This window comes from Primulina tabacum, chromosome 15 (genome assembly GCF_025594145.1).
Source record: "Primulina tabacum isolate GXHZ01 chromosome 15, ASM2559414v2, whole genome shotgun sequence".
In the NCBI taxonomy this organism is placed as follows: domain Eukaryota; kingdom Viridiplantae; phylum Streptophyta; class Magnoliopsida; order Lamiales; family Gesneriaceae; genus Primulina; species Primulina tabacum.
Genome location: NC_134564.1, coordinates 25,317,186 through 25,461,364, shown reverse-complemented (window position 1 = coordinate 25,461,364; position 144,179 = coordinate 25,317,186). Strand labels below are relative to the sequence as shown.

The 144,179-nt window shown below is 34.5% G+C and overlaps 5 protein-coding genes, 2 long non-coding RNA genes and 1 other non-coding gene across 13 annotated transcripts in view; 4 read left to right on the top strand and 4 right to left on the bottom strand.

Annotated features, from left to right (window-relative positions):
• The window catches only part of LOC142527351 (alcohol dehydrogenase-like 4), an 8,120-nt gene extending 158 nt beyond the window's left edge, over positions 1-7,962 (bottom strand). Inside the window, exons 1-10 of the mRNA XM_075632122.1 lie at positions 7,719-7,962; positions 7,250-7,386; positions 7,106-7,155; positions 6,635-6,963; positions 6,268-6,350; positions 5,740-5,815; positions 4,770-4,831; positions 4,475-4,570; positions 3,695-3,856; positions 1-232 (exon numbers count right to left, since the gene is read on the bottom strand). The exon at positions 1-232 is cut by the window's left edge and continues 158 nt beyond it. Coding sequence (XP_075488237.1) covers positions 122-232; positions 3,695-3,856; positions 4,475-4,570; positions 4,770-4,831; positions 5,740-5,815; positions 6,268-6,350; positions 6,635-6,963; positions 7,106-7,155; positions 7,250-7,386; positions 7,719-7,797 — 1,185 coding nt within the window. The 5' untranslated portion in view covers positions 7,798-7,962 and the 3' untranslated portion in view covers positions 1-121. The remainder of the gene's footprint in view (positions 233-3,694; positions 3,857-4,474; positions 4,571-4,769; positions 4,832-5,739; positions 5,816-6,267; positions 6,351-6,634; positions 6,964-7,105; positions 7,156-7,249; positions 7,387-7,718) is intronic.
• An 8,214-nt stretch (positions 7,963-16,176) lies between these two features.
• LOC142526644 (uncharacterized) lies at positions 16,177-16,785 on the bottom strand. The gene is made up of 3 exons (XR_012815292.1): positions 16,532-16,785; positions 16,330-16,448; positions 16,177-16,244 (listed from the first exon to the last, which is right to left on the bottom strand). It is a non-coding gene; the product is annotated as an uncharacterized LOC142526644 (long non-coding RNA).
• Positions 16,786-44,304: 27,519 nt separating this feature from the next.
• LOC142527940 (growth-regulating factor 8-like) lies at positions 44,305-46,913 on the top strand. Of its 2 annotated transcripts, none has more exons than XM_075632942.1 (4): positions 44,305-44,741; positions 44,892-45,047; positions 45,175-45,451; positions 46,010-46,913. In XM_075632942.1, the coding sequence occupies exons 1-4, from the start codon at positions 44,534-44,536 to the stop codon at positions 46,599-46,601; spliced, it is 1,233 nt and encodes a 410-aa protein (XP_075489057.1). In that variant the 5' UTR covers positions 44,305-44,533; the 3' UTR covers positions 46,602-46,913. The 2 variants fall into 2 exon arrangements, with proteins under 2 accessions (XP_075489057.1, XP_075489055.1); XM_075632940.1 differs by having other exon boundaries at positions 44,306-44,741; positions 45,986-46,913.
• A 29,504-nt stretch (positions 46,914-76,417) lies between these two features.
• Positions 76,418-79,002, top strand: LOC142527962 (small nuclear ribonucleoprotein SmD3b-like). The gene is made up of 5 exons (XM_075632970.1): positions 76,418-76,729; positions 78,063-78,115; positions 78,185-78,251; positions 78,339-78,395; positions 78,634-79,002. Exons 1-5 carry the CDS (start codon positions 76,571-76,573, stop codon positions 78,694-78,696), a joined length of 399 nt encoding a protein of 132 aa, XP_075489085.1. The 5' UTR covers positions 76,418-76,570; the 3' UTR covers positions 78,697-79,002.
• A 13,645-nt stretch (positions 79,003-92,647) lies between these two features.
• On the top strand, positions 92,648-95,238 carry LOC142527302 (uncharacterized). 3 transcript variants are annotated; one of them, XR_012815439.1, is made up of 3 exons: positions 92,648-93,297; positions 94,111-94,157; positions 94,879-95,181. It is a non-coding gene; the product is annotated as an uncharacterized LOC142527302 (long non-coding RNA). The 3 variants fall into 3 exon arrangements; XR_012815438.1 differs by having other exon boundaries at positions 92,648-93,301; XR_012815437.1 differs by lacking the exon at positions 92,648-93,297 and adding an exon at positions 95,199-95,238 and having other exon boundaries at positions 93,861-94,157; positions 94,879-95,110.
• Positions 95,239-104,127: 8,889 nt separating this feature from the next.
• On the top strand, positions 104,128-116,227 carry LOC142526324 (uncharacterized). Of its 3 annotated transcripts, none has more exons than XM_075630631.1 (22): positions 104,128-104,475; positions 107,136-107,390; positions 107,497-107,621; positions 107,729-107,773; positions 107,880-107,961; positions 108,066-108,134; positions 108,238-108,408; positions 108,495-108,560; positions 112,000-112,068; positions 112,163-112,231; positions 112,365-112,417; positions 112,658-112,963; positions 113,882-113,994; positions 114,096-114,181; positions 114,274-114,312; positions 114,388-114,447; positions 114,586-114,687; positions 114,810-114,861; positions 114,960-115,015; positions 115,621-115,685; positions 115,790-115,841; positions 116,032-116,227. In XM_075630631.1, exons 1-22 carry the CDS (start codon positions 104,320-104,322, stop codon positions 116,098-116,100), a joined length of 2,160 nt encoding a protein of 719 aa, XP_075486746.1. In that variant the 5' UTR covers positions 104,128-104,319; the 3' UTR covers positions 116,101-116,227. The 3 variants fall into 3 exon arrangements, with proteins under 3 accessions (XP_075486746.1, XP_075486744.1, XP_075486747.1); XM_075630629.1 differs by having other exon boundaries at positions 104,129-104,475; positions 114,087-114,181; positions 116,032-116,226; XM_075630632.1 differs by having other exon boundaries at positions 104,129-104,475; positions 112,688-112,963; positions 114,087-114,181; positions 116,032-116,224.
• An 8,821-nt stretch (positions 116,228-125,048) lies between these two features.
• On the bottom strand, positions 125,049-125,822 carry LOC142526006 (uncharacterized). The gene is made up of 2 exons (XM_075630279.1): positions 125,579-125,822; positions 125,049-125,437 (listed from the first exon to the last, which is right to left on the bottom strand). The coding sequence occupies exons 1-2, from the start codon at positions 125,820-125,822 to the stop codon at positions 125,049-125,051; spliced, it is 633 nt and encodes a 210-aa protein (XP_075486394.1).
• An 8,866-nt stretch (positions 125,823-134,688) lies between these two features.
• Positions 134,689-134,798, bottom strand: LOC142528168 (small nucleolar RNA R71). Its single transcript, XR_012815648.1, has one exon. It is a non-coding gene; the product is annotated as a small nucleolar RNA R71 (small nucleolar RNA).
• Between the last annotated feature and the right edge of the window lie 9,381 nt (positions 134,799-144,179).

Genomic DNA, 144,179 nt, shown 5'->3' with positions numbered 1-144,179 from the left:
AATATTCCACAGCTAGAGTCGTTATAATTTCAATACATACAGCAAACATCCAGCATGCACACTCGAAAATATATCAATATACGTGTATCAGAATATCAAAACATGAAGAAATATACGATGATCAAAGGTGAAGAAGGCATCTCAAGGATTTCCCATCAATGAGTAATTGAAAGGCTTCATTAATCTTGATAAATGGCAACTCGTGGGTGATGAATTCATCCAACTTCACCTCCTGAATATATCAAGAAGAAAAGTTAATAAATAAACAAAGATAGTAGAATCATATATTTTATAAGAAGGCCTCCGCTGCTAATTAATTAATAGATAAACAGGGTCACTATTATTTAGGATCCAAACTGTTTTGGTTCCTTTAGTTTGTGATATGTCAAAAACCCTTTGGTTTACAAAATTTCGACGCTTTTAGTCTATAACATTAATTCATCGCTAAAAATAAATGGAGATAAGAATATATATGGGAAAATAAGAGAGACTAATTGTTGAGATATAGAGAAACAAACGAGATAACTATCTCAATGAAAATCATAACTAATATCAACAATGAATAAGATATACACCAATATTTATAGTGGTTCACCTCAAAATTGGGCTACATTCATTCTACACCTCTCAAGAAGATCACTTCTTTATTAATAAAGAATAAGACAAGAAAAAATACAAAGTATTTCAAATGGAACACTCAAATTTTAACACTCACTTTCTCTTCATTAATCATATCCTTTCCAAGGATAAACACTTAAAAAATCTCATGCTAAATTATTTATCTCACTTCTATATTTTTTATTGTAAATAGGAGGATTTTGTGTTTTGGTTGATTTTGAAATGAAGAATTGATGGGTATTTATAGGTGAAATTTTAAGAAGAAAAAAAAACATCATTACTTACATAATTAAATCAATTATTTTTTACTAACACAATACATGTGCTAATTATTTGTTAAAAGTATGTGCCTTGAATTCAAATTTATTGGCTAATATTATCAATTCTCCACCTCAAACACATTTTGTGAATTCGATCAGACCTGCAGTGGTTTTCTTGAATCTCTGTTATCACAAGTTCAGGACCTTTTGTACCACTGTCTCGGTGTTTGCTTTAGACCGTACATATGAAAGCATGCTTCTGACTCTTTATGTCAAAGTTCTATTCATTCTCTCAGCTAATCCGTTGAGTTGTAGTGTCTTTTGTAGTGTCATTAGATGTCTGATTATGTTCCTTTTACATATCTCATCAAATGATCCAATGTATTTTCCTTCATTATCTGTTCGAATACATTTGAGTTTAATGTTTGTTGTTCAACCACGTTTAGAAAATTGTTGAATTTTTCCGCTACTTGATCTTTGGTTTTGAGTGTCCACACCCAAATTTACCGAGAATAATCATCGATAAAATTTAACCAGTACCTTGCTCCTCCGAGAGACAATGACATCAAACCACATAGATCTGAGTGCACTAGATCTAGAATTTTATCGGCTCTGCTAGGAGGTGAAGTTTTGAATGATATCCTGTTTTGTTTTCTAGCTAATCAATTCGTGCATTATTTCATATGAATCTGTTTTATACCAAACAGAACTTGCTTGCTCACAAGGCATGTAAGATTCTTTTCACTTATGTGTCCAAGAAGTCGATGCCACAACTCTGTTTAATTTTCTTCACCAGCTTAGTTCATGCCTTCAAAATGATTTTCATTAACTACTTATAGTTTCGACATCTTTAATCCCTTTGCCACAACATGTGATCCTCTTGAAATCTTACATGCCTCGTTTCGGAAGGTTGTGCAGAAAAACCTTCTTCGAGTCTTTCGACTGATATCAGACTCAGGCGCATATTTGGCACATGCCTGACGTCTTTCAGGACCAGTGTAGTGTTATCCACAGTAGTCAAGCTCACGTCTTCCTTTACCACGACTCTGGATAAGTCGTTATTCCTTATACTGAACACATCAAAGTCCTCTTGTATGTAAGATGTAAAGCATTATCTTCGAGATGTGAAGTGGACTGTTGATCTACCATCGATCACCCATCTAGTTACTTGAGTTGCCAAATTTACGGACTCCTGCTCTAGCTCGTGAGCAACATTGAATTCGTCAACGAAGTTAGTTTACTCATCGTCGGTTTCATGTTTGTTTTTCAGTCGCCGACAATATTTTTTAGTATGTTCGTTTTCTCCAAAGCGATAACACCTTATATTGGCATATCTCTCTTAGGACTTGCTTCTTCTTGACTTCTGATTTGTGTTTTTCTTGATCTTGCTTCGCCGCCTAGACTCAGCAACCAAAACATTGGACTGTGAGGTAGAAGTTCCTTGAGATTTCCGCCTCATCTGTTCATTAAAGATGTCACTCTTAATGAAGTCCATACTCACAACTCATCCTGGTGTGTGTTTGTTAATGATACCTTCAGTCTCCCAAGACTCTGCTAATGAAGGTAGCACTATCAAAATATCACATCGTCAAATACTTGATAAGTGCTCCACGAATCCTTGATTCTCGTTGAGATGATCTGCGACCAGAGTTCCTTCTTTGTATCGAACACGTAAAAGTTTGGTCAAATAGAACAATTTTTTGTTGCACTTTTGGAGGCATATAGTGTATTAACTTCGTCCAAAGCGTACGAGCATGTGTCTCGTTAAAGATGTGATTATACACGTTGTCATCGACAAATTTTCGGATGTACCCACAGACTTGCTCGTGCTCGAATCTCCATTCGGCATTTGATTTATCATCTGGTATAGACTCGATGAACACCGGTAGATGCATTTTTGTGACGAATAATAGATCTTTCATCTTACTTTTCCAAAGTTGATAATTAGAGGCATTAAGTCTAATCATCTTGCTTGTGCGTACCTCCATTTTTTGTGACTGCTGTCAACGAATTAATCGTCAAAGCCTGAATATAAAAAAAACAAATTCCCTAATACTATCTAGAAAACCTTTTCTGATTGTGGAATTTCAGACTAAGCTGCAACCACATATCATACGAAGACTTCCTATAGTATTTGAGAATTTCGTTTTGATATCAGTTGTTGGGATATCATGAAAATAAACGAGGTAACATCGCAGTGTGACATCATAAGTAATATCAACAATGAGTAAGATGGACATCAATATTTATAGTGATTCACCCTAAGATTGGGCTACATTCACTCTACACCTCTCAAGAAGATCACTTCTTTATTAATAACAAATGAGACAAGAGAATTGAGAATACAAAGTATTTCAATCATAACACTCTGATTTTAACACATTTTCTCTTCACTAATCCTATTCTTTTTAAAGATAAACACTCCTTAAGAAATCTCACACTAAATCATTTATCTCACTTCTACACTTATGATTGTAGCTAAGAAACTTTATGTTATGGTGTGATTTTGAAATAAAGAACGGATGAGTATTTATACGTGAAGTATAGGGAACACAAAAAAATGATTGCTTACATAATTAAACCAATCATTTTTTACTAACACAAAACATGTGTTAATTATTTGTCAAAAATTATGTGCCTTGAATCCAAATTTGTGGACTTGAATATTAGCACTAATCTCGGTTAAAAAAGTAAACAATACTTGGTAGGAAATTGGGCATGTGTTCTTTTTCTATTAGTTAGGACAAAAGGCATCTAAAATTTATATGCTGAACGACTTTTTTTTTTAGGAAAGAACAGGGAAGACGAGAAATTACCCCATTCATGCACTGATTTGCAAAATGAGGCAATTGAGATTTCCCTTTGAAGTCACCAAACACTGATCCCACCATTCTTCTCCCATCAAATAGCTCCATTGGATGGATTGGTAGCAATCTTGGTGTTGGATGTATCCCTAGTATCACTGTAAGACCCCAACCCTGCATCAAACTTCATAAATAATTTATAGTGCACCAACAGTGGTTTATTTTCTATTTATTATTTTAATTCATATTTAAGGATTATTAGCCGATTTCGACGAAACGAGTTTTCGTTAATTCGTAATAATTTGTATATTTGGGACATTTAGAGCAAAGTATATGAAAAAAGAGAGCACCAACTGGAGTCGAGAATTTCATACCACATACATCAAGAGTATGACTATATCTATATTTCTAAGCTATAAAGTAAAGATCGCTAGACTAACAAAATTTGGTATTTAATGGAAAAAGATATATACAAAAACTTTTTTTAATTAAAAAAACTATATATACCACAATGAATCACTTAAAATTATTTTTTTTTTTTTCACGTGGCATATGTTACACGACTCGAAACAGCTCGATGCTTTTTTTGAACACAACATATTCATGAATTCTCTTCTTTCTCATTTACTCTAATCTTACACACATCTTATTTAAATTCAATCTCATATAATTATCTCATGTATTAATTTTAATGTACTTATATTACTAATAATTTATTCTTAAATTTTGTAATAAAGATATATTTTTAAAAATATATAATAATTTAATGAAAAAAATGGAGAAGAAACTTACGTCATGGGTTGACAAAAAAGCCTCCCGGAGGACATCCAAGTTTCCTGCACATTCAAAACTATATTGCACACCTCCATCCGTCATTTCCCTTATTTTCTGCAGCATTTTTTGCATTATTATTTATAAAATAATTGACCAAACAAATAATTGTGTATTATAGAGAAATATAAAAACAAATAACTAATTTTAAAAAGACCCAAATCACAAAGAATATTTGACCCTTAATTTGTTTTCTCTTCAATAATAAAATAAAATAAAAATTAGATTTATTCAATTATGGAAGACATTTGCTGACCTGATGCACAGGCTTGTCCAGATCCTTGGGATTTAGGAAGTCTGTGATCCCAATTGCTTGTCCTTTGGGAATTAAAAAAAAAAAATACAAGAAAATAATAAATAAATATATAATATGAATTATTTAGTTCATTAAATAATTATATGGTTGGGAAAATTGGGTGTCATTGACCGTGACCAAGAAAATATGCCATAGTTGACTCCACATTTTTGTAAGTCGTTTTAGATCCATGATTAGAGGAAAATTGTGGATTATTCAATTTATTCTAGTCCCATCAACAAAATTTCATATATTTTAAAAGTAAATTTATATTTGGAGAAAGATTTTGCAGAGGATTTAAATTTTTCTTCTCATGTTGAGAATTTTGATGCTATCAGATTCTCCCTTTCTTTTTCTTTAAAGCTGGTGGAAAGGTTTTAAAAATCGGATTTTGAAAACGTGATCTCGTTCTAAATTTAAAATCTCTGATGTAAAATAGACTATAAGTCAGCCAAAAATCCTTCTTAAACGACTTTGTCTCTTTTTAATTGCGACAATAAAAGACAATGACAAAAACTTCGTGTGAGACGGGTCTCACGGATCGTGTGAGACAGATCTCTTATTTGGGATCATCCATGAAAAAGTATTATTTTTTATGCTAAAAATATTATTTTTTATTATGAATATCGGTAGGATTGACCCGTCTCACAGATAAAAAATCGTGAAATTGTCTCAAAACATACTTACTCAAAGACAATACATGGACAACTAACGAATGGGAGGACGGACATTTGTATTGTTTCAGGAAAATTCGGTACGATTGTCAAGTCAAGAATTGAAACTAAAATCTACATAATAGGACATGGTCATATATAAGTACATAGCATTGAAATTTTAACACAAATTATTCAGGAAAAAAAACCCATTATAATAATTAAACATGGTCTTAAAATCATGGGAATTAATGACCAAGAAATAAAATGATATTTACCTTTGAGTCGTTTATCGGGGTTAATGTCAACTCCAATAATTCTTGATGCTCCTCTGGCCCTTGCCCCTTCAACCACCTGCAAATTCATTAAAATATAAGTCAACCTCAATAATGGACATTTTTATATATTATTTGCCAATTTCTTTCTAATTTATTTAATTACTTGCAATATTTAAAATCATGTAAATATAAATATATCAATTTAATAGATATTTGATTAGATAAAAATTATTGTAAATAAAACCAATCATAATTTTCATTTGTCATTCAATAAGAACTTGGTCCATCCAATTCTAAAAGATTAATAAATACTAATGAAAACTTGAAAGCAAGAACTATGAATATATAAAACAATCATTTTTTTCCCTAGTTTACAAATCATTATGGTGTAAAGATCACTTATAGAACGTTTACACATGTCGACACAAAATTGACTCATGACATCGTCTCACGTTAGTTTTTGTATTAAATAAAACAGTACAAGGTGTCGGTTCGAACGCTTTAATGCCTAAAATAGAGCAAACTTACAGCCAGCCCCACAGCTCCCAAGCCAAAAACAGCGACACTTGCCCCAGATGGCACGTCAGCGGTGTTCCACACCGCTCCGAGCCCTGCGCCATTTATTATGTTAATTCAATTAATGCATACCGACTTGTATTACAATACAATCTTCCAACAACAAAAAAGGGAGATTTCTAACGTGACACATGGTCATTTAATGGGGAAAAAAGGTTCCATAGCCTGTGTTTAACCGTGTAGAAAACGTGACTTTTCATATTTTTTTCTGTATCACTTTTTGTAAAGAATGTATTTTTAATTTACTTTTACTAGTATATCGATCGAGATATAAAATTATTTTTATTATTTGTACACGACGCAAATGATTAATTAATACCCGTAGAAACACCGCAGCTGAGCAGTGTCATCGTGGGGAGTGGGGCTTTGGAGTCAATCTTGACGACGCAAGCTGAATCCAGCACTGTGTACTCGACGAATGTGGAAGTGTTGAGGAAATGGTAAATGGGGTCTCCATCTTTTGTCCTGAACCGACACTTGCCGTCGCCGCTCATCGTGCTCTTAAACGGTTTCACCCGATACGTCTCGCACAGATTGGTCTTCTCCGACTTGCAGTATGCGCATTCCCCGCACTCTCCGTTGAAGATGGGAACCACATGGTCCCCTACTTCCAACTCCCCCACCTCTTCTCCAACACTTTCCACCACACTTGATTACATAATTACGACATATGATATAAATCAAGAATGAGATTGATTTGAAGTTTGATAAATAGTACTTGTACGATGTTTAAGCATTTAAGGTATAAAAATAAATTATAATGTAAAAATTCATCGATGCATAGTCTTACCCGGAGGCTTCATGCCCAAAAATTCGAGGGAACACCCGCTGAGCTTCATTCTTTAACACAAAACCAAGTTTGATATATATATCCAATAAATTTTGAGCACAAAATCAATTAAAAACAAAATATATATATGAAACTAGTAAGTACCTCTCCTTGCCAAGCATCAAGATCTGTGTGGCAGATGGAAGTAAACAGAATCCTGATTCGGACCTCCTTTCTCCGAGGAGGATCCACCAGAATCTCCTCCACAACCAGAGGCTGCCCCGCCCCGTACGCCACCGCAGCTGCAATTATTCCACCAAAGTCAACTTATGTAACAACAATACATCTCCAATCACATGATCAACCTACCAAACTTATACAGGAAAATTGATTCAATCCCTTAAAATCTCTTCTTCTTGTCGATATTCCAAATGGCTACCAACATATACTATTAGAATCCTATAGTATTAATCGCCCAATCAAACTATGATATTGTAAGTATTCATTTAAAATAAGTCCAAATTGCATGAAATTCTTCTATAGTCCTACCCAAAAATTTCTAGAAATAATATTTTCAATAACACAAGAAAATAACATATATTAGAAAAGTTCAGAAACTCGATTTACGTAGTACCTTTGCATGTAATAACTTTTCCGATGGTGTCGCTTGAGATGGTATGGTGGTAGGAATTGTGATTCTCCAAACTACCCATTGATCTATAGGCGCTGTGTTTGTGTGTGCTCTATAAATAATCGAATGAGGTTTCACGGGAACAGCCTAACTCACAAAAATTTTATAGAAGCCTTGAATTCATGGTCAGAGGAGCTAAGGGATTTTGCAATGTACCCCCTAATCTTTATGTTTTTGTAGTTAACTCCTAAACTTCATTATTTGTTATATATATATATATATATATAATTAATTTTTCTCTATCCAAGTCCACCGACAAATAGTCAACCTGGATGAACGAGGACTGTTGACAGGCACAGCAAGGGGTTATTTTAAAAATAATATTAATTTAAAATTGTATTTATTAAAATATAACAAATCAGAAAACTTTGTAAAAGTATAACAATCTGCATAACTTTTTACGGATTCAACATTAAAAAAAAAAAGAAAGAAAAAGTTGATCACGGATTATAAGAATCCGTGACCTCCCCGAGCCTTTCGAACACATATACCGAACTTTCTTTTCGAACATTTCGATATTTCTTCTTATTCATTACCGAGAATCCATCTTCCACATTTCTTCTTATTCATTTGCGCTTTGCGCACAACTATTCGTGGCTTTATTTGTTCAGAATTCGAGAGAATTTCGTCGAGTATCAATAATTCAGAATTTGATTTTGGTGAATTGTGCTTAATATCAGAATTTGGTAGAATTGTGCCGAGTCTCAGTCGAATCCTTATTTTTTCTTTCAATATTGTTTTTTTAAATAATATGTTTGATAATGTTTGTAATTTAGTGCAGATATTAAACATCGTTCGTTGCTTCAATTACAAATTTCGTACAACTACATTTGAAAAGGTAATTTCAATAATTTCTTATATTTTAATTGTATTAATTATATTGTATTAATGTAATTATAATTTGTTCGGTTGCATTATACTATCAAGTATAATTTTGTTATATTTTTTATTTTGAATATTAATCACAGTATAAAATTACTAATAGGAATACTAATAAGAAAGTAATAATAAATATAAATTGTTGATCGTTAAAAAAAATTTCAAAGTTTGTATTTTAAATGTAATTATATTATTTAAATATGAGAATAGGTTTATATTAAGGGTTTTTTTCACTGTTTAGTGTATTTTAGGTTGGCGACGCTTTGATATTTGGAAAAAAAAGTTATTAATGAAAAAAATTTGTTTTCATGTGAATATGCAACCTACTGGCTGGCCTTGTACGCAATGCAAAGTCACGCCTATCTTTTACCTTTTTTAAAATAAATAATAATAATACAAATGATTCGCTGTAATTATTTCAAAGTTGCACGCCTAGATAGTACATGTATTAAATAATAATTATTATAATAATAATAATAATAATAATATTTATTTTATGATATATTTTGAATTGATAAACCTCTGTATTGATACTCTTAGTTGTGTATTAATACTCTTAATTTTTAAAATTGTTAATATAAGAAATTAATATATGTAAAAATTATAATTATACAGGTTTAAAATTTTAATTTTTTTATATAAGTCATAAAAAAATTTATTATAGAAACATACATTGGTATTATTAAATGTAATTTTTAATTAAATCGATTTGACAATATAAATTTTAATAATAATAATAATAATTTTGTAACTGATTCTTTAAAATTAATCCAATATAAATATATATTTTAATATATGTGTAAGAAACTCATAATGGAATTTTTTTATGATTGTATACATTGTTTTTGTTTTCGGTGTAAACATGGATATTATGAGGGCCTTACTCTACGTAGGTGGCTATGGTATGGTTGGATATAGTATTCCCGCGATCAGGCCCATTAAAATCCCTCGGTCTACTACACTTTCCCAACTGGTGAATTATGTGCATCGCAAGCTAGAGATCGACCCATCAAAATTCTGCATCAAATTGTCAACGAAATATTGTTATAGCTCGTTGTCTCGTTACATTGAAGAGCATGTCTATATCACAGATGATGATAGTCTACAATTTATGTTTGAGTTGCCGACACTGGATTGCATGCACTTGTATGTTGATTCATCGTCAGTGTTACAGAACGTAAGTGATTACGATTTTGATGCAGTCATGCCGGTAATAACACAAGTTTTGGGAACATTATGTTTAAATGAAGCGGGACCTTATATGTATCACGTCGATGAACAGTCAACTCAGACATATTCTGGAATTGACACTGGTCCTTGGGATCACCATATCATGGCTCACACTGAAGAAGACTGTAATGCCCGAGATTTTATTTACCATAATATGAGATTAATCTGAAATGATTTATTGATTAATTAAGTTAAATATAGAAAGGTACGGATTAGACCCGAATGACTGGCGCACATGCGCGACACGGATGGGCGCACATGCGCGAAAATGGCAGAGAAGTTGGCGCATTATGCCGAGACTGTAGGTCTCGCGCATATGCGTGGTGTCAGTGCGCGGGCAGTCCATATATATATATATATATATAAGAATTGCACGTCTTCCCCTCACATATTCAGAAAAGGGTCGAAGCTTTGGAGAGAAAAATCCTTACGCCTTTTAGATTTGTGATTGTGAAAGATCCGTCCGTTAGAATTTAAATCCGACTTCAGTACTGTATTTCTATCGACGCAGGCTAAAACTGGACGTAAGTTTTGTTACGTTTAGATACGATTTGAAATTATGATATTGTCAGAATTGAACATGAATCATATATAGTGTTTCTGATACAGTAGACATCGTATATTTGAAGTCAGATTAAAGAACAGACTGTTTATGTAATTGTTATGATTTTCGGAGTCGATTTAATTGAGATTCGATATCAGATTTGTATTGTTATTGAGATTATGAGTTCTGGTATTATATCTGTGATGTTGAGATTGACGTGGTTATCGAGACTGTATTGTTATGCCGTCGAAACATCAGTAGATTGATATTGATCAGATTTACGATTGATTGAGATGGTATTGTTGTACTGTATGTCGATTGACATTGATCAGGTTGTATTTTGATTTGAGTATGGATCAGAACAGGTTCTGAATTGAGTTATATCATGATATTGTGCCTGTTCGATATTGTCATTGCCAGATTGGGTATGGACAGAGTTGAATTCGAGACTTCGTCTTCGTCAGACCAAGAAGAGAAAGGTATAAATTAACGTTGAGTTGGGATTGCACAACTCGAGTGAGGTTTGACTCGAGTTTTCCTAAATCACATACTTTATTTTATTGCATTGATAGTTGCAATTAATGAATTGATATGCTTGTTCTATTGATTTATAGACAGCAGGTATTAGACGAGTGATCTTGTGACAGAAGTGCCTGATAGTGGCGGGATCGCCACGGGCACATTGCACGATGTCACAAGATAGTGTATTGGTGAAAATGCCAAAGTCTGTGACGGATAGATCAAGACACTGGATGTTTGGTTATATCGACGTGGATAGAATCGGAATTTTTTCTATTACTGTTGGTCAATATAGGAACACCAACGTCTGAAAACCGGGATCACTAGACTAGGATTGAGTATAGTCTAAGTTTGAGAGTTAAGGATATTGATTCATTGATTGATGTTGATTTTTGTTCCTGATTATGGTACCTGTTTAGAGTAAGGGTTATTGTTGATATTGATTCATGTTTCGGATTATGATACATGCTTCGAATATTTGATTCATGTGTTGATTTTGATACATGTTATGAATGCCTGTTATATGCTTTTATATTATTTATATGATCGCATGTATACTTGGTTTATACTGGGAATGTAATTCTCACCGGAGTTATCCGGCTGTTGTCTTGTTTGTATGTGTGCATGACAACAGGTGTGACATGATCAGGGTCAAGAAGAGAACGAGGCTGAACTAGATAGCGTGGAGATCCGGGCTCAGAAGTAAATTAGGATTCAGTACTGATATATAGTTGAACCTAATTGTATTATTACAGACAATACAGGACTTGTATGTTTGTATTTAATATGTAATTCAGATTGATTTACATAACGTTTCCGCTTTGTATTTAAAAAAAAAAATTCTAGACCCTATTTATTATCATTGATTAAATGGTCCTAATGAGGATTAAGAACAGGATTAACGTCCGGGTCCCCACAATGGGAGATGAATAGAACACGAGAACTGGATTTTACTTCAGGGGGTTGGGATCATCATATCACGATTCTATCAGGAGTTGATGTTGCATGGGTTTCTAGTAGAGCACGCCAATTGGATTTAAATTCATGGGGTGATGAAGAATATATCACAAATGTTAGACATTTTGATAGTTCTACTGTGGATGCAAATATTCCCGCCCCAATTACAGAACACATGCCTGAGCAAGATGATTTATTTGGGGACATTCGCATCATGTCATAAATAGCGATGATTTGTATGCTACATCAAGTGACGGAGAAGATGATGATCATGTTGACAATGCAAATGAAGGGATTGGCGCGTGTGTTAATGTCTAGACCAACAATGACAGAGAACATTCTTATTGCACAGGAGCAACATTTACGTGAAATTCTCCAATTTTTCAATGAAGTCTATGACGAACAAATTCCAGATTCATTTGGTATTCCTTCTGCATCACGAGCAAACTTTTACAATCCTGAAAGGCTAGAGCTCTGTGTAAAAATGGTTTTTAAGAGCAAAAATGATTTAATAGATTTAGTGAAGGATTTTTCTGTTCGGATTTTGAGACGTGAATATATCGTTGTCCAAAGTTCTCCGACAATTTGGAAGGTCAAATGCAAGAACTGGTCCGAAGGTGGCAATTGTGGGTGGGGACTTCGAGCATCGTTCGAAAAAATTTTAGTCTACTTCATGATCACAAAATATGGTGATGATCACACATGCATGTCTACCCAAGTCGGTATAGATCACCACAACCTTGACGTAAACATGATAGCCAGTACACTTTTGGGAATCGTGCGTTGTGATCCTACATACGAGATCAAATATGTGCGAGAAAGTATTAAAGAAAAATATGGGTATGATATATCGTATGCTAAGGCATGGCAGAGTTTGAAACGCACGGTGGAGGTAGTCTATGGCACATGGGAGCCTAAATATATGGGAGCTTTGTCGAAGTATAATCCTAGGAACTTTTGTAGAATGTAAGCATCTTCCGACTGTATGACCATCCACATAAAGTTTTGAACTTTGTGTTTTGGGCCTTCAAACCATGTATAGATGGTTTTCAATATTGTCGCAACGTAATCAGTGTAGACGGTACCCATATCTACACCAAATATAAGCACAAACTACTCATAGCAGTAATGTTGGATGCCAATAACCAGGTTTTGCCGCTAGCATTTGCGCTTGTTGATGAAGAAAATTATAAGTCTTGGCATTGGTTCCTCGGTAATGTTGCATGACATGTTACCAGAGGGTGTAGTGGTGTGTGCCTTATATCTAATAGACATGCGGGTATAACAAGTGCAGTGCAAGATCTCCCTGACTTCAAGCCTCCTCGTGGTGTTCATCGTTTCTGTTTGAGGCATGTTTGCTCTAATTTCAACAGTAAGTTCAAAAACATTCATTTAAAAAACTTATGTTGGGAAGCAGGGATACATAGGGATGGCAATGGGTCGGGGCCGGGGCGGGTTTGCCATCCCCATCCCCGCCCCCGATTTATATCTTCGTCCCCATCCCCGGCCCCATCCCCAGTTTTACCAAATCAGAGAATCCCCATCCCCGACCCCGCGGGGATGGGGATCCCCGCCCCCATCCCCGTCCCCGCTTGAATTTTTTTTAAAATTATGAAACTTTAAGTATTTATTGAATTGATACAAAAACATTTTAATTTGACTTAAAAAGTATTGATACAAAAATTCAACGACATACATAAAACTTACATAAGATTAATGATCCATAGTTCAATATTATCAAAAAAAAAAAAAAAAAAACTATAGTTCAATGGGAGAATGGGAATTGAGGGGTTATGTTAGATATTTTTTTATTTTGTATATTTTTATTTTATTATTATTATTATTATTATCGGGGCGGGTTCGGGGATGGGGATATCATCCCCATACCTGCCCCCGAATCATTGCGGGGATTTTAAAACCGAAACCGAAACCGATGGCTCTCCCCCGAAACCGCCCCGTTTTGGGTTTTCCCCGCGGGGAAAATTTCCTTCCCTAGGGATACAACACCACATAGTAAAACTTAACGCGACAATGGAGGCAATTAGAACAAATAATGCAGCAGCTTTCATGTATTTGTCAAACATTCCAAAAGAAAAATGGTCATTGGCTCATGATGGTGGATGGAGACGAGGGATAATGACGACGAACATGTCTGAGTGTACTAATAGGTGTGTTGAAATGGGTGCGACGTCTTCCAATAAATGCAATAGTGGAGATGACCTTACAGTGATGCGTGCACTATTTCATTCAACGGCGAGCGCGAAGTGATAAGATGCTGGAAAAAAATAACCATGGACCGACTATGCATACTCTAAATTTGATATGTGGTCAAAAAAGTCAATTGAACATCGAGTAGTAAGATTTGACCAAAGGGATAAAACAGCATCCGTCGCGACGGGAGGAAGACCAGGTCGTCAACATCACGTACAAGCTATCAACATTTCTACACGTGATTGCACATGTGGTAAATTCACAATATTTGGAATTCCTTGTTCACATGTTATATGTGCAGCGAAATGGTTTGGTTTGAATCCCGCACAGCTTGTACAACCATGGTTTACACTAAGCCAATACGTGAACACATACGATGGAAGATTCTACACTATTCATGATGAACAATATTGGGATGAACCTACATTCCAATTACAACACAATAGTGTTCGTCGACAAAGGAGGCAAGCTGGTAGAGATCGCATCGAGGGAGAGACAACGTGGGAGGTAAAAGATCTACAATAACGTATTGTACCTTATTTCTAAATCATAACTTGTGAAGTTATTAATGTAATTACAAAATTGTGTATTAAAATTTTATATTTATTAATTATTCTTGTTCATTGCAGGCAGGTACAGGTGAGAAGATCGAGTTATGGTGCCTAATACTTATGTTTGTGAAGCAGATTTTACAATTCAGTATTGTATTGTTATGACAATTCAGTGTTGTATGAAAATGTTTTAATATCAAGTATGTTGACTTATTTGACTTGATTTAGCAATTATACTTATGTTTTTTCATTACTATAACTTTATCCGTAAATTTATTAGTCAAAGAATAATAAATCACAATCAATACATTCCACAATTTTAAAAAGTCAATAATAAAAAAATTGTAAACGAATGTTAAAAAAATGTTGCAGTAACAACTTCAAGTTAAAACAAAAAAAATAGAAAAACATACAACAATACGACGTAAGTAATTGTGCATATCAAAATAAATAGTTAATGATGATGGTAACAATGTCCCCCAGTGCCACATGGTGGTCTTCTAATTACTCTATGTCCACGACCTAACATCTCTTCAGCATCTCCATGCGTACGTGTTTGGGCTGCAGATGTACTGGTATCAGCAATGTTCCCACCAACCTCATATTCTTCTGTCTTAGAATATTGTTGAAATTGTATGGGAGACGTGTTAATGTAGGGCGATTCTCATTCATACCCGGTCGAAAGTCACTTTGTAAAAGTTGTGTAAAACTACCGGCAAATGGAGTGTAGTAACCATAGTCAAACGATGGAAAGCTTGAAACCACAGGCGGAGTAGTGTATGCCATATTTGAAGATGATAGTCCGGGTTCAAACTCATTTCATGTCCACGTCGGTGGAGTTTGCACATGAACTAGGCGTGTCTGTGACATAGATGCATATATTATGCAACATATATTTAATACAATAAATTAAATATACGTACACATATAGATAAATTGATCATGTCTTACGATAAATTGTCGGTATTTTGCATCTACAGGATGGTAGCCAATGATGTTAGAAGGTACCACTGTCGGAGAAAGAAATATATGTGAAATACGATAATACCAACTAATATAGTCCACTATGATGCTGGGTGTACCAGGTATGACATAATCCCCACCAATCACAAAATTATATCTTTCATTCACATATCTACAAAATCTTTGTGATACGTCGCCCAATCAAAGTTGTTCCGCCCTTGACGCTCAACTTATGGAAATTATCGAAGCTTAGTAGCAGGTGGCGGGATATCCTGACGCATTTCAAATTGTCGAAGACACCGCTCTGGTCTATGCATCTCGACTATATGAAAATTGATCAATGCACATGTCGACCGACATAGATGAATGCTATTTCCATCAAGAATTCTAGCAAGCCTTGGAGGACTCCATATCATAAACTGTCCATAGAAACTGAAGCAAAAAAAAAAAGATTATCAAGATGATATATAACATTCGGATTGAAATTTTAAAAAATTCCAAATTTTAGATAACTAATTTATGTATCTACCTGCCCTCCATCATCTTGCAAGCATATCTCTCATTATACAGACCGCATGATGGGCCATGTGTGTCCAAGAGAATCCACGTCTCCACCTACAATTTATAAAAGTACTCATTACAGTGATTAAAAGTACATAAAAAATAATAATAATACGAGTTAATTAATTCTGATTAGTACCGTGCGCCGTATGATGGGAATGGTTGACCCTGATGCACATTTGCAGCCTGCTCTTCTGACATAGATACTTGTTGCGCTCTATCAGGGCAAAGAAGAGTAATTTTAGACCATACCCAAATCTGCAATAACATACAACAAAAATTGTCAAATGATAAAAAAATTAAGTACAACAAATATAATGATCGTAAAAGTGTAAAAATACCTGCAATATCTAAACAGGCCCACACAAATCGACTTTTAATCCCATTGATGTGTCGCAGAGCTCTCTTTAAAGATATGCCAATACAGCAGAACCTCAGCTATAAGTATTCACCATTTCTAAGTCCTCAAGAAACTGCAAATACATAAGTTTCACAGTAGCACCTTCCGAGTCCGAAAACATACAGCCACCAATGATCATTAATGCAACACAACGGGAATATTGTGTCACGTCCTCTTCAGTGCTTTGATCATTAATCACATTATTCAGACAATGATCTCGCAAATTAGTGCATCCAGGTTTCCAGCATTGATATTATTTGATATGTATTTACCCCGCAAATACAACACATTATCCGTATTTTCAGTCATCTTACAAACAAAAAATCATTATATAACAAATATTATAATTTTTATCAATAAAATGTAACTAATTAAATTTACTAAAGTAAAATTTAAAGTAATTTTATTTTCGTATAGTTTTTAAATTTAAAATAATTTTATTTTAGTATAATAAAAATGTAAGTAATTTTATCTTAGTATATTTTTAAAATTTTAAAGTAATTTTATTAAATAATGGGTGAGATTTAATAACTATAAATCAAAATATTTAAATTACTGTCATTGGTATTACTAATGTAATTTTTTAAGACATAATTATTAATGTTGTCGCTATTCTCTTTTTTATATTATTATTAGTTTTAAAAAAATATCATGTTTATATTATTGGGCATATATGACAACAATAATTATTTGTAGTTTCTTTTTGTTTCTTGTTTCTATTAATTATTCGAATAATTTATCGTGGTTCCTAGTACTTATTAGAGAAACAAACATGCTCATATAATAAATAAATGTCAGAGAAACTTATATTCGAGTAATATATAAATATATTTTACAAAACAAAGATTAAATAAAAATAATTGTTGTTTGATTTTTTTATTAAAAAATATGTTGTTATTATTACATTAATAACAATTTACCAGTATCTAACAATGATAGAAAACAATTTACCATGCATATATAAATTCACAATTTACCAGAATCTAACAATGATAGAAAACAATTGTTTTTAAATAAATAATTAGACTCGAATTTTCATGAATGTGCGTCCGAAGATTATGATTGAAATAATATTACATTATGCTAATTTTCATAATCTTATTTGTGTCAATAATAAAATTCAATCAATCAAATTTAGTTCAATAAATCAACGACCAATAATAAATATAATTAAAAAAATCAATAACGTTACCTCTTCAGATTCACTCGTACTAAATAAATGATCAGATCAACGATCAAAATTATAACATGCCAATGTTAAATATTCTTACAAAAAATACAATACAAAACAACATTAATTAAATAATAATAAAATAAATTAATACCTGACAATTTTCGATAACAAAAAACTTATGAACACAACGTCCGATCGAGAAGAAATTTAACTAACAGAAACTGTCGCCGAAAAAACGAAACGAAAAACGAATCAGAAGAAATGCAGAAGACTTGCGATGAAAATATGCGAAGATCGGTGGTGTTCGAATTGCAAATGAATTCAGGTGCGCTAAAAATATGCGGAGATCGGTGCAATTTAAAAATGGGGAGGAGTCACGGACTCCTACGAATCCTTGACTCCTCATATCTTTGGTTGTGTTTGTTACGTTTTAAATGATCGAGATTATTTTGCAAAATTTGATTTTAAAAGTGATAAAAGCCTATTTCTTGGATACTCAATGAATAGTCGGGCCTATATTGTGTTTAATTTGAAAACTATGACAACTATTGAATCAATTAATGTTGTATTTTATGATTTTGCAGACCTAATAGGAAAAACCAAAGTGATTATACTGAAGGACTGCTGTATGTAAGTAAGAAACTGACCAGAAATGGTGTTGAGTCTGGTGTTGAGACCAGTGAGGCAACACCTCGCACAACACCACCACGGAACCGTACAGAAACACTAGAAGATGAGGACAATGATTATGGGGTTAATAATGAAGGAAATGACATTCCCAGTAAGATTCAGAAAAATCACCCATAATCTCAAATCATGAGTGAAGTGCATGATGACGTGCAAACGAGGAAGAAAGAAAAAATGGATTGCCGCAAAATGATTGGACTAGTCTGCATGAGCTCCACATTTCTCAGGTAAGTCACTAATGTTTTGTGTCTAATATTTAATCTAAGAACATTAATGATACACTAACAGACGAATTTTGGATCAATGCAATGCATAAAGAGCTTGAAAAATTTGTGCGCAATGATATATAGGATTTGGTTCCTAGACCATCAAATACCAATGTTATTGGAACAAATGAATTTTCAAAAATAAAACAGAATCCGGTAACATTGTTCGGAACAATGCTCGGTCGGTAGCTCAAAGGTATATGCAGATTGAGGGCGTGGATTTTGATGAAACCTTCGAATCTGTAGCCCGAATTGAGTCAGTCCGGCTGTTGCTTGCCATAGCATGCCATATGCACATCAAATTGTATCAAATGTACATAAATAGTGCCTTTTTAAATGAAATTTTAAATGAGGAAGCTTATATAAGCCAAGCAAAAGGATTTGAAGATCAACATCACATGGACCATGTCTACAAACTGAAAAAGGCTCTATATGGACTGAAACAGGCTCCACGAGCATGGTGTGATAGGTTGGCTGATTATTTGATCAACTTGGGCTTGAAACAAGGCGAGGTTGATAAAACCCTCTTTATTCAAAAATTGAAGCATGATATTCTGATTCGTCAAGTTTATGTTGATGACATTATCTTCGGTGCTTCACCACAAAACTTGTTAAATTGAGGGCGTGGATTTTGATGAAACCTTCGAACCTGTAGCCCGAATTGAGTCAGTCCGGCTGTTGCTTGCCATAGCATGCCATATGCACATCAAATTGTATCAAATGGACATAAATAGTGCCTTTTTAAATGGAATTTTAAATGAGGAAGCTTATATAAGCCTAACAAAAGGATTTGAAGATCCACATCACATGGACCATGTCTACAAACTGAAGAAGGCTCTATATGGACCGAAACAGGCTCTACGAGCATTGTATGGTAGGTTGGCTGATTATTTGATCAACTTGGACTTTAAACGAGGTGAGGTTGATAAAACCCTCTTTATTCAAAAATTGAAGCATGATATTCTGATTTGTCAAGTTTATGTTGATGACATTATCTTCAGTGCTTCACCAAAAAACTTGTTGATAACTTTATTGAGTGCATGTCATCACAATTTGAAATGAGCATGGTAGGAGAGTTACCATATCTAAACCAAAACACTTTTTTGTATAAGTATTGACTCATGAACAGTAGTGTTGCCAGGAGTTATTGCCAACACTTAAGTTCAAACACAACACATTTTATACCATGTCTGACATTTTGATAATTCATTATATTTGAGGAATATTTAGAACATGCATATAAATTTTTGTTCCGAGAATTCATTATGAGCAGTGACATATCAGTATCTGACTTATGATAGTTGATGAAAACTTGATTATCCAGATTTTGAATTGTTGTGGCTATTTGTGTCAGCGTGTTATAATTGACGTGTGTTTCTAATGGATAATTGTCTGGAATCGTCATAATACGAGTTTGAATCGATGTTACCTTTTAATTTATGGGTAAAATCGTGATTAGGGTTTCAGGTGAATTTCAGAAATATTACCGTTGGAGCTAGGAACGTTTGTTACGGGAAGTGCAATAATTACGTTTTTTTTTTTTGCCATTGCCATGTCTATTTATTTACCCTTTCATCGTATAATCAAATCTCATTCTTTTTTTAAATTTTCTTTTTCCAATACCACCATGTTAAATTTGAATTAGCCGCTTTTTACATTTTTCATATATATACATATGTATATGTATGTATGTATATTCAGTTTTGATATGCCGTGCACACCTCTGTACCCATCAAAGAAGTGTCACTCATCTATTGGATGTAAAATTTTAATACGATTCATCACATCCAATAAATGAGTGACACCTCATTAGTAGACATGAAAATGGATATTGTGGGTAGACATAATATCAAAACTATATATATATATATATATATATATATATGTATGTATGTATATATGCACTAAAAAACTCCATAAATTATAAAGTATTTTGAATTGGGTTGAGAGTTAGGCTAATAAAGTGAAAATGAAATGGGTTACAATCCATATTGTGCAGTCACAACTACGGGGGGGCCAACTCAAACTAGCCGATTTATATGTTTTGCCACTGCATCAACCTTGTCAACTTTCTTGACTTTATGTACCATTCCAGCATCACAAACTTACAACAAAATATCCAAAACAAATTCAGCATTCAAACCATAAAGAAAACATCGTCACACTTCAAAAAATAAACAATCAATTCCATAACCAAAAAATAAAAATAAAAAAATTTACTCATCAATAGAAAAGAACAATTTCCCAATTAAAGAACCATACCCTAAAAAATGGGCATACGCTCGGCACAATTAGGTATTGTATTTATAAAAATTTGCAATAAATAAATTTTCAAGATAAAGCAAACGTCGTCATATTTATTCTAAAATCTGCAATACATAAATTCTCGATATAATTAAAGTATTATAAAGCTCACCAATTATATAATACAAACTAAAAATATTATACAATATACACATATTCAAGAAAATCACACTAAATTAACAAATTTTATTACATGAAAGTTATATATATTAATGTTTGGATCGGTTTGTTTTTTTTTATCCAAAACTGGAAACAAATCATTTTTTTTACGGTTTGATTAACTTTAAAATCAATCACGAAGGTGAAAAATGAGAAAATCTGAACAATAGATTTGAGGGCAAACTTTAATTTTTTGTTGGAAATTTTAAGCAATCTACCCTTTCCATAAACACTGTTTCAAAAATAATATCAAATCCCATGTGGTCGAACAGCTAATGGTCCAATGTACCAAACCCGACCCGGTCTACGCCTCCCAATGCGTGGAATAATAAATAGCGAGAGAGGATAGAAAGCGACGTTTGTGATTCATACGGTACAATACAAAAGGAGAAGCAATGTCAAAGAGCGACTATATTGTTTCATTATTATTTTTTTTGAAATTGAATTTGCCCACATATCTTATAAGTAAAATATAAATACTATGTTTACAAAATTAGAATTGAAATTCAAATTCAATAATTTGATAAATAAATCACTGTAAATGGGTGAGTAAGTTAACCAATATTTTTTTAAAAAAATTCTTTATTTCTAAAATATTAATTAATTTTTCTTTAAAAAAATTAAATTTTTTGTTTTAAAAAATTTATTTAATTATGTGTTGTTTTAGTTATCTAAAAAAATGTATATAAATATCCATCCACTTGTTTTTTATTTTATTATTAGTAATAATATGATTAATATAAAAATAATTGAAATATGAAAATTTATGGATTTTCGTACGAAATTTTTTTGAATTTGTGCTCTTTTAATTTTATTTTTTAAACTCGATCTTTTATTTATTTAAATTATGTTTATTTAGTTTATAAATAAAATAAGTTGTGTATGTGTGTTGATATATTTATTTTTTTAAAAAAAATTAATGAATGTGATCCAATCAAAGATTTAGAAAAATCTTTGTTTTAAAATATTAAGATATTTATCTATCGAAAAGCTTGCACATATTCAAAATTTTTGCCTACGGAAAAAAAATTGATTTATCTTCCAAATTAGTCTATATACTAAAAAATAGAAGTTGAAGCTCAAATTCATTAATTTTAAAGAATAAAAAATAAGTGGATCAACACATATACACAACTTATTATTATTTTGAAAATTAAATTAATGTATATTTAAATAAATAAAAGATTTTGTGCAAAAAAATAAAAAGTACAAATTCAAAAATTTTGCAAATTTTCATACTCGAACTGCTATTATTATTTTTTCTTAATCATATTACTAGTAATAGTAAAATAAAAAATAAGTGGATGTATACACATATACATTTTTTTCGAAGACTAAACCAACACATATTTAAATAAATATTTTTTAAAACAAAAAAAATCATTTTTTTAAAGATAATTAATTAATATTTTACAAATAAATATTTTTGAAAATAATTGATTGACCGATTCACCATTTAAATTGATCTATTTTTTAAATTATTGAACTTGAGTTTGAGTTCTCATTTTTTGCATGTTGTTTTCCTATTTTACTAATAAGATATGTGTCCAAATTCAATTAAAAAATAATAAAATAATAATAAAAAGCAACATCCGCTACCAAATCAGCTGACATGTGTAGCTCCACATGCAGCTGAGACACTGCTATTAGTGACGGAAGTTGCAAAATATATTGTAGCGTCAGCTATTGATGGTGGCGGTTTGCCTTAATTTTGTAAAACTCTATCATATAACTTATTTTTTAAATTAATTTTTTTAGAAAATTAATTTTAAAAAAAAAACCCCTCGCTAGAATGACTAATCAAAATTCAATTCTCAAATTTGATAATTAAAAAAAAATTATGTTCAAGAAACGGGTATTTTTAATTATTAGAATTAGAATAGTGTTTTTTTTTTTTTTTTGATGTGTGGGTAAGATGATAGATCAAATGCAACACAATATTAAAATTTTAAAAATAAATATTCAAAAATTGAATGAATGAATAAATAAATATAACTCAAGTTCGTGCAATGAAATTGGTATTTAAATAAAATTTGCAACTTTTTTAAGACTTCTTCTTCTTTTTTTGGAAATGTTTTTTAAAGTATCTTAGCTTTTCGACTTCCGTAGGATTATGGAAAAAATTTAAGATATATTTTATGATTGTTAATAATATTATAATTCACCTCACTATAAGTATGAAGAGTAGGTCATTCGATATGTTCATGTTAAACTGGCTGTTTCTTTTAAATGATGGTTAATATTGTAATTTTTAATCAAGAAAAATATTAATAAAATGATAAATATTTAGAAATTTAAAAAGGAATTGTATATAAATATTCAATCGGCAAATTAATCATAATAAAGTTACTCGAGTTACAAGTTTGTGAGCTGACTTGAAAGAACAACTCAAATTTAGACAAAACCATTTTAATTTTTTAAAGTTGTTCTAAAAAAAAAAATAGGTATTGTCCATTTTCTTTTCCATATCCCATATGGTCCCTCTACTTTAAATATTTAGCCTTTCATCCTTCGCGTTATCTGCACATGAGAAATTACTATTTTAATTATGTAATTTGGCTGTTTTGGATTTTAGTCTTGTAATTTATCAAATTTTGGTTTTCATCTAGTAACTTGGATTTTTTTTTAATAAGTTTTGGTATTTTTTTTACGAATTCACTAAATCTATATATTTCTTATTTTGCAGTGATTCTCTCATGCATGTTTTATGTGACCAAAATAAAACCTATGTTAGACATTAAAATCGATCTAAGAAAAAACTAAATGAGAAAATTAAAACTAAATATCTCTCAATATTTCAAAATTTGAGGGAAAATCTTGTGGTTTTCATTTGTTTTTGCTTATATATATTTTAATGTATATAAATATAATATATGATTGATTATTTCCGGTGAATTTAGTCATTCCAGGTGAAAAATGAACCAAAACATAAAAATATATATAATTTTTTAGATAAAAATCAAATTTGGACAAGTTACAACATTAAACAATCCAATTTAGAATACTAAAATTGTAATTTTTTCTCTACAACGTTAAGTTCAATAGAAATTTGTGCATTTCCCTCATTTCCTAACCTAAATCTCTCTTGTGTCTCCTCACAACCGAAACACTCCATTAAGCAGCATGCACAAGTAAGTATTCTCAGAAATATTGAGTCATTTTTTTCTAGAATCACGGGTGATGTTCTAAGAAAACGAGAGAATTTTTGTGTGATATTGTGATCTAATTATTTCTTATATGACGAAAAGTGACCTTTTATAATTAAGGTCGTTCTCGAATACTAATATATATTGAGTCACAAGCCATAAGCTCAACCCAGAAAAAACTTACATCTTCCAAACGGACATATTTGAATTTTACTCTCACATCATCTCATCTCTCATTTCCGCATGTTATAGGAATATAATGTCGACCAAGCATGAACTTACCTTTTTTATTACTTGGAAACGGATTGAAACTCACACCACGGTTGAAGGAAGCCAATGGAATTATTTCAAACTACTTTTTCGATGAAAAACAAGCAACTTCACCCCCTTTTCTCCTAGTGTAGCCGTCACCGTGCCTAGGGCTCTCTCTTCTCTTTTTTCTTTTTCTAAAAAAATTCTTTTCTATCTTTATTCGACAGCTCAACACTTCTTTTATTCGCGGGTCCTTTAATCGGGGAATGAGGGAATAGGGATTGACTTATGAATGGACCTCTCTCGTTTGATCGTCTAATCAAATCCACGATCGACGACTAGATTTCTTGTTTAAATCGCACTATAGATCTTAAATAATTTTTTGTCGAGAATGGATCACGGGAACTCAAGAAATTTGGCAGCGATGTGGCCGTGGAAGTGGTCGTAATTTTCTTTGTGAAAAAAGAGGAGATCGAAATTTACTTAATTGAGGGAGGAGAGGAGAACCAAAATTTTGATTGCCAAAAATCTGCGTAAAACTTGTTTATTTGTGTGATCCTTAATGAAATATTTATAAGCTTTGATTCTTGATCACATCAGGAAATCTGCTCATATTAGAATTCATAATCCTAATTCCATTAAGATTCATATTTTCATTAATTAATTAAAATTATCATATTGTATATATCATGTAAAGTTAACTCTTGACATATTTATATTAATACATATATACAAACATATACACATATGTACATGTATAGACATATATGTAAAATTAAATAATTATTATTTAATTGTTCATTAATTAATAAATTCTAGACCCCTCTAGAATATTCCATGAGAATCATGTACATATATAAGTCACTATTATTAACATTATTATTTAATTAGTATATTCTAAATTTACTAAATAAAAAATTGTGAACTCTTTAAAACTTCGATCGACGATTAGACAGAGTCGATGTACCGATGGTGCAAATCTTGTTCATATAATGAAAATCGAAAATTTTGAAGATCAAAATTTCCACTTATCCATTTTTGCAGCTGTCAATTTTGTAACTCCTTATCAAAATAGGTATTTCCACTCTCTTCACTTAATCAACAATTAAGCTTTCACATCTTCCATCATATGTGGTTACCTTATAAACTATTTTATAAGCAATCTGTTTAATCTTCATCAAACTACCGTTGTCAAATTGAACTAATTGAACTTTACTTCTCAACGGGAACACAAAATCCAATACTTGTGTGATCCTAAATGATTCAGAGATACAGCTAGGCGTGGTTTACAACTTCATGTGATTCCGGACTTACACTGATTAGACACATTCTTTTCATCAACCTATTTATAATGTGAGAACTCAAGTCTGATTGCACTCATCGAATCTTGGTAAGAGCGTCTAGTAGCATCGTCTCATGATATCTTAAGTATAACTTATAGTGTCTGCAAGAACCTTAAATTATGATTAGCGTACAATATGGTCTCTTCAACTCATATATCATGATCGAATATGCAACCATTTGTATATCGAGAATTGCAAATGAATTTGATAATGATGTGATGTATCTTTAGTGTAATAACAATGACATGATATGTGCAACTAGGAAAACACATTTCTCTAAAGCACATGTCTTGCTCTGACCAGAGAATCCTTTCAAAATTAGCTCATCGTATAACATAGAATATTTTCACATATAGGCAAATGGTAAATCCATGACTATAATGTACTGGTTCCTACATCTTTCGAAAATTCATCCAACCTCACCACCTGATTATTCTCAATAGAATCGGTAAACAGATCAAAGTGCATACTAGTACGTAGAGATTCTCGTTGTCCCAGGTCTAATGACTAATGATGTACAATCATAACCACAAATTATTCGACTCGATAAATGATAACCAGTGCCTGAGGGAGGGTTGTTCATCATCGCATCATCATATGATCATATATATGTATGAATGGACAGCTCCATGTCCTTGCCAATGAAACATGAAATTTACATCAAGATGCTAGTATCAAACAAAAGCGACATTTATCCTTATTTTAGGTGTTGATTCGACTAAGAGCATGTTTAAAATACATGGTACATATCCTAATTAGTTACATGATCATACGTTGCGAGGAAGCCCTAATGGTACCTATAATATATTCTAGGACTTTATCTATACAACTTGCATGGGTATACATATAAAGAAAATGTCATAATTGGATAAAACCGTAAAATATCATTAAAATAAATATTGTTTTTACATGAGAGTCAATAAAGACCGACCACAATTTGGCTCGCAGGACACATACTCTAACAATCTCTAACTTGCCCTGTAGCCACCTACCCATAGATTTCAGACTCATTGCTTTACGATGCTTCTCAAACAATGGTCCTAGCAAGGGCTTCGTTAGTTTATCAATAACGTTATATATAGAGGAGACTCTCTCTACTGATATATCTCTTCTTTCCACAATTTCCCAGATTATGTGGAACTTCCTCAATATATGTTTGTATCGCTGATGAGACCTCGGTTCATTTGCTTGTGCAATGACACCGGTGTTGTCGCATTAGGCCAGAACTAGATCAATTGTTTGAGGAATGACATTCAAATCTGGAATAAAATTCTCATCCAAATATTCTTCTTTGTTGTATTTGGCCTCAGTGGTTGAATCCACTGTGGTGTCTTGCTTGAAACTCTTCCAAGAGACAACATCACAATTGAGCTTGAATACAAATCCAAAGACTGATTTTGAATAATCCACATCTGATTGAAAGTTAGAATCGGTATAACCTTCCAATTTTAATTCTCCACTCCCATAAACCAAGAACAAATTCTTAGTTCTTCTCAAGTACTTAAGAATATGCTTCACGAGCTTCCAATACAATGGACTGAGATTCGACTGATATCTGCTTGCAACACTTGTTGAAAATGCAATACCAGATCGAGTAGATATCATACCATATATTATACTGCCTATAGCAGGTGTATATGGGATGCGGCTCATGATTTCTATCTAATCTTCAGTCTTAGGAGCATGACACATTGGGAGATATCTTCTCTTGGACTCCTCCAAAGAGAATCTCTTCAACATGATATCGATATAAGTAGATTGTGTGAGCCCTAGCAGTCTCTTTGATCTATCCCTATAGATCTTTATTCTTAATACATAAGATGCTTCACCCATATCATTCATGAAGAATTTACTAGGTAACCATACTTTAGTTGATTGCAACATATATACATCATTCCCAATAAATAGTATGTCATCAAAATAAAGTAGTAGAAATGTCATTGTACTCCCACTAATCTTCTTGTATACACATTGTTCCTCATGAGTTTTCTTAACAAAATTAAACTCTTTGATAGTATTATCAAATATGATATTCAAGCTCCTTGATGCTCGTTTGAAATCATATATTTAGATATCTGAATTTTGCATACTTTATGCTCATTTCTTACTAATATGAATCATAAAAGTTGAGACATGTAAATATCTTCTTTAAAGTCACTATTATGGAACACTGTCTTCACATTCATCTGCTATATTTCATAGTCATATCATATTGCTATGACTAACAATATCCCATTGGACTTGAACATTACAACTGAAGAAATATTTTTATTATAGTCAATACATTGCCTTTGAGTATATCCTTTTGTTACCAATCTTTATTTGAAATCATTACCTTCCTAAATGCCCCAAATTTCATTTTGTAAATCCATTTGGTTCCTATGAGAACAATTACCTCGGTGGGTCTACTAAGGACCATACTTGTTTCGAATACATGTAGTTCATCTCGCACTGAATGGCTTCAAGCCATTTAGATAATCAGCATCAGGAAATACATCTTTGAAGTTTCTTGGATGACATCAAGGAAAAGACTCATCTTGGCCTTCTTCAAGAAGCTGGCTCATCATCTTAGGTAACCTTGAGACAATTTGGGATTAGGGCCGTAAACGAATCGAATCGAATCGAATTTTATGAAATTTTCAGTATTCGAGCTCGAGGTCGAATTCGAATAAACATATTCGAAGCTCGATTCGAAACTCGAACTTTTATTATTTTCGATTCGAACTCGATTCGAACTGAGACTCGAGTTGAATTCGATTCGAACTCGAATAATATTATATATATTATATATTATAATATTATATATATACTTAATAATTATATATATATATATACTTAATAATATTTTATCTATTTTTTAAATATAATGCTAAAGTTCGCGAACAATCGAACAATATAATTTTAGCTCGAATTCGATTCGAAAAATATTCGAACATGTTCGAGTTCGGCTCGAATTCGAACCAAATATTATTCGAACCGGCTCGAAAAGTTCGTGAACGTGTTCGGTTCGTTTACACCCCTATTTGGGATCTCCTAGGAGCTTGGTTATACTATTTCAGGAGTAGGTGGTTCTCGAATCTTTTAGAGTCCTATCATTCTTATTTTTCTATCCAATAGAAAACTACATCTCAAAGAAGCGGCGTTCCTTGAAACAAACACTTTTGGTTCATTGAGATCATAGAAATAGTAACTAGCAAAATTCTTTTGGATATTCTACAAATAACACAAATTGGCTTTACTATCCAATTAGTCACTCACTGCCTGCTTTACATAAGCAGGTCATCTTCGTATTCTTAAGAAAGAATATTGTATGGCTTTCTCTTCCATATTTCATATGGAATTTTATCTACTGCCTTTGTATGGACTTGGTTCAACAATATTGTCGCAGTTTCAAGTGCAAATCTCCAAATGGATGGAGGAAATTCAGTAAATTTCATCATAGATCGAACCATGTATATCAATGTTCGATTATGTCGTTCTGACACAACATTCAATTGGGGTGTGGCATGTGGAATCTATTGTGAGATAATCTCATTCTCTTTAAAGTATTCTCGAAATTCAGTACTTAAGTATTCTTCATCTCGATAAGATAGAAGTGTTTTATTACTCTTTTTAGTTGTTTCTCTACTTCAACTCTGAATTTTTTGAATTTTCACAGGCTTCATACTTATATTTCATTAAATACACATACCAATAACTCGTGATGTCATTAGTAAAGCTAAATTAAGTACGATTGACTAAATTTGGTTCTAACACTTAGCATGCCACATATTTCTATATTGATCAAATCCAATAGATTATGTGAACGTTCTATTTTCCCTAGGAATTGGGCTTTAGTCGTGTTTCCTTTTAGATAAGGTTTTCATGTTTCCGAGCTCTCAAACATAGATCGGACTTTCCAATGTCTCTCATGCGATAAGATGACAACTCGATTAGTTAAAAAATTGACAGATGTAAGATAAGCCAGTTAGGAGCATCTGAGCTTTCTGAATTTTTGCCTATAAATAGCAAACGAATGCAGTTGAATTGGCATATATCTCAAATTCTCTCTAATTCTAGTAGTGTTTTTTGTCTTTTTGGCCGATTTCTATCAATGGGTCGAGTTGTAGAGCTCTTTCGAAGCAGACGACAACTCGAGGAGCTGTCGGCGAAGCTAGGCATGCGAAAAAAGCATATCCAAAGGGTTATCAAAAGACGAATGTATAATCCGAAAACTTATTGGTATTATTTGAGAATATAGTAGGATTAGTTGTAGTAGTAATCTCGTATAAAGTAGAGAAGCTGGAGTACTTTTCGTAAAAGATAAAAATATGCTACCGACAAGTTAATAATATATTTTTTGTTAGAATATTTTAAGTTTTAGAGTTTGACAATTATTCGCAAAATAACTGAAGAACCAAACTAATTGTATAAATAGTAACTGAAAGAAGATTCAAAATCGAAAAATAAAGTTCAGTAAACAATTAAATATTTTGTAACTGAATTGAAAGAATCTTCATCAACTGAAATATCCCAAACTGAAAGGACATCAGTTTGAATTGAAAATGTCCAGCTGAACTGATCCGCTGATCAGTTGACTACTAATCAGTTAGCCACGACATCATTTGAAGTAACAGTCGACAGACTGACAATTCGTACAAAAGCAGAACAAATGTTATAGAGCAGAACAATCTGATATTTCGTACCACTATCAGATAAAGTCAAAAGCTTGAGCTAAATGACGATTCAACAGATATTTTTCATTAAATGCGTTCAATACGACCGTTAGGATCGAAGACTATATATAGCTGATCAACTCAGTTGAAGAATGTTGGTGAACATACTGAACACATTATTGAAGATCGATCAGCTGCGATACTCTCCTCAACCATTTTCTGAATATACAAATAGCACATTTACGCTCTTATTTTCATTGTATTAATTCGTAGCATTCATGCTACTTATCAAAAGCGAATCAGTTTTCTATTGTAAGGAATTTGAAAAACTAAGAGTTTCAGTTTGACAGTATATAAATCCAACTGAAGAAGATTTTGAAAACTCCGAACATCCATAAAATTCGTGTATTCTATCTACTTATGTATCAGTTTTTACTATATTCTACACTTTTTTGAACCATATAAGTTGTGATAGTAGGCTTTGAAAATCTGTTCACAGGAACCTAATTACTGGGATATTCAAATGAGCATACATTCTTATTTTGTTGCATATCTATTTTTCATAGTTTGATGCATGTTGTATTGTTGTCATGATTTTATATGCTGCAATACGTATCACAGGAACATGTTGTCATTTGAGATAAGCCTTGATTGAGTAGGGCCGCTCATACCATTTTCTTGGACAATTGGGTACTGGGAGTCATCCACTGATCTGACGAGGCATAATGCCACAATGACTCAATATTGTAGGTACGCGTCCTGATCAAATGTGCGAGCCACCACCTGCTTATGACAAAGCCAAGCCTACAAACTTAGACGTTTCTGGATTGAACATGAGATTCGAGTATTTGATCTCTAATCACACAAGCATACTTGCTTGCATATTTATCATATGATTTTATACTCGTATTTATGTACTGAGCGATTAGGTCGCTCACTTCCTTGATTTTATAATGGAAAACTTATTCTCACGGAGCAAATCTTAGGTTGGACGAACCAGACGGGCATAACAGCAAGTAGGTGAGACCCAATTTCTGACAAGAGGAGGTTAAGACTTGTTTGTTTGGATTTCAAATTATGCTAATCGATTGAGTTGTAAGATAATTAAAGATTATTTGATATTCAATTTCTATCGTGTATTTTTATTTGGATATAAATAATTATGTTTAATTAAGTTTCAGTTATACATTCATTCGGTTTTAATAGTGTTTTGGATCAGGACGCTATAATGGTAATAATCAAGAACCTTAAAAAGTAAGAATAAGTTGATTTTTTTTTTTTAGTATTGTTTTGCGTTTGATTCCTACAATTATCCTCTACATACTTTTATGAATTATATGCGCAAAAAAGTGTATCTTTCGATAATGTGATGGACAAGTTTTAACTGCATAATTTTGTCGTTATTCGTAATTTGTCTTCTATCACTCTTAAAAATGAAAGAATCTCTCTCCAATATATTGACACTAAATATAATAATATATATTGATTTACAAGAACATGATATTTGATTTCATCTTGAAAATATAGCCGAAAATTTCCCACATGTTTGAAAAAGAGTGGCCTCCAAATCGGGGAGAGAGTCTTGATTTTTATTTTTATTTTTTTTTTGGTGATAAGGATATATATAAAATATTGGACATCTCTTTTTCTCGGAGGTAACTAACTACACACACTCTCATACATTGATAATATTCTCCTTGAAGATCCACTCTGATTTATGATCTTTCCTTTTTTATGCCAAGAAGTCCTACCATACTCCCCTAGTGGTCAATTGCAATTAGTCATGTTCTACAACACCTGTCTTGTCATCTCTTAATTGAAGTCATGCTTGAGATATTATCCTCGTTTAAAAGAGTTTTATATCGAAAATCTTGTTTCCATATTTTCTAGGACTCTCTTATAGAATTGATTTTATGTCAAGCATTGGGTATAAATATGGAGTGCCTTACAGTCGTGGAAGAGGTTTTCCGGCGTGAGCCTTTTCGTGAGGGTCTTCGGGAAGGTCGGCAAAGGAATTCTTGCATATAAGAAAAATACGAAAGACGAGCCTATTTTGATGAGAAGCTTTTGTGTGATCGGTTGATCACTTTGTGCAGCTGCTGTAGTTTTTCTGAACATACATAAAGTTCAGTATTAAAGATTTTCGTGTGAAGACTTTTGTGATTATTTCACTGTTATACCGTATTGCTGATTGGTGTTGAAGCACGTGCAGAACAACAGTGTTGATTGAAGAGTGTTCTTCTATTGTTTTTAAGCAACTTCAGTTTATGCATCTAGTTTTGAGCTTGGTTAATTTTGATGCATTTTAATTCCTTGGAGTGTCAAGAAATTTGGTTTTGTTATTTTCAGTAGTATTGTTTTGTGTAAACAAATTATATATTTTTCTAGTGAATTTTTGCCATGAGGCGTTGCACAAGTATTTATATTTGTACATAATTTAAATCTGGTCTCTATTTATTCAAGTTATACTCTTGTGTCAATAATTAATTTTCGCTGCATGTTGTGTGCTCGTGTTGACAACACCAGAGCATAACATTAACTTCTGAGACACACAATATAATTAATTTCCTGTATGTTTATGATCAACAGCCCCTTTAAGTGGTATCAGAATCACTTCTTGATATACTAAGTGACTGATTCTGTTTTATTGTTTTTACAGGAAATTTAACAGAATCCAATGGACGTACTATCTACAAACACTTCTTTTAGACCATCAGTCTTGGATGGATCAAGCTATGCCCTCTGGAAAGTTAAGATGAGTTCCGTACATTAAATATATCGAAGAAATGTCATGGCAACGGGTCTTAGATGGTTGGTCTCCACCGAGAACATTTGATGATGATGGGGATAGTAGAATTAAATCTGAGAGTGCATGGTCCAATGATGAAGTTCAAACCTCAAATTTTAACTCGAAGGCTGCTCAATGCTATTTTCACATCTGTTGATGTCAACATGCTCAGCCTTATCACCAACTGCATCTCTGCCAAAGAAGCATGAGATATTCTTTAGAAGCACTGCGAAGGGTCTGAGAGTGCATGCAGAACCAAACTTAAATCTCCAAATTTGAAAGCTTGAGAATGGAGGAGAATGAGATTATTGTTGAATATGATCGAAGATTGCATAACATTGCAAATGAAATTTTTAGTCTCGGTGATCCTATGTCAAATGAATGACTGGTTAGCAAGGTCCTGAGATCCCTTCCAGAAAACTTCAACATCAAAATCTATGCCCTTGACGAGTCTAAGGACACTTCTACACTTAACCTGGAAGATTTGATCAACTCACTCAGGACATTCGAGATGAATCCTAGACTTACAGAAAAGAGACAAAGGGAAGGCTGTTTGTGGGGACCCGGACGCTAATTCATCTTTTTAATCATTATTAGGATCAAATGTAACCATTAAGTAAACTGGGTCATAAATTTTTTTTTAAATACATGAGTGCGCAACATATGAAATAAATCTTATTTCATTTACATGATCAACATCAAGATCTAAAGTACAAGTCTTGTACAAAAGTAACTCATAACAAACTAGGGTTCATCCACTACATATCAAGTAATGAAAACCACTCTACTTCTGGGTCCGAATCTCCACGCTAATCTCAATCTCTCATCCTCTTCTCGACCCTGATCCTGTCCCACCTGTTGTCATGCACACATACAAACACAACAACAGCCGGATAACTCCGGTGAGAAATATATTTCCAGTATAAACAACGTATACATGCAATCATATAAACAGATATAAAAGCATGGAACAGTTATCAATACACGTATCATAATCTGAAAGACATGAATCGATATAAAACTGTAAATCAAACTCTTGACTCATAAACTCTGATTCGACTCTTCTCTAATCTAGGGATCCCGGTCGAATAAGAACGCAACATTCTCCCACCTACTCTCCCAGCTAGATGGTGGTACGTTCTTATTCCCAGAATTTAGCATTCTGTATCGAATCTCTGCAATAAGAGTCGATCTACTCCTAAGCCCATCGATACCACCAAAAGTCCAGTGTCTTGGCGGTTCTGCCAAAGACTTGGAACCTCAGGCAATGACTAGGCACATCAGCCCATGACTCAATACATTCTCTACTATAAATCAATAGAATAAGCATATCAATCTCATGAATTGCAAACATCAATGCTATAAAATAAAGTATGTGGTTTTGGGAAACTCAAGTCGAATCTAACTCGAGTCGTATCTTCCCGGTTCGATATTTATTTATACTTTTCTTTCGTAGATCGATCTGATCAATGAAATCAATACCAGTCTGGATCTGATCGTTCTTTGAAGTCGTCAATACCAACTCTGGAATGACATATTCGAGAAATACAATATCAATATACAACTCAAATCAATACTGGATATAATAAGAACTCAATCTAATTCTGTTTCGACGGCATAACTGCACAATCTCGATATACCCAGCAATACAATATCAGCAGATACAAATCATAACTCATAATCGATAACAAACTCAATCTGATATCAAATCTGTATAATCTCAATTCAATCAACTCTAAAAATCATAACAATTTCATATGACATCTGTTCTTCGATCTGGTTTCGATTACACGATTATCATAATCTCAGAAACGGATAATATCAGTCAAACTCTGATTCCTTCAATATCATATTTTCAAATCATAAAAGAAAGTAGTAAAACTTATGTCCCGTTGAAGCTCTTGTCGATAGAACATAGCACTGAACTCAGATTGAAAATCAGACGGCCGGATCTTGCACAAAATTAAATTCTAGTATCAAGAACTTGAAACTTTCTCCTGGAGCTTTTGGTTTCTTCCCTTGCTGAATTCTGAAGGAATTTCATTTGTTTATATCTAATATGCATGATAAAGAAACGTGGCTAACTCTTCATGCTGCACGTCTCGCGCATATGCGCGATTTTCCCCGGCGCATATGCGCGAGACCTACTGGTCTCTGCGCATCAAAATCTTCTGCTCGCGCATATGGGCGCCCTGACCCCGCGCATATGCGCGAGACCTACTGTCTCGGCACTTGTCAAGTTCACTAGCTTGCGCATATGCGCGCCCTCTCTCACGCATATGCGCGAGGTTCTCTGCCATGCTCGCGCATATGCGCGCCTCGTGTCGCGCATATGCGCGAAGGGTTCTGTCCTCGCACATATCTCATGTCTTCTCTTGTTTTCCCCGTCTGTTCCTTTCTGTCTATAATCACATCAATTATCAATTAATCATTTCAGATTACAATAATACAATCTCAGATTAACAGAATAAAAATCTCGGGCATTACACTGTTGCACTCCAAATTTCTGACGATTCTTTGATGACCTAATTCAGGAAGTCAATGAGTCAGAACTATGTGAAAATTCAATCTCACTGATAACCAAGAAGTTCGGTGATTATCTGAAAAAGATCAAAGACAAAAATAAAATCATTCAAATACCAAAACCTCCGTTTGTTGTTTCTGAAAAGAATAAGAGATCTGCATTTTCTAAAGGACAATTTAGGCCGAGGAATGAATTGATGGCTCGACCTGATCTTAAGAGATTAGATTCGGTCCAATGTGGAGAATGCTCTGGATTCGGCCATTATGCAAATGAATGTGCCAACAGACTTCGTAAGAACAAGGGCATAGTAGTTTTCTTGAGTGATGACGACTCAGAAGAAGAACTGGAATCTTGTAAAGGAGAAGAGCACTCTTCCCTATCTGCTGTTTTGAAGGAAAAATGCTGCCTGCAAGTCAACTCGCATGGTGTTGCCTCAGGTGTTGCAACACCAGGCCGCAACACCACTTCAAAATCCTTGTGTCTCAATGCTAAATCTCATAGTGACTCAAGTAATCATGAAATCCAGTATACCGATTCTTGTGCAGGCTATGTATGAAGATCTATACGAAGATTGGATCAAAAGAAATAAAATAAATTCGATAATCTCTAAGGAGAATACTGATTTGAAAGAATGTGTGTCTCGACTTGAAGTTGTGCTTATCAAGAAGGGTCTTGAGCTTTGTAGAGTCAAGGATGATTTCGAGAAAGCCTAAAAAACTCTTGGAAAATTCAACTCAAGTTCAACAAAACTTGACTTGATGCAAATGATGGAAAATGACAGTAGAGCTGGTCTTGGATACGTTAAAAGCACATATAAACATGGAGAAACTTCTAACTCTGGATCACAATCAACTGCTTTTATAAGGGAAAGGAAAGTCGATCCGATACCTTCGATGATCCTGCGATAAAGGATTTCCCAACCAAGATGTAAAATCCGAAACAAAGGAAGAATCGCCTTATTTGCCACTACTGTCATAAGCCATGTCACATCAAACTTTTTTGTTTTAAGCTGAGAAATGACTATATGAACTGACATGCAAATCGGGTGTTTCCCAACACCAGGGACAACACAACAATCAAGAAACCTCCCGTGAAGAAAGTTTGGGTACCAAAAGCTGTTATCATTGTAATGTCATTTATACGTCTTTTAAAACTAACGTTGCAGGTATATGGTATTTTGACAGTGGGTGCTCGCGCCACATGACTGGATCCAAGGAACACCTTACTGACTATATTGAAGTGAGAAGTGGATGTGTGACCTATGGAGGTGGTGCAAAAGGGAAAATTGTCGGCAAGGGAATCTTAAATGTGGATGGAATTCCTAACTTCGCAATGTGTTTCATGTTGAGGGACTCAACTCAAACTTAATAAGCATTATTCAACTGTGTGATGATGACTTGCATGTTAAGTTTAACATAAATAATTGTTAAGTCTTTGATAATGCTAATGTCTGTGTTATGACATGATCTAGATCTGCTGACAACTGCTACCAACTGGTGAAGACCATGCTTGTCGAAATATCAAAGTAAGCGAGTTAAATCTATGACATCAAAAATTGGGACATGAAAACTTCAAGACATTGAAGAATCTTAGTAAGTATGATGATGTTGAGGTATGCCCAATTTAAGTTCAGGAACTGTATACATTTGTGGACCATGTCAAAAAGGTAAGCAAACTCGTGTTCCACACCAAGTGTTGCAATACCTTGGGACAACACGGTGTCTTGAACTCTTGCATATGGATCCTATGGGTCCAATGGAGGTGGAGATCCTAGGAGGTAAGAAGTACTCATTTGTTTGTGTTGACGATTTCTTACGTTTCACTTGGGTAAGTTCTTTTAGAGAGAAATCAGACACATTTGATGCCTTCAAAAAGCTACATGCCAAGGTCACTAGTATGCATAATATGAATGTTGGTAAGATCATAATCGACCATGATAAGGAGTTTGAAAATTCTCAATTTGCGTATTTGTATGAAAAGAAGAGAATAATTCATGAGTTTTCAGGCCTTAAAACTCCTCAACAAAACGGTGGAGCTGAAAGGAAAATTCGAACCTTGCAAGAAATGGCTCGAGTCATGCTAAGTTCTAAAAATATCTCAAAACGTTTTTGGGCCAATGCGTTGAACACGACGTGTCATATTTCAAACCGTGTATATTTAAAGAGTGGTTCTACAATGACCTCATATGAGATTATCACCGGAAGAAGACCAAACCTTAAATATTTTCATATTTTTGGATGTGTAGGTTATGTGTTGAATGATAGAGATCATCTAACTAAATTTGATTCCAAAAGTGATAAATGTCTGTTTCTTGGATATTCTACTAATATTAGTGCTTATCGTGTATTTAATCTAAGACCAGGACTACAACGGAATCAACTAATATTGTGTTTGATGATATTGCAGATCTGGCAGTTAAACACCGGAGGATGATGTAGAAGATTTGCTGGATAACTGCGAGCCACTGACCAGAAATGGTGTTGAGGCTGATGTTGAGCTAAGTGTTGCAACACCCAGCACAACACTGCCACAAAGTTGCACAGAAACAGTGGAGAATGAAGAAGAAGATGATGATGCGGTAATCAATGGTGAAAAAAAATTCCCAGCAAAATTCAGAAGAATCGCCCATCATCACAAATCATTAGTAAAGTACATGAAGATGTGCAAACTAGGAAAAAGGAGAAGGTCAACTACCGAAAGATGATTAGGCTAGTATGCATGAGCTCCGAGTACTCTCAGGTAAGTCACTCTTGTTTTGTGTCTCAAATTGAACATTAAAACATTAACGATGCACTAAAAGACGAATTCTGGGTCAATGCAATGCATGAAGAACTTGAACAATTTGTGCGCAATGATGTATGAGATTTGGTTCCTAAACCATCAAATACCAATGTTATTGGAACAAAATAGATTTTTTTTAAAAAAAATGGATGAATCTGGTAACATTGTTCGAAATGAGGCTCAGTTGGTAGCTCAAGGATATACGCAGGCTGAGGGGGTGGATTTTGATGAAGCTTTCGCTCATGTATCCCGAATTGAGTCATTCCGACTGTTGCTTGCCATAGCATGCCATATTCACATCAAATTATATCAAATAGATGTAAAGTGTGCTTTTTTAAATGGAATTTTAAACGAGGAAGCATATGTAAGTCAGCCAAAAAGATTTGAAGATCCACATCACATAGACTATATCTATAAGCTGAAAAAGGCTCTATATGGACTGAAACAGGCTCCACGAGCATGATATGGTAGGTTGGTTGATTACTTAATCAACTTGGGATTTAAACGAGGCGAGGTTGATAAAACCCTCTTTATTCAAAAATTGAAGCATGATATTTTGATTTGCCAAGTTTATGTAGATGACATTATCTTTGGTGCTTCATCACAAAATCTTGTTGATAATTTTGTTGAATGCATGTCATCGCAATTTGAAATGAGCACCGTAGGAGAGTAGAATTCCTTCCTTGGATTGCAAGTTAAACAATTACATGATGATGTATTTTTTGTCGATCCAAGTATGCTAAGAATTTGATTAAAAAGTTCTCAAATAATAATTCTAAGCATATGAAAACTCATTATGGGATCAAGTGAAAAACTGTCTAAAGATGATGTTTCTGATGGTGTTGATAACACCATGTACCGCCACATCATCAGTAGTCTTCTGTACTTAACTGCCAAACGCCCCGATATTATGTTCAGTGTCTGCTTGTGTGCTAGGTGCCAATCAAATCCAAAAATATCACACCTAAAAGCTGTGAAACACATTAGATACATTGCAGGTACACTAGAATTAGGATTATGGTACACACAAGAAACAAACACAAATTTGGTAGGTTTTTCTAATGCTGACTGGGCCGAGACCTATATGATAGGAAGAGCACATCGGGTGGGTGTTTTTACCTAGGGAACAACCTTGTGTCTTCGTACATTAAGAAGCAAAATTGTGTGTCCTTGTCCACAGCTGTCTGAGTATGTAGGAGCTGTTAGTTGCTGCTCACAACTTATTTGGATGAATCAAATGATTGAGGATTATGGTTTTCAAAGTGACATCATGATAGTATATTGTGACAACTCCAGTGCTATAGACATTTCTAATAATCATATTCAACACTCTCGAATAAAACATATAGGCATAAGACATCAATTTATTCGAGATTTGATAAGGCATAATTCGACTGGAATTTGTTAGCACTGAAAACTAGCTGTCTGATATATTCACGAAATATTTGGACTTTGAGAGATTCTCCAACCTTCGGAAGTCTCTCAGTATGTGCGTACAATAATCACACACCCATGTTGTCATTAGTGTTGCCAACACCGATGAAAACACCATGTTTGAACATCTATGTTTAGAATGCTAGGATTACTGTATAATCATAATCATCTCATTTTAGTGTAATGTGTACAATGATGAAATCTCGCTGTGTGCACCCGGACAAAGATCAATCGTCCAATCAAGTTTTGTAGATGTTTTATGCTCAATCTCAATCATCAAATAATTGAGGAATCTTGAGATCTTCTTGATCATGTCCAATATGAAAATGGTGACTTGAAAAACTTGAGCAGTTTGGTGAAAAACAGAAAAGATGAAGAAAAAAATAATCAGATTAAAAGAAAATAGAAAAAGCTACTTAGAGAAGTGCTTTGAAGACCGTCCTTCTAGTGTGGGGGCTACCAATTCTAAGTCAAAATAGTGATGAAAAAAGCTACATAGGGGAGTCCATTGAAAACCGTTATTCTAGTGTGAGAGCCATCATTTCTGAATCAAAAGAAAATTTTATGGAAGTATTGACTCATAAACAGTGGTGTTACCAGGAAGTGTTGCCAACACCCAAGTTCAAACACATCACCATTTATATACTGCCTGACATTTCGATAATTCATCATATTGGAGGCATATATAGGACATGTATATTGATTTTTGTTTCGCGAATTTATCACGTTCAGTGACAGACATATCACTGTTGACCTATGACGGTTGATGAAAACCTTAATTACCTAGATTTTGAATTTATGTGACTACTGGTGTCAGTGGGTTATAATCGACGTGAGGTTTCACTGGATAATCTTATGAAATAGTCATAACACGAGGTTGAATCAATTTTACTTGTTGAATGAGGATGTGACATGTAAACTGTAAATCAAGTCTGCAATATATTACCGTTACTATGCAGATTTTTTGGTGATAAAGGATTGAATCGGTGCATTTTTTCGTTAGAGTAAGAGTATATATTTTTGTTGCCGTTAAATCCCTGATAATTACTCTTGCTTATTCTCATTTACTCTCGCAATCTTTCCTTGCTCTCGTGATTTCTTTGTGTGTTTTTGTACGTAATTCTTGATTTCTTTCGTAATTCTCTCTTACGTTTTACAGGTGGCTGAAGATACTGTTGATGTTGAACCCAATGTTGTCAACTCCGCTGACAACATTGACTCTTCTGATTATTATGTGAACCATTCTTTATCCACCAAGTTCTACACTGAAGTTGCCTTAGTCCTATGGCCTCTCTATGAGAATAGATAATTTATTGAAGAGAGGAACATTGACATGGAGGCGTATGGCCAACAAAATTTGACGGTATTTTTCAAAGATCAAGGACTGCTAGCTACGATCAGCACTATTGTCCCTTATTCCAGAAGACACGTGTTGGAGTTTTACTATAACCATATGTCAAGTGGTGGAGATTAGCGATCTGTTAAATTTTGGAAAATTTTTCTGCTGGATCAGATTTTCAAGTTCTCCTTGGCTGTCATCAATGAATTTTATAATACCTCCACGGACGAAGAAGATGAAATCACGGCAGACATCAATGCTATCACTGATGTACTCACTTGTGGACTAATCACTGAATTTCCCAGTCACCTGATGCGTCTGTCTGCAACAAGTCTAACTTCTTTCTATTCAGTCCTGAATAAGACAGCAAAAAGCAACTGGACTCCCTCCACCAACACGACTGTGGCTACCAAACCACAAGCCATCACTTTGTTTTGCCATTGGTACTATCGCCCCTTTAATTTTGGACAGTTGGTGTTTAGAACCGTCCTTCAATTTGCTGAAAGTGGATTGAAGTCCACACGAATACCTTTTCCATCCTTGATCTTTGGGACACTAGAGTCACAGGGGTTCCTTAAAGAAGATGACGAGACCCTTTCTAATGTGAGCGAAACTCTAAAGATCGCTCCTGCCTATTTCAAGGGTAACAGGAAATTGGACCTGCCTCGATCAGCGACTAGTGCTGCCACTGGTGTTGGCAACACGGCATCCACATTCACTTCCTCTCCTGAAGTCTACGTCATGCTCTCTGCCTCTCATCTACATGCACAAAATTGACTTTGGTTTGCAACAGATCCAAAAGGCCAAAGATCTCATTATTTACTATGAAGAGCAAATGGCTGAGTATATGCTACTGCTGGAAGTTGGCATACATTCTGACCAAAAAGGGAGAGCAGAAGAACCAAAAATGACAAAGAGAATGGGTGGTGATGATGATGTTGAAGCATCTGCAGGAGCTGAGACTGTTTTTACTTTTTATATCGGTTTGCTCTTTTATCTGTTTGCTGTTGAATGCACTTCTTTTTCCTTCATATGTCTTCGCATGCTTTCAATGTTCTAACGATGCTGTTGGCAATACTATCAACAACACCAATGCTCTAACATGTTTAATTCAGGGGGAGATACACTCTAACGCAGGGAGAGCTTAACTTAATACTGAAATAATCAAGATTATCATTTTTGGATGTTTTGTCTAGAAAGGCAAAAAGGAGGAGATTGAAAGGAATATTTTATTTCTTATTTATTTTGTTAAATTGATACTATCAATGTAAGATTTTGCATTTCTAAATTATAAAATATTTCTTGATTTATTTCTAGATGATGATCTTGCTCGATTTATCTCTAGATATTATAGGATTTGTTTTTAATATGATTTTTATCTCTAAGATATTTTATCCTTGTTTAAAAGAGTTTTATATCTAATGAAAATCTTGTTTCCATATTTTCTAGGACTCTCGTATAGAATTGATTTTAGGTCAAGTATTGGGTATAAATATGGAATGCCATACAACCGTGGAAGAGGTTTTTCGGCGTGAGTCTTTTTGTGCGAGTCTTTACGTGAGGGTCTTCGGGAAGGTGGGCAGAGGAGTTCTTGCATGTGAGAAAAACCTATTTTGAAGAGAAGCTTTTGTGTGATTGGTTGATCACTTTTTGCAGCTGCTGGAGTTTTTCTAAACATACATAAAGTTCAGTATTGGAGATTTTCGTGTGAAGATTTTGTTTGATTAATTCACTGTTATACCGTGTTGCTGATTGGTGTTGAAGACACGTGCAGAACAACACTGATGCAGAGTGTTGATCGAAGAATGTTCTTCTATTGTTTTTAAGCAACTTCAGTTCATGCATCCAGTTTTGAGTTTAGTTGATTTTGATGCATTTTAATTCCTTAGAGTGTCAAAAAATTTGATTTTGTTATTTTCACTAGTATTGTTTTGTGTAAAAAAAATTACATATTTTCCTAGTGAATTTTTGCAAGGAGACATTGCACAAGTATTTGTACTTGTGCATAATTTAAATCTGGTCTCTATTTATTCAAGTTATATTTGTATGTCAATAATTAATTTCCGCTGTATGTTATGTGCTTATGTTGACAACACTAGAGCACAACAATAACTTCTGATACACACAATATATTAATTTCCTATACGTTTGTGATCAACATCATCCCCTTCAGAGTTTTTGTCATTTCTTTTGGTAAAGTTGTTCTTTGTTTTTGGTGTCTTTCTAATGTTGTAACAAATTTGATGGTAAGTTTTGAATTTCTCTATGTAAAAATATTTTACACTTGTATATCGAAACGATTTATATTGTTCTACGTACTTCTAAATTTTGTTGTAAATGCGGTTGTTACATTTTACCAATTCAATCTTCTTTGCCTTCTAGGCTGCTTCTTCTAATTCACATATTTCTCTTCCCGATTGAGGAATTTGTCAATAGTTTATTGGTGGTTTAGTGAGGGATAAAAGCTAAAAATTGTTTAATATTGGGTGCCAGATTAATGTTAAAATAATAATCTTTTTCAATTTTGTGCTAGCTTAAACTATTTAATATTATGAAATTTTTACGGGACTTATAAAATTTCGAATCTTGTTTTATATGATATAATTTAATATTATTAAAATTTTTAAGATAAACCAAATCGATTATTTTTTAAGAAATGACCTCAATTCATTATTGAGTAGGTATCTTGTGAGACGATCTTACGAATATTTATTTATGAGACGGGTCAACCCTATCGATATTCACAATAAAAAGCAATATTCTTATCATAAAAAATAATATTTTTTCATGGATGACCAAAATAAGATATTTGTCTGATAAAATATGATCCGTGAAACATGCAATATAATCATGGGGAAACAAACGGGCATTTGGGCCATGTTGGAAGCATAGGAACCAAACACCCACACAAACACCCAAGTATAGAATGGCGGTCACCGAATCTTGAAAACATTCTCCAAATCTAAATCTGTAACACAGACACAGAGAGGAAAGGTCTCAAGTTCCAGATTCATAAACGAGGATAACTTTTAATTAAGCTTCGGCTTTTCTTGTGGGTTTTGTAAATTTATGCTAAAGATTAGGAGGGGGAATGATGGAGAAGGGAAAAGAAAGAAATTACTCATCATCATCATCATCAGATTGTGATGTGGGGTTGAGTTTGAAGATGCAGACTGAATCTTCTATGTGTAAAAAGCCCATGCCTTTGCCTTTTTATCACTATCAGTTTGGTTATTCTTGTGGCGGTGATGGAGTTGGAGGCGGCGGTGCTGCTGGGCCCATTTTCTTTAACGCTTCAGGTAACAAGGTGGCGTTTGGGAATGATATCCGTGTACTGATATATAGTGATTCTTGAACTTTTTCTCTCCTTGTATAGTTTTAGGGTACTGATTGGTATGGTTGCATTTGTTTCTTGAATAAAATATCTGAAATATCGATTTTGGTTTCAGGGGGTGAAATGAGCGGAAAACCCCTTTTCACAGCCTCACAGTGGCAAGAACTCGAAAGACAGAAAATGATACACAAGTACATGATGGCCTCTAGTCCTGTTCCTCCTCAACTAATCCTACCAGTTTCATCTCTTCTTCCTGGCCCCCAATCTAACAGTAAAGTCCCTTTTTCACAAATCCCATATATTCTTACAAAGTTTTTTGTTTCACCATTTTTAGGCCAGATGAACAGGGATCATGATCCTCAGGTTCTTAATTCGTCCTGTGTTTCTGTGTGTATCAGCACCTGCTGGTTTGGATTCAAAATTTTCAACAAATAGATGGGATCCAGAGCCGTGGAGGTGTAAAAGAACAGATGGGAAGAAATGGAGGTGCTCCAGAGATGTGGCCCCTGATCACAAATACTGCGAACGCCATTCTCACAAAACTAGACCACGTTCAAGAAAGCATGTGGAAGTTTCCTCATACAATTCCATCAACAGTACTTTCTCTCAGTCCCTACATAACCCAGCTTCTCAATTTCCAACAATGGTGTCTGCTACACCATATGAGCAGACAAGGTAAGAGATTTTTCAAGATATTTTTTTTATCAGAATCTTAGGACTTAATGCTTATGTTAACTTTCTTTGTGACACATTGCTTTCCTAGTATTATTATATTCATTTGTTGTTCTTATCCTGAGCTTCATAGATTATACGTGGTGTGGCTTCTGGGCCTGACCCCCTCTGACCTTTGTTTGGCTTGCACACAAATAAATAAGGCTTTTTATTTTGTTGAGTGAAACAGTGTCTTATTGATCTTTGAATTAGTAAATATCATTGTAACTTAGTCTTTAGCATCCTCGGATTTATGTTGGTTGGTGATTGAATAACAAAGATTTAGAAACTAGCAGTTAATGCAGTTTAATGAAATATAAAAAGAAATGTATCATTGTTATTTTGAAAACTACTCGTTCTAAAGACTCGAGTTCATAAGAACTGCGCAACAATTGTAGTTTTGCAGTTTAACATTATTGTTTTTGTTCAGTGCCTCAATTTGTTTCTTGATATTTATTGAAGGTGTGTGAGTTTGTGTTTCTTTATATTTTATCAAAGGTATGCTGAATGGTTTACGAACAGCGTCGACAACAGCGTCAGCAGCAACAAAAGCCGCAACAAGAATAACGTAACTGCATTTCAAACACAAGGAAACCACGGTTTCATGAACTTGGATCCTTTTAGCCCGAAAATATTGGAGAATCATCATGAAATGGGGATTGGGCAGTTTTGCATTTCAATTCTTGACTCGAAAATCCCATCTTTACGAGGAAATTTGTCACCAAATTCAGACAGAACAACACAAACAACCATACCTTTCATTGATACTTTTGAAAAAGAGAAGCCACCCCTACTTCCAACCCCCTCCTCTCTCACACTATCAATGTCTGGTCGTGTAAATGAGGTTGATGAATTTGATAAAAACAGTCATTTCGGGATTGAAATGATTGATTCTGGTAGAGATACAGACGGGATCCTGAAATCCCAATGGATAAATCAAGTTTCTTGGATTAACTCACCACCTGGTGGACCATTAGGTGAAGTTTTATGCCTTGGAAATTCTAGTGTCGCCAGGGGTCATACAAATTTAGCAGCAGCACATGGATATAACATTAATAGCTGTAAAAGTTCTTGCGGAGAAGATGGCAGTCATGCACTAAATTACATTGGGTGACAGCTCCTTGGTTATTAATTGTTGGTTACCAATTTAAGAGTTGAGAGTTGAGGAAGAGATGAGCAACAAATACACCACTTTGTTTCCTTTTTTGTTACTCTTTTAATTTGGTCCACTCACTCAGTTTACTGATCTAATTTGTTTTCTGCTTCTTGTTTTAGTTTGTTCATAAGCTCGTCGTGTTTCCTGTTCATTCATCGAGTTCTAGGCACTTTGTGTAGTGAAGTAATGCGTGATTTTGTACAACCATTCGAGGTCCTAACATGAACTGGTTGTACCAGAACATTTGAAATGGTTATGGATGTCTTAATTCCATTTTCTTGTGTTCTTTACGTTTTCTTTGTAATTAAAATGAGTTCGTCTATCTTCAACCCTGAGTAATTTTCTTCGTATCACAAACTTCATTGGAATATGTTAGTCTCTCGTATTTTAATAAAAAATGAATATCATATATTGATAATTTAAGGATAAAATTGTATAAAAAAGAAAAATATTACATGTGGCATATAAAAAACCAAATAAAATATTATGCCCATAATGTTTTGACAAATTAATTTGTTATTATTTAGGATCTACCATTAAATGTTTCCGTTCGAATCTTGAATTCGAAATTACTTTTTAAAATATTTTCGTTTCAATTGCTAAAGCTATGTTTTCATAACGGATTGGTGATCGAGCTAGTCTATTCTAAAAACGACGGGTCAATAGGCTGGCTCGGTTTAATCAGACAGTCGGACCAAAATATTGTTTTATCATATAAATATTTATATAATATGTTTTAATTTTAAAACCTAAAAGATTTATATAAATAGAGAAAAAATATATTTAGCCAAGTTTAAAAACTAAATAATTATATACACACAGTGATAGTTACGTATTTTTTAAAACAAACAATAAATTAAATAAACTTGAGTAAAAGTAAAATAATATTTTTAGTGAAATCCAAATATCAAATAATTATGTTTATATATAATTAAATATTAAATTTACGATTTTAAAATTAAGAAATTAATTTTTCAAAAAAAATATTGGAGATTTGGTTTAACCGATTTTATAGTTCGTAGTTGTTACGATAGGTTCTTGATCAGAACTGGTAAAACAATTTTTGAGCGTGTTTAGTACAGAACTCGTGATCGGTTTTTGGTCGAACCGATCGAAATGGGCGATCCTTTCTGGTTTTGATAATGCTACTATATATACTAGTGATTGTGCCGTATCTTATTGTTTTTAGATTTAGTCGAACTTAAAAAATTTATGCTCTCGATTTATAATGAGTACTAAGTTTTTAAAAAAGAACTAGTCTTTTTAAAAACTATATCAGATTGTTGGGTCAAATATAAAATAAAAAGATATGTAATATTAAAAATATTTATGTTATAACTATTTAAGTTTTGGTGATTTAGGGCATCCGCATCCGTAGTAATTAATGTATGTTATTAACTTTTCATCTCTTCAAAAAATGTGGGGTCTACGAGCCACATAATCATTATATTAACACTTTCTCATTATTAATACACTCTCACATTTATTTAATATCAACTTTCATTATTTATGGGTCCCACTATCCATTTATTTATCTTTTTTATTTTATATTAATTAAATATCTTTCTAATTTTGTTTAAAAATTTACAATAAATATTATTGAAAATAAATAGTATTATTATTTTAAAAATAACTTAATTTCAATATTGATTAAAATATTATTAAAAAATGAAAAAACAGTTGGAACTCTTTGATATCATTTGGTTTTTTAAATAAAATATTTTTTTTTGGAAGAATTTATTTTTCAAAACAAAATAAAAAGAATAATATATATATATATAGATAGAATATATAGATAGTCAAAAGAGCCGTTTAGCTTTTTTGTTTTATGTGAATTAATGAGATTAATTCTGATGAATTTTTATGTTGACATGACATCCAAGATTAATAATGTATATCTCCACATTGGTACATTAATATTAATTGGTGTTAATAACTACCTATTAATGCACCAACGTGGGTGCTCTTAATAAGAATACTGATTTAACGGATAATTACAGAGACCAATTTAATTGAATTCAAGAAGAAAATTGAATATTAACAATTAAAATTTCTCTAAGAGTCCATTTGACTACCGAGCCAAACTGATAATATAAGAGAGATATTGATAGACAAACTGACATTCGGATAACTAATGAAGCCTAAATGATAGTTTATTTCACTCGGTCAATCAACCCAAATCAAACATTCTCTAATGAATATAGATATATTCAGTGATTAAGAATCAAAGCCCAACGAAAATATCAGATAAAGTTTTCCGTACCAACAGTCAGTGAATCTCAACAGAATTTCAGAATTCACGCGCACTGCTAGAATATGTCAAAAATGATAATGACATGACAACAACGACGTACATATTTGGAAACAGATATATGATTTAAAAATTTACTATTGCAGATGAAGTCTATAAACAGATCAGTTTGACAAGCTTTTAAGAGCTCTAGAACTCTCTCTAAATTAACTGATCTATTGTATCTTATTGAAATAGATTTCTGCAAGAAAAACTGATAAAAGCAAGCACACGTTGATAAGTTATTATCCGATCATTTAAAGATGAATTCGTGCTTAGAATTTCTATGTGAAATATGTGTAATTGAGAGTAAAAAGTGTTACTTCTCATTTTGATTAAAATTGAAATTTATTAAGAGTTTCAGTTAGGCAATGTTAAATCGTGCTGAAGTGGGTGATTTCAAAAGTGCCTTTAGTGCAATAATTTTGTGAGTATGAAGGGGTGGCGTAGAAGTATTGAAGTATTCCGAACATCCAGAAACAAACTCGTGTCGATTTATGTTTCATTTTACCATCTTTACTTCTCATTTGATAACCCAACTAAGTTTTGATAAGTCATTTTTTTTCAAACAGTTTCAGTCAGTCTCTTTTCACACATTTCTCATTTTTGACTTACTGATAACCCAACTGACAAGAATTTCATTTAAGTGTTGCTAACCCAACCGAATTATTTGTGATAGATTGGTTCAGACACCTTTGAAGGTGCCTCAAACACAATATTCTCAATGAGCTGCAATAGCTCGTGTTCTAAGAATGTATACACTGATGAATTAGATCGAGTTTGGTTTCAAACCAAGCGGAAAATACTTGAAGTAATCATTCGTTAAGAAAAACTGAGATATTTTAAAAAGTAATGTCTTGTGTAAACTGTTCGACTAAAATACGGAGAATCAGTTCTGGCTTCTATCAGTTCAGCTCTGGATAGAACTGAACCGATATCAGCTGAACTATATCAGTTTAAATCGTAGTTAAGCAGTTAATAGACTAGATATGTTTATGGATGTTCGGAGACTTCAACTGTTCCTACGTCGTCACCCCTTCTACCACCTCAGATATGATCCACTAGAAGACTTTGATTTATACAACACTTTGTAAAAACCCACCCACCTTAGGACTTACCACTGCCTAACCGAACTCCTAGTCTAGACTGAAGGTATCATCTTCCAGCCAACACTTGTTTAACGTCTTTGTGTCAAAGACTACATACACATGTTTTATGTCTTTGTGCAAGACGGTATTTGAGTGGTGGTGTGTGTGTGTGAGAACTGATATCTGAAAACAACTCGAAAGGTGTTCTCACACACTGAGGGAAATAAGCTTCTATACTAAGCTGATATAACTTTGAATTGTTCCCTCGACCGAGCTGATTGCTTCTTTGTAAGATGTTATGCAATAAGCATGTCCTTTCTTCTTTTTTTTTTCCACTCTTCCTTGGTTATGTTGTTGATGGTCTTGATCTGTATTTATAGCAGTAATGCGACCTACATCAAGACTCATCACATGTGATCGTTGCAGCTTAAATGCATTCCTTGAAATTTATGTCTCGACTTTTCGGACAGCCATTCTGGAAAATTTTAACTTTAAACTTTGATGCAACATCCATTATTGTACTTTGATAGTATAGTTGCTTTTCCTTAATGCGCGCAGCTGGATTCCACCTTTGATAAGCTTGTCGTGTTCTGCAAACTGTTTGATTCCAAACTGATGCTCTGACTGGTCAATTAAACTGGTCTTCAGTTGGGCTGGTGAAATTTGTTGACTCGTCAATTGAACTGATTTCACTCTTTCAATTGAATTGGTCAGCTGGGCTTGTCATTAGTTGAGCTCTTCATCAGCTGACCAATCTTCTGGAGGTCTTCTGCTGAACTACCTATTAGCTGGACAAACAGTTGAGCTGGTTCACGATATATCAGTTGAACTGATTCAGTTTCGAGCAATCAATTGGCTTTTCATTTTACGTCTTTGATAGCTTCAGATTAGGCCTTAATAACTGATCAGTTCGAGGCCTGATCAGTTTTAACTTCCTGCGCACTTAGGTAATTTTTTAGTAACAAAATAACAAGTTTTGTTAATATCAAGATCAAGATTGCGAACATGAAATGTTCCAAAAATTTGTAACATTGTTGAGATAAATTTATCCACCCCTCTAAATTTATTTCAGATCCTAACAAATTGTGCTAGAGTATGTTAATTCTTATCTTTGAACATTATTCAATCAAATGACTTCATTTACTAAAATCCCAATGTTCATCAAAGAAGATTTTGATCATTAAAAGATTAGAACGCATGCTCACTTAGCCGCTCAAAGATGATGACATGTGATTTGTCATCATAGATGGTCAGATGAATATTTTAAAAGCAAGTACTGCCATTGCTGTCAGTGATGGTGCTCCAAAAATGATAGAAATGCCAAGAACAGAATGAAAATGTGAAGAAAAGAAAAAAGACAATTTAGACAATGTGGCTAAGGACATTCTATAACTAAGATATCCTTCTGTCAAGCACATATGGGATAAAATAATACAAGTATGCTAAGATAACGATCAAGCAAAAGAGAACAAACTGTCTGTTGCTATTAAATTTTTTTACAATATTAAGATGAAAGCTGGAGAATCTATTTCAGACTTCGATGAAAGATTGAGCATCATCATTATTGAACTGGCTGCTGTTGGCAAAGAATATGGCAACCGAGAATGAGTCTTAAAAGTAATGAGAACACTCCCAAGAGAATGAGATGTCAAAACATTTACATGCGAGAATAGAAGGACCTTAACAAACTTTAATTGCACAATCTGTTTACAGACCTCAAGGCATATGAATTCGAATCGGAAACGAGAACTGACAGTGAATCTTCAACCAAATCTACAAAGGCTCTGGTTGCTGTAACTACTGAACAAATTGTCTCGAAAGAAAAGTCAGCCGAGTAGTTGAACAATGATGCAATGTCTCTGTTTGTGAAGAAATTTGGAAAATTCCTAAGGAAGAATCAGGGCAACTTCCAAATGGAAAGCTGATGAAATCACCACAAAAAAATTCCACTGATAAGGACAATGCATGTTTCAACTGTGGAAAAGTCAAGAATTTCATAGCCGACTATCATAAACCAAAGAAGGATGAGAGGATGGCAACTGACAAGGAAGGTCGATCTCAGGAAAAGAATAATAAGTTCATGGATGACATGAAGTCATTCAGAAAGAGAAGAAACCAGAAAGTGTTGGTGGCTGAAGACAACAATGCTAGGTGGGCTAATTATGAGACTGACTTATCCAAGTAAGATTGCTCCACCAATGAGAGTGATGAAGATGTGGTCGAGTGCTTCATGGTCGATGCTGAGCTGGAATCTACCTATAATGATTTGACATTAGCTCAACTGATTTTACACGAGAAGATCTCATCACTGCACTCAATGACATAGAAATAGAGTACAAGAGACTTTCTCAATCATTCGAGGAAAGTGAAAACAAAGAAAGCAAGTGTAAATGACAATAATACTGAGCCTCACTAGAACAGTCAGCTGAAGTCTTCGGTCTTAAGGCAGAAGTTGCAAAGCTGAAAACTGAGAATGAAAGAATAACGAATGAGCATCAACAACTTATTTATGAAAATAAGAAATTAGCTAAACTTCGTAACATTTGGAACAACTCATTAGCAAGTCTTGAGAAAATTCAGGAGTTGCTGAAGCACTCAAGAGACAAAACTAGTCTCGGAATCAGCAACAATGATAGCAACCCCACTGACTGTAGTACTCAATCGAAACTGAACACGTTCAAAGGAAAATATATTCACTTTGTGAAATCCAGTACGATAGATGAACATCAAAAGCCTACTGACCAAGTTGACAAACCTGTTGAACTGATGAATAAAGGCAAAACGTTTGGTGTTGGGTATACACAAGAGAGTTCCTCTGTCAAGCCCAACTGATCTGGTCACAGATTCAGTCAGGCAAGACCAACTCAATGAAGGATAAGACTTATCAATACTACAACTGAAAGTCTGTACAAATACAAGCAGGCCAATGATGATACAAAGTCTAAATAACATTTTGATTCCAACGCTTACAGAGCATCACACACAAACCAAGCATTTCACATACGCAATTTTTCACAACTCTTGTTGAACAAACATAGTGGTCAGCAAGTCAAGTTGATCTAAGTGCGGGTTTCTAAGGGACTAATCTCGTTTGGACCCAAATAAGATTGGGTACTAGTTGATTTAATTTGTGTATGCAGAATAATGAATGAGAAAGACCGAAGAATTAAGTTTGGTACTAGGACATTGAATGTTCAGGGCATATGACTTGTCAAGCCCAACTGCTAGCTGAATTAATAAACTGTGATTGACCCAAGATCACCTTCGGTGACAATGCTAAGGCTAAGACTGTAGGTAAGAGTAAGATTACTCATGGAAACATAGTATATTAATGAAGTTGTTGGGATCGATTAGGGGGGTAATCGTTGAGCTACAATAGCTCGGTTCTTGAAATATTGAACACCGATGAGTTAAATCGAGTTTGGTTAAAAACCAAGCGGAAGATACTCGAAATAATCCTTCGTAGAAACCGATTAAATATTTTGTAAACCATTTAAAATATATGCAAGTTGAATGAGTAAAAATATTCAGTTGAAGCATTTTATCAAACATTTGGTATACAATATTTTGATATTTGAAGAACACATAAAATGCTTCAACAATGCATCTTTAAAAACGGTGAAAATGATAAGCAAATGCAATAAACAAATAGACACGAATTTGTTTATGGATGTTCGGAGATTTCAAACACTCCTACGTCACCCCTTCTTCCCCTTGGGAAAGATCCACTAGAAGACTTTGATTTATACAACTACTTGTACAAACCCATTCCGGAAGGGCAGCACCCAACTAGAACTCCTAGCACTCAAGATTGTAGGCAGCACCTCACAATCAGCATATTGTTTAATGTCTCATATGCAAAGACTACATACACAAGTTTATTGTCTTTGTGCAAGACTCACTCAACTAATCTTTGAAGTTCAACTCTCTTGTATATGTGTGAGTGATTGTGTGTGAGGAATTTATCATTTACAGTGTATATCTCAAATGTATCCTCACACAAGGGATTGTGCTCTCAACTAGCTGATATCTTCATACTAACTGCCCATGCTTTGAATCCACTTTAAAAGCTGTTGTTTGATCTTCAATATGTTGTATTTATAGGCTCCAACACTGATATATACGTTAGACACAAGAATATGACCGTTGGAAAGTTTCTGTACTGTTTCTGGAATTGCAACGGTCAAATTCGTCTTGCTGGACATTTTCTCGACTGGTCAACTCTGGTCAACTGGTCAACTCAACTGGTCAATCAGTTCAACTGGTTCAGTTGGTCTGGTTTAGTTTAACTGGTTCAGTTGGACTGGTTCAACTGGTCTTCAGCTGGTCTGGTTCAGTTCAGCTGGTCTGGTTCAACTGGTCTTCAGCTGGTCTGGTTCAGTTTCAGTTGGTCAGCAGCTGGTTCAGTTCAGTTGGTTGGTCAGCTGGTCAAGAGTTGGTTCAGTTGGTTCAGTTTCAGCTGGTGTGCTGAAATCAGCCTAGCTGATTTCAGTTTGTGCAGAACCAATAACTTCATCGTCATTTATCAGCATCTTAAGCTTTGATTCAGACTTTGACTTCTGAAGATGATTTGTAGATCATCGTCTTATCTTTTCAACGCATACTGAATCGCTTCATTTCGATAACCGAGCTGAGAGATATGACCAAAATACCGCAGCTGCTCAAACTCAACTGATTGCTGTTTTCGTGTGATCAGTTCGGTAATTGAGCGATCATTTAGACCATGATAACATCCGATTTTGCCTAACTGACGTGAGATACGATTTGTTCCAAATTGAATTTTCTAATCAGTCCAGCTAGCGGATTGTAATTTGGATAATCCAGTTGAGAGATATCATCAAAATACCGAAGCTCGCCAGAAATTCAGTTTGTGAAAAATTCAGTTTCAGCTTGCTTCTTGTGTTTGCAACTTCACACTTGAGTAAATATGTTAGAAACATAATAACAAGTTTTGTTAACATCAAAATCAAGATTGCGAACTTGAAAAGTTCCAACAGAAGTATTACTTGTTCGGTGTCGTAATTTGATTTATATAAGTCAACTTTGTGATAATAATTTCTAAATTGAATTTTGTATGGACATTTACTTAATTAAGGATACTAATAATCAAATATTGTTAACTGGAATTAGAAATTGTAACATTTATAAAATATATTGGAATAGTAATTATCTAGCCTCACCAAATTGTTTTTCTGCTATTAATAATGATAAACAGTGGCTATGACATAAAAAATTGAATCATCTCAATTTTAGATCAATTAAATAATATTAAACCTAGCTAATGGTTTTCTTAGCATTGAATTTTTTAAGAATTATATGTGTTTAGCATGTCAGTTATGTAAGCATATTCGATCCAGTTTTAAGAATAAAGGTAGCAAACTGACTGAGCTTACAACTGCTGCATATGAATTTTTTTGGACCTATACATTTAACCAGGTTAGGAGGGATGAGATACACACTTGTAATTGTTGTTGATTTTTCTTGATTTACTTGGGTGATATTTATTAGTGGTAAAAATCATTACTATTACCCAAATGATTAAATTTCTTATGATTGTTCAAAATGAGAAATCAACCTCAATAATCAAGATCAGAAGTGATCGATGTACTGAATTTATTAACAAAACTTTAGATGAGTATTTATTAGAACAAAGAATTCAACATGAATATTCTGTAGCAAGAACACTTCAACATAATAGATTTGTTGAAAGAATGAACATGACCCTGAAGGAAACAGCAAGGACAATGCTTGTTGAATCTGTTCTTTTACAAAGATTTTGGGCAGCAGCAATCAACACCGCATGCTACAAACAGAACTGATCCATGATCAACAAAAGATTTGGTAAAGCCTAACTCATCTTATTTTTCATGATTTTGGCTGTAAATGTTATATTCATATAAATGAAAAACTAATATTTCTGCATATGATGTTGGAATTTTTCTTGGTTATTCAGCAGTCAGTAAGCCTTTCCGTGTATTTAATAAGAAAACTTTTAATGAGGAAGAAACTTTCATGTTGTTTTTGATAAAACCGGGATGACTGATGATAAAGCTAACCTAGCTTATTTGAGCCATTAGATGAAAATTATTGATCTAGCATATGACAACATAGAAGAAATCAATGTATATAAAAAGATTCATATGTTACTTGAACCGAAGATCTCAGATCAGTCAGTTATACAAAGAAATGAAGAACAGATGAACCAAACTGGTATGAACCAAGCTGACTTTAATCAGACTGATGATATGTAAGCTGATGAAAATCTAGCTGAGGAGAACCTAACTGATCATACTGGAGTCATTGTTAACAGCAATCCACTTGTACCAACTTACAAATCGAGTGAGACTCATCCACCCTCACTGATGATTGGTAATCCTGCTGCACCTCTTAGAACTAGACTACAAATGATTAATGAATTCTTGCATGCTACTTTTATTTCACAATTGGTAATTAAGAAAATCAGTTAAGATCTATTAGATAACAGTTGGATTGAAGCTATGGAGGATGAATTAAATCTGTTTGACAAAAACAAAGTATGGTACTTGGTACCTAAACCATCTCATCAGACAGTCTTTGAAACTCGATGAGTTTACAAAAATAAAATTGATGCAAATGGTGTTGTAATAAGAAACAAAGCAAGAATGGTTGCACAAGGCTTCAAAAAAAATATGAATTTGATTATGATGAGAACTTTGCACCTGTAGCCAGACTAGAGACATTTTTCTTTCTTATGCTTCTTATAAAAAATTTGAACTATTTCAGATAGATGTGAAGAGTACTTTTATAAATGGACTGTTATAAGAGAGAGTATATGCAGAACAACCTCCAGGTTTTGTTAATCATATTTTTCATGATCATGTGTTTAGATTAAACAAAGATTTGTATGGATTATAACAAGTACCACGTGCCTTGGTATGACACTTTGTCACAATTTTCACTTGATCAAGACTTTACATTTGGTTCAATGAATAAACATTTATTCACATTTGTTAAAAATAATCATACCCCGTTAGTCCGTATATATGTTGATGACATTATATTTGGATCCACTAACTCAAAACTCTGCAAGAAGTTTCCTAAAAAAATGGAGGATAAATACGAGATGAACATTATGGGTAAACTGATTTTCTTTCTCGGATTGCAAGTCAAGCAATTGAATATTGGAATCTTTGTATATAGGGGGACTATCAGTCGAGGTAACATTGTATCGCAGTTTAATAGGTTTTCTTCTATACCTAACTGTTAGTCGTCCTGATATCATGTTTGCAATTTGTATGTGTGCTCGTTTTCAGTCTGATCCAAAAAAATCTCATTACTTAGCTGCCAAGAAAATTCTTAAATATCTTAAAGGAACACAAAATATTGGATTATGGTATACTGGACTCATCGTTCAATCTATTTGGATATTCGGATGCAGACTATTCAGGTTGAAATCTTGACAGAAATAGTACAAGCGGATCATGTCTGTTTATTGGAGACTGACTGATCTTGGTTCAGTAAAAAGCAAACATCAATTGCCACTTCAACTGCAGAAGCTGAATACCTAGTTGCTGGTAGCTGCTGTGCCCAATTTCTATGGATTAAAATAAAACTGAAAGACTATGAAATTGATGCCAAAGAGCCGCAAATCTTATGCTACAATATAAATGCAATAACAATCACGTTCAATCCAATTTTGCACTCTCCGAGTAAGCATATGGATATTCGTCATCATTTCATATGAGATCATGTATTAAAGAAGAATATACGGTTGGAATATGTCTCAAGTGAACAAATAGCCGATATCTTCATCAAACCGCTTACAGAGAATAAATTTCTTACTTTAGAATGATTTTAGGACTTACTGATTTATCCTAAATGCATGAATTTAGGGGGAATAATGAATCGTGAAGCTCCACTGATAAAAAAGTTGTCAATTAGTGTTTGAGTTTACCAACTGATAGTTAGCCTCACAACATAACTGATAGATAATACTCTAAGTCCAATTAATCTTATCATTTAGTATTTAATTTTATGATTTACTTAAATTCAGATAAAATTTTGAAAAATTAAAATCAAATTATATTCCAAGGAAAATGGAAGGGTTATAATTTAAAGTTTGGATCAAAATATCCTTATTACACGTGGGAATGCTAGTCTATCCTAGTCTAATCTAGGATTTGTCCATTTCCTAATTCTTCATTATACCCTTCTTCTTTCGCATTAATTCACTAGATGTTGCAAATGCTCGAGCTCATTTTGTTGATTAACGAATTAGGCACCATGTTTTGGTTGCTAAATTCAAGTTGTTGTACTCAGCTCTCCATATCTTGCTTATATGAATTGTATTCTTGTTGGAGTTGATCCTAAGCTGTTTCATAACCTGAAAATGGGTGAACCATGCCTCAGCCGTGTTTGAAATTTTTTTTATCATATTTTTGGGCCTCTTGTAGCTCTTATTTTGATTCTTTAATTTTTTTCTCTGCAAATTTCTTGTCGAATGAGAGTTGTCTTACATTTGCTTGAAGTTGGTCCTTAACTCCCTTCAACTTATCCTTGTCACAAAGTAAGCTATTGACGACTTCCTTATGTTGCTCAATCTCGAGATCAAGGTCCCTCATGGTCTTTGCTCGGGTTCCCATTCCTAATTTTGTGTTAGAATTCGAACATCAGGTCCTTCGAAACAGACAAAAGGTTGCTCGAATCAAGATTCTAGGTGTTATGCTCGAAATTTCACAATGTTCAAGTGTGACATTATTCAAGCCATGGAGGGTTATTTATATGCGAGGAAGGATGATTTTTAGTATTAACTCTGGCCTTAAAATGTTCCCCTTAATGGTCACAAATTGGCCACCAAATAAGTTGTTACAAAAGATAAGAGCTTCTCAAATACGATTCTCCTTGGATTAAGCCCATCATTCAAAAACGCAGAGTTTCGGTGTTGATTGAGGGCTCATATACTACCTCAAAATCAAGATGATAAATCATTTCTGCGCAATACACGAGTCGAACATGTTTCATGAGAAAATTTTTCCAAAAATGAGAGTTAAGAAATTTTCATATGAATCGAAAATATAAGTCGTGATAAGTATAATGTAACGTTTACTACTAAAATACTACTAGAAATTTTTTTAAAAAACTAATTTCTAAAATGCTCATAAACATAAATGCAATAAAAACAGTCAATCATGCATTTTAAAATGTCATTCAACTACTGAGTAGAAATAACGACAGTTAAATCTAAATATCATCCCCTCATAGTCTACTGTTTTGAAAGAAACTCAACACTTGTCAAATCATCAACATATGAAAAGATGCAAAATGTATTAAACATTGTTTCACCCCTGACTCGTAAACATAAAGTGCGGAAAAACGTAAAGTCCTCGGGTTATTGTGCGCATTACCAGCTCCGCCTACTCATTCTTCGGCGCCTCCAGTCTCTACCTCATCATGCTCATTTGCATCAATCACACCTAGTTAATCTAAAGATTCAACACACCTGTACCGATTTAACAAGTACATATACATAACATACAACAGTGAAAAGTACTTTAATTAAAATAAACTTCTTGATGTTAAAAGCATAAACTTAAACAAATCGTAACATAAACATATTCAAACGTATCTCATCATTTAATCATATACGTTTTCATTTTTCTTTTATTGAATTCAGATCATTGGTTGTGACTTCCGTATCAGCTCAAAGTCGATGGATCCATCTACGTATAGCCGCGGTACCTAGCGGGGGGGGGGGGGGGGGGCATCAGCGACAGTTTTACCCATTGACTTAGCCTTGGCCTTACATGTTCGTGTTCGTGTTTGTGTTCGTATTAGTTACAACCAACTCACCTGCTTCAAAACATGTCATCGTATTCATCACTATTAAAATTTACGCATATACGTACATATTCTTAAAACCAAACATGCAATGTATTTTCCGCATTTTTATAAAAATTCATGTTCATAATAGACATATACATTTTGAACATGCATTTTTGTGATCAGGGCGCTGCCAGGTTTGTTATCATTTTGCCCCTAGAAACCTTAATTGACCATTTTACCCCTGGACTCCAAAATTTCGACCCGAAGCCAACCAAACTTATTAAAACATCTCTAAACATATTTATAAACATTTCATAGATGTAAACTCAAGCTCATTCAGTAACTTTTACGATTCGTTTTAAAACTTGGATCATAGTTCCAATTTTAACCCGAGTCAACCCAAAACTTAACCAAAATTTTTCAAATTTAAGCGATGACTTATTCATACCCTACCAGCACACAAACAAAAAAATCCCAGCCATTTAAAACCCTATAAACTTGGCCGCGCCTTGCTGGAATTTTCTGCACCCCTAAACCCTAAACCCTAACCCTAGTTGCACTCTTGGTAAATAAATCCTAACACTAGTTACCCTCAAAAAGTCCTCTGATTTGCAAAAAATTGCATATCGGTTTAAAATATGACTCCATAAGTAAAAATAGGTCCTCCGATTTGCTAAAAATTGCATATCGGTTTAAAATATGACTCGATAAGTAAAAATACCTTGACAAGGTCCATTTTCGAAAATCTCACATTTATACACCATATATAAAATAATTATTTAATAAAAACATTTTTCTTTAACTCTCCGATCTCCGTTCCTCGTTCGAGCTTAAAATACTACTGAAAGCCCTATTAAATGAAATTTTAACGAACCATGAAATAAAACACATATTCATGTCACAATCATGCATTTAATGAATAAAAAAATAATCAAACATTCATTTTAACAAAACCCTAGATTTGCATGCAGTCAGGTTACGTAGTTCGAATTTCTAGGCCTTAAAATTCCTCCTTTCCTTATATTGAATTTCGTCCTCGAAACTTAAAACGTACCGAATAACTCCGGGTAGCGACTCCTCATTTTGGTCTCAGTCTCCCAAGTAGCCTCCTATTCGGAATGATTCAGCCACTTGACTTTGACCATCTTGATAACCTTGTTCCAGAGCCTCATCTCCAGCCTGTCTAATATCCGGGTAGCTCTTTCCTCGAAAGACAAGTTTGGCGTCAACGACAGAGGCTTGTAATTCAGCACATGCGAAGGGTTCGACATGTACTTCCACAGCATCAAGAAGTGGAACATATTATGAACTCCCGCCAGATTCAGTGGTAATGCAACTCTGTAAGCTAGTGTCCCAACTTTCTCTAGGATCTCGAATGGTCCTATGAATCTAGGACTGAGTTTGCCCTTCTTTCGAATCTCATCACACCCTTCAACGGTGCGACCTTCACGAACACGTGATCACCCACTGCAAACTCTAGATCCATGCACCTTTGATATGCATAGCTCTTCTGTCGGCTCTGAGCGGCCTTCATCCTGTCCCGGATTTTGACCACTAGTTCTGCAGTCTGTCTGACAATGTCTGGACCCAACTCTGATCTTTCCCCTACCTCATCCCAATAGACTAGTGACCTACACTTTCTGCCATAAAGTGCCTCGTATGGAGCCACACCAATAGATGCCTGATAACTGTTGTTGTATGTGAACTCCACGAGGGATAACTTCGGCTCCCAGTTGCCCTGAAAATCGATCATGCAAGCTCTGAGTAGGTCTTCCAAGATCTGAATCACTCTCTCAAACTAACCGTCGGTTTGAGGATGGAAGATTGTAGTGAATAGCAGCTTGGTACAAAATGCCTGATGCACTCTTACAGAATGCAGACATGAATCTCGGGTCCCGGTATGACACGATGGACATTGGAATCCCATGCAGTTTTAATATCTCTGTGATATACAGCTCTATATGCTGAGTCATGGTGAAAGTCTATTTGATCGGTGAAATTGAGCTGACTTGGTGAGCCGATCAACTATCACCCAAATGACATTATACCCTCCAGCTGTCCTCAGTAGCGCTGTCACAAAATCCATGGTGATGTTCTCCCATTTCCACTCAGGAATGGGGGCGGTCTCAGATTTCTTGCATGTCTCTTATGCTCTGCTTTAACCTTCTGACACGTCAAACATTCAGACATGAAACGCAAAATATCTCGCTTCATATCCGGCCACCAGTACAAAGTCTGTAGATCCTTATACATGTTTGTACTCCCTGGATGAATGGAATACGGGGTGCTGTGGGCCTCCTTTATAATATCTGCTATCAGGGAATCACTGCTAGGAACCCACAGTCGGTCACGATATTTGACCATGCCATCCTCAACTGAGTACAACCTTAGGCCCTTGGACTCATCCCTCTGTCTCCACTTCTGTAACCGCTCATCAGAAGTCTGTCGTGCTCAAATCCCGTCTCTCAGTGTCGACTGTAATATCAGTGTAGAAATATTAGGAACATCTCCCTTGACATAAAATGCAAGCTCAAACCTCTGAATATTTGCCTGCAATGGTCTCTGTATCGACAACTGAGCAATCAGTGCATTCTTCCTACTCAGGGCATCCGCAACCACATTAGCCTTACCCGCATGGTAGCTAATGTCGCAGTCATAGTCCTTCACTAGCTCCAACCATCTCCGCTGACTCATGTTCAGATCTTTTTGTGTGAAGAATTACTTCAAACTCTTGTGACCGGTGAAAATCTTGCACTTCTCCCCATTTATATAGTGCCTCCAAATTTTCAGGGCGAATACTACTGCTGCCAGCTCGAGGTCATGAGTCGGATAATCCTTCTCATGAACCTTCAACTGTCTGGACGCGTAGGATATAACTCTGTGATGCTGCATCAAACTTGCGCCCATACCTAGCTTCGAAACATCCGTGTATATCACAAACTCTCCTTGCCCTGATGGCATAGCTATGTAGAACCAACAAAGATTTCTTTTTCGGACTTGCGCTGAAGTCAATGCCTACTTCAGTCTATCAAAAGCTCTCCTGGCACTCTGATCCCCAAATGAATTCAGCATTCTTCTTTGTCAAGGCTGTCATGGGTACCACAATAGAAGAAAAGCTCTTAGTAACTTCCTATAGTACCCAGCCAATCCCAAGAAACTACGTATCTTTGTCACACTCTATGGCATTGGCCAGTCTCTGACTGTCTTGACCTTGCTGGGATCCACCTCGACTCCATCCCTGGAAATGATGTGGCCCAACAATGACACTTTGTCTAGCTATAACTCACACTTGCTAAGCTTGGCATACAACTGTCTGTCGTGAAAAGTCTGTAGCGCGGTTCTCAGGTGCTGACTGTGCTCATCTCTACTCTTTGAATAGATCATAATGTCATCTATAAATACTATGACAAACTGATCCAAATACAGCTGAAATACGTGATTCATGAGATTCATGAAGATCACTGGCGTGTTCGTCAGTCCGAAGGACATCACCATAAACTTATAGTGACCATAACGCGTCCTAGAAATCGTCTTGTGCACGTCAGAATCTCTCATCTTCAGCTGGTGGTATCCTGATCGAAGATCTATCTTCGAAAACACTGATGCTCCCTAAAGCTGATCAAATAGGTCATCGATCCTAGGCATAGGATACTTGTTCTTGACTGTAACCCTGTTCAGTTCTCTGTATTCAATGCAAAGTCGCATGCTGCTGTCTTTTTTCTTCACAAACAGTGCCGGTGCGCCACATGGAGAAAAACTTGGGCGAATGAAATTCTTGTCCAGTAAGTCCTGAATCTGATCCTTCAACTCCTTCATCTCTGCAGGTGCTAGACGATAGGGTGCCTTAGAAATCGGCACCGTACCCGGCATCAGCTCAATGGAAAAGCCCACCTCTCTGTCTGGTGGAATGTCTGACACATCGTCCGAGAAGACACTGGGAAAATCCCTGACCACCTTGACATCCTCCAGTCTTTGACTGACTGGCTCAGACATTGTCACAGTACTCGCTAGGAATGCTTGGCAGCCTCTCCTCATAATGTGATCTCCACCAGACATACGTAACTCTTTAGCTAATACACGTCAACACGAGCATTCTAGTGCGTTGTAGATTCATTTTTAGCCTCTCAGTAAAGAGTTCATTCTTTGACTCCGGCACAGATACAAGAAATGATGTGCGGCATCTGCTGGTTCTGGCTGCCTCAAAAATGAATGACTTACCCTGGGCGGCCGGACAGATACTGACATCCATCTAAAATCTCTCGAAGCTCCGTTCGAAGAAAGCCAGTCCATACCCAAAATAATGTCAAACTCGGGCATCGGTAGCACAATCAAATCTGCCTGTACCATATTTTTCTGTAATCGAAGCTCAAACCTCTTCACTATCTTCGAGGTAAACATCTGATCGTCGGAATGAATCGAAACTTTGAATCTCAAATCCATGGCCTCTGGTATGATCCCTAATTGCTTGGCAAATGTCTCGGATATAAATGAATGTGTAGCTCTAGAATCTAGCAATACATACGTGGCTACACCTGAAATAAATATCCTTCCTGCGACAATACATACTATCAAATCCAATCGTGTTGAGACTTAAGGAAATTTTCTATCATTAATTACCCAAATTCTCGAAAATTTCCATTTTAGTCCTAGAAATCCTTCGAAAATTACACCATTTGACCCTAATAAATTTCGGAAATTGCATTTTCAACCCTAAAGTTTCGAATTTTCTTCAATTTGGCCCTTCATTCTTTCAAAAATCGCATTCTAGCCCCATAAAAATTGGAATCTAAGTCAATTTAGGCTCTAAATTTTGACAATCATTAATTTAATCCAAAAAATAGGAAAACAGCCTCTCTTTATCGAGAATTTTCCGAACAACCCCTCAACTTTTGATTTTTGCAATTTAGTCTTTATAAATTTTCGGTTATTTCAATTTGACCCTTAAGTCTCTTAATTAAGTCAATTCAACCCTTAAGTCCACATATTAGAACATACAACCTACTTTATTCTAAGTTTTCAATCCCAAAAGTAATCCCATCAACCAATCTAATATTTCATGTAATCGAGGCGATAAATAAAAAATTTAAACAAGATTGTTACCGGTGATCAGTGTCGAGTCTGGCTCAACCTCCATCTTCTCGTCATGCATCACATAGGCTCTGCTAGTTGTAGGGCTCGTATTCCTAGGCAGTCAGCTGCTTTGTGGCCCTCCTCCTTGCAAATAAAAAAGGTCCCCCACATGCACTTACCGTAGTGGAACAGGTTGCACTGCTTGCAATGTTGTCTCTCATCCGGCTTAGGAGATCCTGGAGCCTGTGGTGGCTTCTGTTGTCCCGGTTTCTTGAACTGTCCCTAGGGATTTTGCTGCCCCTGATTCCTAGTCTGCTCTGTAAACTGTTTCTTCTGCGGCTGTGAGCTGTGCTGGGCCTGATGCCTCTTTCGCTGCATCTCCGCATTAATATCCCTCAAGTTCTATTCTGCACGAAAAGCACATGGCAGCATCATAGGTAGCCAGCCTCATCAGCATGAAATCCTGGCGTATAGTGGGTTTGATGCCATCCATAAAGTGCCTCAACTTCTCAGCTGCATACCTCGCAATAAGGGGAACAAAATGACAGCCTTGATCGAATCTCCTAATAAACTCGGCAACAGACAAGTCCCCCTGTCGGAGACTCATAAACTCTCATGTCAGGCGTCCCCTGACGTCAGCCGGAAAGTACTTATTGTAGAAGATGTCCTTAAACTGATTCCACGTGAGGATAGCCAAATCCATCTCATGCGCTGCTCCTTCCCACCACAAGGATGCATCATCCCTCAGTATATACGTGGCGCATCTGACTCTGTCCCCATCTCTCATGTCCAAATACTAGAAGTGCAGCTTCAGTGATCGAATCCAACCCTCTGCTACAAATGGGTCAGCAGTACCCCGGTACTCCTTCGGGTTGAGCTCGTATATATCAGTCTGGGGTTTCGGAGCCTGCTGCGCATGCTCCATAAGTCGCGCTATCCCCTACAAAATCCAGGTATCTGTGTCTCGTGGAGGTTGTGGTGGAAAGTCTCTGTCGCCTTCAGGATTATCATCCTGCATGTCCGTGCTAGGGGCCCATCTAGAAGGCATAATATCTGAATATAGTCCAAATTCTAAACGTAACCCATCATGCAATTCAATCTAGCTTTCAATATTTAATCCCTAAATCATTTAAATAGCTAAAAGTGTACTGTAAAACATATATCAGGTAACATGCAGGTGACAACATTAAACTATTTAAAACTTTTAAACTTACAGACTTGAGGCTTGACGACTGAGTTTCTGAAGCTGGCGGTGGCACAAACTATTTACAAGACATTTGCTCTGATACCAACTGTAACTTATACTACTAAAATAATACTATAATTTTTTTAAAAAAACTAATTTCTAAATTATCATACACATGCATGCAATAAAATAAATCAATCATGCATTTTAAAAAGTCATTCAACTACTGAGTAGAAATAACTGCAGTTAAATAAATCTAAATATAATCCCTTCATAGTCTACTATTTTGAAAGAAACTGAACACTTGCCAAATCATCAACATACACAAAGATGCAAAACTTATTAAACATTGTTTCACCCCTCACTCATAAACATAAAGTGCGGAAAAACATAAAGTCCTCGGGTTATCGTGCGCACTACCAGCTCCGCCTACTCAGTCTTCGGCACCTCCAATCTCTACCTCATCATGCTCACCTTTATCAATCACATCTAGTGAGTCTCAAGACTCAATACATCTGTACCGATATAACAAGTACGTATACATAACATGAAATAGTGAAAAGTATTTAATTAAATTAAACTTCATAATCTTAAAAGCATGAACTTAAAAATACTGTAACATAAACATATTCAAATGTATCTCTTCATTTAATCATATATGTGTTCATTTTTCCTTTATTGAATTCAGATAATTGGTTGTGACTTTCGTATCAGCTCTAAGTCGATGGATCCATCTACGTATAACCGCGATACTTGGCGGCGGGGACATCAGCGACAGTTTTACCCATTCACTGAGCCTCGGCCTTATATGTTCGTGTTCGTGTTAGTCACAACCAACTCACCTGCTTCAAAACATGTCATCGTATTCATCACTATTAAAATTCATGCATATACATACATTTTCTTAAAACCAAGCATTTTCCGTATTTTCATAAAAATTCATGTTCATAATAGACATATACATTTTAAACATACATTTTGGTGATCAGGACGCTGCCAGGACTGTTAACTCGACCCCGGTGCAAAATGACAATTTTGCCCCTGGAAATCCTAGTTGACCATTTTACCCCTAGACTCCAAAATTTCAACTCGAAACCAACCAAACTTATTAAAACACCTCAAGAAATATTTATAACCATTTCCTAGACTTAAACTTGAGCTCATTCAGTAAATTTTACGATTCGTTTTAAAATTTGGACTCGGGTCCCGGTTTTAACCTGAATCAACCCAAAACTTAACCAAATTTTCCCAAAATTAAGCCATGACTTATTCATACCATATTAGCCTCTAAAAAAAAATCTCAGCCATTTAGAACTCTCTAAACTCGGCTGTACCTTACTGGAATTTTCTGCACACCTAAACCCTAACCCTAGTTGCGCTCTTGGTACCATAATCGATCCTAGCCCACACCAGCTCGGCCCCGACCTGACCAGATACCATAGGTCTGCGCTTGAACCCCTCCTAGACAAATGTAACTCGGGTTAAAGGTCCCATGCATGCAGCCTTGCGTGATTCACCCGGAGTACCCTCAAACGCGAGTCCTTTAGCACCTATGGCCTTTGAACCGAACCTGGACCAAGACAGCTACGCTGCTAGCCATATAGACCATGGTTAGGACTCTCCAGGGTCTGCACCATAGCTCGGCTCGACCCTTGCACAACCACCTCTCCTCCTCAGCCCGATCTACACCTAGTCGTCCTCAGCAAAACAAGATATGGTCGGCCCTTACATTAACCGACCCCAACACCATCTATACACCTAGTCCTCTCCGATCGTGACGTGTACATCCCTTAGGAGTCGAGATCTAGAATCCCCTTACACACAAGCAATGGAAAACGTGAGTAACATGTCACAAAGTAAGCATATTTCGTGTCAAAATAATGTAAATCCAATGCACATGATAGTTATAATATTTCTTTATTCAAAAATACAAATAAACATATATTGATGTGAATGATGAGAAACACGAGGTATATGACGTGCCTTTGCGTATATACACTCGAAAACCATGGATATAATCGCGTAGAACGAGTACCGGAAGGACGGGGAGGAGTTCCTTTGAAAAGTTTTCAGAAAAGCCAAGGGGAATAGCTGCTGAAGTTCATGAAAATCTACTGCTGGAGTAGGGAGAGGGGCGGCTGGAATGTGTGTGTGGTGTTTATGGTTTTGGGAAGTAGGGTTAGTTATAATAATTAGTTAATAATGGACCCTTAATTAAAATAATGAGGTTGAGTAGGATTTTAGGCTCATTCTGAATTAAAATAGTCCCATTAAGCCGAAACACTCCCGTAAAATTTTTGTTTAGGTACATTTCTGAAAATATTGCCTGAACCCTCAAAAAGTCCTCCGATTTGCTAAATATTGCATACCGATTTAAAATATGACTCGATAAGAAAAAATACCTTAACAAGGCCTATTTTCAAAAATCTCACATTTATACACTATATATTAAATAATTAAAAATAATTATTTAACAAAATCATTTTTCCTTAACTGTCCCCGATTTCTATTTCTCGTTTGAGCATAAATACTACTAAAAGCCCTATTAAATAAAATCTTAACAAACTATGAAATAAAACACATATTCATGTCACAATTATGCATTTAACGAATAAAAAATAATTAAACATTCATTTTAAGAAAAGTCTAGATTTGCATGAAGTCAGTTTACGTCATTCGAATTTCTAGATCTTACATATAATATCATCGACAGAATTGGATTTCGAGTCTCCTAAGAGAAATTATTAAAACTCAAAAATTACTTAGAAAAAGGCAAAACACGATTTCGGAGACCTAAAATACCGAATTAGGGATCCAATTTCCCTTGGAAAAATCTGACATTTTGCCACATTTTTTAGAATTTTACCAGATAGAACTGATACTATTTAATGTCACATCCAGTCACCGGAGCATATTGACACCATCATTGTTCAACAATTTAATATTGAAAACAATAAATTTTGTTGTACAGTATACATCCATACCAATCTTTTTTTTTTTTCATAAATAAGCATTGCATTTGCGATGAAACTAAAAAAATGCCAAATGCGGAAGTGATTACAAATTTGAAATTACATTAACTTGGCAGAAAATATAATCTTGAGTTGATCTACATCACCAACCCTAGAACTTGTTTTGCCCTTCATCATCCAACTCATCTAGGGAGGAGAGTGTAAGAGGTGTGTATTTTGTGAAATAATCAGCAAATAGTGGTCGATCGAGCACATATATAAAATACATACGAAATTTTTGAACATGGACACGTATTAATAGGAAATAAAGCATATCATGAACGCGAAGTACTGAAATTTCATCTACTTCCGTAGTTTACTGATATATGTTCTTAATTGTTAATCATCTACATGGAATGGCCATAAAAAAAATTATAATTCCACCGTGTATGAGCCAATGCTTGAAACATAATTCTCAAAACTGAGCACGAAATAAAGGAACATGCTAAATTGAAGTTTTCAAAACGTAACATATAACAAGAAATATCATACGTGTATATATATTTTTAAAAAACATAAGCTCACTATCATTCATTGATAAAAAAATGAAGAAAACTTACTGGAATTGCTTGAATATGTCCTTCATTCTACTCGAGAATGACATGCCTCTTGTTCAGACTTTGAGAAACACTATGACAGAACTTTGGCTTGCAAGTGTTGCTTGAAAAAAAATGGATAAAACTCTGTTGTTGAAGGGTACTCGACAACTAGGGAATTGCTGCTAGTTTTTGGTGTGTCTTCTTTCAGAATTTGAAACGTATTTACATGGCCATAATCAACCTTGAATTTGGTCGTTACAAGTTTGAAATTGCTCCATTATACTGTCAATTACAACAAGAATTAAGCTATTAGAGGTTATAAATATGGGGTCAAAAGTTTTTGAAATTTTACTTGTCAGACCCCATATCAGCCCATGGCCCAAATTCATGGGCTGCAAGTGACTAATTTGTGGGCTACAATGTTCAAGTTCAGGTAGTCACATAGGCCACTAGACCAATTCAAAAATATTGTGCTTCTCCCAGAGTGTCTAGTTTGCCCATAGGTTGTATCAGCAGAGGAAGAGGCATCAACTTTAAGCCGCCAAATTTTTAAATCAAATGTCTTCAGTGAAAAAATCCGCAACAACAATCTTACCAGCCCAGGCAACAGTAGTAGTAGCAACATCGACCAAAGCAGTTTGAAAACCCTTAAGTTTCCCTCTCTGATAGGATCGATTGACGTGTCAAGAGTGTTTAGAAGGGGGGGTTGAATAAACACTCTCAATTAATATTGGTCTTATCGAATTTTTGAGTTCAGTTTGGTGAAAAACTGATTCTCGGAATCTTGTTGGTCAATATCAATCAGTTAAACTGAGGTAGTTGCGGAAGGTAACTGACTGACAAATAGAATACAGAACTGAAATAAAATACACAAGGATTGTTTCTGGATGTTCGGAGAATTCAATTACTCCTACGTCACCCCTTCTATCACAAGGATAGAATTTCCACTAAAAGACTTTGATCCAATACAACACTTGTACAGACCCACTTCAGTTAGGACTTACCCACTGCCTAAACTGAAACTCTTAGTATTACAAAATGATCTCTGTGCATAACTGATCTTAGCACTATTGAATTAACAAATATTACAGAGTGCTAGTTTGCTCAACTTGTAGCCTTGATTGCTACGAATAAATCAAGTAAGAGTGAGCTGAGATTTTGACAGAGTAATAGCAAGTTTTGAATGATGTATCGTCACTTCTTCTTTTTCTTCTGTCATATTTATACTCTTCTTTTCCAACGGTAATCTTGAGATAAATTTGAATCTTTGTATCCATTGGTTTCCACTTGATTATTCGTTCGATATTGTTTGCTTCATTTATTGTAATTCGGCGTCTTAATTGCTTTGTTCGGAATGCGTTGTTTTAAGTAGTCTTGGTTGTTGTGCGGTGCTCTTGTAATCTGTTATGTCTTCTTTGTTCTTTCCCGAGACATCTTCAGTTCAGAGACTTTGAGGCATTCGGCTGAATGTTTTAACTGATCAGTTCCAACTGATCAGTTTACTCTGTATCATTGTATCAGCTGATTTCAGTTGATAAGTTCAGTTGCCGAATTTGATTGCGCGTATCAGTTGATTCATATTTTGTTAATCGATTGATTCATGTTTTTTCAAACTCCAGAATCTAGTTTCCAACACTCTCCCATAAAAAAAAAAAAAAAAACCAGATGAGAGATATGTTCTTTTACCTAGAATTCTTTTTACTTAGAAATATTTTGTTCTCAGAAAAATTTATGTATAGGTTCTTTTGATATACATTTATTTCTCTGATACAATACCATGTAACTATAAACATTGACTGGTTATCAGTAAGATTATAGTTATACTCTGATCTAATTAAATCTCTCATTTACTGTAAGATCATCATGATTTACTACTTATTTTATTCAGCTAGTTTAGCATTGTCTTTATATAAAAAATAATAATAATTTGTAAGATCAAGATCAGTTTTGGATACTAAAATACTTAAAGAATTGTGAACTAACCTCGTGATGCAGCCGAACCATATCGAGCCAACGTTTTTATCATATCAGAGATAATATCAATGCCTTAGTACTCCTCGTATTATAAATCATAGAATAACAGTTCAATTCTATCAGATCAGAGTAATAAGAAGTGTACAGATCAAAGTTCCATCGAGAGTGACTATCTGATCAACGTTCAGTGTATAATATTACATCTCTCGTTGACTAGCAAGAGCTTGTAAAGATTTAAGTAATATATCCATCAATCAGAAGACAATCATTAGAGCATCAGATTAGTAAACCAATAAATTAAGCTAACCAAATCTTCAAACGATCAAAGAAGTTTAAAGTTCAACATATCAGAGCAATTCTTCAAAGAATATTTCATCATAAGTTCTTCTCAAAGCAAAGTAATACATTGTATTAGAAAATCTAAGAACTCTAGATCGAAAAATTCACTTTGAGTAGTTAGTTCAATAACAATGCTCTTGAATCTTTCATCGAGCTCGTTCATGCATTCTCCAAACTTCATCTTGATTTCTTTTCAAAATTTTGCATGTAAACGGTGAGTTTTTTCTCTCTTTTTTTTTTTTTGTCATTAACTTCACAGAACTGGGTTAACTTCTCATAGATTTATTTTGCTATGGAGAACATCTTGATTTTACTGAACATATTCTTGTTCACTTCTTGTAAAGAATATCTTTTGTAACGTTGTTTAGATTGGAATTTCTTTTGTCATTGGTTGTTCATTCCATTTTTGGATTTTCAACTATTTGAAGAAAAAAGCGTAGGAAAGTCGTCTCCCGATCGTCTCTATCGTTCCCTCGCACCAAAAATCGAGTTTTAGATATTTAAATCGCAAAGGCACACCCTTAACATTGTTTTTCTCATCTCTCACACCCTATTACGAATTTTTATTGTAATTACATGGTATATTATGGATCTATTGATATGCATTGGTTTCACATGGTTTTACATAAACATGTTAGATTTTCTGGTCTTGAAACTCACATTGTTGATATGGTAGGAGGGCTGCCAGGGTTTGGTTGTGTAAGAGACAATGTGCAGGAGGTTTAGAAGGGTTTCAGGGCTGTGACCAGTTCTGGAACGTGTTGTGTAGGGGACCTGAAGCATAGTTTGTTGGGCACCATGAGGTGCATCAAACGAAACTCCAATGAGCTGCAATAGCTCGTGTTCTAAGAATGTAACCAGCGATGGATTAAATCAAGTTTTGGTTCAAACCAAGCGGAAAACACTTGAAGTAATCCTTCGTTAAGAAACACTGATATGTTTTATATTCTGTGTAACTGAATAACTGAAAATGTAGGGAATCAGTTGAGACATATATCAGTTCAGGTATGGTGAAAACTGAACTGTCAGTTTGAGAACAGTAGTTAAACAATTAAATACCCAATATATGTTTATGGATGTTCGAAGACTTCAACTGCTCCTACGTCACCCCTTCTACCTTCTCGGGTAGGATACACTAGAAGACTTTGATCAATTACAACAAGTGTAATAACCCACCCAGCTTAGGATTTACCCAACTGCCTAACTGAACTCCTAGACTTGATTGAAATTAGCACCTTCCAGTAAACACTTGTTTAACATCTGTGTGTCAAAGATTACATACACAAGTTTATTATCTTTGTGCAAGACTGTATTTGGGTGGTGGAGTGTGTGTGTGAGAACTGAACAATGAACACTATCAAAAAGTGTTCTTACACACTGAGGGAATTGTGCTTCTGAACTAAGCTTGATGACACGATGAGGTGTTCCCTCTAGGCAATTTGCTTCTAGAAAGCTGATATGCAATATGTGTGCCCTTTCTATTGTTTTTTCACACACTTGTTGTTCTTCTTCTTGTTGTTGGTCTTCAAAGATATTCTATTATAGACGGGTAACTGATCGTATAGTGAGACACAACAATTGTATCCATTGCCGCTTGAATGTGTTCCTTGAAATTCGTGTTTCGGCTTTTCCGAACTCTATGCTGGAACATTTTGTCTTTAATCTTTGCAGCAACGTCCATTATTGTACCTTTGATCGTACAGATGCTTTTGTACCCTTGTGCGTAGCTGGAATCTATTTAGATAAGCTTGTCTTGATCTGCAACTGATTGATTCCTAACTGGTCATCTGATCTGATCTTCAGTTGGGCTGCTGAAATTAGTTGACTCGTTAGTTGAACTGATTTCACTCTTTCAGTTGAACTGGTCAGCTTGACTCTTTATCAGTTGAGCTCTTCATCAAATGGCCGGGCTTCTGAAGTTCTACTGTTGAACCACCCATCAGCTGGACAATCAGTTGAACTGTTCTTTGATATATCAGTTGAGCTAATTCAATTTGAACAATCAGCTGACACTTTCAGTTCGCATCTGTTAGCTTCAATTTTGGCTCGATAATTGATCAGTTTGAACCTGATAGGTTCCAGCTTCCTGACCACTTAAGTAAATCATTAGAAACAAAAATAACAAGTTTTTTAACATCAAAATCAAGATTGCGAACATGAAATGTTCCAACAGGACCTGAGTGAATTCTTCATGACTTGGTTTGTTGGAGGTTTTAGGGCGTGTAATGCTTGTGTGATTGAGGGGCTGTGCGTGCGGCTTACGGACAATGACCAGAGGGTTTGGGAGACTCGTGTAGCGGGCCTAGATGGATTAAAACACTCCTGGTATGGTGCAGGGCCTTGACTAATCGGATTCCTTGTTTGAGGGAGGTTAGCGTCGCGGCGCTAAATGGAGCTCGAGCCACGATACTTGTGGCACCGCAACACTAATGTATAGCGCCTAGGCGCTTACCCAGCGCCGCAGCACTACACAACCAACGCCTAGGCGCTAGCCCAGTACAAGTGTTTTAAAGATTTTAGTGGACATTACTCATTTTGGGTGTTCTAGCAGGTTATGTCAACATGTCTGAGTTTATAGATGGTTTAAGTTGGGTCATATGGGGTTTGGTTTGGAGTCTTTGAACTATGGTTTAATTTTAGTTAAGTTTCGGGTTGCTTCAGAATAAAACCGGGACTTCGATCCTAATTTATAGACGAATTATAGAATTTAGTACATGAGCTCAAGTTTAAGTTTAAGAAACGATTAAAAATACGTTTTAAGGTATTTTTATAAGTTTGGATGGTTTCAGGTCGCAATTTTAAGGTGCAGGGGTAAATTGGTCAAATTAGGTTTTCATTGGCAAAATGGTCATTTTGCACCCGAGTTATGGTAGCGGTCCTGGCAATGTCCTAACAATTGAAAAGCATATTTAAAATGTTTATGTGAATTATGAACATGTATTTTTACGTTAATGTTAGAAACACGTTGTATGCTTGGTTTTAAGAAAATTTATATATATGCATGAGTTTTACAAGTGATGAATACGATGACACGTTTTTGAAGGAGGTGAGTTATTTGTGACTAATACGAGCACGAACACGAACACAAACACGAGCATGTAAGGCCAAGGCTCGGTGGATGGGTAAAACTATCCCTGATGTCCCCATCGCCGGGTACCGTTGTTATACGTTGATGGATCCATCGACTCAGAGCTGATACGAAAGTTACAACTAATTTTCTGAATTCAATAAAGGAAAATGAACACTGTATATGTATGACACGATTTGATATGACTCGACATGTTTACGTTCATGTTTACGTTTTTTTAAGGATCACGAAACTTATTTTAATTACAGTACTTTTCACTGTTGCATGATATGTATATGTACTTGTTATAACGGTCTAGGTGGGTTGAGTCTTTAGACTCAGTAGGTGTGACTGGTGCATGTGAACAGTTTGTTGATGAGGAGACTGGAGGCGCTGAAAACTGAGTAGGCTGAGCTGGAGGTGCATGTGAAAACCCGAGGACCTGGCATTTCTTCCGCACGTTACGATTTTTGAGGCATGAGTTTAGACAGTATTTTTAAATGTTTATGAATTTTAATACATCGTTGATTTGACAGATTTTTGAAAACATGTTTGAGTTTTCTTTTGAAACAGTTGACTGTGAGATCAATTACAGTTTTAAGATTTGTCAAATGCGATTATTTTTATTCAGTGGTCATGGTTGACTTATTTTATGTATATGAGTTTGTGTATATTTTCAGTCATAGTTTTTAAAAAAATTTCTCAGTAGTATTTAAGAAGAAGACGTTTCAGTTTGTATCAGAGTTCGACATCTCTTAGTACGGTGTGGTTCGGGGACGAACCAAACGGAAGCTGGTGGGCATGTGAGGCCCGGGGTCGAAGAGGGAGAGGGGTGATCGTCGGTGCTATGCGGTTGCACGGATAATGAGCGGCTCCTGGCAGGCTTCTAAGTGAAGAATGAATTAACCGATCTTACACTGGAAAGAGAGGGATTCCAAAACTGTTCAGGTATGAGACTGTGCAGTTGAGAATGACTTAAAAGATTTGATAGGTACTACTCATATCATGAAAGTGCATCTTCTTTTCGGTAGCTCATCACATAAGAACTCCAAAGTTAAGCGTGCTCGACTTGGGGACAATTTTGGGATGGGTGACTCCTGTGAAGTTTTCTATGTTGTATGCAAGTGAGGATATAATATAAGTACGCTGGAAAGACTCGTTTTGATACAGTGAGGACAGTCGTCGAATATGAGGCGTTAAAATATCTTTCTGCATCTTGTTGGAGGCAGCTGACTGTGAAAAGCAATAAAACCCCTTGGTTTTGATGATATGAGAAGGCAGCTTGAGAAGTTACAATACTTTGAAATGATTAATATATTAATATTAATATATATATAGCTAATTTTAATTTTTGAAGGTTTACCATCAGTTTAATTGAATTATGCACATTACATCGCTAAAGTGGTGTGTATAAACAAAAGTCGTCATTCTAGTGATTGTGGGAACAGGTGCCCTAATTTCTCTCCTCTTACTCTCGTCCCGACTCACGTTGCGTACTAATTTTACTGTAATTTCTGGAAATCCATTTGGCGGTTATAATTATCGAGAAATCAAGAATAATAATGAGTCGGAGTTTGGGGATCCCGGTGAAGTTGCTTCACGAGGCGTCGGGGCACATTGTGACGGTGGAGCTTAAGAGCGGCGAGCTTTATCGCGGAAGCATGGTGGAGTGCGAGGACAACTGGAATTGCCAGCTCGAAAACATCACTTACACTGCTAAGGTACTTTCATTGACTTCTCGATCGTGAAATTTGGCTTGCAAGCTTTCTTTTTTTGTTTGGTGTTTTGTGATTTTTTATGCCATTAAGTTGCAATATATTTCCAAAACCCTGGGTAGAGAATTATATACGTGTGATGTAAAACCATGTATAAAAAGATTATGTGATGAGAAGAATTGCTTCTCTATCTTTCCTGCTTTGCGTTTGTACGAGTGTCTCTTAGCCCTGCAGAGGAAATAAATATATATGCCTTAGTTTGATGAAAAAAGTTCCAATTAGTTTAGAAAGAGAAAAAAAAACTGAAATGAGAGTAATATATTCCTCATTTGACGCACACTTCTTTCAAGCTTTACACTTCAAGATCACATCCCATGGTATCTTTGATGATTTCATGTTTTAGATGTATCCTAAAATTAGTTTAGTTTCTACGAAATGTAGCTTTCTAAATATTTAGTCAATCACATCATTCATGAAACATTTCTCGTTCGGAAATATGTGGCTTTACATAATTGGGGAAAGGGGGAATCAGACCATTGGCCTCTTCGTTAAGAAGCATTTTGCAAATAAAGTGTGTATTTTTTATGTTCATTCATCCTATATTTCATTTATTATTTCTACTACTTAATTATCTTTATTTTTTACATTAATTTCTGTAAAAATACTATCTGCATCCCAAATTTAATGTTATGTTTGCACGACCAACATACCAAACTTGGCCAATTTTTGAACAGTAATTTTGAATTTATTTTAAAATTTTGTACTAAGTTTTGAAAGTTTAGAGTTATAGAAAATTTATAATCTTAGATAGATTACGGTTATTCCTGTATGAAATATGTCATAAAGGGGATTGGATGAGTATTGTATAAATATGTATAAAGTCTTGGATTTTTGGAACTGAGGGAAGGGGCTAGGGTGAGGGTGCGGCTACAATTGTTCCCCCACTAAGGTGGACCTGCTCCGCCTACGATATCCAATTCTTGTTGTTTCTTGTTCTTTTATATAAAAAAGAACTGGTTTGTTTATATGGTACTCTATAAAAGGTCCCCTTGGACTGATCATTCCTTTCTTTTGCATTGTGATAGAATTTAATCTGGTTTTCAAAAGACAATTTTTACTTTCAAGTTATTTGTTTATTGATATGTATAGGAACCTACGAAGATATTGCTTCTACAAATTTATATGACCAGTATGATTATGTATTGAGATGCAAATTCATTAAAAAAATTTGTTGTCCCTATTCTAAATAATGTAAGTAATGTAATTAAGAATAAGACTAGTATGTGAAGTGCGCTTCAAGTGCTTACAGGTTTAATTCAATCACATCCTTCACTTGCAGGATGGGAAGGTCTCACAACTTGAGCATGTTTTCATTCGAGGCAGCAAAGTCAGGTATTTTGAGCTCTTTTGCTTGGGGTTGTTTTTTTGCTTTCCGATATTATTCACACTCAATTTTACCAGGTTCATGGTGATTCCAGATATGCTTAAGAATGCTCCAATGTTTAAACGTTTGGAAGCTAGGATCAAGGTCTGTCTGGTTGCTGTTATGTTTGTTTTTCTGATTTCCTTTTTCTGCTGGCAGTTTTTCTTATCAATTTGATTTCTATATCTGAAGGGAAAAGGTTCAGCTCTTGGAGTTGGACGTGGGAGAGCTGTTGCCATGCGAGCTAGAGTAAGTTTTGCATCCTTGACGTGGTTTCTACTTTCTAGCTGTGGCTTGTGATCCAAAGCACTTATCGGAGTCATCTTCATCTGTACGATCTTTCGGATCGTAAATTATCTGTTCGCACAAACAAAATAAACAAGAAAAATGGGACTTTTTAAACCTCAGAAAAATAATGATTGCCCTTTTAGAAGTCAATTCGGTACATTAAACTGCTCTGACTCTTGATTTTTTTTCTTGTTGGCAGGCTCATGCTGCTGGCCGTGGAGCCGTGCCTGGTAGAGGTGTCGTGCCACCTGTGCGTAGGTGATGTTATCCTTTATGTGGTGTCACGGCATCAAGTGCATTTGGACACTGCCCATTCATGGTGATGCTTGGTTTTTATTTATCTGGGAAGCAACTTGTTTTAGAATATAGCTGTAACTGCAATCTGTAGCTAGGACCTAAAGTGGAATTTTGGATGTTTAAGTTTGTTTCAATCCTTAACTTTGAGAAGGCGCTGGCAGTTTTATTCTATCTACATTGAAGTTGAGAAACTGTAGTAAAAATGAAGAACTTGGGGGTCATTTTTTGTTTACTGTCTCATTAAGGCCATGAAGTGAGTTGTGTTCTTTTAGCAATTCGTTCAGCTTTTATGGCTTGCAATTCTCGCGCAGCTATGCTTTTTTAAGATCCAACCCCAAAGTGAAGATGTGCAGTCCTGGTAGCAGAAGAATCTGATGCCAAATTGAATATCCTGCATGTATTTAGGTTAAGGAATCTCTATATTTTCCTTGTAGCAGATAAATCCGCTATGAACCGTCCTCCGGCATAAACAGGCAACCTGTACTAAGAATATTTCCAACTTTTCACGCTGCAACTGTTTGATGATGCATTCTAAGGATATTGAATCAGTGTAGCACTGGTAGAACCCATGCAAATGGAAAACCCCGAGGCAAAAGGAATTCTTAGGAGGAAGGTGAAAAAAAATAGAAAAAAACTTCTAAGAAATTGTTGGAGCATACTGGTCTCCCCATGGGTGAAGGGAGAGACTAGATATCTTCTGCATGTAAGTGCATATGGGTGATCGGTTTGCCCAGTGTTCCAAAAGAAAAGCTCGGTTAAGCATGATTAAGCGAGAAAAAACTTGGCTTTGAGCAAAAGCGGTCAATTATTTGATTGACTATATTAATTATTAATTAAAGTATAAAAAGTGTGAAAAACATATATTTTTTCTTATAAATTCTAAGATAGTTTTTAATTTTTTTAAATATTGACTTTTAAAATATACTTTAAATAATAAATATTCTATACATCGAAATAAAATTTGTCTCAAAATCTTTCCCTTAATTGGACTAAAAGAGAACACTAGCCCAACAACAGTAGGCGAAAGTTCTAATCTACACAATTTGTTCTTTTGAAACTTATATTTTTGTTAAGTCGAAAATTTATGCATTTATTATTACATTTTTTTGTATTTTTTATGTATTATTAAATTTATTAATTGACATCATATGGTTACAAAAATTCTAAAACTAAAAACTCTTTTTCAAATTTAATATCGTATTAAACTCACTTAAATTTGTAAAGCTTGAAGCTTGATCGTTACGTTTCATCATCTTTTTTAGAACATTGGTTTTGCTTCCTGTATTTTTGTTTCGTGGAAGTTGCGACGCAGATATAAAAAGTTATTCACAAGAAAAAGAAGGTCTATCTATGACAGACATTAACTTGATGAAATAAAAACACAGACCCGAGTAAAATACTGCATCACTATCATAAATTTATTTCACATTTTCGAGAATCAAATCAAAATCTATAAAATCTTGGTACAACTTTCGGGAAGATGAGACACAATTCTGAATTGAACAGGCAACAATTCACATGGCCCACAAGTTTTCTTCACACAGGTGTATCTACAACTTCCACCCAGCACCTTTCCACATGCATTGGTGCTTCAACTTCTTTCAATTTTCTGCAAATTTGATACACGTGCGTCCAAAGATTCATAAAGGCCATTGACCAATTAGAACGTGAGTGAACTGAATATTTTACAGTATTATGTTCACACCGTAAAATCAACATCTATATTTAAATATCCAAAAAATTATGTATTTCTTATCTCATATTTTCATAAATAATTTATTATCTTCGACTCAATCTTTCATATTAAATTAGAAGCTTAACTCAACTTATGTCAAATGGATATATTCTCAACAATGTGAGTCAATATTAATTGTTTTCTTCTTACGTAATGAAATTTCATTAAATTCTAAGTTTTGCACGAAATTTTTCGAGAAATTTTTTAAAAAATATAAAATTTGGAGGATAGATGGAAAGTGTAATGTCCAAAAAACTAGTACACGTAAACTCCATGCATGATTGAATTAATTAATTTATTTAGTTAATAATTTAAGCAATGCACGCTATCTGTTAAATTATTTTAAAAGTATATATATTTATTTTATAATGCGATTTTATTCTATTTAAGATGTTTTTATGAGTTTTATATTTCAGACGAATATTCGATGCTGAACCGGAAAAAGAGATCAGAGACTATTAAGATATTAAAAATTTATTTATTTTAAGTCAAGAAAATAGTATTTTAAAGGATTTATAAATTCTAGTATTTTTAGGGCTAAATTGAACTTATCGAGTGAAACAGAAACGCTAAGTATTTTAATTAGCAAAATTCGAAAATTTAGGAATTTAAATACGTCCACTTAAAATAAAATATTTTAATAATTATTTTTATGACTTAATTAATTAAATTAGGTAGTATTTCATTAAGGATAGAATTTTAATTGTAGGACCTTTAATTTCAAAAATTGAAAGGCTAAATTAGTCATTTAAATTGTAATAACTTAATTAGTAAATTTAATTTGTGTTTTAAATAAACTAAAACACCTAAACATATCCTAAGTGACCTATAAAAGGATCCTACCCTACCTCCACATGCAAACTCACGCCACTCACACACACCACGCCAAGAACACACACAACACACACATTGGCCGAAACTTCACCTAGCCTAAGCCTAGGGTTGGTGTTTTCGATTTTTCTTCCAACAACGGCTTAGGCGATCATCACGCAACGTTCCTCGATTAATTTAGTCACTTTTCAAGCCATTAAACGCAGCAGTTCGTCTTCGTTCGACCTCCGTTTTTCCACGCTTTCGTTTGTCGATATTTCGTACGTTTTAACGCAAAGGCATGTCTAATCCCTTCTTTAACGCATCGATCTTGTTATATTATATATTTCAATGTAAATCATGCATGAAAATTCATTGGTTATATGCAAAATTGAAACTGTTTCCTTAAACTTGAAGCATGAAACTCACGTTTTCTTCCAAATTTTTGTGGCGTGTGATTTGGCTGGGCTCCTGGGACGTTGCTGCTGTGTAAGTTTGGGATGGGGGATGTGTTGAGACATGGTTAGGTGATCTGGTAAAGGTTAGAATTGTTAGAGTAGATGCCTTGTAAGACAACTGTTGGTTGGGGAATTTATCGACTCAAGTGTAATAAACAATCTTTATTTAAATATAATTACTTTTTAATGGTTTCGTTTTACTTTATCTGTATACACATGCAATCAGCATAGATAAAGTCCTTGATTATGCTTTAATACAAATGAATCGTAATTCGATGTTGAAACTCATTTGTAAACACTGCATATTCTAAATTCGTTCTTAGTCGATTCCTCCGCCTAAAATAAGGATAAAGGCCGCTTGAGCTCGAGACTAGCATCTGCGATATTGTGTATTGCGTTTCTTGGTAAGGGCATAGAGATGTCCAAACATGCAGATGATTAGTCATATGATGATTATACCGAACAACCCTCCCTCGGACTTTTCAAGTGGTTATCATTCATCGAGAGGATAAATCCGTGGTTATGATTGTGCACCATTAGTCCTTACGACCTGGGACAACACTAAGGCTCTATATGCTAGGGCTGTGCTTTGACTCGTTTACCGGCTCCAGGAGAGTCATCAGGTCGCGAGGTTGGGTATAGTTGCGACACATATAGGAGCCAGTGCATTGTAGTCGGGGATTCACCGCTCACCTACGGGTGTGGATATCCTGTGTGATCTGATGAAATAATAGTGCTTAGGAATCTCTGGCCAGAGTATGAGATGTACATTAGAGAAGGAGTTCTCCAATGGTCCATGTGATGCCACTATTTATATTTATCACATAGTTATCGAATTAATATGCAACCCTCGATGAACCAATGGTTGCAGATTCGATCGAGATATATGAGATGAAGGGACCGTACTGTACGCTAATCATAATCGGCTAGTTCTTGCAGGCACTATCAGTGATACCTAGGGAATCATGGGGCGATGCTACTAGACACTCTTACCATGGTTCGATGGGTTTAATCAGAAATATGATTTCTGACATTCTCATGATCAATTGTTGATACATAGAATGGGGCAAATAAGGGTAAGCCCGAATAAAGGATTATGTCCTGAATCACAAGGAGTTGTGAACCCACGTCTAGCTGTATCCCTGAACCATTGAGGGTCACACAAGTACTTAATTGTTTTGTCCCCGTTGAGATAATAAATTCAAGGAGTTGAATTTATATAAAACGTTGAGAGAATAAATTCAAGAAGTTGAATTTATATTATGATATAGTAAATTCAAGGAGTTGAATTTATGATAATTAAATTTTGAAAAAATAAATTCAAGGAGTTGAATTTATGAGATAGTAAATTCAAGAAGTTGAATTTATTAATTTATAAAATTTGGAGAGAATAAATTCAAGGAGTTGAATTTATAAAATTTGAGAATTTAATTATTAAACTCAAAAGTTGAATTTATTAAATATTAAATTTTGGAGGTGATAAATTCAAGGAGTTGAATTTATAATTTAAATATTAAATTCAAATGTTGAATTTATAAAAGATTTAAATTAAATGTAATGGATGTATGTATTATGGGCTTGTAGGAGTACAAGACCAACATACAAATTATTAAGGTTCTTAATTGACTTTAAAATGATTAATTAATTAATTAAACTAGTTGGACTAGAATAATTAATTGATTAAGCACATTAAGTATTTAATTTATTTAATGGGCCCTAAGCTTATATATATGTGTATTAGGTTTAGGGTTAGAATTAATTCATTCACAATTTTTGAAACCCTAGCCTCCAAGCCAAGGACTTCAAAAATCCTCCTCCTCTCCTCTCAAAATTTTCGGCCTCCTCTCGTTTAATTAATCTCAACGAAAATTTTTTCTAATTTTTTAGTGCAAGTTAGAAGAGGAACAAGTAATCCGATCGTGGACCTGATTCGAAGATTGAAGAAAGGAGATTGGAAGAATTTACGTGGGATTTACAATAAGAGCTACATTCGCTTATACCGGCGTAGTTGGAGCCAAGTGAAAATTCACCAAAGGTATATTACTAAACATCCTATGTATGTTTGTTCTTTAAAATCATACGAGTGTTCAAACAAATACATCACGAATGTCAAGATCTAAAATTTTTAAAACTTCAGCTGCATTTGGGCACGAGAAAACCGAGATCCAACATGAATTGGCTGGTACAGTTAGAAACTGTGGGAAACCACAGATGCGCAGGTTGGGGTGCATGTAAGGGGCTGTAGGTGGTCGATCTTGTGGCTCAGCGTATGGCTTGACCAGGGCTCTTGGTTACGGTTTGGGGCATGTCTTAGGGTCCTAGGATGAGTCTTGTTATGGTGGTTCATGGTCTGGAGTGGCAGCTAGGTGGCTGGAACCAGAAACGAGCAGCTGTGCACAGATTGGGCGCACGTGAGGGAGCTGCACGACTTTGGCTTGTTTAGGGGATGAGGTGCAGGTCTGGGCTGGAAAGGGCTCAATCAAGGGCTCATGTGGAGTCTAAGGTTTGAGTGTAGGGCTTGGTTCGGGTCCGGTTTGCGTTGGTTTATGCGTAGAGTCGTGAGAAGCGTAGATATGTGTCATATTTCGTTTCAAGGGGTTGTTGCTCACGTTTTTTTTTGGGTCTTGGTCATGGTTCGGGGCTTGTTTTAGGGGCTTGAACAGTAGGTTAGGACGTTGGCTAGGTTTGGTTCGAGTCTCGAGTCGTTCGGTAGGTCGTAAGCTATTTTATTTAATTCAAGAATCGTACGCAGTCCGAGTGCATCTATGTGTCTAGTTTATTTAAATTATGAGGTTAGGGGCAGCATGTCCAGGGCATTCCAACAAAGTCCCTGATGTTCGTAAATATGTATCACGTGCAAAATAATTATTTTTTAGCGATGCAATTTGTCTAGTGGCCAAATTATGTTATGGGTTTTAAAATCAGAGAACGTGTTCGGGGACCTCTCTAACATCTTCGAGGAATTATATATGTTAGAGAATGAACATCGAGTCCAAGGGCTGTGGTGATCCCTGCCAGCTCAGTACTGCGGTTTAGTTTGATCAAAAAATTTATGTATATGGCCACTTGCATTGCACAAAACTCTACGCAAAATTATTTACGTTTACGATTATGCATGAAAGTATGAAAAATAGATTTTATGATTTTTGTGATTTTTTTTTTGCAGAAAAGTCGCGTTATAAATATTTATGCTTATAATATTTTACTTACGAGCTAAGTTTAAATTGCATGGATTTTTATTACGTATTATTTTTATTTACGATTTATGTATGCTGAGTCATAAGATTCACTAGACTTGATCGATGCAGATGATGTAGTTGAGGAGATGAGAAGCGATGACCAGTGAGCAGGCTCGGACCAATGACATTGCAAACCCGAAGACCTTGTAGTTTCAGTTATATTATCACATACGTTTTTAAACTGTTACTCTGACTTTTTATCTATTAGTATATTAGTGTCAAGTAAATTAAATTTATGGTTTTTTTTAGACTATTTTTAAATTAAATTAGTAGTTTATTGATTTTGGGATTAATTGGATGTTGGTGATTTGTTTTAAATGAGGGAATTTTAATATTAATTTTATTTTAGTATGAGTGACGATCGTTATTTTATTTTAAGAGTTATACTTTTAATCAATTATTTAATCAGTTATCTCTTTCTGTTGTCGATCAAAATCAGATATGACATTCTTGTTCCTATTCATGAACTTTTGCAAATTTATCTGGTGTTGAATCGGAAGATTTTTAGCTTAATAAAAGTTCATGAATAGGAACAAGAATGTCATATCCGATTTTGATCTACAACGGAAAGAGATCACTGATTATTGTGATCTCTTTGTTTACGACATATTAAGTAAAGAATATGTTATTCTTGAACTATAATTTAAGTATTTTATGTGAAGTATTACTTTTTGTGAAAATGGTATTATTTTCTATGCAAAAAATATTATAATTTTCTAATAAATTTTCAATTTTCAGGAAAAAATTGTTTCGTTGTCGACGTATTTGTACCATTACAAAAGAGGACATTACATCATTGAGTTCATTGAAAGAAATATTTATTTTTTGCATTGACGTGTGGTCTCTATCAATCAATAATGAAGAAACAATTCAAAACAAACAAAGACATTTTTGTTTCAGTCTCGCCAAAAGTTTATCATTTGATTCTTGTTTTTGAGATTTATTATTAGTATTGTTGAAATTTAAATTGTTATTTATTTTTCGGAAAAGCTTGTTTATGAGGATTATTGTAAGGCCCTGTAATCAATTATCCGATAATTTGGCATAATTACAATAATTATTGAGTTGTAAATTAAAATAATTATTTATGCCAAATAAATTCAAGAAGTGTGTTAAAGATATGTATTTTAGAATATCGAAGAATTTAACGATATAAAATACATATAGAGTTTAAATAACACACGAGAGCAAAATAAATACAGACCGGGATAGATGGGCTTGAGTTACTATTTTAGTAACCAAATACACAATATATATATACATATACATACACACAACATACCTTTAAAAGAAGGAAAAAGGAAAGAGAGAAGAAGAAAACCCATTTCCCTCAACCCAATTCTCGCAACCCTTGGAGCAGCTGTGGAAGAATCACGATATCTCCTTCGTTCCGGCGTCGAAATCTCGATCGATCTGAAGGGGTGTCTTCCTAACATCTTAGACTTTGATTCAAGAAAGAAATCGTGAATTTTGAGCAAGGAGGCGAGTAGATCGAAGCTCCATTTCGTGACCCTGTTTCTGTGCAGTATTTTGGTGAGTTCAGTTTTTGTGCTTCTGAAATTCGAAGTTTTGTGTATTGTTCGTTAAGAATCTCGACTTGTGGTTCAAATAAAACGTGTAACTCTGTTTGTTAGCTTTCTATAGCCACTAGAAACATTGAATTTGGATAAGAAACGGATTTGATATGATTTTTCTACCAAAACGTGTCAAAATGGAATTATGTGTTGGAGCTGTGTACAACACCTACTGTAATTCGGGTTTATGGCATATATGCACTCAGATTCTGGGTTTTTGGTTAAATAAAAGTTGTAGAGCTATGTCTTTTCTTCAAAATGAGACTTGAATCATTAATTTTCATTAAGAATTGAGAGAGTTATGCATTGTTTTACTGAAACTACGCAGTATTAGAGTTCTGTCCGCGAATTGTGTGAGTAGCAGCGTGTTCTTGTTAATTCTGGCATTAATCTACTCAGATTCTGGAATTGGTTTCTTCTAGAAAAACTTAGATATTTAAGTTGTCTTTCATTTCCATTTGGCGGATATTGATTTGGGTCAAAAAAGAATTAGATCTGAATTTTATGGTCATAGATGCCGAATCTGAAACTGTAACAGAATTCGTTTTTCTAGATTTCTGGTTGTGGGTGTTTATCTGTGTCAAGATGATTGAATTTCTTGTTGACATCTTCTGATGAAATATGGGTTTTTGAGTTATGATTCCAACCATGTATGATAAATATACTTTGGTTAAGTTTTGATCTTAAAACTTAGCATAGGTACAAGCTGAAATTTGGAAATATTGTTATTGAATTGGAAATTTACTCGACTTGTTATATTATCTTATTGTTAGGCCGAGGAGATCAAAGTTAAGCTTGTTGTCGTTATCAGTCGGTATAGGTATAATACAGCTCGGTAATATACGACGGTAAAACATAAATTATGTTTAATTGTCATTCTGTGTTACATGGATCGTGTTTATGATTTGTTGACTGTTGTAAATTGTTAAATGCCTTCGTTGTGATCTATGTTTATTATTATGACATATTATTGGCATTTAGCATCGGGCTTACAGTTATGACATTCATGTTGAGCCTATCGTTCTTCTAGCCCATTGTTGATATCCGTTGTTATCTGGCACTGTTGTTTATCTCGGGATCATTGTGTGGCTGATAGGCTTATACACATGAGACCGTAGATGTGATTGAACAATCCCGTGGTTAGTGCAGCCTTTTGAGGTGAGCGCTGGGGTTGTGTCATCTAGTTCGTTATGTTGTGCCATCTTGTTATATCGTATCAGCTGTATGGAGGCCGAGTCAGGGGTGTTATTTCAGCACAGCTTGGCATACCTCGCATACTTGGCAGGGTGGTTTAGCTGCATGACGATGTAGCTCCCCTGTGTTGTTGCTCGAGCATTATTCCAGTTGTTATCATACCGTTTGTTGGCTCCCGTTATCCTGGTTATTCGTTGAGCCTTTCATGCATTGCATATTACATTTCATTATATGATTATGCATGATTTATGTTATTGTTGTTATTGTTGGACTGTTTCATACCAGAATCCTAACCTCAATTGTTTTACTTGGGGGGCTGCTGTGGTTGCTTTTGGGCACCATGGTAGATCTCCCGAGTCAGTTTTGCAGCATCAGGCTGAGGTTCCGCCAGTGGAGCTCGAGATTGAGGTTGGATTGCTTGGTTCTGTTCAGTGGAGTCTCCCAGTTAGTCTATATGTATGTCTTGAGTTGTTTCAGTCTTGTATTGTAGTTTATTTGCCGGGGAGATGCCCCGTGTATCTGTAGTAGTATTTGGTTGTTTTGTGATGTTCTGAGTCGACTCTGTGATGTTTATGATCTGGTGAGTACTTGGTAAGTTTTAATTTCTGTTTAGTCCTGGCCAGTGCGGCTATAGGTTGTTTAACTTCGGTTTTGTTTTAATGACTCTAGTGGCTGCTTGAGTTTTTCGGGATGTCCTATTTACGGGGACATCATGTCGAAATTTTTCTAGGCCCTGAGGTTCGTTTTAAAGCACTTTTAAACCTTTTTCCGCTGCAGCTTTAAATCAAACCGTTATTTTTTTATCATTAATTGTCATTAGAGTAAATGGGCCTCACATCTTGGTATCCGAGCGTAAACTGGGATACGCTCGAACTAGAGTCTTGGACACTTGAGTCTTGGCACTAAAATGGTTGTTGCGCCTGTGTATGCTACTTGACAACATACTTATGTGGTTATATGTTTTGTTTACTTCCATTCTAATTATTTTGGTGTTTTATCGTATAGAATGGAGGGAGGTGGAGAAATTCCTGTTGATGAGATTCCTCTAGCTCGAGGTCGAGGTCGTGGACGTGGTAGACCTCGTGTTCATGTTGTTGATGATACTTTTGTTGAGCAAGCTGCTGATCAGCTAGAGCAGCTTAGGATGGATGAATTAGTTGCGCGTTTCCATTCTATGCATCCACCTCGATTCAGTGGTTCGGAGGGAGCCGAGAAAGCTAAAATATGGATTTCTGAGATTGAGGAATTGTTTGATTTGATCGAGTATCCTCCAGAGTGTCGATTGAGATTAGCTAGTGCATCAGTTGAAAGATCGTACTAAAATGTGGTGGTCTACTACCTTGATGACTTTAGATGCTCAAAGGATTGTTCCATCGTGGGATATATTCAAGTTGAATTTTAAAAGGAGAGTTATTGTCCTCCATCATTCTACAGTTCTAAGGCTTCGGAGTTTCATAACTTGAAGCAGGGGATATGTCAGTTGCGGATTATGCGGATACTTTTTATGCTATGCTGAGATATGCTCCTCATGTGGCTGCAAGTCAGGTTGCGGTTGTTGAAAGTTTCATTGAAGGATTGAACGATCATCTGCATCCTTTTGTTTCTACCGGTAAGCCACTGAATTATCTTGAAGCAGTGAAAATAGCAAAAAGGGCTGAAGCTAGTCTTAAGAGGAGTGGCAATCAAGCTCCTACCCAACATCATCAGTCGGGGAGGCAACAATTCAGTTCATCTGGTTCTGCATCTCTTCGTCCACGTGGGAAGCAATTTAAGAAGCCCGGTTCTAGTTCTTCGAGTTCAGGGAGTTCAGGGAACCGTGGTGGATATCGTTATAGTGGACCTTATTGTAATCACTATGGGGGCAAGCATTCCAGTAATCAGTGTGTTGGAGTTCAAGGGGTTTGTAATAATTGTGGTCGGCCGTGGTTCTCAAGCCAAGATTCCTCTAGTTTCTGCCATTGAGATGAATCGATTGTTAGATTCTGGTCATGAAGGTTTTCTGGTTTATGCTGTTGATCTATCGCAAGATTATTCCTGTAGTTTGTGAGTTTTCTGATGTATTTCCAGAAGAGATTCCTGGTTTCCACCAGAACGAGAAGTTGAGTTCAGTATCGAATTAATGCCAAGAACGGAACCCTTATCTCGAGCACCATATCGTTTAGCTCCTGTTGAGCTGAAAGAACTGAAAGAACAATTACAGGATTTGTTGAGTAAAGGTTATATTCGTCCGAGTTCTTCACCGTGGGGTGCACCGATTCTATTTGTTAAGAAGAAACATGATACGATGCGGTTGTGTACTGATTATCGGCAACTGAATAAGTTTACTGTCAAGAATAAATATCCACTCCCTAGGATTGATGACTTATTTGATCAGTTGCAAGGTACTTCGGTGTATTCTAAGATTGATCTTCGTTCTGGGTACCATCAAGTGCGAGTTAGACAAGAAGATGTGCCGAAAACAGCTTTTCGCACGAGATACGGACACTTTGAATTTTTGGTTATGCCTTTTTGGTCAAGTTATGCCTTTTGGTTTGACCAATGCTCCTGCTGTGTTTATGGACTTGATGAATCGAGTATTTCGTAAATATCTCGATCGTTTTGTGATTGTATTCATCGATGATATTCTTGTTTATTCCAAGTCCGAGGAAGAGCATGCCAAACACTTGAGGATAGTTCTTCGAATTCTTCAAAAGAATCAGTTGTACGCCAAGCTATCCAAGTGTGAGTTTTGGTTAGATAGAGTTGTGTTTCTTGGCCATGTCATATCTCAACATGGTATTTCTGTTGATCCAAGTAAAGTGAAAGCAGTTCTGAATTGGGCACGATCGACCAATGTGCCAGAGATTCGTAGTTTCATGGGTTTAGCTGGTTATTACCGGAGATTTATCGAAAATTTCTCAAAGATTGCTAAACCTATCACTCAACTGACTCAGAAAAAATCAAATATTCATTTGGTCTTATGAATGTGAGTCAAGTTTTGTCGAGTTGAAGAAGAGATTGACTTCTGCACTAGTTCTTACCATCCCAAGTGGTTCTGGAGGATTCATTGTTTGTACCGATGCATCAAATCGAGGATTAGGTTGTGTACTGATGCAGCATGGTAGAGTTGTGGCCTATGGTTCTCGTCAGTTGAAACCGCATGAGTCTAAGTATCCTGTTCATGACTTAGAATTGGCTGCTATTGTTTTTGCTCTCAAAATTTGGAGGCATTATTTGTTTGGGGAGCAATTTGTAATCTATTGTGATCACAAAAGCTTGAAGTATATGTTCTCTCAGTCAGATCTGAATATGAGACAGTGACGTTGGATGGATCTTTTGAAAGATTATGATTGTGAGATCCAGTATCATCTGGGAAAAGTGAATGTCATTGTCGATGCTTTGAGTCGTAAGGTTGTTGATATTAATTTATCCTCGATTCATGTTTCTAAGTTACTAGAGGATATTTGCACTTCTGGGTTGGATTTTCAAATCCAAGGTAATGTTGTTTGTGTGTCTCAGATTTCTATTGAGCCAGAGTTGATTCAGATTGTAAAGTCAGCTCAGAAAACTGATGATCGAGTTCTGAAATCTTATGAGTTAGTATCTCAAGGACACCAATATGGTTTCTCAATTCACTCAGATGATTCTCTTCGGTTGAATGGTAGATTGGTTGTCCCAGATATTCCTGAATTGCGTACAGTCATCCTTAAAGAAGCTCATTGTACTCGATATAGTATCCACCCAGGAGGAAGGAAAATGTATCATATTCTACGGCCTAAGTTTTGGTGGAAGAATATGAAAAAGGATGTGGCTGAGTTTGTGTCTCGTTGTATGATCTGTCAGCAAGTCAAAGCAGAACGAATGAGACCTGGAGGATTACTGCATAGTCTTGAGGTTCCTCGGTGGAACTGGGAGCACGTGGCTATGGATTTTGTCACGCATTTGCCACGTACTTCTCGTCATTTCGATGCCATTTGGGTGATTGTCGACATATTATCTAAATCGGCACACTTTATTCCGTATGAGAGGATGTATTCGTACAAGAAAATGGCTCGTCTGTATATTGAAAATGTTGTGAGACTTCATGGAGTTCCAGTTGCAATAGTCTCAGATCGTGACCCTAGATTCACATCAAAATTTTGGACTAGTTTCCAAAAAGAAATGGGTACACGACTTGCGATGAGTACTGCGTACCATCCTTAGACAGATGGTCAGACAGAACGCACAATCCAGACACTCGAGGATCTGCTTCGAGCTGTAGTCATGGATTTTAAAGACAGTTGGCAGGAAGCTTTACCACTGGTCGAATTTTCATATAACAGTTTCCAGGTGACTATTGGTATGGCTCCTTTTGAAGCTTTGTATGGTAGACGGTGTCGATCACCTCTTTGTCGGGATGAATTTGGTGAGAAGCAGTTGACTGGACCTGACATTGTTCAGGAAATGCATGATAAAGTCAGTTGATTCATCAGAGAATGAAAGCTGCCCAAGATCGTCAAGCTAGTTATGCTAACAGACGTCTTCGTCCTCTAGAATTTCAAGTTGGAGATTTTGTTTTTCTGAGAATCTCTCCTGTTTAGAGGTGTTGTTCGTTTTGGTATGAGAGGTAAGTTGTTACCTCGTTTCATTGGTCCCTACGAGATTGTTGAGCGTATTGTACTTGCGCTTATCGTTTGGATTTGCCCCAGTCATTGTCTGGCATCCACGATGTTTTCCATGTTTCTATGTTGCGTAAGTATGAGCCCCGATCCGTCTCATGTGATTCAGCCTGATGAGGTTGAACTCGACCTTCTCTATCGTATTCTGAGTATCCTGTTTGTATCTTGGATCATAAAGATAAAGTTTTACGCAATAAATTTATACCACTTGTACGTGTTCAGTGGTCGAGGCATGGTGTAGAAGAATCAATGTGGGAAACAAAAGAGAAGATATGAGCATCATATCCATATCTGTTTGGTTCTTAGTAATGTATTGTTGGTTTCGTATCGTGTGTAAGATGTATGTGTATAAACAGAAATTTCGAGGACGAAATTTGTTTTAAGGGGTGGAGAAATGTAAGGCCCTGTAATCAATTATCCGGTAATTTGGCATAATTAGAATAATTATTGAGTTGTAAATTAAAATAATTATTTATGCCAAATAAATTCAAGAAGTGTGTTAAAAATATGTATTTTAGAATATCGGAGAATTTAACGATATAAAATACATATAGAGTTTAAATAACACACGAGAGCAAAATAAATACAGACCAGGATAGATGGGCTTGAGTTACTATTTTAGTAATCAAATACACAATATATATATACATATACATACACACAACTTACCTTTAAAAGAAGGAAAAGGGAAAGAGAGAAGAAGAAAACCCATTTCCCTCAACCCAATTCTCGCAACCCTTGGAGCAGCTGTGGAAGAATCACGATATCTCCTTCGTCCGGCGTCGAAATCTCGATCGATCTGAAGGGGTGTCTTCCTAACATCTTAGGCTTTGATTCAAGAAAGAAATCGCGAATTTTGAGCAAGGAGGCGAGTAGATCGAAGCTCCATTTCGTGACCCTGTTTCTGTGCAGTATTTTGGTGAGTTCAGTTTTTGTGCTTCTGAAATTCGAAGTTTTGTGTATTGTTCGTTAAGAATCTCGACTTGTGGTTCAAATAAAACGTGTAGCTCTGTTTGTTAGCTTTCTATAGCCACTAGAAACATTGAATTTGGATAAGAAACGGATTTGATATGATTTTTCTACCAAAACGTGTCAAAATGGAATTATGTGTTGGAGCTGTGTACAACACCTACTGTAATTCGGGTTTATGGCATATATGCACTCAGATTCTGGGTTTTTGGTTAAATAAAAGTTGTAGAGCTATGTCTTTTCTTCAAAATGAGACTTGAATCATTAATTTTCATTAAGAATTGAGAGAGTTATGCCTGTTTTACTGAAACTACGCAGTATTAGAGTTCTGTCCGCGTATTGTGTGAGTAGCAGCGTGTTCTTGTTAATTCTGGCATTAATCTACTCAGATTCTGGAATTGGTTTCTTCTAGAAAAACTTAGATATTTAAGTTGTCTTTCATTTCCATTTGGCGGATATTGATTTGGATCAAAAAAGAATTAGATCTGAATTTTATGGTCATAGATGCCGAATCTGAAACTGTAACAGAATTCGTTTTTCTAGATTTCTGGTTGTGGGTGTTTATCTGTGTCAAGATGATTGAATTTCTTGTTGACATCTTCTGATGAAATATGGGTTTTTGAGTTAGGATTCCAACCATGTATGATAAATATACTTTGGTTAAGTTTTGATCTTAAAACTTAGCATAGGTACAAGCTGAAATTTGGAAATATTGTTATTGAATTGGAAATTTACTCGACTTGTTATATTATCTTATTGTTAGGCCGAGGAGATCAAAGTTAAGCTTGTTGTCGTTATCAGTCGGTATAGGTATGTTACAGCTCGGTAATATACGACGGTAAAACATAAATTATATTTAATTGTCATTCTGTGTTACATGGATCGTGTTTATGATTTGTTGACTGTTGTAAATTGTTAAATGCCTTCGTTGTGATCTATGTTTATTATTATGACATATTATTGGCATTTAGCATCGGGCATACAGTTATGACATTCATGTTGAGCCTATCGTTCTTCTAGCCCATTGTTGATATCCGTTGTTATCTGGCACTGTTGTTTATCTCGGGATCATTGTGTGGCTGATAGGCTTATACACATGAGACCGTAGATGTGATTGAACAATCCCGTGGTTAGTGCAGCCTTTTGAGGTGAGCGCTGGGGTTGTGTCATCTAGTTCGTTATGTTGTGCCATCTTGTTATATCGTATCAGCTGTATGGAGGCCGAGTCAGGGGTGTTATTTCAGCACAGCTTGGCATACCTCGCATACTTGGCAGGGTGGTTTAGCTGCATGACGATGTAGCTCCCCTGTGTTGTTGCTCGAGCATTATTCCAGTTGTTATCGTACCGTTTGTTGGCTCCCGTTATCCTGGTTATTCGTTGAGCCTTTCATGCATTGCATATTATATTTCATTATATGATTATGCATGATTTATGTTATTGTTGTTATTGTTGGACTGTTTCATACCAGAATCCTAACCTCAATTGTTTTACTTGGGGGGCTGCGGTGGTTGCTTTTGGGCACCATGGTAGATCTCCCGAGTCGTTTTGCAGCATCAGGCCGGGGTTCCGCCAGTGGAGCTCGGGATTGAAGTTGGATTGCTTGGTTCTGTTCAATGGAGTCTCCCAGTTAGTCTATATGTATGTCTTGAGTTGTTTCAGTCTTGTATTGTAGTTTATTTGCCGGGGAGATGTCCCGTGTATCTGTAGTAGTATTTGGTTGTTTTGTGATGTTCTGAGTCGACTCTGTGATGTTTATGATCTGGTGAGTACTTGGTAAGTTTTATTTCTGTTTAGTCCTGGCCAGTGCGGCTATAGGTTGTTTAACTTCGGTTTTGTTTTAATGACTCTAGTGGGAGTATATTTTGATATAAATTGCTGCTTGAGTTTTTCGGGATCTCCTATTTACGGGGAGGTCATGTCGAAATTTTTCTAGGCCCTAAGGTTCGTTTTAAAGCATTTTAAACATTTTTTCCGCTGCAGCTTTAAATCAAACCGTTATTTTTTTATTATTAATTGTCATTAGAGTAAATGGGCCTCACAATTGTGATCTTGAATCTACTAATAAAGCTGGCAATGAGGAGTTGTTGGAATAGTTGGTTGAGTGAAAATAGCTATGATTTGATCGATCGCTTGGTGGAGATGGCAAGAAGCAATAGATTTTATTTGAAATGTATTTCTCTTAAATAATAATATTTCATTAACTGCATTTATATATATTTTTTGAAAATGTAAAGTTTTGTTCCATTTGGTTCGAATGACCACTTCCAGCAATTGTTTTCACTTATGTGAACAAAAAAATCAGTATCTATACAAATATGATGATTCTGAAAATTCCTTCTTTTAGGCTGCGCAGATAAAGGTAAAATACCTAACATACTTTAATATTCATTATTTTGTTTAGAAGTTTGCTTTACTTTTAAATCTAAAAGTATTAATCTTTTTTATTTTTATTTTCTTTCGTGTTTTTGGATTAATAATATAATCGAATGGCTATGTTCTTGAAAGAAAACAATCATGTGATGAGTAGGTCTCTTGTGAGATGATCTCACGAATTTTTATCTGTGAAACGGATCAATCCTACCGATATTCACAGTAAAAAGTAATACTCTTAGTATAAAAAGTAATACTCTTAGTATAAAAAGTAATATTTTTTCATGGATGACCCAAATAAGATATATGTCTCATAAAATACGACCCGGTGAGACCGTCTCACACGAGTTTTTGTCTCATGTGAAATCTGATGGGAATTTGAAATATGAATTTGAAAATATTGTCTTCAATTGACAGACAAAAAAGAGGGATGTTGATAGTGATGTATACTTGATTTGTCACATGAAGTATTTTTAAGACGTGTAGTAATAATTTCCTATTTTTAATCGTAAGTTATAATATATTTTTTAATTGACTGTAGGCTGATATAAGACGTGTCATTAGAGCTGGATATATGTGCAACGATTGTGCATAGTTAGGTAAATGATTTGAGATTGGATATGTTGAGTAGAGTGTTTGATTTCTAGTAAAAGAAACATGGATTGATAGCCTTAAAGAAATATGAAGCAGAGAACAAGGAAGAAGAAGAAACAAAAGAAATGAAACAGATTACTATTTTGGAACTTTTTAGTTGTTTAGGAGATGACATTCTGATTTTTTTTATTTCTGTTGCATAACATTTCACTTGGCACAAATAAATGGAAGTTAGATCTCAAGACTTTATCTAATGCAACTTTTAGAGTTTTTAGTTGTATATGGTCTACGGTTCATAATGATCCCTTGATGTTTCTCCTCGATTCGATTTAGAAATTAAAATTGGTTCTTAATTGAGTTAGCTTTGATCTTGTAATATATGCTTATTTAATTTAGAAAAGTATAGTTTAAGTCCAAAATATCACTTTATAATATATGTTTATTTTATTGAAATATATTATTTTTTGTGTCAAATATATTAGTTATTATATAAATTGTATTATTTTGTAGTATATTCTTATTTGACTCAAAAATATTAGTTTTTTATAATTGTGTTCGTTATATTGGATTACCTTTTGTCGTATCAAAGACGCAGTGAAAGTTTAAAAATTTTAGTTTGACGTTTAAAAAATTCATTGGGCGCGTATGATTAAAAACATTAATAGAACATTTAGATCTGATTTATTTTTTCATATTTAACGCCGACTCCAATTATTCCATGTTTTAAGCGGATATAGTTGTTCTTATAAATCCTTAAGAATAGATCTTCTCATTCTTCGATTTTCAAATCAAGTCCACGATAATAAACTTTGTTCATCGTATAGATCGTACTAGAGATCTAAACAAAGTTTGCATCGAGATTGAATCGCCTGAATTTCAGAAATCCAGTGATGGCGTCAGGGCTACGACGTGGTTGAAGAGTGGCCGAAATTTTGGTTCTCCAAAATATGTGGTGGCCAAAACCTATGAGGCAGTGAGAGAGAAAATTTTGTTGCCCACCCCATATTTTTTAGAGCAAAATTTTGAGGAGTGTGCAAAAATTATATTATTTCATATAACCATCAATGAAATAATTATAAGTTTTGATTCTTGATCAAATCAGGAATCCTATTTGAATCAAAACACTGTAATTCCATTATTTAAAATTCTCATATAATATTTATTTTCTTGAAAATATCATGCAATTAAAGTCAATTTTTGATAATTCATGATATACGTCTACAAATCTATATCACCACACACACACACATATAATATGTATATATACATATATAAATGAGGTCAGAAAACTTCGATGTATCGATGATACAAATCTTGTTCATATAATGAAAAATTAAATTTTCAAAGGACAAAAAATTTCACCGATCCATTTTCGACAGCTACCAGTTTTGTAAACCCCTTCAATAAAACAGGTTTTTCCACTCTCCTTACTTAATTAGATTTTAAGATAACTTTCACATCTTCCATTACATGGAATCAACTAATAAACTTCTTTATAAGAAATATGTTTGATCTCCATCAATGGGAACACAAAATCCAATATTTGTGTGATTCTCAATCGTTCAATGATATATCTTTGAGTAATAATAGTAACATCGTATGTGCAACTAGGAAAACCGCTTTCCCTATAACACATGCTTTGTTCTGGCCAGAGACTCCGTGCACTATTAAATCATCAGGTCACACAGGATAACTTCACATATATGCGAGCGGTGAATCATCAAATATAATGAATTGGATCTTACGTATTTCGAAAATACACCTAACCTCGTCATCTGATGACCCTCAATGGAATCAATAAATGGATCAAAGTGAATGTTACTACGTTGAGCCTCTACATTGTCTCGGGTCAAAAAGACTAATGGTTTACAATCATAACTGCGCAGTATTCCACTCGATACCCACTTGGACATTCTGGGGGAGGGTTTTTAGTGCATCATCAAATGATCACGCATCTGTACGAACAAATATTTTCATGTGATGCTGAATCAATTAGGAAACTGTTTAGAATATACACTATGCTTGTTAATGAGTTTCATGATCTTATATTGAGAGGTAGACCTCATGGTACCTATAATATATTCAAGAATTTTATCTGTGCAGCATGCATTGGTATACAGATAAAGTAAATTAGATAAAATCATAAAATATTATTTGATGTGATTCTTCAAACCACGAAAAGAAAATGCGCTCAAAACGGAGTCACGCCCTCGATTCGATGAAAAAAGAACTTTTTGTTGGCCCGATCTTTTTGAAACAAGTAATGTTATGTAATATTCACCTCTAAATTATGAGGAAATTAGCAACAAATATTAACAAGATAAACAATCTATCTCAAGAGAACCTTCAAAGAACTCGTCTTTGACAATCCGAGTGAAGAACAATCGACAAACGTCACAAAGTGTTAAACTTTGATAAGTTTGATTTGAGAAACACACAAAGATGTATGCAAAGCCAAGATTTGAAATTTGAGAGAAAACTCACAAAATATTATAAAACTCAAGATTAATTGTTCTAATTCGTGTTTACAATGAATTATATAATAAAATACAACAAAATCGCAATCTAGGGTTTCCATATCTAAAATCTGCACTGCGGCTAGGCGCTATAGGTTCGGCCCTGGTGGCGCCTAGGCGATAGCTTATGATTGGTTGAAATTTATGATTTTTGAGAGGATGCTAGAGTTATGTTTATTTTTGAAATAATGTTAGCTTAGGGTTCCTTGACATTTACGATTTTACGTTTTAAATGTGTTCTTTTGGATTTTCAAATAATAGTTTGTTGGTTTATTTTAAATTGTGTCAAAAATATTTATATATATATATATATGTATGTATGTATGTATAGTGTTTTTTGCCAAATGGTATGAAAAAAATTCTAGTATATTTTAAAGAAAAACGAGTAATGGAAGTTTGAAACTGTCTCCGATCGGCCTCCGTTCTACCACACGTTCGTTTTTCGATATTTCGTAAGTTTTTAATGCAAAGCCATGTCTAGACCATTTTTTTATGCATCAATCATATTACTTACTATATTTTTATATAAAACATGAATGAAAACTTATTTGTTTGATTATATAACACCAGAACGTTACAAAAATTATTTTCGATACGATATATGCATGAAATCTTTTGTTTTTCTCGATTTTTTAATTTCGTCTTTGCTGGACCAATCCTATGGCTTGATGCTACATATGGTTATGTTTTGGGTGTGTTTAGATGGCATTAGGTGGTCCATGATGGGGCAAGAGGCCGCTGGTGTAGCAGAAAAGGAAACAAGCACAGCCGCGTGCACGTAGGGGCATGATCACGGGTTCACATCGGTTTGGGTGCTAGGATTGACCAGGGCTCGTGGATAGGGTCTAGGTGAGGTCTTAGAGTTTCGGGGTAGGCTTGGTATTGGTTGGTTAGGGTCTGTTTGGCTAGCATAAGGGCTAGAGTTGTGATGGCCGTGGGTGTGCGCGTAGGGCTTGTGCAAGGGCTGCTCTCGATTTTGGGTGGTTTAAGGGGTTGTGCTTGTGTATGGCCAGGAATGGGCTGGACTGGAGTCTTAAGTTGTGTCTAAGAGTCGAGTCTAGGGCTTGGTTCGGGCTTGGTTCGGGTTGGAATTGATTGGAAGTTGTACGGAACACATTTGTGTCTCCATGGTTCGTTGGGCATGGTACGGGGTTCGAGGATGGTCTAGGGCTGGTTTAGGGCCTTGGGAAGTAGGTTAGGATATGTTTTATGTATGGGTCGAGTCCCGGTCGATTGATATGTCATAAGTGGTTCTATGTAATTCGGGAGTCGTAGGTGTACGAATGCACCTTTGGGGCTATTTTGGGTATAAATTTTAGTATGTTAGGGCAGCATGTCCAAGGACGAATCAATGAGGTTTGCGATGTTCGTAAGTATGTATGACGTGAAAAACAATTATTTTTGAGGTATTCGATTTGTCTTCTGGTCAAATTATGTTACAGGTTTGGAAACCGGAGAGTATGTTAAGCATTTCAATTAGCAAATTTTGAAAATAAGAGATTTAATTACTTCCAATTGAAATACAATATTTTAATAATTATTTTTATGACTTAATTAATTAAATTAGTTAATATTTAATTATGGGTAGAATTAGTATTTGTAGGATTCTTAATTTGGTAAATTTAAAAGTTGGAGGGCTTAATTAGTAATTTTAAACCTTGATTAATCAACCTAATTAACTAGCTATTATTTTATTTAAATATAATGAAGAGTCCTACCCTAACTCTTTACATCACTCACGCACACACACAACACACACAAACACCAAGAACACACACTATTTACACATAGTTCGGCGAGTCAAAGCTAGGGCTTGGCTTGTTTTCGATTTTTCTTCCAACAACGACTTAAGGTGATCATTACAATACGTTACCTGAATAATTTAGCCACTTTGCAAGCCATAAAGCGTAGCAAAACGTCTCCGATTGCCTCCATTCTAGCATGCGTTCGATTTTTTGATATTCCGTGTGTTTTTAATGCAAAAGCGTGTCTAAACCTTTATTTTATGTATCGATCATGTTACTTATTGTATTTTGGCATAAAAAAAATGCATGAAAACTTATTGGTTTGATTGTATAAACATTAGAACGATACAAAAATTATTTTAGATATGATATATGCATGAACTCCTTCGTTTTCTTGAGTTTTTAATTGTCGTCTTCGTTGGAACGATCATATGGCTTGATGCTACATATGGTTATGTTTTTGGCTGTGTTTAGATGAAATTAGGTGGTCCATGATGTGGCAAGAGGCTGCTGGTGCAGCAGGAAAGGAAACAAGCGCAACAGCATGCACGTAGGGGCATGATCCCGGGTTAACATCGGTTTGGGTGCTAGGATCGACCAGGGCTCCTGGCTAGGCTGTAGGAGGGGTCTTACGGTCCCGGGGTAGGCTTGGTATTGGTTGGTTAGGGTCTGGTTGGCTAGCATAAGGGCTGGAGTTGTGATTGTCGTGGCTATGCGCGTAGGGCTTGTGCATGGGCTGCTCTAGATTTTGGGTGGTTTAAGGGGCTGTGCTTGTGTATGGGCTGGAACGGGCTGGGATAGAGTCTTAAGTTATGTCTAAGGGTCGAGTCTAGGGCTTGGTTCAGGCTTTGTTCGAGTTGGAATGGATAGGAAGTCGTACGGAACACATAAGTGCCATAGTGTCACTCTTCGGTACAACTTGTGTCTTCATGTTTCGTTGGGCATGGTACATGGTTCGAAAATGATCTGGGTCTGGTTTAGGGCCTTTGGAAGTAGGTTAGTATGTGTTTTATGCATGGGTCGAGTCCCGAGTCGATTGGTATGTCCTAAGTGGTTCTATTTAATTCGGGAGTCTATGTGTCTGAATGTACCTTAGACGCTGTTTTGGGTATAAATTTTAGTATGTTAAGGCAGCACGTCCAAGGACGATTCAACGAGGTTCACGATGTTTGTAAGTATGTATGACATGCAAAACAATTATTTTTGAGGTATGCGATTTGTCTTGTGGCCAACTTATGTTACAGGTTTGGAAACCGGAGAATATATTAACCATTTCAATAAGTAAAAATCAAAAATAAGATATTTAAATACTTTCACTTGAAATACAATATTTGAATAATTATTTTTATGACTTAATTAATTAAATTAGTTAGTATTTAATTATGGGTAGAATTTAGGATTTGTAAGATTTTTAATTTGGTAAACCTAGAGGGAGGCTCGCATGACGGGGGCTTAAATAGTAATTTTAAAACTTGATTAATCAACCTAATTAACTAGATATTATTTTATTTAAATATAATGAAGAACCCTACCCTAACTTTTTACATCACTCACTCACACACAAAACACACACAAACACTATTTTCAAAGTTCGGCCGATCTTTCTAAGATAGGGCTTGGCTTATTTTCGATTTTTCTTCCAACAACGACTTAATGTGATCATCACACTATGTTACATGAATAATTTAGCCACTTTCAAGCTATAAAACGTAGTAAACCGTCTCCGATCAACCTCCGTTCTACACTGCATTTGGTGTTTTGATATTTTGTGTGTTTTTAATGCAAATGCGTGTCTAAACTTTTCTTTTATGCATCGATCATGTTACTTACTGTATTGTGATATAAAACATGCAACGTTACAAAAATTATTTTCGATATGATATATGCATGAACTCCTTCGTTTTCTCGAGTTTTTAATTTCCGTCTTGGCTGGATCGTCCGATGGCTTGCTACTAAATATAGTTATGTTTTTGGGTGTGTTTATATGTCATTAGGTGGTCCATGATGGGGCAAGAGGCTGCTGGTGTAGCAGAAAAGGAAACAAGCGTAGCCGCGTGCACGTAAGGGCATGATCGCGGGTTCACATCGATTTGGGTGCTAGGATGGACCAGGGCTTGTGGCTAGGGTCTAGGTGGAGTCTTAGGGTCCCGGGGTAGGCTTGGTATTGGTTGGTTAGGGTCTGGTTGGCTAGCATAAGGGCTGGAGTTGTGATGGACGTGGGTGTGCGCGTAGGGCTTGTGCAGGGGATGCTCTCGATTTTGGGTGGTTTAAGGGGCTGTGCTTGTGTATGGGATGGAATGGGCTGGACCAGAGTCTTAAGTTATGTATAAGGGTTGAGTCTAGGGCTTGGTTCAGGCTTGGTTCCAGCTGGAATTGATAGGAAGTCGTACGGAACATATAAGTGCCATAATGTCATTCTTTGGAACAACTTGTGTCTTCATGGTTCGTTGGAAATAGTACGGGGTTCGGGCATGGTCTGGGGCTGGTTAAGGGCCTTTGGAAGTAGTTTAGGATGTGTTTTATGGATGGGTCGAGTCCCGAGTCGATTGGTACGTCCTAAGTGGTTCTACTTAATTCGGGTGTCGTATGTGTCCGAATGCACCTTAAGGGATGTTTTGGGTATAAATTTTAGTATGTTAGGGCAGCATGTCCAAGGACGATCCAATGAGGTTCACGATGTTAGTAAGTATGTATGACTTGCAAAATAATTATTTTGAGCTATGCGATTTATCTTATGGCCAAATTATGTTACGGGTTTGGAAGTCGGAGAACGTGTCCGGGGACCTTTCCAACCTCTTCGGAGGAATTATGTTATGTTAAGTAGTGGACATCCAGTCCAAGAGCTGTGATGATCTCTAACAGGCCAGTACTGTGGTTTAATTTTTGACCAAACGATTTATGTTTTGGGCCACTTCCATTAAATTGAACAAAATGATTTACGATTACGATTACTATGACTATCATGAAAATATGATTTTATGAAAATGTTTATGCAGGGAAGTCGCATTATACATATTTATGCTTATATTAGGCTATATACGAGCTATATTTATAATGCCTAGATTTTTATGACGTATTACTTGTTATTTATGATTTAAGGATGCTGATTCATTAGACTTACTAGAATTGATCGATGCAGATGATTTTGTTGAGGAGATGAGAGGTGATGACCAGTGAGCAGGCTCAAGCCAATGACAGTGTAAATGCGATGACCTTTAGCTTACGAGATTTATTTATGTCCGTTTTAAATTGACATTTTGATAATAAATAATTAACATCACGACCTATGATTACAAAATAAACATTTATTTAATAAAATATGTACTAATTTAAATAAAAATTTCAGCAGAATACAAATATGAACTAAATGTAAAGAGAACTAATAATAATTTTTCTCCATTTCGACGAGTGTGTAGGCGTACTCTAGTAGATTATCCCGGCCCAACCGCTCACAGTCAACTCCCTCAAATATTTAAATAAAAAAATTTAAAAAGAAATATAAATATTAAAATTATATATTAATTATCATCAAATATATTATTCGTATTATTATTGCAATTAATTCGAAACATTGTGAGGGAGAGAGGGAGAGAGGAAGAGAGCGGAACGCGTCCACAGATACTTGAACGCAGTCCACATCTCTGTACACTGTCACTTGAACGATTCGACAGAGGACACCATTGATGTGAATTTCTTGTGCCGAAGGTGAAGAAAATTGATGATTTGATCAACAGCTGTGTGCAAAAATGGGGAAGAATTATACGGCGAATCCGAATGATTACAAGCTTCTGGAAGAGGTTGGATATGGTGCCAGCGCGACTGTTTACAGAGCGATCTATGTGCCTTCTAAGGAAGTCGTGGCTGTAAAGTGCTTGGATCTCGATCGATGCAATATCAATCTGGTTTGTTTATATTTTTTAATGTAATTTTTTACTTGATTTATCTGGAGAGTGTTTGAGTTTGTATTTGTTGTTTGTGTGATTTATTCGAGTCTTTTATGTACTCGAGTTGAATTCAGTGGTGTTTTGAGATGAGATGATTAGCGGTGTAGGTGGGTGGTGTTTTGATTGGTTTGACTTTCAATGTACTAGGTTATGAGTTCCTGTTTACAATTACTTGTGAACTTGATCGGTTGGTTTGGGAAAACGTTTGGAGGATGAAGTTCAGAACTTTAAGGGCTGATTGCTTTTAGTTGAATGATTTAGCTGATTATGGTTAGAAAAAATTGGGTTTCTTTGATCATAGGTTTTCTGGGAATCGACTTTATTTCTTCAAATGGTTTTTTAAAATCCTGGAGTTCTGGTTAGGACCCACCGGTTCAATTGAAGGGGTGAGTTTGTAGTGGGATTCGAAATTTTGGGAAAATTAGAAATAAAATGTGATTTTTTGTTTTAGTGAGTGTCACTGCTCAACTCTGCTACAGATAAGCTCGTGCTTAAGTTGTTAACGTGAAGTTGGTGTGACAAAAAGCTATTATAGTCAATTAAATTGATTTAGTTTTAATTCGATTAATTTTTATATTATTTGTATTTAATTTGAACAAGTGCCAGTTTAGTAAATTAATAAAGAATTCTTTTCTAGAAGACACCGCAAAACCAATTGATTCATGTTCTCCATCTCAACATGAATGAAAATCCAAACAAGATGCACTTTATAGTTCACCATGTTGGAGGTTAAATGGAATCAAACAGTTGATGAAAAGTATATGTGGTGGTTACATTGACTATTTTGGTAAACAATAATATCTCAACCTTTCGAGAAATGAACAAATATGATGCCACATACAATGAATGTGAAACTATTTACACCTTAAGGGTAACCTATGACTGTGAATCAGTCCAGAAGTTGGAATAATCAAGCTAACTTCTTTCCACTGGCAATAGTGGCTTTGATTAGAGAGCGTCATGTTATTACATTTTTTGTTTCCCACTCTAGAATATGGGACATCGTCTGCAGAAGTCTTAACTTTAGATAGGAGCATTTATTTTGGGTTAGATGGAGTGTATCAGGATCACTCATGCATAAGTTTAATAGACAAATTCAAATTTTTTGATATTGAATAGCTAGTTGATTGACGTAATGAATGGTCGATTTACATCATATGTACTGAACCATAATGTCATACCATTGGAAAATCAGGTATATTAGTCCAAAAATATCAATATTTATCTTGTGCCATAATTTGCGACAAATACAGGCACCATTGGTCTGTGAATTCATGCATGGCTTCCAGTTCAGGTGACCAATTTGCTTTTTGAATGCCAATAATATCTGATTGTAGCATGACAAATTATCAAATCCATGTGTTGGTTTTGTACATACTTTTCCGTGTTGAACTAGTCAAGACCTATATTTCTTCTATTCTAAATGTCAATGAATATTTTTCCCCTTCCACAAAGAGCGAATGTTATTTCGACTTTTCAAGTTGTGAAATATCTTTATTCCCTCATTTAATTTAAAATGATGATGTAACCTTCTGTTGGTCACCTGCTTCTTTCTATTTGGTATCCTCAAGAGAAGGCTGAGCTTAGGAATTAATGTTACAGCTTTAAGTTATTCTGTCATTTGTAAGAAATGCAAAGATGATTATTATGTTACAATTTACATCTGTCACTTAGTTTGTCTAATGTTTTGAAGATTTAAAATTTACAAATGTTGAATTATTTTTCCACTTGATTATTCATGCTTAACCAATATTTTGGTCGGCTTATGATTCATAACAGTAATAATTTCCATTGACATGAGAAATTTTTTTCTTTTGTTGCTATGAGAGGTTGCGGCACAACCAAAATGTGCGACATCTGTCCTTATGTACCTTTTGGAGCACTATAAAATCGCTCAGAAGAGAATATTATGAACAACATATTCACAGTCACTACCTTGAATTTCTTGTTTCAGAGGCAGCCACTTGGTTTGACATATTGAAGTGATTTTTTGTCGAATACTGTGAAGATAATTTATTTGTATATATGATCCTCGCACAAGACTTTATCCACTAAGTGGGGTTGACTGTATGGATCCTCATACGCAATTGTGCTCTGTCTCTTATTATACCTTCATCTATATTTAGATAATGCATTGAGATAATATATTTGTATATATGATCACTGTTCTTAAATCCTTTGTTCGATATTCATTAAATATGATATAAAAATACATCGTGTATGCTCTTATGCTCTTTTTTCGTCCTTCCTTTTGTTTCTTGGGCACTGCTTTTTCAAAATTTTCTTTTGTTTAGGTTTGTGTTGTTTTGATAATATAATTCATAATACAATTAAGGGAACGAAAGTCTCCTTGGTACACCTGGAAACTGGAGACTTATTTCAGTCTATATCTTTTTCTTTTTAATTATAGGGGTGTGGTTTAGGGTGGGGAGTGAGACTTGAACCCGAGTCGCTACTATATGTACACATGAGACTATCGCTGGCCAAGGGCCTGGGTCTCCTATATCTTATTTTATACCGTAAGGAAATACTGTTTGATAATAGTTGCCTTGTGTTTAAAACCATTAAATATGCCTGGGAGACATTTATGTTAGGAACTATGTGCCTTTCTTATGCAGGATGATATTCACAGGGAAGCTCAAACGATGAGTTTAATCGATCATCCTAACGTCATAAGAGCCTTTTGTTCATTTATTGTTGATCGCAACCTTTGGGTGGTCATGCCTTTTATGTCTGAGGGTTCTTGCCTACATCTAATGAAGATAGCTTATCCAGATGGATTCGAAGAGTCTGCAATTGGGGCCATATTGAAAGAAACTCTAAAGGCTTTGGAATACCTTCATAGTCATGGCCATATCCATCGTGATGTGAAGGTCAATCTACTCTTTACGTTATTTTGGGCATGTTCATACTTGGCAAATTTGGACACGTGTAAACTAGTGAATGAATTTGCAATTGTTATAACATTTGTCCCTGCAGGCAGGAAACATATTAATGAATGGTGATGGTGAGGTAAAGCTTGCTGACTTTGGTGTATCAGTTTCTATGTTTGACAGAGGTGATAGACAACGGTCAAGGAATACCTTTGTGGGAACTCCGTGCTGGTAGTTTGGCATTTTCATGTACTCCTTTTTATAGAATTTTTGATGTACTTTTGTTTCTTCTGGTCCTGCTTAAGTGACATTGCATGTTCTATACTCTTGTGATACAGGATGGCACCAGAAGTGTTGCAGCCAGGAACTGGATATGATTTCAAGTGGGTTCTACTCCAACTCTACATAATACCGCATGGTTTCATGACGTAACAAGTGGTTCATGAATTTATTGAGCTAATTTTTGTGGTATTTATGTCAAATATAAAGGGCTGACATATGGTCATTTGGAATAACTGCACTGGAGCTGGCTCATGGACATGCGCCATTTTCAAAATATCCTCCAATGAAGGTTTGCATTTGATGATTCTGCTTGAAACTTTGCACGTGTAATTATTAGTGTAGACTACTGTAGCAAACACGTGTAATTATTAATGCTCCAACATTTTGTTCTAGGTTCTGCTGATGACCATACAAAATGCCCCTCCTGGACTCGACTATGACCGTGATAAAAGGTTTTCGAAGGTATCCATGATATGTTTGTCTGCGGATTTTCATTTTAATTAATTATTAAATATTTGAAAATCTTTGACCTGTCTGTTATTAAGGAATCTTCATTTTAAAACAGTCTTTTAAAGAAATGGTTGCAATGTGCTTGGTGAAAGATCAAACAAAGAGGCCAACAGCAGAAAAATTGCTAAAACATTCATTTTTCAAGAATGCCAAGCCTCCAGAGCTTTCTGTAAAAAAATTATTTGCCAACTTGCCCCCTCTGTGGAAGCGTATGAAAGAACTTCAGGTATACCATGCTTAGGGTAATAAGAGCAGGCTTTTAAAGTAATTTACTCATACATTACTGTATATGTTCTCATGAATTCATTGCAGCTCAAAGACGCTGCTCAGCTTGCTTTAAAAAAAATGCCTTCAGCTGAACAAGAAGCTTTATCTCAGGTTTGAAGCATCACCAGAATTTAATCTGTTATTTAATTTGTCTTTTGATTTAGTGGGTCTGAGAAATAGAACATTGGCACCCCTGTATCTTACACCCCTTGGTTCTCGTGAAGTGCGATGTTCAAAATTCTTTTTCATCTATAGGCAGAATAATTATGTAATTATTTTTCTGTAGCTAATATCATCTATCGTCTATCGAGGATGGGAGGGATATAGATTTATGATGAAACTCAAGGCAATGAAGGGTGACATTAGAAGATGGAATGAAGAGGTTTATGGGAGGGTGGAAATGAAATCAGCAGAGTTAAGAAGTAAAATCAGCGGACTGGACGAATTAGAGAGTGAGGGTCGGGGATCGGAAGAAGTATCAAATTAAAGAAAACAAACCAAATGGTTGATAGAAGAGTTGATATGTCGAAAGTTCAAATCAATTATCGGAAAAGCAAGGTCAAATGGAATAAAGAGGGGGATCACAACACAAAATTTTTTCACTCACTTTTAAACCAACGGAAGAGCAAGACTACCATTGATAGGCTGGAAAGAGATGATGTATCGATTATGAGTGATGAGGATGAAATTGTCACCATTATTCTAAAGTTCTTTAAGGAGCTGTACAGTTTGACAGACGCGAGATGTTGGGGTATTAAAGGAGTGGAGTGGTGCCCCATTGAAGGAGATTTAAGTCGAGAGTTAGAAAAACAATTCTCGGAAGAGGAGGTCAGGCAAGCAGTCTTTTAGTGCGATGGTTGTAAGAGTTCGGGGGCTAACAGATTTACTTTGGCTTTTTTTTCAAGAGTGTTGGGATATAGTCAAACGAGATCTAATGAAGGTTTTCAATGAGTTTTTTCATAGTGGAATCATAAATAGAGTAACTAACGAAACATATATATGTTTGATACGAAAGAAAAATGAATTGATCAAAGTGAAGGATTTCAGACCGATAAGCATGACAACAAATTTGTATAAGATAATAGCAAAAGTCTTAACAGTGAGGATTAAGATTGTGATAGCAGATACTATATCCGTATCTCAGAATGTTTTCGTTATGGGAAGACAAATTCTAGATTGTGGTCTTATAGCGAATGAACTACTCGAAGAGGGAAGGAGAAAGAAAAAGAAAGGTTGGGTATTGAACGTGGATTTCGAAAAGGCTTACGACAATGTGAATTGGGAGTTTCTAGATTTTGTTTTGATGAAAAAGGGATTTGGATGGAGATGGAGAAGGAGAATTTGGATCAAAGGATGTGTCGAATGTCTCATTTTCTGTCATGATTAGTGGGAGGCCGAGGGGTAAATTTAATGCGTATAAAGGGCTTAGACAAAGAGACCCCTTGTCTCCTTTTTTGTTCAATCTGGTAGTGGATGTGTTGGGGAGATTGATTGACAAAAGCCAAGGAAAGGAATCACATCAGGGGGATCGAGTTTGGTAGAGACAAGATAGAGATATCTCACATTCAATTTGCGGACGTACACTTTTCTTTGTGAGGAATGAGGATCATATCAGGTTCTTGGTGCAAGTGGTGAGATCGTTTTGTGAAATGTCTGTATTAAAAATTAATTCGGAAATGAGTGCTTTGTTGGGTATCTACCGTGAACAAGGAGAAGTTGAAATGTTAGCACAACAAATGGGATGTGGTAAGAAGATATGGCCTATTAAGTATTTGGGAGTGCCTTTGGGTGGAAATCCGTTACAAGCATCGTTCTGGGATCCCATTGTGGCTATGATCTTCATGATAGTGGATCAATAGTCCACTGATGTAATTTGTTATTGACATATATTTAATAAAATATCGTTTCTTATAAAAAAAAAAGATATTGAAAAAATTGGCAAGTTGGAAAAAAGCTTTCTTGCCAAGAGGTGGAAGATTAACATTGATATCATCGGTTTTAAATGCAATTCCAATATATTTTATGTCCCTTTTTAAGGTGCCTAAAGATATAGCAGAATTGATGGAGAAGATTTCAAGAAACTTTTTATGGGACGGAGCGGATGAAGATGTTCATAGCCACTTGGTCGCATGGGATCATGTGTGCAAACCGAAAGAAAAAAGAGGATTGGGTGTTGGAAATATTATATTGAGAAACAAGGCCATGTTGGGAAAGTGGTGCGGAGATTTTATGCGGATGATGGGACATTGTGGAAGAAAATCATTGTAAGAAAATATGGGTTACAAGAAAATGGGTGGGATGCGGGGTTGGCAAGAAACGTCACGTTTAGGTGCCCATGGAAGTTTATTTCCCGAGTATACCCGACTTTTCAACAGCGAGTTTCAATCAAGGTGAGAGGAGGTAACAAGGCTAGATTTTGGAAGGATAGATGGTGGGAGGATTCTTCTTTTAAAGATCTTTTCCTGGCATTATTTAAGTTATCTGCAATTCACAATCTGCCTATATTACATTTTGTCCGTTTTGACAATGTCACGTCTACCCAATCCTGAGATTTTCATTTTAGAAGGGCTGAGAGATGAAGAGCTTGTTCAGTTGTTCGAGATATTAGGTGTGTTAGATTCAACTAGGTTGATTAAAGGGGTAGATGATTTTCGTGCGTGGAGGGAGGATTCTTCTGGTATTTTGACTCAATCAATTCTCTCTTCCAGTCTTTTTTTCCACATACTCTTTTTCCCGCTTTTCCTCTTTTCTATGTTATTTGGAAGGTTCCCGCTCCAAAAAAGATTCAGGTATTTTCTTGAACAGCGACTCAGGGTAAGCTACCGACCTCGGAGATGTGCAAAAAAGATGGCCTACAATTGCTTTGTGCCCAAATTGGTGTGTGTAACAGAGACTCACAATCATATGCTCATTCATTGTCCATTCACGACCGCATTGTGTGCTAGAGCTTTGCAAGAGCTTCGATTGGTTTGGGTGATGCCTAAGTCAACGAAGGATTTATTCTCTATGGATTTAGGACAGCTAACTCGTTCCAAGGGAAGAATTTTTTGGCAAGTTGTGGTTCATTGCATATGTTGGATAGTATGGTTGGAAAGAAATCGAATAATTTTTTATGATAATGAAGAAAATACAGAAAAGTGCTGGGAAAAAATCAAGATCAAAATTGCAATGTAGATCGGCATTCATGAAAACTTTAAGAATATCTCGATATTAGATTTATTGCGAGATTGGGCTTATATGTATCATTAACACAACATTGATATTATGTTCTTCATGATGAAAGTGGACCACTAGTCCACTGATTTACCATTTTCTTATCTTATTATTAATAAATTAACGTTTCTTATAAAAATAATAATAATAATTTGGCATGTGGTAAGTATTGAATCTCGTTATACTGGATGGATGGCAGTAATACTTTGAGTTGGAAAATTTGGGAAAGCAGAGTCTACACCCCACCTCACCCCACAACAAATAAAAAGACGCCCAGTCTGTGTGTGTCTATTTGTCTGTCTGTCTCTTGATTTGCATGTTTGTGTTTCTCTTTCAGAGTGAGTACAAGCGAGGTGTAAGTGCCTGGAATTTCGATATAGATGATTTGAAGCTCCAAGCATCTTTGGTAAGGACATGGCAAAAACTTGTATAATGTAGTTCTTTATACAATGATTTTATTCCTGGTAACTACTGCATCTTTGCTGTTATTATCATGACAGATGCAAGAGGATGACATACAAGAAATCAAGGAAGAAGAAGAAAGCTTGAAGCTTTCCATGAACCCCAAGGTGATTGTCATTTTTTACCAAAATTATGAAATCATTCTGGAGCTCCTGTCTTTGATGGAGTAGACACCTCTTAAGTTATTTTTTCAATCTCTTATATTTTTATTAAAATGTAATGCTCTTTGATTATTTGTAGGATACATCTAATTCTGCCATGAAACCAATAGCTACAAGCCAGATCAATGGCAGGTTATTATTGGCCCTTATTCACCCGAATTCTTGAATTTTGTTCCTCTGATATTCTATTCCACCGAATTTCTCTCTCTCTCTGCTTAATGTTTTTTTATTATCTACTAAAGTTCCATTTGAGATTTTGTGATTTGCTAGATTTAAAAATTCCCCTGGCTTAGCTGTGTGGTTTACAACATGCTTTTGATTCATGATTAAAGTCAGCCATTCTGTGATCTCAAGGATACACTTTCTGAACAGTTTCATGCTCTGTCACCAACTGTTTTCCAGGAGAAAAACGAGTTGTGATGATGCGTCTGGGGTTGAAAGTGAGACCAAGAAAGGAAAGGTATTCGAAAGTGATTTAGTAGAGTCTGAAAATGATATGGTTATTGGACTCAAGAAATGCAGATCAATAGCGGAGACGCCACATTCAATGGTAGAGAAAGATGCGCTGCAAGCCAAGTCTAGAATTCAGAGTGGCAGACCTCGTGAATGCCAAAGTGGGCCGCTCATGCCTGGTACAGTGCTAAGTTCGCTGTCAGAAAGAGCACGCAACTTGGAGAGGTATTATAATATGCATTTGATTGTTTCTTGACTTCCTTCTACGCTACGTTATGTTGCACTACAAGAATTTGCAACTTGGTTGGGACCTGAAGTTTTTGGTACAATTAAAAAATGTTTTGAGTCTGGAAAGCTACCCATATAGCTGCACTGCACAGCTATGATTTTGATAATCATATCGTAGCTTACTTCTTTCATCATTTATGCCATTAAGTAGATAGAGTTACTTGACACCTGTCTTTCATGATACTTATTTTGACTGCAAATACTTATCATAATCCCTTTATTAGAGCTGATAGTTTCGAGGTAACTGCTAATTACTCCCTGCGTTTCTATAGCGCAAAGAAATCATGTTAATGCTAATTAGAAATTAACCAACCAAAAGAAGCACCTACATACACTTCAAGACCCAAAACCACATCATTATTTTTGCGAAGGGAAAACTATGAAGAGAAATTGACTTTATTTTATTTTTTAATCCACATGGGATTTCCTGCGTTTCTTGATTTTAACAGGGATTTAAATTGCAATAATTAGTAAGACCAGTTCTAGTTTTGCCTTGATCATGATATTGCTGAAAGTTTAAGCCGGCAAGGATCATTATTATTTTTATATTTTTTTCTTTACATCGTGGGGTTACATTTAAACCAAATTCCTTCTACAGATATCATTTGGCATCTTTTTTACTCATCTCAAGCCAACTTTTTTCTGATACTCCAAAAAATGAAGGGATAATTTACTCCTTATGTTTCATGTTGATATAATGAGAAAGATGAGAGAAGCTAAACTTTTTTCATTCTTTTCTATTGAGTTATTAAAACTGGGTTTCTTTTTATTTATAATCAGTTAAAGTTTTCACATGTTAGCAGTAAATTCCTTTTACATTTGTCATCTTATTATATAAAAAAATAATCTCGTCAGGTCTGAGATTCATAACCAGCAAGTACGAAAAACTCCGAGCTTTAGTGGTCCTCTAAATCTTCCTAATCGGGCTTCAGCAAATAGTCTATCAGCTCCAATAAAGTCTTCAGGAGGTAATTATACGGATTTGAGTTGTTAGGAACCAATATTTACTACTTCATGTAGATAAATTTTTGCAAGCACTTTGATCTATGTGTTTTTTTAGGATTTACAGATTCCTCTGAGGACAAGTCAAAAAATAATTTGGTACAAATAAAAGGGAGGTTTTCTGTAACATCAGAGAATGTTGATCTTGTAAAGGTACAACTGTATTCTCGTTGTTTTTTTTCCCTTTGGTTTGCATCCTATTGAATTTGTTTGATTCTATTGACTTTTGCCAACTTGTATACTAGGACATTCCATCATATACATCTTCTCAGAGAAATTCTCAGGTATCGCCTTAACTAATTAAAGAAGATGACGTGAATTTGTAGTCTATTTTTACTAGTTTATGATATGGTTTTCAGGGATCCCCACTTAGGAAGTCCGCAAGCGTTGGAAACTGGATATTTGAGTCTAAGCAAATGGTTGTGTTTTCATCTCTTTCTTTCCACAATATTTTAAGATACTGATAATTTGTTTCTGTTAAATCCCACTTTATCATGTTAGCATTTTTTTGAGTAAAATCTATTGCTTAACTTCGCGTAATGATTTTGTGGTTGCAGCCTAACAATCAGGTACATAAGGAACTTTCCAACAGTAACCTACCAGCCTCAATTCTTTTGCCTCACCTTCAGAATCTTTTCCAGCAAACATCAATTCAACAAGTATGACATTTTCTATATTATTTGTGCATTTTGGTGGGGTTTATACTTGCATGGCTTCGTTACACTGCAGCAAATGCAGTGTTTGATCTCTTTTTTCTTTTATCTTGCCACCTGAACTGCAGGATCTCATTATGAATCTATTGAGTACCTTGCAACCCCCAGAGGTAGCAGATGGTGAGTTGAGAATCTGATAGTTTGAAGTTATAGTAGCTGTATGTATCAACTGTAGGATTCTTGGTAAGTGGATTGGAAATTTCTCTCTTTTTTTGCAGCTCCTCAAAATGGGAAATTGCCTCCATTGCCTCGTTGGTCAGAGACTAACGGAAGCGTAAGCACATACTCATATTCACCATGATGATTTGTTGTTTTGAGCCATATATGATCATTTCTTCGTAGACGACCATAGAAAAAGGAAATATACATCTTCAAAGATGTAACTTGTTATTCATGTTGTTTTTTTCACATCAGCATATCATAGATATTCAATGCGTAAAATGAAATTTAAATATATATGTACCTTAATTTGCATGCATCGACTCTGAGTGTGATTTCTGAATAAATGTACGAGTCTCTGTTTTTCCATTTTAAACAAAATTTACCTTTTTAATTCATATGATGATTCCATTAAATGTACTGCCATGCAGTTCAAGGGAACTCGAATCCTAATAGAGATGTAACTAACATTAGCTATTGGAGTGTTGGAAGTTTCTGCTTTTCCCTGCAGTCATCTTGTTATTTGTGAGAATTTATTTTTCAACTTGAGCCATATCAAAACTTTATGTAGCTTAAACTCATTTGTGAGAATTTATTTTTCAACTTGTAATTCCATATTGGCTTGTTCATATCCTTGATGCTCAGTCTGAATGTTAGAAAATTTTGTCGTTTTTTTGTTATATCAGTTGATTTCCTTCATCTCTTTTTCCTCATGCACAGGCTGAATGTGCTAGTTCTGAAAGGGAACGCATGCTCCTTGTGAAGATCTCTGAACTTCAATCGAGGTGACATAATTGGAGAACTATTAATTCCAGAAACTGTTGTTTGTTTTATCCTTTTTTTTTCTTTTTCAAGAGAAGCTCAGTGATCTTGCTATGATAATTGACAGGATGATTAGCTTGACTGATGAATTAACTGCAGAAAGAGTGAAGTGTACTCAAGTAAGTTTAAATGTCCGTGTTTATGCTGTATAATTATTCGTTCGATTTGTGAACAAAATGGTTCATGAGAGAAAAAAAACCACTTCTATTCACATCCAAACATAATGGAACTTTGAACCTCTAGAATAGCTATTCAGATTTAATGCCTCTTGGTTTTTTGCCATTATTATATTTTATCTTATCCTGGCAGTTGCAACAAGAATTAAATGCTGTGTCTGCTCGCGAAGAGGATGAATATGTAAGGGAAAGAACTTCTTGAGTTGTCAGAATTTTTGTTTCCGAATGTGTAACATGGCAAAACCTTGTAAATTCAGGTATCGACCTCACCCAAAATGTCAATCTTAAGTAATTTGTCATTTCAAGACATTTTACGCCTCTTTCCTTTTCTTTTCCCGCGTGATTAAACGCAGGAATGACAACTGTTCATATTTTCTGGAATCATGCCTTTTACCCACTGTTCTTCCGGTCCTGTCCAACAACGAATAGGAAAAGTAATCCATCGGAAGAAAATATTGTGTTTAAGTTATTTGACGGGGAAAACGGAAATGAGCTCCTAGTACAGATGATATGCGGCTTTAGTCCGATGTGTATTGTTTGTTTGAACCCTTCGTCACCATGGGATATATGACCTTAAGGGCATTCAATTTGTATTTCTGTATATTATACGTGTATGGTTAATGGTTTGAGTGTGAAAATAGTGTAAACTGTAACTCCTGTGAATAGTTGATTTATCAAACTGTCATACTGCGTTTTCCATCCCCATCTTCTTAGTTTTTATCCTCCTCCAAATCCAGTAAATCTTCTTTCTCCTCCTCCTCCAAATCCATAAATATGTGAACTAGCATGTGACGGAAATAAGAAAGACAATCTCAATTTGTCTAATTTTACAAGGGCATTAAAATGTCTATTTCAAAGACCAAAATAAAAAAGATCCTTGAACAAGTGAGTTTTCGAAACAAGGACATTCCCGAACTTTCTTCCAAAAACTTCGAAATATAAATTTGATGGGAGGGCCAAACGTGGACAGATAGATATTCGCATAATTTGATGTAGCTAGCTAGGTTCGGACTTTGGCATATTGAGAATCTGATTTAATCCAACGAAGACATTCCCCTTGGCAAGATGAAAGGAATTAACCTCCATTTCACGGGACAATTAGAAATATAACATTTTTTCTATTTTATTTTCATTTTTGACCTTATTTACCTTAATTTTTAAAAATTATCCTTCATCTAAAATTATAATCCTAATTTTTCCAAATTTCTCTGTCCTCCCAATACCCAATTAACCAAACCTATAATCCTATTTTTTTTTCTTCCTCCTTCCCAGTCCACAAGTCGCAGCTGCTAACCTTCCAACGATTCTCTATTTTCCTATGTACTAAGAAAAAGACGTGTGTTGCACTGCACGTCCAAAAATGTTGTTTTAGGAAAAATCAAATATCCAAATGAATTAATTTTTTTTTATTTATTTTGAAACAATATAGTTGCATATGTGCATTAAATTTTATTATATCATATATATAAGATATGTTTTAATACAAATTCTTGTTTTTAATTCTCATTATTAATCCTAATAACTCGATATTTTTATATTTTTCTTATTTTTTTATCCATTATTTTATTATTATATGAATCCATATTTTCATAATCTTTTTCTGGAAGCTTGTAATTTTTTTGATCTATCATTTGTATTTATTTTCTTCAATGGTATATCTTAATCATCTTCAATTTCTATCATTTTGGGAGTTAGATCATGTTAGTTTGTTTTAATATTTTGGATTTTTAAAAATACACAATGATTTATCAATATGGTTCATTGGTAATAAGTAAGACTTGTTAAGCAATGGGAAGAAGCAATTTTATTGATTAACCTTGGCACCAAGGAAGGTGTTCTTCATCAGAAGTTTTACAAAGAATGGTTATGTTATTCTAACCAACTGAACTAATGGCTGTAAAGGGAAAGCTAATATAGTTGTTGCTAAGTCTAAAAGCTTGAAGTAAAATGGAAGACGTGTTTTACTAGCATGTATATCACCAACACTCCCCCTCAAGATTGACGTAGATTTAAGAAACCAATCTTGGATAGCAAAAATGCATGTTGATCACGACCGAGGCCCTTGGTGAAGATGTCGGCCAGCTGAGTAGTAGTAGGAACATGTGCGGTAGTAATGATCCCATCTCTAATCTTTTCTCGAATAAAATGGCAATCAATCTCGATGTGTTTTGTACGCTCGTGATAGAGAGGATTGACAGCAATGTGCAATGCCGCTTTGTTATCATAATATAATATCGGTGTAGTAAGTAACTTGATACCCATGTCTTGGAGAAGACCAACAATCCACGTGATTTCACACGTAGTAGCAGCCATGGCGCGATACTCTGCCTCAACAGATGATCGGGACACCAAACTTTGTTTCTTGGATTTCCAAGAGATTAAAGAGTCTCCCAGCTTAATACAAAAACCAGTAAGAGATCTACGGGTCATGGGGCAAGCCGCCCAATCAGAATTGAAGTAGGCTTTGAGGACAAAAGAACTATAAGCTGAGAGAAGAATTCCCAGACCAGGTGCAGATTTCAAGTAATGCAAGACGCGCAAGGCAGTGGCCAAATGAGATTTCTTGGGAGCGTGCATGAATTGGCTTAGATTTTGAACCGCATAACAAATATCGGGTCTTGTAATCGTGAGATAAATCAACCGACCAAATAAGCGTCTGTAAGTATCAGGATTTGACAATAAAGGGTCCTCAATAATGTGAGAGGAACTTTGCTGTGTCACTTGATCTAAAGCTGCACTGGTAAGTTTAAGATGCTGAGACATAGGAGTATCAAAAGGTTTTGCGCCAGTTATCCCTGAATCCGACAACAATTCTAAGACATACTTTCGCTGATTGAGATAAATACCAGACTTGGAACGAGCAACTTCAATGCCAAGAAAGTATCTCAATGGCCCAAGGTCCTTAAGATGAATATGAGAATGTAAAAAATTCTTCAAGTCAAGAATGGAAGCTTCACCATTTCCTGTGATAATAATGTCATCCACGTAGACTAAGAGTAAAGTAATATGAATATTGTCTTTCTTAACAAACAGGGAATGATCATGGAGAGATCGAATAAAACCAGCCTGCTTCATAATCCCAGCAAACTTGACATTCCATTGTCTCGAAGCCTGTTTAAGGCCATACAAAGATCTGAACAATTTGCATACTTTCTGCTCCCTCTGGACATGATATCCTTGTGGAAGTTTCATCTATACCTCCTCATCCAGATCACCTTGAAGGAAAGCATTCGTGACATCCATTTGATAAAGAGGCCAACGCATAACAGCTGCTACACTCATCAAACACCGAATAGTGACTATCTTGGCAGTTGGGGAAAATGTATCGTGGTAATCTATTCCTTCTTGTTGGGTATAGCCTTTGGCCACAAGCCGAGCTTTAAACTTATCAACAGTTCCATCCGGATGCCTTTTGATTTTATACACCCATCGGCAGCCAATAGCTTTCTGTTGGAACTTTTCAAGTTCGCAATCTTGATTTTGATGTTAACAAAACTTGTTATTGTGTTTCTAACATATTTACTCAAGTGTGAAGTTGCAAACACAAGAAGCAAGCTGAAACTGAATTTTGCACAAACTGAATTTATGGCGAGCTTCGGTATTTTGATGATATCTCTCAACTGGATTATCCAAATGACAATCCGCCAACTGGACTGATTAGAAAACTCAATTTGGAACAAATCGTATTTCGCGTTAGTTGGGCAAAATCGGATGTTATCATGGTCTAACTGATCGCTCAATTACCGAACTGATCACACGAAAACAGCAATCAGTTGAGTTTGAGAAGCTGCGGTATTTTGGTCATATCTCTCAGCTAGGTTATCGAAATGAAGCGATTCAGTATGCGTTGGAAAGATAAGACAATGATCTACAAATCATCTTCAGAAGTCAAAGTCTGAATCAAAGCTTAAGATGCTGATAAATGACGATGAAGTTACTGGTTCTGCACAAACTGAAATCAGCTAGGCTGATTTCAGCACACCAGCTGAAACTGAACCAACTGAACCAACTGCTGACCAGCTGACCGACCAACTGAACTGAACCAGCTGCTGACCAACTGAAACTGAACCAGACCAGCTGAAGACCAGTTGAACAAGACCAGCTGAACTGAACCAGCTGAAACTGAACCAGACCAGCTGAAGACCAGCTGAACCAGTCCAACTGAACCAGACCAACTGAACCAGTTGAACTGATTGACCAGTTGAGTTGACCAGTTGACCAGTCGAGAAAATGTCCAGCAAGACGAATTTGACCGTTTCAATTCCAGAAACAGTACAGAAACTTTCCAACGGTCATATTCCTGTGTCTAACCTATATATCAGTGTTGGAGCCTATAAATACAACATATTGAAGATCAAACAACAGCTTTTGAAGTGGATTCAAAGCATGGGCAGTTAGCATGAAGATATCAGCTAGTTGAGAGCACAAGCCCTTGTGTGAGGATACATTTGAGATATACACTGTAAATGATAAATTCCTCACACACAATCACTCACACATATACAAGAGAGTTAAATTTCAAAGATTAGTTGAGTGAGTCTTGCAGAAATACAATAAACTTGTGTATGTAGTCTTTGCATATGAGACATTAAACAATATGCTGATTGTGAGGTGCTGCCTACAATCTTGAGTGCTAGGAGTTCTAGTTGGGTGCTGCCCTTCCGGAATGGGTTTGTACAAGTAGTTGTATAAATCAAGGTCTTCTAGTGTATCCTTCCCAAAGGGAAGAAGGGGTGACGTAGGAGTGTTTGAAATCTCCGAACATCCATAAACAAATTAGTGTCTATTTGTTTATTGCATTTGCTTATCATTTTCACTGTTTTTAAAGATGCATTGTTGAAGCATTTTATGTGTTCTTCAAATATAAAAATATTGTATATCAAGTGTTTGATAAAATGCTTCAACTGAATATTTTTACTCATTCAACTTGCATATATTTTAAATGGTTTACAAAATATTTAATCGGTTTCTACGAAGGATTATTTCGAGTATCTTCCGCTTGTTTTTTAACCAAACTCGATTTAATTCATCGGTGTTCAATATTTCAAGAACCGAGCTATTGTAGCTCAACGATTACCCCCTAATCGATCCTATCAATTGGTATCAGAGCAGGTGTTCTTGAAAGAACATTGAAACTGATTTTGATGTTTAAAATTCGAAAATTTCAGATTTTTTACACATATATATGCAAAACTGAATTTTCGCGCAGCTTGCAGCGACCGTAGGAAAAATGGCATATCTCCTTGCTCGAGTGTCCAAATGACAAACCGTTTTTTGCGTTGCAAACTAGACTCATAGAGGTTTACAACGGTATACAATTTGCAGCCTAATTATGCTCGAGAAAATACAGTTTATTCGTTGAAGGCAGAGCATATGTGCTACAGCAGAAAATGAGCCATGAAGAAAATTGGTCAGTTATCCTTCTTCTTTTATAATTTTCAAAATTTCAAAAATATAGGGGGAGAACTCATTGTAATTTTAATGGAGTTATTATTTTTAAATATTGAGGGGGAGAAAATTTTGTTTAAAATGTTTTGAAAATATGACTTTTTGATTCACACAAAAAGGGAGAGAATATGTTAGTTGAGTTGATTGTTTATCCAAGTTTTGTGATCATCAAAAAGGGGGAGATTATTGGAACTTTTCAAGTTCGCAATCTTGATTTTGATGTTAACAAAACTTGTTATTGTGTTTCTAACATATTTACTCAAGTGTGAAGTTGCAAACACAAGAAGCAAGCTGAAACTGAATTTTGCACAAACTGAATTTATGGAGAGCTTCGGTATTTTGATGATATCTCTCAACTGGATTATCCAAATGACAATCCGCCGATTGGACTGATTAGAAAACTCAATTTGGAACAAATCGTATTTACGTTAGTTGGGCAAAATCGGATGTTATCATGGTCTAACTGATCGCTCAATTACCGAATTGATCACACGAAAACAGCAATCAGTTGAGTTTGAGCAGCTGCGGTATTTTTGTCATATCTCTCAGCTTGATTATCGAAATAAAGCGATTCAGTATGCGTTGGAAAGATAAGATGATGATCTACAAATCATCTTCAGAAGTCAAAGTCTGAATCAAAGCCTAAGATGCTGATAAATGACGATGAAGTTACTGGTTCTGCACAAACTGAAATCAGCTAGGCTGATTTCAGCACACCAGCTGAAACTGAACCAACTGCTGACCAGCTGACCAACTAACTGAACTGAACCAGCTGCTGACCAACTGAAACTGAACCAGACCAGCTGAAGACCAGTTGAACCAGACCAGCTGAACTGAACCTGCTGAAACTGAACCAGACCAGCTGAAGACCAGTTGAACCAGTCCAACTGAACCAGTTGAACCAGTCCAACTGAACCAGTTGAACTGAACCAGACCAACTGAACCAGTTGAACTGGTTGACCAGTTGACCAAAGTTGACCAGTCGAGAAAATGTCCAGCAAGACGAATTTGACCGTTGCAATTCCAGAAACAGTACAGAAACTTTCCAACGGTCATATTCCTGTGTCTAACCTATATATCAGTGTTGGAGCCTATAAATACAACATATTGAAGATCAAACAACAGCTTTTGAAGTGGATTCAAAGCATGGGCAGTTAGCATGAAGATATCAGCTAGTTGAGAGCACAAGCCCTTGTGTGAGGATACATTTGAGATATACACTGTAAATGATAAATTACTCACACACAATCACTCACACATATACAAGAGAGTTGAACTTCAAAGATTAGTTGAGTGAGTCTTGCACAAAGACAATAAACTTGTGTATGTAGTCTTTGCATATGAGACATTAAACAATATGCTGATTGTGAGGTGCTGCCTACAATCTTGAGTGCTAGGAGTTCTTGTTGGGTGCTGCCCTTCCGGAATGGGTTTGTACAAGTAGTTGTATAAATCAAAGTCTTCTAGTGGATCCTTCCCAAAGGGAAGCCAAAGGGAAGAAGGGGTGACGTAGGAGTGTTTGAAATCTCCGAACATCCATAAACAAATTCGTGTCTATTTTTTTATTGCATTTGCTCATCATTTTCACTGTTTTTAAAGATGCATTGTTGAAGCATTTTATGTGTTCTTCAAATATAAAAATATTGTATACCAAGTGTTTGATAAAATGCTTCAACTGAATATTTTGACTCATTTAACTTGCATATATTTTAAATGGTTTACAAAATATTTAATCGGTTTCTACGAAGGATTATTTCGAGTATCTTCCGCTTGTTTTTTAACCAAACTCGATTTAATTCATCGGTGTTCAATATTTCAAGAACCGAGCTATTGCTAGCTCAACGATTACCCCCTAATCGATCCTATCACTTTCTTACCCGGTGGCAACTCGACCAATTTCCAGGTGTGATTGAATTTTCTAAAGCAGCCAGCTCTAAGTCCATAGCAGCTTTCCATCTAGGATCCGAGATTGCTTCATGATAGAATATGGGTTCCTTATCAAAAGAGATGGAGGTTAAAAAAGCCTGATAAGTTTCATAAAAGTTGGAATAAGTGAGGCATTGTGATAAATGATAAACACAATCAACCGAATCTGTTTGAGACAAAGTTGGACAGGAATAATCTTTCGTCCAGATTGGAGGGGTTGTAGCATCGGAGAGATCTGCGTGGGGGTGGAGGAACACACTGAGTATGATCAAGGTGAGGGTTTGAAGCATGATCATCTCCAAGAAAGGAATCATGATCAAGAGGGAAAAGCAAAGTGCTTGCAGGAAAAGGAGGCTGAGGAGAGGTAGTTGATGAAAAGGGAAAAGAATCTTCATGGAAAACTACATCCATTGATACAAAAATTTTGTTAGTTTGAAAATCCAACAATTTATAACCCTTCTGAGTACTATAATAGCCCAAGAAGACACAACTATTGGCTCGGGCAGAGAATTTGTCTTTGGAGTGCAAAATAGTAGCATAGCACAAACATCCAAAAGTTCGAAGATGTGTGAAAGAGGGTGGCTTCTGAAATAAGATCTCAAATGGTGTCTTATTTCCCAGCAATGGACTTGGTGTACGATTAATTAGATAACAAGATGTGAGGACACAATCTCCCCAAAACTTTAATGGGACAGATGACTGAAATCTCAGAGCTCTAGCCACATCGAGAATATGCTTATGCTTCTGCTCAACGACTCCATTTTGTTGCGGAGTATAGGGACATGAACTTTGATGTAAGATGCCAAGGGAATTAAACAATTGATTACAATCTGTCTTAAAGAAATCAAGCGCATTGTCAGTGCGAATGGTCTTGATGAGTCTAGAGAATTGTGTTTGAACAAAAGTGCAGAATTGTTTAAGGAGGTGCAAAACATCCAACTTGGAATGCATAAGATAGACCCACGTGGCTTTAGAAAAGTCATCAAAAATGGTTAAAAAATATTTCTCCCCATTGTATGTAGGAGTGTGAAAAGGTCCACATATATCCATATGCACAAGTTCAAAAAGACAAGTCGATTTAGATAAACTCAACAAAGGAAATTGAAGTCTAGTTTGTTTAGCTTTCGGGCAAATTGAACAATGCTGAATATTAACTTTCTTATTGAGGAAAGGAAGCAATTGCATTCTAGACAATGACATATGCCCTAAACGCTGATGCCATAAAGAATGATCAATAGCCATTACAGAACTACCAACATATGTATTACACCACTTGTTAAGCAAAGGAAACTCAGTATTTGGGATAGAAGTTGTACTAAAAAAGGCTCTTGTATCAAGGTGATCTAGTCCGTTGATTTCTTTACCAATCCCCATTATTCTCCCAGTCTTGTGGTCCTGAAACAAACAAAAGTGAGAAAAGAATGTAACAAAACAATTATGGTCTTTAGTGAATTTGGATACTGAGAGAAGATTGACTTTGAAATATGTCATATATAAAACATTTTCAAGTGTGATGGAATTGGTGAATGGTATTGATCCTATGTTGGCAACAGGGGCCCGACCACCATTAGGCAATCTCACAAACTTAGTGGGAGTTGCTGTAAACTTAGAGCCAGAGAGATGCATAGGGTTCCCAGTCATGTCCTCATTTGCTCCACTATCTATAATCCAATGCGTGGGTATTTCAACTAAATGTAATGTACCTGCCATATTAACCACTGGTTCAGTAGGAGATTGCACTTTGCAGCTACCCAACAATTTCATGATCTCAGCATACTACTCAGAAGGTCTTTGGGGCTTGTAAACCTTTTTAATCGATCCCCTAATTGGTGGCTTGTATAGCCTATGACCGGGAGGATAACCAACCAGCTTGTAACATGTCTCTTTGGTATTCCCATTCCAATTACAATGATCACATTTCAGCATATCTTTCTTCAAATGATGTACCCTGTTTTGATTAGAGAAAAATGCTGTGGATGGTGCTTCAACAGCAAGCATGGATCTATGTGATTCCTCCTGTGAAATGATTGAAAATGCCTTCCCTACTGTGGGTAATTGACTCATCATCAAAAACCGACTTCTGATATGAGAATAGCTTTCATTCAACCCTAACAAAAACTGCAATAACCTCTGTCGTTGTTCATGTTCAACATATTGTTTGGCAGCTGCACATTCACATAAATGCAATATAACCAATAAGTGGTATTCATCCCAAAGTTGCTTCAACTTGCAGAAGTAAGTAGAGACGGTATTATTCCCTTGTTTGAGTTGACCAATCTCTCAGTGCAGCGAAAAAATTCGTGAACCATTAACCTTATCAAATTGTTCCTTGAGATCGGTCCAGACTACTGAAGCATCCGTGGAATAAACTATTCCTCCAAAGATATCCTTAGAGACATTATTCATGATCCAAGAAAAGACAAAAGCATTACATCTCTCCCACTGATGCAATGTAGCATGACCAACAGTCGGTCTATTGCAAGTTCCATCAATAAATGCAGTTTTTTTTTGCTCGCAGGGCAATGAGCATTGCTCTACTCCAAATACCATAATTGTCAGTACCTACTAATGTTTCATTAACGAGATTCATACCAGGTGTGTCTGAAGGATGAATATACATAGGATCATTGAAAGCTACTGCAGTTGTCATTTTCGAACCGCTCGATTCAGAAAATTAGTTCTCAAATTGAAGATTCTCAAATATGTTCCAGCGTGCTGAAAAATTATCGTAAAAGTGAGATACCTCAATTGCAGATATTAGTTGACTGAAGAACTCTGATCAGAATTATCGCCGAGCTGAAATCAACAACTGGCCAGCTCGATTGCAAGAAAAATCTGATCTCAATCAAATTTCGCAATCGGAAAACATCTCAAATGAAGGAGACGATTTTTGAATTGGATCCGAATGCTCTGATACCATGTTAAGCAATGAGAAGAAGCAATTTTATTGATTAACCTTTGCACCAAGAAAGGTGTTCTTCATTAGAAGTTTTACAAAGGAGTGGTTATGTTATTCTAACCAACTGACTAATGGCTGTAAAGGAAAAGCTAATATAGTTGTTGCTAAGTCTAAAAGGGTGAAGTAAAATGTTTTACTAGCATGCATATCACCAACAAGACTCATTTATAAGTTTAATATTTTTGTCAACTTTGAAAATAAATTTATATTATTTCTATTTTCTTATTATGTCTTTCGTTTGTCTAATGTCGAGTAATTGCTGAAAAATTCTTCTCACGAGTTTGATTTTATTCTTCAATTCATTCACATAATCTTGAAGTAAAAATATTATTATGATAAAACGCTTTTCACTAGGTCAAAAGTTATAGTTGTTAGTCAATGTACAACTTTATTTTTTTTATAATTGTGGCAGCACGGAGTGCACTTACTTAGGTGCTAATAGGTCGGTCTATTAGGCATATGATTCCAAAGATGTGTGTCTCTATCTGCTAGTACTATCTCGTATCTTACCATTTTCTATAGCTGACAATGTCTCCAATAAAGACAATATTACTTTTTAAGATTTGTTGTCACTTTATGATCCACTTAGTCAACCAGATCACGCGGCGCAACATCAACAGCTTGATGCACAAGAACTTTCCATAAGGTCACTCATCTTAGTACTACTCTCACTCATGCACACTTAACCCAACAAATATGCATTTATGTGATTGGCTAAATATGCGTTTTTTTTAAAGACATTGGTTTTATTTTTTTTCGTAAGTAAAAATTTTAAATACAAATAGAGTAAATAAAAAGATTTTTAATGTGGTTGAAAAATCATGGTACTCCATGGAGTCACATCCAACTATCAAGCAAGCTATTAAGAAAAACATTATTGCATACACTATTATACTCGTACATTTAGATACTCTCTCTCGAGAGAGGTATGAATAGTTTTAAAAACCAATGGTTCCAGTTTTAATTAAAATCAAAACAAAAAATCCTCGCTTGGATACCGTTTCAGTTCCGGTTCCTAACAATTTTGGATATAATATGGCCTAAAATTTATTCTTTTAAATTTAAACAGAAAAAATATGAGCAAATAATCGGGACGATTATTCCAACATTATTATCTAATTATCAGCTATACCTTAACGAATACGATATTTTCTTCTTGATAAATATCTTGCATATATAGATTTATTCAAAAGATATATCATCATATTTTCATTTATTTTTTCCAAAACAAAATTATAATTTTTTTTTATGAATATCCAATATATATAATTATTTTACCAATTTCTTTATATATCTCTCAATGTCTTTGAAACATCCTAAAAATTTCTTTAAAATACATGGAAATTTTATTTTACACAGTGCCTGAAACTTACACATTTCAGCACACTATTTTTGCCAATAAATTAAGCAGCATTTTTCAAAAATAAACCTTCAATAACGCTAAGAAAAATCTCAAATATCGTCGTCACAACATATTAAAAATTATCAAAACAATATACTTTGACAATTCCATCTCGACATAAAATTTTGATTTAACAGCGTTGTCTCATCAATAAATTCTATGACCTGGAACGTAAGTGCACAAAACTAAATTGGCTCGGATAAGTGCTCATTACCACAAACCACATATTCTTGTCAGTCAACACCACCTCAATCTTTCTCACATGCATCGATGAAGACTAGCAAAACTAGAGGCCCAACAAGTTTTTCCCGGAGATAACAAGTAACATGTATTAAAATAAGACATGCAATAAATTTTTTCCCTTAAATCCCTTTTGCATGTAGAAATAACTATCGTACACACTTATTTTCAAAATGCTAAAATTAAAACTCGTAAATTACCCAAAACTTTAGCCTACCTCCTGTGAGGCGAGAGAGGCCACCGTCTCAGGGCCCGGCCCTCACAGGGGCCCAAAAAAAATCATAAGTCTCATGTTATTTAGGTATGCACCTAATAGCATGCGTAATGGACATTTAAAAAAAATTGGACATTGATCCATTGAAAATATGATTAAATATGATGATTGTTTTGATTGTTGATTTAATCAAATTATGTAGAGCCCAAACAATAAAACTACACGGCTCATTGATTAAATTTTTAAAAATTTTGTATGCATAAAATGGTAATGTTTATCCAATATATTTATTATTTTATCTTGTGTCAAATCATATGTTAAACTTTTATACTTTACTTGTCGATTATTTGGCCTCTTTTTTTGAATTTACGTAGTTGGACCCATTTCAAAAAAATAACACAAATAATTGTGATACTTACCTATTTTACATATTTTTATTTTCCATTTTCTTGAATAAAATATTATATTTATTATTTAAAACAAATCATATATTTTTACAATATTGCTTCATTATATTTATCATTTTGTTATTTGATAGTTTATATTGATAAATTTCAATTTTGGCAACATATCTTACAATTTTTGTCAATTTCAATCTTTTCTCAATATAATTGTTCATATGATACTGCATTACATTAGAGCTATGTTGATGTTGTGGCGTACGAAGAAAAAAATCGCAAAAAGATAAATATATAACTCATAAATTATATTTTTCTTATATCTATTTTTTGGTTATTTTTAATTTGTAAAATGAACTTTACGATTATTTAGCACAACAAGATTTTTTTTAACATATTGCCTCAGGTCCTGTGAACCACAGGTACGACTCTGCTTTAGCCTCAAATATAAACACATTATCATCAACATAAACAGTTAACTTTTCCTTAATTACAATCCTTCAATTATTTTATGAAAGAAGGCTCAAAAACTTCCTCCATTCAACTGTCATAGTCGTTCAATCAAACATAGAAAGATTGAATTTTGGCAAAGCAGCACCGACATGAAGACCAACGCCCAAAGCTCGTGAGTCTGTCAGAGCAGAACATACCAGAAACCCAACACTCAAAGTCTGTAATCAGTCATAAATTTTCAGCCACAACTTCACCACATATAGAAAAAAATATTAAATTATTTCACAAATCATAAGCGCATGTGGCTGTCCGGAAATCTCCATTTTCTTAAATTTTTTTCTTAAATGTTTTTGAAATTTCTTTAAAAAGTTTTGCCTTTCCAAACGAAAAGGACCCATTGCGAGAATTCGACGCAACAGGGCTCATTGTTTACATCTGAGTTGCCACCTAGGCAGTGTGCGTGCAGAACATGCATGCCCACCCAATAGGACAATCACGACCGCAACTACCCAGCCCAGATTGTGCCTCCAAACCACGCAGTAACTCTCTTCTCCTCAGCAAGTCATGGCCTCACGTCGGCCAGCACACTATGTGTAAGAGTAGGTGCTCAGCAAGTCAACTTTTGGCTTGAGATTTATTGACTCTAGTGTAAAAAAATTATTTATTTTAATAATATTTTACGATTTTATCAAATTATGACATATGCTTTATGTGTACACCCATGCAAGCTGCGTAGATAAAGTCTTTGAATATGTGATAGGTACCATGAGGTCTGTCTCGCAACGTAAAATCATGAAACTCATTAAGAGGTATACCATATATTCTAAACAGGTTCGTAGTCGAATCAGCCACCTAAAATAAGGATAAAGGTTGCTTGATGTCATTGGTAAGGGCATGAAGATGTCTATTCATACAGATGAATGATTATATGATGATGTATAGAACAACCCTCGCTCAAATTGTCCAAGTGGTTTTCATTTATCAGGTAGAATAATCAACGGTTATGGTTGTACACCTTAGTCCTTTGACCCGGGAAAACGTAGGGGCTCTGCATACTAGCATGCACTTGGATTCATTTACCGACTCCATTGAGGGTCATCAGATGGCGAGGTTGTGTGTAGTTTCAAAATTAGTAGGAGCAAATGCATTGTAGTCGAGGATTCACAGTTTTCCTAGGGGTGAATATATTAATCTATGCGATCTGATGAGTTAATAGTATATGAATCTCTGTCCACAGCAAGAAATGTATTTTAGAGAAAGCTGTTTTCTTAGTTGCACATATCATATTACTATTAGTACTTAAAGATAAATCACATCGTTATTAAATTCATATACAACCTCGATATACCAATAGTTGCAAATTCGATCAGGATATATGAGTTGAAGGGACCGTACTGTATGCTACAACTTAAATTATAATTCACTCAAGTGTAGGTTGTCTGCAAATAATATATTTAGTAAGTACGAGATTGATCCACAGAGATGTTATTTTAAGTTTAAATTTATTAATTTATAAATTACCAAATGCAAGAATGAAATTTACAAATTATAAATTTTGTCAAGGCTCAAAGATTTATTCTTGGCTTATGTAATATTGTTTAACTAAAATTAGAACAAATGAAACCACCATAATTAATGGTCCCATGAAAAAGAAAATTAAATATTTAAACAGATACATAATATAATATAGTTCCCACTATAAAAAAATATCGAATTAATCGATATTTTATATATGGTACCTATGTTTATATATATAATTGTATAAATATAAAATTGCATAAAATAAATTTTAAATTAAATCATTATATTTCATTTATAACAACCGGAAGAGCCACGCTATTGCCTAAATGAAATATATGATTTAATAAGTTAGTTGCGGTAAAGTAAAAGTTAATTGCGAAAAATAAAAGCTAGTTGCAGGAAAGTAAAAGTTAGTTGCAATAAAATAAATGTTAGTTGCAATAAAGTAAATGTTAGATTGTTAGATGTTAGTATTAATTCACAATATTTCATTTAGAACAACCGGCAGAGCCACGCTATCGTCTAAATGAAATATATGATATAATTATATATATATATATATAATAAAAATAATAATAATTGATGAAATATTTATTGTCTCAAAATTAAACAATCAAGATAACAACTTCAATAGTATCAAGCATTTGATGTAAATTGATAACAACGAATAATTCAGTTTTTTACCTACAATAAAAAGAAGTTAGCTAAATGAAAAAATATAGAAAGAATATACAAAATATAAACAATTTTACTTCACCAAGAATTCATCATCTTCACCTTGACATAGTAGATTTAACTTGCCATGAGCTTACTTTTGATTCACACTAAAATCCTCACTCATGGTTGGGAAATAAAATATATTAAACTTAGAACTTTTAGCACACAAACTATATTTTACAATGATATATGATACTCCTCAAGCTATCACAAGGCCTCTATTTATAAGCCAATTGAGAGAAAAGGTCAAAAATTTCATTATTACCATGTAGTTGTAATAGTAGTTCTTGTCTCCTCCAACTTCAATTACTTGGCCCTTCTTTGAATGCTATGTTCCATGACTTTAATCTCCGAATTGGACTTTGCTCAAAACAGAAAACATGTGGGTAATTGTCTGTAGATGAATTTTGCCTTTTGCTTCACCTCATTTGGTTAAATATTGAAATAGCTATGATTTTTTTTACTATATGATGGTCATAGTAAAAGTAAATATGTCATCCTTTTGATATTTGCACAATTTGATCATCTTAGTAAATTTTTTAGGCATTCATGTCTTCTGAAACGTTGTAGATAATTTTTCAAGGATTTCAAAAATGTTTGAATCACCTCAATTTGAATTTTGTAGCTTGAGTATCATTATTTTACCAACGTGTAGAAAACCTGAAAATAAAACATATTTAGTAAGACAATTAAATATAAACAAACAATACTAAAATAACATAATTATATAATTTTAATGAAACTTAAATTTTAAAATATAGGTTTTAACATATAATAAATTATTACTTTTAAGTTTCATCACTGTACTCTAACCATAATTTAAGTTATTGTAGGTATTATCAGCGATACCTAGGGGATCATGGGACGATGCTACTAGACGCTCTTATTGTGATTCGATGGGTGCAATCAGAACTAAGTTCTGACATTCTTCATCAATGAGTTGATGAAAAGAATGTGGCTAATTAGGGTATGCCCAAACAAGAATAAATTTTATTATGAATCACATGGAGATGTGAACCTACAGCTAGTTATATCGTTGAACCATTGAAGGTTACACAAGTATCGGACACTGTGTTACCGTTGAGAAAATCAAAGTTCAAGGAGTTGAATTTGGCGACCACAGTTTGATGGAGATCAAATAGAATGCTTATAAAGAAGTTTATAATTTGATTCCATAAGATAGAAGAAATGGAAGTTAGCTTAATTGCTAATTGAGGAAAGAGAGTGGAACTACATGTTTTGGTGAATGAGTTCACAAAACTGATAGCTGTCCAATATGGTAAGTAAAAAGTTTGATCTTTGATGAAACTTAAATTTAATAATTTATTATATGTTAAAACCTGTATTTTAAAATTTAAGTTTCATTAAAATTATAAAATTATGTTATTTTAGTATTGTTTGTTTATATTTAATTGTCTTACTAAATATGTTTTATTTTCAGGTTTTCTACGTGTTGGTAGAATAATGATAACTCAAGCTAGAAAATTCAAATGGAGGTGAATCAAACATGTTTAGAATCCTTGAGAAATTATCTACAACTTTGCAGAAGACATGATTGCCTAAAAAGATCTTTAAGATGATCAAATTGTACAAATATCAAAAGGAGGACAAATTTACTTGTATTATGACCAGCATATAGTAAAAATATCATAACTATTTCAATATTTAACCAAATGAGGTCAAGCAAGTGACCAAATTCATCTACAGACAATTCCCCACATGTTTGCCATTTTGAGCAGAGTCAAATTCGGTGATTAAAGTCATGGAACAAAGCATTGAAAGAAGGGACATGGAATTGAACTTGGAGGAGACAAAGAATACTATTGCAACTACATGGCATTAATAAAAATTTTGACCATTTCTCTCATTTGACCTATAAATAGAGGCCTTGTGCTAGCTTGAGAATCATTCTATCTCATTGTAAAATATAGTGTGAGTGTGTATCAAAGTTCTAAGTTCCAATATATTTTCTTTCATGTTTTCAACTATGAGTGATATTTTAGTGTTGATCAAAAGTAAGCTTATGACAAGCTAAATCTATTATGTCAAGGTGAAGAGGATGCATTCTTGGAGAAGTAAGATTGTTTATATTTTGTATATTCTTTTTTTATTTCTTTTCATTTAGCTAACTTATTTTTATTGTAGGTATAAAAATGAATTATTTGTTGTTATCAATTTACATCAAATGCTTGATACCATTAAAGTGGTTATCTTGATTTGTTGTTTAATTTTGATACAATAAATATTTCATCACTTATCATTATATATATAGATATATATATATATATATTTATATAATAATATCATAATATTTCATTTAGACGATAGCGTGGCTCTGCCGGTTGTTCTAAATGAAATATTATGATTTAATACTAACATCTAACATTTACTTTATCGCAACTAACTTTTATTTTTCGCATCTAACTTTTACTTTCTCGCAACTAACTTTTACTTTATCGCAACTAACATTTACTTTACCGCAACTAACTTATTAAATAAATATATTTCATTTAGACAATAGCGTGGCTCTGCTGGTTGTTCTAAATGAAATATAATGATTTAATTTAATATTTACTTTATGCAATTATTTATTTATATAGTCATAATTATAATCATAGGTACCATATATAAAATATCGGTTAATCCGGTATTTTCTATAGTGGGAACTATATTATATTATGTGTGTGTTTAATTTTTTTGGAACCATTATTTATGGTGGTTTCTTTTGTTTTACTTTTAGTTAAACAATATTACATAAACCAAGAATAAATCCTCAAGCCTTGACAAAGTTTATAATTTGTAAACTTAATTCTTGCATTTGGTAATCTATAAATTAATAAATTTAAACTCAAAATAACCTCTCTGTGGATCGATCTCGTACTTACGAATTATATTACTTGCAGACAACCTACACTTGGGTGAATTATTATTTAAGTAGTAGCAAGTTTTTGGCGCCGTTGCCGGGGAGGTATAAATTAAGTTTATATTTGTTAATTATGTTTTATTTATAAGTATTGTGTTGTTTTTTTTTTGTATGAGTATTTGGAGTCGAAAAAAAAGTGGTAGACTTATTCGAGTATCTGAAAATAATTTAAACATGGATGATAATTCAAATAATCAAGATAATAATAATAATAATAATAATCAAGAACATGATCAATTAAGAACACTTAGGCACCATATGAACCCTATTAGAACTAGTGCCCCATCTTGTTTAGTTTTTCCTCCTGATGCATCTAATTTCAACTTCAAACCTCAAATTATTCAACTTTTACCAAATTTTCATGGTTTAGATTCTGAAAATCCATATTTGCATCTAAGAGAATTTGAGGAAGTTTGTAACACTTATAATGATCAAAATTGTAGCATGGATATAGTTCGATTAAAGCTTTTCCCTTTTCTTTAAAAGATAAAGCTAAAACATGGCTACAAAATTTAAGATCAAGTTCAATAAGATCATGGGAAGAAATGCAACAACAATTTCTCAAAAAGTTTTTCCCTTCCCAAAGAACAAACTCTTTTAAAAGACAAATTACAACTTTTTCTCAAAAACAAGGAGAAACGTTTTATCAATGTTGGGATAGATATAAAAATTACTTAATACATGCCCACATCATGGTTTTGAAACATGGAGAATAGTTTCTCACTTTTATGAAGGTCTAATACCTAAAGATAGGCAAATGATAGAATTCATGTGTAATGGAACTTTTGAAGAACAAAACCCAAATGAAGCTATGGAATATTTGGATTCATTAGCAGAAAATGCTCAAAATTGGGATAATATAGGCACAATAGAACCACCAACAACTAAAAACAATAATTCAACAAATGGGGGTGGTATCTATAATCTTAAAGATGATATAGATATTCAAGCTAAACTTGCATCTTTAGCAAGAAAAATTGAGTCATTAGAAATGAAAAAGAGTGGTCAATTAAAAAGTATTCAAGAAATTGTTTGTCATATATGTGATACACAAGATCATGCTACAAAAGATTGTCCAACATTACCTTCATTTAAAGAATGTCTCCATGAACAAGCAAATTATGTTAACAATGATAAAAAACCAATACTAGATCCTTTTTCACCATCATATAATCCAGGATGAAAAAATCATCCTAATTTTAGTTGGAGGAATGATAATAATGCACAACCGTCACAACAATATTTTGAAAATAACCAAAATCATCAAGGTTATATTCCTTATGTTACACCTCCAAGAAAAAACTTGTGAAGATGTAATTCATGCATTTATCCAAAAGCAAGAGTCTATCAATATTCCAAACAGTCAATCTATGAGTGATTTGAAAGAAACTCTTGCAAAATTTGCATCTGCACTTAATATTCATGAAAAAGGAAAATTTCCATCTCAACCTCAACCTAATCCTAAAAATCAAAATCAAGAATTAAAAAATGAAAAATTGATCAAATAAAATCTGTTATTACCCTTAGAAGTGGTAAAATAGTTAATGATCCATATAGTAATGAAAACAAGGATCATTTAAAATCAAAGAGTAAGGATGATAATCCTGATACTTTTGAGAATGATGATACCTTAAATTTTAAGAATAATATGGTGAAGGATAAATCATCTGAAATAGTAAATAAGTCAAATAAACCTCCACCATTTCCTCATGCATTAACAAATCATAAAAAACAAAAAAGTGATTATGATATCTATGAAGTTTTTAAAAAAGTGAAGATAAATATTCAATTATTAGATGCTATTAAACAAGTACCTTCTTATGCAAAATTTTTAAAAGACTTATGTACTGTAAAGAGAAAATTGCATGTGAAGAAAAAAGCATTCTTGGCTGAACAAGTAAGTTCTATTCTTCAAAATAATTCTAGTTTAAAATATAAAGATCCTGGTTGTCCAACAATTTCATGTATTATTGGAGAAAATAAAATTAAAAAAGCTTTGTTGGATTTGGGAGCAAGTGTGAATTTACTTCCTTATTCAGTTTATGAAAAACTTAATTAAGGAGAATTAAAACCCACTTCTGTTACTCTCTTACTGGCGGATAGGTCAATCAAAATACCTAGAGGTATTGTAGAAGATGTGTTGGTTCAAGTTGATAAATTCATATATCTTGTAGATTTTATTGTTTTGGATACACAACCAATAGAAGTACATAATGAAATTCCAGTAATATTGGGACGACCATTTCTAGCAACTTCAAATGCTTTAATTAATTGTCGAAATGGAATAATGAAATTGTCTTTTGGAAATATGACTCTAGAACTTAATGTGTTCAATTTATGTAAACAACCAAGTATTAATGAAAATGAATATGATAATGAAATTGAACCAATTGTGGAAGAAAATATACAAGAAGAAAACTTAAATCAATAATCTGAAGTTTTTTCAATAGAAAGTTTTGAGTCTAAAAATAATTTTAAAGAAGATGATAATACAAAACTTGAATTAAAAGTTTTACCATTAGAATTGAAATATGTATTTCTTGGTGAAAATAAAACATTTCCTGTTGTAATTTCTTCCACTCTTTTGCCAAATCAAGAAGAAGATTTGATTAAATTACTTAAAAAATATAAAAATGCAATTGGATGGACTTTGAAAGATATAAAAGGTATGAATCCTTTAATTTGTACACATAAAATTCACTTGGAAGAAAATGCTAAAACATATCAACAACCACAAAGAAGGTTAAATCCACATATGAAGGAAGTTGTTAAGAATGAAGTATTAAAACTATTAGACGCTGGAATTATCTATCCAATTTCAGATAGTAAATAGGTAAGTCCAACACAAGTAGTACCTAAAAAGTCCAGCATCACTGTTATAAAAAATGAAAAGGGAGAGTTATTACAAGCTAGGATTCCATCTAGTTGGCGTATGTGTATTGATTATAGAAAATTAAATGATGCAACTAGAAAAGATCATTTCCCACTACCATTTTTAGATCAAATTCTAGAAAAAGTAGCAGGAAATTCTTATTACTGTTTTCTTGATGGGTATTCGGGGTATTATCAAATACCTATATCATTAGAAGATCAAGAAAAAACTACTTTTACTTGTCCTTTCGGAACTTTTGCATTTAAAAGAATGCCATTTGGTTTATGTAATGCTCCGGCTACTTTTCAAAGATGTATGTTAAGTATTTCAGTGATATGATTGAAGAATATGTAGAATTTTTTATGGATGATATAACTGTTTTTGGAAACTCATTTGAAAATTGTCTTAAAAATCTAGAAGAAGTATTAAAAAGATGTGAAGAAAAAATGTTTTAAATTGGGAAAAATGTCATTATATGATTAAATCTGGGATTGTTTTAGGACATGTGATATCTGAAAAAGGAATTGAAGTTGATAAAGCCAAAGTTGATGTTATTGCTAATTTAACATCACCAAAAACGGTCAAAGAAGTTCGATCATTCTTGGGTCATGCAGGATTTTATAGAAGGTTTATAAAAAATTTCAGCATAATATCTAAACCAATTTCAAATCTTTTAACAAAAGATACACAATTTGAATGGACTCAGAAATATGAAAATGCTTTTAAAAAAATTATTAATCTTTTAGTTACATCACCTATTTTACAACCTCCAGATTGGTCTTTACCATTTGAATTAATGTGTGATGCAAGTGATTATGCTATAGGAGCTGTGTTAGGACAAAGAAAAGAAGGAAAACCTTATGCAATCTATTATGCTAGTAGAACCTTAAATAGTGCCCAAATAAATTATTCAACTATTGAAAAAGAATTACTTTCAGTAGTATTTGCATTAGATAAGTTTCGATTTTATTTAATTGGTTCTACTACTATTGTTTACACCGATCATTCTGCCATAAAATATTTATCAAATAAACAAGATGCTAAGCCAAGATTAATACGGTGGATTTTATTGTTACAAGAATTTGATATTATAATTAAAGATAAAAAAGGAAAAGAAAATGTTGTAGCCGATCATTTATCTAGAATAATGACTGAATCATCTCATAATGAAATACCAATAAATGAAAATTTTCCAGATGATCAGTTGTTTTATGTTACTATTATGCCCTGGTTTGCTAACATTGTAAATTTTCTTGTGACAAATAAAATGCCTTCTCATTGGAATTCACAGGATAAGAATAAATTCTTGATAGAAGTTAAAAAAATTTATTGGGATGATCCTTACTTATTTAAGTATTGTCCTGACCAAATTTTTCGACGATGCATACCCGACAATGAAGTAAGTAATGTTATTAAATTTTGTCATTCTGAAGCATGTGGAGGTCATTTTTCATCCAATAAAACAGGTACAAAAATCTTACAATGTGGATTTTATTGGCCGTCTTTATTCAAAGATACGCATTTATTTTGCAAATCTTGTGAAAACTGTCAGAAGATGAGATCAATTTCAAAACAAAACATGATGCCTTTAAATCCAATCATAATTATTGAAATATTTGATAGTTGGAGGATAGATTTTATGGGTCCATTTTCATTATCTTTTGGATATAAGTACATTTTAGTCGCTGTTGATTATGTTTCAAAATGGATTGAAGCAATTGCATGTAGAACTAATGATCATAAAGTTGTTATAAAATTTTTAAAAGAAAATATTTTTAGCCGATTTGGAATACCTAGAGCAATAATTAGTGATGGGGGAAGTCATTTTATAAATAAATCATTTTCCTCTTTGTTAAGAAAATATGGCATTACACATAAAGTTTCTACCTCATATCATCCTCAAAGTAATGGTCAAGTTGAACTTGCAAATAGAGAAATAAAACAAATTTTAGAAAAAACAGTTAATCCAAATCGAAAAGATTGGTCTTTAAGATTAACTGATGCATTATGGGCATATAAAATTACATTTAAAACATCATTAGGGATGTCACCATATAGGTTAGTTTTTGGTAAGCATTGTCATTTACCGGTTGAACTTGAACATAAAGCTTATTGGGCAATTAAAGCATTTAATATTAATTTATATGATGCATCTAAATTAAGAAAATTGCAAATAAATGAACTTGAAGAATTAAGAAATGATGCATATGAAAATTCAAAGATTTATAAAGATAAAACTAAAGCCTTTCATGATAAAAATATTATGAGAAGTCATTTGAAATTGGACAAAAAGTTTTGCTTTATAATTCTCGTTTGCATTTATTTTCAGGTAAATTAAGATCGAGGTGGTCAGGACCATTTATAGTCAAATTTGTTTATCCTCATGGTGCTGTTGATATTGAAAATCCTAAAAATAATGACGTGTTTAAAGTTAATGGGCAAAGACTTAAGCCTTTTATAGAAAATGAAATTCTTAATAATGAGTTTATGCCTTTATATGATCCACAATAGTTGTTTGATATTTTCATTTTGTTTTGCAGATTCTAGTTCATTTCCCGGTTAAGTGGCGGATAACGGTACTCCGTGACTGTTTAAGTCGGTTTCTTCAGTTTTCCCAAAATAATTGAAATATATATAATAATAATAATATGGATGCGTGTATTATGAATCTTCGTAAATATTTTGCTTGTTTACCTGATAATGCGTTGAAAAAAATTTATAAAGCTAGATGTGAGCGGCTAAGGTTGATGATGTCATATGGCATACCGAATGATGTCTGTTTGATAATTGAAGCAAAAGTCCGATTGATTGGGGAAGCAAGTGAATTAATAATAAGACGTATGCCAGGATTTGGTAAAAGCACATATGCCAAAAAGCGAAGAGCTAAACGTATAGGCGGATGTCATAAACGTGCAAGGTGGACTTGTAAAGGAAAATGCAAAAATGTTGGAATGACATCAATGAATAGAGAAGATAAAATTTTATTCATTAAGAATGATCTGAGTAAAGAGCCTTTGGATAATTTTCTAGAGGTTCTTGATACGCATTCTAGTGGGTATGTGCAAAATGAACTTCTTAAACTATGGTGGCAATTTCAACAGGAGGAATATCAATATGGACGGTGGAATAAGCCTTACAAAGATCCTACTGTAGTAACGCATATCTATTTAGATAAGTAAATATATATACACAATTTTGTCTTGGGAATCTGACGTTAAAAGACCCTGTTTGCCAATTTATAAGAAAATTGGATGGGAAGCATATCCTCGACTCATAGAAGGCGTTGAAACCGTTACTGAACGTAAAATCAGAGGAAGATGTGAGCCACAGTCACAACTACGCTGTATATATTTGTTTTAATTTTGTCATTTTTATTTTCTTTTAATAATAATAATTTCCTGTTCAAATATTGACTTTTGGCATGTTACGCTTATAAATTCATATGTTGTGATCTAACAATTACAGAAAACATATTTCTCAACATGTCAACGTCCACGGTAAGTAAAATAAAAAATATTTGTGTATTTTGTGGATCTAATGCAGGAAAAGATTTAATTTATGAAGAAGTAGCAGAAAATCTTGGAATAACACTTGCTAAAAAAAAGATTCATTTGGTATATGGTGGTGGTGAAGTTGGCCTCATGGGAAAAGTTGCAAAAGCTGCGCATGCATGTGGAAGTGAAGTTTTAGGCATTATTCCGATTACCTTAGCCAATCTTACAGGACCAACAATAGGAGAAGAAATGAAAGTGGACAACATGTATGAACGAATCACTCAAATGATTGAACATTCAGATGCTTTCATTGCTTTGCCAGGAGGTTTCGGTACTTTGGAAGAAATATTTCATACTGTTTGTTGGGCACAATTAAATATCCACAATAAGCCAATTGGTTTGTTAAATGTTAACAATTATTATGATAAACTGTTATCGTCTCTTGATGATGTTGTGGAACATGGATTTATTTCATTAGCTTCGCGAAGGATGTTAGTTTCTGCTACATGTGAAGGTGAACTTATTGATTTACTGCAAGGATTTAGTTATGAATCAGATCCATCCTTATCTCAACTTAATTGGCCAACATCCAAGAGTAAGAAAAGAAAATTCATGTGATGCTAAACTTGTGATTCAACGGTATGTTTTAATGTTTTTCTTTAAGGTATGAATAATTTCTTCTTCTCCTCTTAGTTTTTTTTATATAAAAAATTAAAATATATACTTATATATAGTAATTATAAAATAATTTTTAGTTCAATGTCGAGTAAGGTGTCAGTAAAATGCACCTGAGATGCATTAGTTAATAATTATTGAAAAATCGCAATACACTAGATTTTAATATTCATTATATTCAAAATACAGACTAAAAGAAAAATTAGTTTTTCATATGTACCAATTTATATATATATTTGATCAATTAATATAAAATATATAATAGATGTGTTCATATATATATATATAATTGTATGTGTTTTCAAATATAATAATTTCTAAAATTTTTATGAGAATATAGTTAAAAGATATGGTTTGTATGGCTGTTAACATGTATAATTGAAAGAATTCTTTTGTAAAAGTATAATATATACTCACACATCTTTTGTGAGTGAGTGGTGAGAAATGAGAAAACAATTAATAAACTTTTATTGATTATTAAAAAATGGTTAATTACAAGAATATAACTCCCCTAAAAAAATATTTATTAAAAAAATAAAAAAAAAGAAGTAAATATATAACGGACTGCAAAATACTTTATTCATTGTAATTTTTTAGATTTGATTGATGTACTATCAATGTGTTCTAAAACATCAATATTGTGTTAAAGAAAAAAACAAACAAACAAAAAGATTTGTTTGTGCTAGATAAGTTTCAAAGGTAGTCGGATGTATCCGTTATATAAATGTTTATATACATAAATATAAATATATATTTATGGTAGAATGTTTGGATAAAAAAATTTTATGTTATTGTAAAATTTTGCAGTCACATTATTTTAAAAAAAAAACAATAAGCTAAAAAAAAAAGGATTTTATTCTTTGTAAATTTTCCTATTTTGTTTTCAATATTAGTTTACTTAATTGTCTGCTTTAATACTTAGCCTTTTTCAATGAGAGTTAATATTCATTCCAACTCCATGAGTGAAAACTAGCTATTCCTTAAACATTTTGACCTGAAAGAATATATGGAGTTGAGGCTTTTACAATAATATTTCTGATATTATACATGTTATGGTGGGTGGTGTGAATTATCTTTTTGACTATATTATTATAAAAAATTTAGAAATTTAAAAAAAATTATATATATATTGTTACTTTATATATTATGTGAAAATAAAAATAATAATAAAAACACATCTAATTATATATTATTATATTAAACGAAAAAATATATATATATATATAAATCGGTATATGATTTTGTTTTTAATGAATATGTTTGTATTTGAATATATAAAAGGAATAAAGAAAAGAATCTAGGTTGTGATTTTCCGATAAATTTTATTACTAAGGGACTAGTAATAAGATAGTGTGGGGGTGTGATGAAACTTAAAATTAATAATTTATTATATGTTAAAACCTGTATTTTAAAATTTAAGTTTCATTAAAATTATAAAATTATGTTATTTTAGTATTGTTTGTTTATATTTAATTGTCTTACTAAATATGTTTTATTTTCAGGTTTTCTACGTGTTGGTAGAATAATGATAACTCAAGCTAGAAAATTCAAATGGAGGTGACTCAAACATGTTTGGAATCATTGAGAAATTATCTACAACTTTGCAGAAGACATGATTGCCTAAAAAGATTCTTAAGATAATCAAATTGTACAAATATCAAAAGGAGGACAAATTTACTTTTACTATGACCAGCATATAGTAAAAATATAATAACTATTTCAATATTTAACCAAATGAGGTGAAGCAAGTGGCCAAATTCATCTACAGACAATTCCCCACATGTTTGCCATTTTGAGCAGAGTCAAATTCGGTGATTAAAGTCATGGAACAAAGCATTGAAAGAAGGGACATGGAATTGAACTTGGAGGAGACAAAGAATACTATTGCAACTACATGACATTAATAAAAATTTTGACCCTTTCTCTCATTTGGCCTATAAATAGAGGTCTTGTGCTAGCTTGAGAATCATTCTATCTCATTGTAAAATATAGTGTGAGTGTGTATCAAAGTTCTAAGTTCCAATATATTTTCTTTCATGTTCTCAACTATGAGTGATATTTTAGTGTTGATCAAAAGTAAGCTTATGGCAAGCTAAATCTATTATGTCAAGGTGAAGAGGATGCATTCTTGGTGAAGTAAGATTGTTTATATTTTGTATATTCTTTCTTTAATTCTTTTCATTTAGCTAACTTATTTTTATTGTAGGTATAAAAATGAATTATTTGTTGTTATCAATTTACATCAAATGCTTGATACCATTAAAGTGGTTATCATAATATTTCATTTAGACGATAGCGTGACTCTGCCGGTTGTTCTAAATGAAATATTATGATTTAATACTAACATCTAACAATCTAACATTTACTTTATCGCAACTAACTTTTATTTTTCGCATCTAACTTTTACTTTCTCGCAACTAACTTTTACTTTATCGCAACTAACATTTACTTTATCGCAACTAACTTTTACTTTACCGCAACTAACTTATTAAATCAATATATTTATTTAGGCAATAGCGTGGCTCTGCCGGTTGTTCTAAATGAAATATAATGATTTAATTTAACATTTACTTTATGCAATTATTTATTTATATAGTCATAATTATAATCATAGATACCATATATAAAATATCGGTTAATTCGGTATTTTCTATAGTGGGAACTATATTATATTATGTGTGTGTTTAATTTTTTTGGAACCATTATTTATGGTGGTTTCTTTTGTTTTACTTTTAGTTAAACAATATTACATAAACCAAGAATAAATCTTCAAGTCTTGACAAAGTTTATAATTTGTAAACTTAATTCTTGCATTTGGTAATCTATAAATTAATAGATTTAAACTCAAAATAACCTCTCTGTGGATCGATCTCGTACTTACGAATTATATTACTTGCAGACAACCTACACTTGGGTGAATTATTATTTAAGTAGTAGCAATCTTCGAAATTTTCAATTTTATTAAATGAACAAGCTTTGTATCCTTGATACATCAACGCTAACGGATCATCGATCAGGTTGTAATGAGTTCAGACTTAT

Bases quoted from the DNA above. Each gene is read 5' to 3' on its own strand.
- LOC142527940 (XM_075632940.1), top strand. From the start codon at position 44,534: ATGATGGAGAAGGGAAAAGAAAGAAATTACTCATCATCATCATCATCA. The intron at 44,742-44,891 runs GTAACAAGGTGG...TTTTGGTTTCAG, and splicing joins CATTTTCTTTAACGCTTCAG to GGGGTGAAATGAGCGGAAAA. The intron at 45,452-45,985 runs GTAAGAGATTTT...ATTTTATCAAAG, and splicing joins ACACCATATGAGCAGACAAG to GTATGCTGAATGGTTTACGA.
- LOC142527962 (XM_075632970.1), top strand. From the start codon at position 76,571: ATGAGTCGGAGTTTGGGGATCCCGGTGAAGTTGCTTCACGAGGCGTCG. The intron at 76,730-78,062 runs GTACTTTCATTG...CTTCACTTGCAG, and splicing joins ACATCACTTACACTGCTAAG to GATGGGAAGGTCTCACAACT. The intron at 78,252-78,338 runs GTCTGTCTGGTT...CTATATCTGAAG, and splicing joins GTTTGGAAGCTAGGATCAAG to GGAAAAGGTTCAGCTCTTGG.
- LOC142526324 (XM_075630629.1), top strand. From the start codon at position 104,320: ATGGGGAAGAATTATACGGCGAATCCGAATGATTACAAGCTTCTGGAA. The intron at 112,418-112,657 runs GTTATTATTGGC...CTTTCTGAACAG, and splicing joins ACAAGCCAGATCAATGGCAG to TTTCATGCTCTGTCACCAAC. The intron at 114,182-114,273 runs GTACAACTGTAT...CTTGTATACTAG, and splicing joins AGAATGTTGATCTTGTAAAG to GACATTCCATCATATACATC.
- LOC142526006 (XM_075630279.1), bottom strand. From the start codon at position 125,822: ATGGTATTTGGAGTAGAGCAATGCTCATTGCCCTGCGAGCAAAAAAAA. The intron at 125,438-125,578 runs GTTCACGAATTT...GTGAATGTGCAG, and splicing joins ACAATTTGATAAGGTTAATG to CTGCCAAACAATATGTTGAA.